The sequence below is a fragment of the Neoarius graeffei genome, chromosome 12 (assembly GCF_027579695.1).
Source record: "Neoarius graeffei isolate fNeoGra1 chromosome 12, fNeoGra1.pri, whole genome shotgun sequence".
NCBI lineage: Eukaryota > Metazoa > Chordata > Actinopteri > Siluriformes > Ariidae > Neoarius > Neoarius graeffei.
In genome coordinates, this window is record NC_083580.1 from 8736006 (window position 1) to 8871428 (window position 135423).

At 42.2% G+C, this 135423-nt stretch overlaps 1 protein-coding gene and 1 non-coding gene across 2 annotated transcripts; one reads left to right on the forward strand and one right to left on the reverse strand.

Moving 5' to 3' along the window:
* Nucleotides 1-7141: 7141 nt before the first annotated feature.
* On the reverse strand, nt 7142-120615 carry dnai1.2 (dynein, axonemal, intermediate chain 1, paralog 2). The gene is made up of 20 exons (XM_060934980.1): nt 120500-120615; nt 111269-111337; nt 110865-110951; nt 103350-103430; nt 102360-102486; nt 102219-102271; nt 101958-102113; nt 96060-96119; nt 84358-84492; nt 81297-81381; nt 79512-79629; nt 79383-79426; nt 78309-78556; nt 74962-75051; nt 74733-74820; nt 70062-70141; nt 68744-68892; nt 58068-58167; nt 48723-48905; nt 7142-7617 (listed from the first exon to the last, which is right to left on the reverse strand). Exons 1-20 carry the CDS (start codon nt 120539-120541, stop codon nt 7510-7512), a joined length of 2103 nt encoding a protein of 700 aa, XP_060790963.1. The 5' UTR covers nt 120542-120615; the 3' UTR covers nt 7142-7509.
* On the forward strand, nt 38953-39025 carry trnav-uac (transfer RNA valine (anticodon UAC)). The gene has a single exon. It is a non-coding gene; the product is annotated as a tRNA-Val (tRNA).
* Nucleotides 120616-135423: the final 14808 nt, after the last annotated feature.

Here is a 135423-nt window from a genome sequence, read left to right on the forward strand (position 1 = left end):
TATTTGAAGAATGTGTGGCCTTTTGAAAGTGTATACTTCTTAAAACAGAAAAGGGAGAAAATCGCCCTCAAAGTTTTCCATCTCAGCTACTCTGGGTGTAGGGCGGGCACATAATGCTGCTCATCTGCATGACATTAAGGAAAGCCCTACCCCCTACGAGCTAGCACGATGCTACTTTCATGTAAACAAATCACCACGTCAATTTTCCTTCCATGCAAAGTATGCCCAACACAATTATGAAGTACAAAAATAAGTCCTAAAGTATACTTTAACGTTTTGTGGTTGAAAAATTACTCACACCGTAAGAAAGAAAGATAGCACGATGATGACACAACTAACACAACACTAGTTTCATGTAAAGCCTCGGTCACAACCGGCCGTACAGTACGCGCTCCTACGGCCGGTCTACATGCAAAAAACACATGAAACGCACGAGAGCGCGCATGAAACGCATGAGAGCGCGCGTGTGACGTGCTGATTTTCGAGCCGCAGACCGGCCGCAGAGGTTCTTTGTCATGTCAAACAAACTCTACGGGCGCTTACGTTTTTTTCAGGTTGCAAGACAAACTTACGGCCAACGCACGTCTTTCTCCGTGAACAAAAAAAAAAACGCAGCGATTTGGGAAACGCCAAAAATCACACGGCCAAAAAATCGTACGTCCGGTTGTGACCTAGGCTTAACCAAACCACAACACTCTCCGTTACATGCAAAAATAACCACACAGCCTTAGATTAATAAACTTACCCCATCAGAAAGAGAAATGGCGCCTTGCACACACCAATGCATGGTATGTATGGAAGGATGGCATGTATGGAAGGCATGGAATGTAATCCTAGAACGGTCCGTGTATCATCCGATCATTCAAGTATTCCATTCAATCTGGAAAACGAGGTTGCGTTTTTTTTTTGCTAGAAATGGTTATCTCCGATGTAAATACCGAGTGTCTGTTCGCTTCGCGGTGTTTCAGCTCCTCTGCGCTCTGTTTAACTTCCTCATTCCATAGTGAAATCACACGCCTGTATGCAGCTTAAGTAGCCACGAGCTCAGCTTGTATCATACAGCTGATTCGCGAAAAAAAAACCAAAAGACTTAAATCATCATGTGAATGGCCCATATGGTAATTTACCCACACCCCCCAGCAGGCTACAGTCCTGACAAAAACGAGACAATTTGCAACAAAAAATGTATGCTTTTCCAACAAAACAATCTATTATCTGAAATACTGATTGCATTCTTCAAGATCTCAACTTGCACATGATGGAAAAAAACAAAAATCACAAATTTCGAAAAAAAAATGCTTCTTTTGCGATTATCTCGGATTCGTTTCGGCCGACATGTGTCCCTGGATTCGGTGAGGGGTCACATTTTCACGTGCAGCATGCATATGCAACTCGGAGTGACCTATGGTATTTCAAAAAGAGCAAGTATTAAATGGTTTGTCGTGGAATGACACCTTTAACAGATTCATAGATCCCGGGGAACCAAAGACACTGGAGATTTTCCTCTAATTAGCTCTTAATAAGCTCAAGAAGCAGCATGTTTTGGCCTGCAGTAATGGCAATGGGCTACCTAAGCTAAGCTGGGGTGCCAATACCTTATTCTTAGTGACAAGCGAGATGATGAAAGGTTTTCTGTTTGTTTGTTAAATCTCAAATTCAGGTTTAGATATTTTAATGACCCTGGTCAGATATGAAAAAAGAAAATTCTCACAAAACCTTATCTGATCCCATCATTACTTCTTTTTCAGAGAGAAAAGAACGACTTTGAGGACACTCGGAGGATCTTTATGAAGAACACCAGCGCCTGCAGGATAAATCTGGATGTTTTTCTGACATCAAACCTGGACATATAGAATTACACGAAGCAGGAGATCTTGTTCCAGAAATCCCTGCCACGTCCGCCTCATGGTGCACTGCTGAACCAAAGCATTAACGTCAGTAGTTTAAGGATTCCTTCTGCAGCGTGCGCTTGATCGCTGTGCATGAGACGACTGAAGCACTTGAACAGATGTGAAGGGGGAAAACTAGGACGCATCTCATTTCTGTTGACGGTAGAAGAGGACTGAGCAGGATGGCAGGATGTGCTCTTCAGACAGGGTTTTGAACTGCTCACCGTTCTGAAACGGTCTCGATCGTCCTGTTCTCGGACTGCACCGATCACGTCATCGCTTTCAACATGGAGTCCAGAGACAGAGCGGTAGGACTGTCCACTGCGGCAGTGGTGGCTATAGTGTGTAATGTACTGGTGGCTGTTCTCCTTCTGGTCCTCTTTCTCATCCTGTACAAGGCTTGCAAAGTACCTTCAAGTCAGGAGAGGGTTCCAGTCCTAGCGCCAGGAAACATCCAGCAGAAGAATGAACAGAAGTATCTCCTCACCTCATGAGCGTTAGGATGAAGCCAGGAATGGGCAAGGTTTGGAGAAGATGGACGCTCCACAGAGACCAAGATATAAAAGCTAAAATTAGTGGCAACCACCATTCACTTCTGTAGTATAACAATTGTTAGACCACATGCGCATCCTCACAGGCTTTTCTATGCTTAGAGAAGTAGAGATATGTTTCATCGCTGCTTCTCAAAACCCGTGTAACCTGGGGTTCCTATGTTAGACCATGCGATATGGCATCATCATGGGCTGATTGGCGTGGCCTGTGATGTCTGAGCTCTTTGATTCATTAGCACTCAGCTGTGAGTGGTTTATATAAAGGTAAAGAGACACTTATGGTCCTCTTCACCACAGTCCAGTCATGCCTGCCAGAGTTGCGCTCAACCCACACACTCTGCTTGGCCAGTGGAACAATTCCCAATCAGTACTGTGCTAATAATGACGCATATACCTGTGTCTTGAATAGGTGCTTCCCTGTAGTGCTTACAAGTGTGTAACTAACGCGTTTTAATATCAAACAAGAGTTGTTGGGATTTTTTTTTCTTGCACTCATAGCTTGGCCTGAGGAACCAATAAACAAATATCTTCTCATCCCATCTGCATATGATGTGGAGTGTATCAGGTAATGAACCAGTGGTTTAAACACGATGAATCGTTTTAATAAACACATCAGCACTCCAGAAGGCAGAGCCCTGTTTTTAATACCCTGTTGTTTGGAAAGAGAAAGAGTGATGGGCTGGTTCAGGATGAAGGTATTCAGACAGCACGTAGCCGAGATGTTTAATATTATTTAGAATAACTGTTTTATTCTATCCACATTCAGTGGATTTTGAAAAACGGAGTATTTTTATTTTTTGCAAATTCGACCAACAAAAACTTGATACAAAATGTCCGACAAAATCATTTCCACTTCGGCGGACTTCTTAAAAACCTATCGATGGCTGCACAAATTGACTTTAGTATTTTTTATTTTTTTTAGAAAGTGCCGTCTTGCTGTCGTGCCGAGGTACAGACTAGCTTTAGACGTTTATTTTAATTCTTCCTTGGACATTTCAGTGATGTCATTTTCAAACTACTTTGAGATTTTGAACCAAAAAAAAAAATTCAAGTTTTAATGCTTAAAGATGAAGGATGTGAACAAACCAGTAGCGAAACGACAGGAGCAATTTGTGAAAAACGCGATAATAATAATTCTTGAAAAATAAAAAAGATATGTTCTTACCATCAAATACTTTTATTCCATATTTTGTTGGTTTTTTTGGGGGGGGGGTTGTTTTCAAGTACAGTTTTTGTTTCATCCTTGGTTGCTTCAGCAAAACGCTACGCCATTTTGTTTTTCAATAAAAACTTGATACAAAATGTCTGACAAAATCATTTCCGCTTTGGCGGACTTCTTAAAAACCTATTGATGGCTGCACAAATTGACTTTAGTATTTATTTTTTTTGTAGAAAGTGCCGTCTTGCTGTCGTGCCGAGGTACAGACTAGCTTTAGACGTTTATTTAATTCTTCCTTGGACATTTCAGTGATGTCATTTTCAAACTACTTTGAGCTTTTGAACCAAAAAAAAAAATTCAAGTTTTAATGCTTAAAGATGAAGGATGTGAACAAACCAGTAGCGAAACGACAAGAGCAATTTGTGAAAAACACAATAATAATAATAATAATTCTTGAAAAATAAAAAAGATATGTTCTTACCATCAAATACTTTTATTCCATATTTTGTTGGTTTTTTTTGGGGGGGGTTGTTTTCAAGTACAGTTTTTGTTTCATCCTTGGTTGCTTCAGCAAAACGCTACGCCATTTTGTTTTTCAATAAAAACTTTATACAAAATGTCTGACAAAATCATTTCCGCTTCGGTGAACTTCTTAAAAACCTATCGATGGCTGCACAAATTGACTTTAGTATTTATTTTTTTTTTAGAAAGTGCCGTCTTGCTGTCGTGCCGAGGTACAGACTAGCTTTAGACGTTTATTTAATTCTTCCTTGGACATTTCAGTGATGTCATTTTCAAACTACTTTGAGATTTTGAACCAAAAAAAAAAAATTCAAGTTTTAATGCTTAAAGATGAAGGATGTGAACAAACCAGTAGCGAAACGACAGGAGCAATTTGTGAAAAACGCGATAATAATAATTCTTGAAAAATAAAAAAGATATGTTCTTACCATCAAATACTTTTATTCCATATTTTGTTGTTTTTTTTGGGGGGGGGGGGGTTGTTTTCAAGTACAGTTTTTGTTTCATCCTTGGTTGCTTCAGCAAAACGCTCCGCCATTTTGTTTTTCAATAAAAACTTGATACAAAATGTCTGACAAAATCATTTCCGCTTCGGTGAACTTCTTAAAAACCTATCGATGGCTGCACAAATTGACTTTAGTATTTATTTATTTTTTTAGAAAGTGCCGTCTTGCTGTCGTGCCGAGGTACAGACTAGCTTTAGACGTTTATTTAATTCTTCCTTGGACATTTCAGTGATGTCATTTTCAAACTACTTTGAGCTTTTGAACCAAAAAAAAAAAAAAAATTCAAGTTTTAATGCTTAAAGATGAAGGATGTGAACAAACCAGTAGCGAAATGACAGGAGCAATTTGTGAAAAACACGATAATACTAATAATTCTTGAAAAATAAAAAATATGTTCTTACCATCAAATACTTTTATTCCATATTTTGTTGGGGTTTTTTTTTGGGGGGGGGGGGGTTGTTTTCAAGTACAGTTTTTGTTTCATCCTTGGTTGCTTCAGCAAAACGCTCCGCCATTTTGTTTTTCAATAAAAACTTTATACAAAATGTCTGACAAAATCATTTCCGCTTCGGCGGACTTCTTAAAAATCTATTGATGGCTGCACAAATTGACTTTAGTGTTGTTGTTTTTTTTGTAGAAAGTGCCGTCTTGCTGTCGTGCCGAGGTATAGACTAGCTTTAGACGTTTATTTAATTCTTCCTTGGACATTTCAGTGATGTCATTTTCAAACTACTTTGAGATTTTGAACCAAAAAAAAAAAATTCAAGTTTTAATGCTTAAAGATGAAGGATGTGAACAAACCAGTAGCGAAACGACAAGAGCAATTTGTGAAAAACGCGATAATAATAATTCTTGAAAAATAAAAAAGATATGTTCTTACCATCAAATACTTTTATTCCATATTTTGTTGGTTTTTTTGGGGGGGGGGGGTTGTTTTCAAGTACAGTTTTTGTTTCATCCTTGGTTGCTTCAGCAAAACGCTCCGCCATTTTGTTTTTCAATAAAAACTTTATACAAAATGTCTGACAAAATCATTTCCGCTTCGGTGAACTTCTTAAAAACCTATCGATGGCTGCACAAATTGACTTTAGTATTTATTTTTTTTGTAGAAAGTGCCGTCTTGCTGTCGTGCCGAGGTACAGACTAGCTTTAGACGTTTATTTAATTCTTCCTTGGACATTTCAGTGATGTCATTTTCAAGCTACTTTGAGATTTTGAACCAAAAAAAAAAATTCAAGTTTTAATGCTTAAAGATGAAGGATGTGAACAAACCAGTAGCGAAACGACAAGAGCAATTTGTGAAAAACACGATAATAATAATTCTTGAAAAATAAAAAAGATATGTTCTTACCATCAAATACTTTTATTCCATATTTTGTTGGTTTTTTTTGGGGGGGGGTTGTTTTCAAGTACAGTTTTTGTTTCATCCTTGGTTGCTTCAGCAAAACGCTCCGCCATTTTGTTTTTCAATAAAAACTTTATACAAAATGTCTGACAAAATCATTTCCGCTTTGGCGGACTTCTTAAAAACCTATTGATGGCTGCACAAATTGACGTTAGTGTTGTTTTTTTTTTGTAGAAAGTGCCGTCTTGCTGTCGTGCCGAGGTACAGACTAGCTTTAGACGTTTATTTAATTCTTCCTTGGACATTTCAGTGATGTCATTTTCAAACTACTTTGAGCTTTTGAACCAAAAAAAAAAATTTTACTGCTTAAAGATGAAGGGTGTAAACAAACCAGTAGCGATTTGTGAAAAATATAAAAATAATAATTCTTGAAAAAGAAAATTAAAAAGATATGTTCTTACCATGAAATACTTTTATTCCATATTTTATTTATTTATTTTTGTGGGTTTTTTTTGGGGGGGGGGTTGTTTTCAAGTAGTTTTTATTTCGTCCTCGGTTGGTTCAGCAACACACGCCGCCATTTTGTTTTTCTCTACTCATGGTATATGAGCTGATAGCTTAGTAGTAGAGTAGCCAATCAGAGTGCGCGATTGCTCATATCCAGTGAATGTGGATAGAGTAAATACTTTTATAAACTACAAATGTCCTAAAAATAAAAAGGCAAATAGTTTTACAGAAAAAAATATGCATTATATTATATATATAATTAAATGTCTCCATGTTGAATTTTCTATAACAGCAGCTCTGATGGTCGTGCAGTTATTCTCATGTTGTTTCTACAGTAACAACTTTAAAATTGTTCATGTGGTAAAATTTTCTGTGAGAAAATGCTGTTTACTTGGCGTTTACAGGAGGGGTCTCCAGCGTCAGTCAGTGCTTTGTAACAGTCAAAGGTAAAGCGCTAACTTTAAGTTTTCTCGTGGTAACATGACACGCTGCATTTTTTTGTCTTATTAATTACAAAATGGAAAAAAAAGAAGCTGGTAAAAGGAAGGATGGTTTATAGCTGCTGTAATATAAGTGATAACAGGAACTTTCAGCCATTTCACAATATTACATGTAACTATAAATGGATAAAAATGACACTTTTATCAAATAACATTGCTGTTAGTGACAAAAAAAAAAATCAACTTCGGGTAGTAACAATAACTGCATTTTGTCAGGGTGCATCGAGCTACCCTGTTATTATTTTCCATTTAACATGTCCCGTTGTGTTTTATTCGTTACATATTGTAGCGCCCTCTAGTGGCAAGGAGTAACACAGACACACGGACCACAGGTGTGAAGTGCAAAACTGGTGGGTTTTGTCTTCTTTCGTGAGGTGAGCCTGTGGCAAGGAGCGCCTGCGGATAGGGAGAACCCGACCGCCAGCCCGCCGTCTTTACAATATTTATATAGCGGCAAGCCAGAAATAACACTAAACCTTCCTGTGTCTGCTTCCTGCTCCCTGTATGTACAGAGCACTTGAGATGTTAGATTACTCCTCCTTTGCAGGACGCTCAGGGTTCCTCAGTGGACTCAACAGCTTCTCCAACTTTGCTATCTCCACTTCTGGCCCTTTTGACAATTCCTGACCCTTCTTCTCCTAGAAAGAGAGAGAAACCAGTCAAATCAACTTGTGTATTATTGTACCAAATGCTAACACTGACTGTTAAAATGTTTGCTCTCATCTAAAGCTAGGGAGCTCAAAAAAGAAAGCATTTGTCCTTGTTACATGCTACAGCGCACACAACACTGAGACAGACAGACAGACAGACAGATAAGCTCCTCTCCTCAGCTTTGGGTTGACAATTATTTAGATGCATCGTTTCCCCGGGAGAGGAAAGGGCGCTGAACGGGCTGCGCTCCTTATCAAAGATCATCGCTATGGTTACTGACCTCGCAGATGCTCTAATGAACCTAACAAGACACCCTGAAGAGCATTTCAGTTGAAAACGGCAAATAAATCCCTGTTTTCTTCTCGGAATCATTAAATCCAGCGCTAAATCCCGGTGACTGCTGGGGGAAACGAGGTCTGCGTAAAATAAGCTGTGACATTATCTTCCTCGAGATCATTCACTCTCATGTATTATACAGAAGATTATTTTTCACGAAGTAGCAGTTCCTCGCTCGGTCAATAGCTACAAGAAAGAGGCAGTGTATTAGGATGATATAAATAACTCTAGAAATAAGCCAGAGGAACTAATGCACCTAAATCCACTGAAGCTTCAGCAGTGATGCAGAAATTCAAAGGCTTTTTTTAAAAAAAAAGCCGCTCAAGGTGAGGAGTATTCATCGAAACTGTTAACTTCTAACTGGATGGAAAACAACGGTAAAGAGAACTCTTATTTTTTTCCATGGAAAGGGACGATTAACATGAGACCTGTCGTGACTCTTCAGGTTCTATCTGGCTGAAGAGCCATTTTGAGATATGAGACAACAAAGCTTTGACATTCCAGCGAGCAAAACTCAAAAGTAATGAAACGTCCATTTGAGACTCGACAAGGCCTTAAACTTTAAGCTTCCTTCAAATTCACCATATTAAAATTCTACGATAAGTCGAAAGTCCATTGTTTGTTTTGGGTTTTTTTTGGGCAAAACCAATAGAACATTATCACTCTGTAAACTCCTACAGTGTGGTTTTATAATTTTGATTTGATTTGATTTATTAGCTTTTCCATAGGGCGGCACGGTGGTGTAGTGGTTAACGCTGTCGCCTCACAGCAAGAAGGTCCTGGGTTCGAGCCCCGGGGCCGGCGAGGGCCTTTCTGTGTGGAGTTTGCATGTTCTCCCCGTGTCCGCGTGGGTTTCCTCCGGGTGCTCCGGTTTCCCCCACAGTCCAAAGACATGCAGGTTAGGTTAACTGGTGACTCTAAATTGACCGTAGGTGTGAATGGTTGTCTGTGTCTATGTGTCAGCCCTGTGATGACCTGGCGACTTGTCCAGGGTGTACCCCGCCTTTCGCCCGTAGTCAGCTGGGATAGGATCCAGCTTGCCTGCGACCCTGTAGAAGGATAAAGCGGCTAGAGATAATGAGAATGAGCTTTGCCATAGCAAGATCTATATATGGACATACATTATGGCTGGGAAACCACTACAGCTTGCGCCAATTACAGTTCGATCTGATCCACAGATTTTCATGTGGTAGGAAAATGCAAATAATGATTTCGTCTCAAACAAAATGAAGTTTTAGAGGCTATCGTTTTCGACTTCGACAAGCTATAGGCTATGATCCGGTGAATTATTATATTAGAGTAACACCATATAAAGTCATCCAGCTTGGTTTGAACAGTTTTAGTCAGAGGTGGACAAAGTACCCAAGTTTATTACTTAATTCAAAGTACAGATCCCGCTGGTTAAATGCTACTCCGATACAAGTGAAAGTTCATCTCATCTCATCTCATTATCTCTAGCCGCTTTATCCTGTTCTACAGGGTCGCAGGCGAGCTGGAGCCTATCCCAGCTGACTACGGGCGAAAGGCGGGGTACACCCTGGACAAGTCGCCAGGTCATCACAGGGCTGACACATAGACACAGACAACCATTCACACTCACATTCACACCTACGGTCAATTTAGAGTCACCAGTTAACCTAACCTGCATGTCTTTGGACTGTGGGGGAAACCGGAGCACCCGGAGGAAACCCACGCGGACACGGGGAGATCATGCAAACTCCACACAGAAAGGCCCTCGCCGGCCCCGGGGCTCGAACCCAGGACCTTCTTGCTGTGAGGCGACAGCGCTAACCACTACACCACCGTGCCGCCACAAGTGAAAGTTGTCCAGTCAAATTTTTACTTAAGTTAAAGTACTGAAGTACTTGCTTTTAAAAATACTTACACTACCGTTCAAAAATTTGGGGTCACCCAGACAATTTTGTGTTTTCCATGAAAAGTCACACTTTTATTTACCACCACAGTCTCCAAGTCACACTTTTATTTACCACCATGGTCTAATGATTAGAGAAGCAGTGTTAGGACCAAAAGGTTGCTAGTTCAAGTCCCTGGACCAGCAGGAATGGCTGAAGTGCCCTCGAGTAAAGCACCTAACCCCCCCAACTGCTCCCTGGGCTACTCTGGATATGTTGTACATTGCTCTGGATAAGAGCATCTGCTAAATGCCTGTAATGTAATGGAAAGGATAGGCGACTGGAATGCAGCCCAGATGTGTTAGCTTATTAAAGTGTGAAGAAGAACAACTTTTTTCATCATACGTACACTACCGTTCAAAAGTTTGGGGTCAACCAGACAATTTTGTGTTTTCCATGAAAAGTCACACTTTTATTTACCACCATAAGTTGTAAAACGAATAGAAAATATAGTCGAGACATTTTTCTGGCCATTTTGAGCATTTAATCGACCCCACAAATGTGATGCTCCAGAAACTCAATCTGCTCAAAGGAAGGTCAGTTTTATAGCTTCTCTAAAGAGCTCAACTGTTTTCAGCTGTGCTAACATGATTGTACAAGGGTTTTCTAATCATCCATTAGCCTTCTGAGGCAATGAGCAAACACATTGTACCATTAGAACACTGGAGTGAGAGTTGCTGGAAATGGGCCTCTATACACCTATGGAGATATTGCACCAAAAACCACACATTTGCAGCTAGAATAGTCATTTACCACATTAGCAATGTATAGAGTGGATTTCTGATTAGTTTAAAGTGATCTTCATTGAAAAGAACAGTGCTTTTCTTTCAAAAATAAGGACATTTCAAAGTGACCCCAAACTTTTGAACGGTAGTGTAAGTACTGAAAGTACATTTTCTCTCAATGTATTGTTGTATTATTGCCACAACGCTTACAAAACCTAATGCCTCTGAAGCAACCGACTGGATTTACTGATGAGCTTGTAGAACCTGTCGAGCTGAAACTCCACCTGACATGCTAGCAAACTCTTTTCAAACACGAAATCATATTGGGTAGCTAACGTTACTAGAAAAGAAAGATTTCTACATTGTTTATTTGGCAAGAATATGCTAAAACATACAATTCTGAAAGGACTTCAGATAAATTAACGTTATTCATCTTAGCGCAAGTCCGTTTTTACATGCTAACTAACCGTGTCCAAGTTAACTAGCTATGTGTAAATGTTAGCCGTGGACAAGGCTGTCGCTACTTGGCAGGAAAAGCCATAGAAAGTCATTTGACTAACCCGACTGCTAGAACGTTACAACTTCGTTGCAGGCTTTCTCTTGGAATAAAACATTTATATACCTCAATATGCTTCTGTAGGTCGGATGGCGAGTTTTTGTAGTCCGTGATGTGGTTCGTTTTAGGCGAACAAAGTAAACATTTAAAACAAAACAAATCTTTAATCCTTTCAGAAAACTGAAACATGGGTTCATGGGCCATGAGTGCGTGCATTCCCCAGAAGAACCGCCTCCTTCCATTCTGCCATCAACTGATCGTGTTCAAATGACGCTGATGAGAAATCACTGCACTTGGTTTTATACAGTCTACGGACGTGACGTAACTCTAGTGATTACTGATCGGCCGTGTCAGTGTCACCTCTGAAAAAAACAATCACATTTTAGAAAAGAAAAGAAAAAACATCCACTTTCAAAGCTGCTTCATAGTCACGAGTAACGAGGACCTTGACAGAAATGTAGTGAAGTTAGTGTCATAAGTTTCAAAAAAAAAAAACCCTCAAGTAAAGTACAGATACTCAAAAAGCGTACTTAAAGGAACAGTCCACCGTACTTCCATAATGAAATATGCTCTTATCTGAATTGAGACGAGCTGCTCCGTACCTCTCCGAGCTTTGCGCGACCTCCCAGTCAGTCAGACGCAGTCAGACGCGCTGTCACTCCTGTTAGCAATGTAGCTAGGCTCAGTATGGCCAATGGTATTTTTTGGGGCTGTAGTTAGATGCGACCAAACTCTTCCGCGTTTTTCCTGTTTACATAGGTTTATATGACCAGTGATATGAAACAAGTTCAGTTACACAAATTGAAACGTAGCGATTTTCTATGCTATGGAAAGTGCGCACTATAATGACAGGCGTACTAACACCTTCTGCGCGCTTTGATAGCGCATTGATACGGAGCTCAGATATCAATGCGCTGCCGAAGCGCGCAGAAGGTGTTAGTACGCCTGTCATTATAGTGCGCACTTTCCATAGCATAGAAAATCGCTACGTTTCAATTTGTGTAACTGAACTTGTTTCATGTCACTGGTCATATAAACCTATGTAAACAGGAAAAACGCGGAAGAGTTTGGTCGCATCTAACTACAGCCCCCAAAAATACCATTGGCCATGCTGAGCCTAGCTACATTGCTAACAGGAGTGACAGCGCGTCTGACTGCGTCTGACTGACTGGGAGGTCGCGCAAAGCTCGGAGAGGTACGGAGCAGCTCGTCTCAATTCAGATAAGAGCATATTTCATTATGGAAGTACGGTGGACTGTTCCTTTAAGTACAGTACTCAAGTAAATGTACTTTGTTACTGTCCACCTATGGTTTTAGTCATACCTTTCTTCACGTGTTTTTGATAGTGTCTTGCAAAGTATTCATCCCCCTTGTCCTGTTTTGTCGCATTACAAGCTGGAATTAAAATGGATTTTTTTTTTGGGGGGGGGGGGGGGTTAGCACCATTTGATTTACACAACGTGGCGCAAACCCAACACTTCCCATTACTAGGGCTTTCCCCAAAACGTGGATACCCGGCGTTCCATGGTGCTGTGACATCAGCGCCACACTGTCATTTGCATACCAAAAAAAAAAAAAAATCCAATACCATAAATTAAACAATGCAGCACACTTTCCACACCTAAATATCTCTTACTGCTCTCTGAAAATGAATATTAACTATAGAAATAGGAATATATTGTAATATATTGGTCAAGACTATCCTGGGACTCAACCCAGAAGTGAAAATAAAGGGTTTCAATGTGTGTACTGACTGTCATTCGCAACCACGTTCTAGGCGCTGGTCGCTAGGTGGCGATGTTGTGTGATTTGACCACAATTCTGTTCCTGGCATCCTGGAATTGGAAAATGAAGAGGCGTGCTATGTAGTGTTTTCATTTCAAATCTAATTTTGCCCTATAAAATTTGCCCCTTGCATATTCGACAAGGTAAAAAACAGCAAATTTAATGTTGAATTGTGCCTAAATCAGCCCTAGATGCCACCAGAATGTACCACTTGAAGTCTCTAATTTCAAAATTTTCCGGGAGACCATGCCCCCCCAGACCCCCTTAGCAGGCTTTGGGGCCCTCTGGGCTGTGGCTCTGCATCAGTAGCACTTCTCTGATATTTTTTCTGGGGAAAGCCCTGATCACCCCATTCCTACAGTGAAGCATGGTGGTGGCAGCATCATGCTGTGGGGATGTTTTTCATCTGCAGGGACAGGAAAGCTGATCAGGACTGAAGGAAAGATGGATGGCACTAAATACAGGGCAATTCTGGAGGAAAACCTGTTTGAGTCGGTCAGAGGTTTGAGACTGGGACGAAGGTTCACATTCCAGCAGGACAATGAACCTAAACATACTGCTAAAGCTACACTGGAGTGGTTTAAAGGGAAACATTTAAATTTCTTGGAGTGGCCTAATCAAAGCCCAGACCTCAATCTAATTGAGAATCTGTGGCATAACTTGATTGCTGTTCACCAACACAACCCATCTAACTTGAAGGAGTTGGAGCAGTTTTGCCTTGAGGAATGGACAACAATCCCAGTGGCTAGATGTGCTAAGCTAATAGAGACATACCCCAAGAGACTCGCAGCTGTAATTGCAGCAAAAGGTGGCTCTACAAAGTATTGACTTTGGGGGTGGGGGGTGAATACCTGTGCACACTCCAGATTTCTTTTATTTTTATCATAATTATTATTTGTGTCACAATAGAAAAAATGCACCTTTCAGTTGGTAAGCATGTTGTGTAAATCAAATTGTGCTAGCCCTCCAAAAATCCAATTTAATTCCAGTTTGTAATGCGACGAAACAGGACAAACACCAAGGGGGATGAATACTTTTGCACGATAGTGTACAGCCTGTGTTTCTCAAAGAATTCCCAACCCAACTCCATCTCAAAGGCCACATAAAAGATCTGAAACTAGCCCAAAATACAGGCATTAGAAAAGCGAGATGATGTTCTTTATTTCAGCCTTTGCTTGGAAAACAGGCTCACCACGGTGCGCATGCGTTTCTGATGATGTACAGCCATGAACCACTCCATAATCCCACATTCCCTTTTCCAAACTTTGCAATATATCCTACAATAGAAATGGTTCTGTACAGCACACTGTCTGCACTTACGCTTTGCCTTTGTTTGTGGAAATGTATTCGATTTAATTTGCTATAAAACAATATCCTGGCCACAGAGTATTTTTAAATGACCCAAATTTGGTGTAAAAATCCTGCAACTCTGTCGTTAGCTGTCATGTCTTTTTCCCTTCTTCCAATAAAAAGTTTTATCGAGCATGGGGCAGTGTGATTCCTGCCCCAGTGGGCCTCGAGTCGTGCTTGCTTGCAGTTCCCATTTTTTGACCACTAGGTGCAATAATAACTCAATGGAAGCGAAGAGGAAGAGTGAGCGCACTGCCACATGACAGCTCAACATCTGGAAAGGAGAAATAACCTCGAAAGCAATCACTCCGTCTCAATAAATGACTAATAAACTAAATGAGCAAAGAAGGGCATTTTAAAGGAACAGTCCACCGTACTTCCATAATGAAATATGTTCTTCTCTGAATTGAGACGAGCTGATCCGTACCTCTCCGAGCTTTGCGCGACCTCCCAGTCAGTCAGACGCGCTGTCACTCCTGTTAGCAATGTAGTTAGGCTCAGCATGGCCAATGGTATTTTTTGGGGCTGTAGTTAGATGCGACCAAACTCTTCCGCGTTTTTCCTGTTTACATAGGTTTATATGACCAGTGATATGAAACAAGTTCAGTTACACAAATTGAAACGTAGCGATTTTCTATGCTATGGAAAGTGCGCACTATAATGACAGGCGTACTAACACCTTCTGCGCGCTTTGATAGCGCATTGATACGGAGCTCAGATATCAATGCGCTGCCGAAGCGCGCAGAAGGTGTTAGTACGCCTGTCATTATAGTGCGCACTTTCCATAGCATAGAAAATCGCTACGTTTCAATTTGTGTAACTGAACTTGTTTCATGTCACTGGTCATATAAACCTATGTAAACAGGAAAAACGCGGAAGAGTTTGGTCGCATCTAACTACAGCCCCCAAAAATACCATTGGCCATGCTGAGCCTAGCTACATTGCTAACAGGAGTGACAGCGCGTCTGACTGCGTCTGACTGACTGGGAGGTCGCGCAAAGCTCGGAGAGGTACGGAGCAGCTCGTCTCAATTCAGATAAGAGCATATTTCATTATGGAAGTACGGTGGACTGTTCCTTTAAGTACAGTACTCAAGTAAATGTACTTTGTTACTGTCCACCTATGGTTTTAGTCATACCTTTCTTCACGTGTTTTTGATAGTGTCTTGCAAAGTATTCATCCCCCTTGTCCTGTTTTGTCGCATTACAAGCTGGAATTAAAATGGATTTTTTTTTTTGGGGGGGGGGGGGGTTAGCACCATTTGATTTACACAACGTGGCGCAAACCCAACACTTCCCATTACTAGGGCTTTCCCCAAAACGTGGATACCCGGCGTTCCATGGTGCTGTGACATCAGCGCCACACTGTCATTTGCATACCAAAAAAAAAAAAAAATCCAATACCATAAATTAAACAATGCAGCACACTTTCCACACCTAAATATCTCTTACTGCTCTCTGAAAATGAATATTAACTATAGAAATAGGAATATATTGTAATATATTGGTCAAGACTATCCTGGGACTCAACCCAGAAGTGAAAATAAAGGGTTTCAATGTGTGTACTGACTGTCATTCGCAACCACGTTCTAGGCGCTGGTCGCTAGGTGGCGATGTTGTGTGATTTGACCACAATTCTGTTCCTGGCATCCTGGAATTGGAAAATGAAGAGGCGTGCTATGTAGTGTTTTCATTTCAAATCTAATTTTGCCCTATAAAATTTGCCCCTTGCATATTCGACAAGGTAAAAAACAGCAAATTTAATGTTGAATTGTGCCTAAATCAGCCCTAGATGCCACCAGAATGTACCACTTGAAGTCTCTAATTTCAAAATTTTCCGGGAGACCATGCCCCCCCAGACCCCCTTAGCAGGCTTTGGGGCCCTCTGGGCTGTGGCTCTGCATCAGTAGCACTTCTCTGATATTTTTTCTGGGGAAAGCCCTGATCACCCCATTCCTACAGTGAAGCATGGTGGTGGCAGCATCATGCTGTGGGGATGTTTTTCATCTGCAGGGACAGGAAAGCTGATCAGGACTGAAGGAAAGATGGATGGCACTAAATACAGGGCAATTCTGGAGGAAAACCTGTTTGAGTCGGTCAGAGGTTTGAGACTGGGACGAAGGTTCACATTCCAGCAGGACAATGAACCTAAACATACTGCTAAAGCTACACTGGAGTGGTTTAAAGGGAAACATTTAAATTTCTTGGAGTGGCCTAATCAAAGCCCAGACCTCAATCTAATTGAGAATCTGTGGCATAACTTGATTGCTGTTCACCAACACAACCCATCTAACTTGAAGGAGTTGGAGCAGTTTTGCCTTGAGGAATGGACAACAATCCCAGTGGCTAGATGTGCTAAGCTAATAGAGACATACCCCAAGAGACTCGCAGCTGTAATTGCAGCAAAAGGTGGCTCTACAAAGTATTGACTTTGGGGGTGGGGGGTGAATACCTGTGCACACTCCAGATTTCTTTTATTTTTATCATAATTATTATTTGTGTCACAATAGAAAAAATGCACCTTTCAGTTGGTAAGCATGTTGTGTAAATCAAATTGTGCTAGCCCTCCAAAAATCCAATTTAATTCCAGTTTGTAATGCGACGAAACAGGACAAACACCAAGGGGGATGAATACTTTTGCACGATAGTGTACAGCCTGTGTTTCTCAAAGAATTCCCAACCCAACTCCATCTCAAAGGCCACATAAAAGATCTGAAACTAGCCCAAAATACAGGCATTAGAAAAGCGAGATGATGTTCTTTATTTCAGCCTTTGCTTGGAAAACAGGCTCACCACGGTGCGCATGCGTTTCTGATGATGTACAGCCATGAACCACTCCATAATCCCACATTCCCTTTTCCAAACTTTGCAATATATCCTACAATAGAAATGGTTCTGTACAGCACACTGTCTGCACTTACGCTTTGCCTTTGTTTGTGGAAATGTATTCGATTTAATTTGCTATAAAACAATATCCTGGCCACAGAGTATTTTTAAATGACCCAAATTTGGTGTAAAAATCCTGCAACTCTGTCGTTAGCTGTCATGTCTTTTTCCCTTCTTCCAATAAAAAGTTTTATCGAGCATGGGGCAGTGTGATTCCTGCCCCAGTGGGCCTCGAGTCGTGCTTGCTTGCAGTTCCCATTTTTTGACCACTAGGTGCAATAATAACTCAATGGAAGCGAAGAGGAAGAGTGAGCGCACTGCCACATGACAGCTCAACATCTGGAAAGGAGAAATAACCTCGAAAGCAATCACTCCGTCTCAATAAATGACTAATAAACTAAATGAGCAAAGAAGGGCATTTTAAAGGAACAGTCCACCGTACTTCCATAATGAAATATGTTCTTCTCTGAATTGAGACGAGCTGATCCGTACCTCTCCGAGCTTTGCGCGACCTCCCAGTCAGTCAGACGCGCTGTCACTCCTGTTAGCAATGTAGTTAGGCTCAGCATGGCCAATGGTATTTTTTGGGGCTGTAGTTAGATGCGACCAAACTCTTCCACGTTTTTCCTGTTTACATAGGTTTATATGACCAGTGATATGAAACAAGTTCAGTTACACAAATTGAAACGTAGCGATTTTCTATGCTATGGAAAGTCCGCACTATAATGACAGGCGTACTAACACCTTCTGCGCGCTTCGGCAGCGCATTGATACCTTCACTCCTGTTTTTTTTTCTCTCCCCCACCCCCCCTAACTTCCGTCAATACAACCAACGTGACCACCAAGACAAGTAGCCTGCGGGGGAGAGGGGGGAGAGGGGGAAAACAGGAGTGAAGGTATCAATGCGCTGTCGAAGCACGCAGAAGGTGTTAGTACGCCTGTCATTATAGTGCGGACTTTCCATAGCATAGAAAATCGCTACGTTTCAATTTGTGTAACTGAACTTTGTTTCATGTCACTGGTCATATAAACCTATGTAAACAGGAAAAACGTGGAAGAGTTTGGTCGCATCTAACTACAGCCCCAAAAAATACCATTGGCCATGCTGAGCCTAGCTACATTGCTAACAGGAGTGACAGCGCGTCTGACTGACTGGGAGGTCGCGCAAAGCTCGGAGAGGTACGGATCAGCTCGTCTCAATTCAGAGAAGAACATATTTCATTACGGAAGTACGGTGGACTGTTCCTTTAAAGCCCGTTAGACCCATGTAACGATCATATTTTATTTTTCTGAATATTTGTATTTTATAGGCGGTTTATAAATCGCATTGAAATGTTGCGAACTAATGTTGTAGTTGTCTGATGACAGCTACAAGATTTAACCTGAATTATCATAAATTTAATCTATTAGTTTGGAAATATAACTTCTCTCCTAAAGCAATGTCAGGAAGATGCATGAAGGTGTGCGAGTGAAAAGCCATTTTGAGCCAACAATCGAACAATTTCGACCTCAGAATCCATAAAACACTGATCTGTTCAAGGTCACCAGACAGAAATGTATCTTAGAGCTTGGTAGAAAATATTATGCCCTCACAGAGCCATGAGTGAACATGGGGAAATGTGTTTATCAAATACGAGCAAAACCTTGGGACTTGCAGATCTTCAACACACACTCTGGCTTATATTTTATTCATAGGATGAATAAAATAAAACCTTCTGATCCAAGTGATTCAGCTCTACCATGACGCACTCTCCAAGAAAAGAAATCAACACCGCACCTGATGGTTAGAGACAGGTTTATGTGAGACTTTAAGCTGATTTCACATTTTGTTTTCGGTTTTATACCTCTGTGTGCGTGTGTGGAAGAACAGACACGGAGGCCAAGAGTCTTGTTCGCGAGTTAATGAGATTTATGCCATCTTGAATCAAAAAATATTTTACTGCCAATATTGCAAAAGAACTAAAAATAACACAACGCAACATCTCACTTTAACTCTGGCTGCACACAATCGAGTCATATAAGCAGCATCTCTTCGATTTTCAGCCTCAGCGACACTGAAAACCTCCTCATCTCCGCAGTTACACCAGTCTTTATTCAGTCATTCTTAGCGATAAAAATGGGTCTAATCTCGACTGCTAATTAAGACTGGTAAGTGTATTATTACACTTTTTTTTTTTGAAGTATCAGCAGCAAAGTCACATGCAAATTTGAAAGCACCCTAACAGCACAGAATGAGCTTTATGAGATTATTACATCAAGGTAAGTTATTTTAAAAAATGAACACCAAGTAGTACAAATTGAGAAGCTTGTTTTAAATCTGGTTGGACGCAAGAGCAAAACTAAATCATTCATCGCTGAAATAATTTTGCTGCAATCTCAGAGATTCATACAGGAACGATTCTTTAACCCTGAAAAGGCTTTTTGTATTTTATTTTATTTTATTTCTGTAAATTATTATTTTTTGGCTCAGTCTCTGGCTGAAGCCTACAGAGGCACCTGCCTGTATGTGTACAGTGGTGCTTGAAAGTTTGTGAACCCTTTAGAATTTTCGATATTTCTGCATAAATATGACCTAAAACATCGTCTGATTTTCACACAAGTCCTAAAAGTAGATAAAGAGAACCCAGTTAAACAAATGAGACAAAAATATTATACTTGGTCATTTATTTATTGAGGAAAATGATCCAATATTACATATCTGTGAGTGGCAAAAGTATGTGAACCTTTGCTTTCAGTATCTGGTGTGACCCCCTTGTGCAGCAATAACTGCAACTAAACGTTTCTGGTAACTGTTGATCAGTCCTGCACACCAGCTTGGAGGAATTTTAGCCCGTTCCTCCGTACAGAACAGCTTCAACTCTGGGATGTTGGTGGGTTTCTTCACATGAACTGCTCGCTTCAGGTCCTTCCACAACATTTCGATTGGATTAAGGTCAGGACTTTGACTTGGCCATTCCAAAACATTAACTTTATTCTTCTTTAACCATTCTTTGGTAGAACGACTTGTGTGCTTAGGGTCGCTGTCTTGCTGCATGACCCACCTTCTCTTGAGATTCAGTTCATGGACAGATGTCCTGACATTTTCCTTTAGAATTCGCTGGTATAATTCAGAATCCATTGTTCCATCAATGATGGCAAGCCGTCCTGGCCCAGATACAGCAAAACAGGCCCAAACCATGATACTACCACCACCATGTTTCACAGATGGGATGAGGTTCTTATGCTGGAATGCAGTGTTTTCCTTTCTCCAAACATAACACTTCTCATTTAAACCAAAAAGTTCTATTTTGGTCTCATCCGTCCACAAAACATTTTTCCAATAGCCTTCTGGCTTGTCCATGTGATCTTTAGCAAACTGCAGACGAGCAGCAATGTTCTTTTTGGAGAGCAGTGGCTTTCTCCTTGCAACCCTGCCATGCACACCATTGTTGTTCAGTGTTCTCCTGATGGTGGACTCATAAATATTAACATTAGCCAATGTGAGAGAGGCCTTCAGTTGCTTAGAAGTTACCCTGGGGTCCTTTGTCACCTCGCCGACTATTACACGCCTTGCTCTTGGAGTGATCTTTGTTGGTCGACCACTCCTGGGGAGGGTAACAATGGTCTTGAATTTCTTCCATTTGTACACAATCTGTCTGACTGTGGATTGGTGGAGTCCAAACTCTTTAGAGATGGTTTTGTAACCTTTTCCAGCCTGATGAGCATCAACACTGCTTTTTCTGAGGTCCTCAGAAACCTCCTTTGTTCGTGCCATGATGCACTTCCACAAACATGTATTGTGAAGATCAGACTTTGATCGATCCCTGTTCTTTAAATAAAACAGGGCGCCCACTCACTCCTGATTGTCATCCCATTGATTGAAAACAACTGACTCTAATTTCACCTTCAAATTAACTGCTAATCCGAAAGGTTCACATACTTTTGCCACTCACAGATATGTAATATTGGATCATTTTCCTCAATAAATAAATCACCAAGTATAATATGTTTGTCTTATTTGTTTAACTGGGTTCTCTTTATCTACTTTTAGGACTTGTGTGAAAATCAGATGATGTTTTAGGTCATATTTATGCAGAAATATCGAAAATTCTAAAGGGTTCACAAACTTTCAAGCACCACTGTATGTTTAACCGAGTTCAAGCGTGTTTAAAACTAGGCGGCCTTTCGATTTCATAAAATCGGTGAAATTTAGTTCCCTCTGAAATAGGGTTGCCACCATTCAGAAATGAAAATAAGGGGCGCCCACCACGGCTCCTTGGGGCCATGACCACCACGGGCACGACGCCCATGGGGTGGGGTGCCCGCAGCAGTGGTATGTTTTATTTTGTAGGTGTTTTTAGTAAAGGGGTGATCAAGAAAGCAATTACTCATACTTAAAGCTTGAAATGCTTTATTGCCAATGCTGTAAAAATGTATAATGTACAAGTGGGCAACAATCCTGGAGTCCCGGGTGCAGCAGACATTTTTAAAAGGCCCGGGGTTTTGAGCAGCGACGGTGTGTGTTGTCTGTCTCTAGGCAACCGTGACAGCGCCACATGCACTGACGCAGGCAGCCAGACACAGACGCACAGAGCGTGACACAGAGGGGAGGGGTTTGTGTCCTGGGTAGATCCCGCAACATAGTATTTCCTGTTTTATTTTGTTCATTATTGTTAGATTTCGTGTTGATATGTGTGAGACAGACGTGTGTATTGGACATTTATGAAAATACGGGACAAGATTTAATTGCCAAATAAAGGACGATTCCGTATTTTACGGGACGGGTGGCAACCCTACTCTGAAATGTTTAGTTCCCTCACAAAATATCAGGCCATTCTGTTCTGTATCTGGGAAGTTATTTCATTTGAGGGGATTAAAGCAAATCATGTGCATGCAATCGCTCGCTTCGCACAGTCAGACAGAGGAAGTCCGTGTGTGTGTGTGTGCATGCGCAGGTTTACCTTTGACCGTCATTGTCGCTAAATGAACAGCTGATCACACCGAGGTGCTCGTTGAGTGCCGATATTTATTAGTTTGGTCCTGCGTTTCCTTTCCTTCGTATATAATATAACGTCTTTTCTCGCTTTCTTTCCGTTACCGTAGTCGGTCTTTCACGTTTCATTTGCACACTCACGCCCTCCATTTTTCTCTCCTGTTTCAAATTTGTATCCCACAATGCCTTGCGCGAACAGGGAAAGCCCACCATGTGATGACGCATGACATAGTATCTTGAATGGGGTCGTGGTGAAGCAGGAAAAAATAGCGGAGAATTTAGGGCCACGTGGAGATAAATTTTAATTGTTCTGTTAAAAGAAAGCTAATAAAGTTGGAAGTCTGTGATTCGAATTCAGGAGCTTTCGGTCCGCTAAACAAAAATAATTGGGCGTCAGGGAAAATTCTTTTTATGACCTACACTTGAAAAATCTGAAAGGCAGTGTAGCTTTAAGAATGTAATTGGTGTGCCAGCCTCAGGCAGCGATTCCATAGTCGCAGTATGGTACCACTGCGTATTGACTAAGTGCCATGTTACATAACCTCAGTTTGTGATGTAATCCTCTATGGCTGAGTGGTCTAGAGTGCTGTCCAGGCAAGGGACGGATTTTGCAATGTTGGTTTGAATCCTGGCGTCGACGTATTTCTGAGTGGGCTATTTTTTTTTTTTTAATTTATGTACCGTAGCTTCTATCTCCCAATCGGACAAAAGCTGAGCTCAGATCTGCCCAGGTCTCTAGTTAGTTTTAGTTTCAGCGTGTCAGTTGGAGATAGTCCTAGTCTTGTAATCTTAGTACAGAGCACACTTAAAAGAATCCATCTGTGTTTTATTGATCTTGTTGCCTCGTGTGCTTTAGATTTCTCAGACACTTTTGTAGAGTCCTGACATTAGAAAGGTCAGGATGCTTTATCTGGATAATAAATGTGGCATACTCTTAGGTCAAAGTGTTCTAAAGCCTTATGTGTATCTTACATTACGTTACGTTACAGGCATTTAGCAGAGGCTCTTATCCAGAGCAATGTACAACGTACCCAGAGCAGCCTGAGGAGTAGTTGGGGGTTCGGTGCCTTGTTCAAGGACACTTCAGCCATTCCTGCTGGTCCAGGGACTTGAACTGGCAATTTTTTGGTCCTAAAGCTGCTTCTCTAACCATTATGCTATCAGATACGAGGCTTTTCTTATAAAAGGAACAATAAGCATGGAGGGTTTAACAAGTTTTACCTTTGACTGCATGAGGTTTTCCATCAGCACTGCAAAAAATTATCTCTTGTTGAGAGAAAATATCTTTAATATGGGTGAATTTATCTATTATTTCTTATTAGAAGTTTACTAGAATTCAAATACAAGATTATTTAGGCCAAAAAAAAATGTGTGTTTCCGGTTACCCGACCGACCCTAATCCGTACCGCCCGACCCTAAACTTTTTTTTTTGTTTTTTTTCCCAGTCGTGACTTTTACATATAACCCAACCACGTGAACCGGAAGTTTTTGTCACTCACTGGGAAAATCAGGGCTTTCCACAAGCGCCGGCTGCCGGCCATACAGCCGACTACACAATTAAGTCCAGCCGGCTACTTTAATGACTTATTTTTGTAGCCCACAGGCTCTAAGTATTAATTTTTGATTTTAATAAAATTAAATGTTTATCTAACGGACTGACAGTAATGTCAAACTGAACCGCACCCATTTAAGTTGTGATTCGCGCTGTTTGTACCGATAATAACCACAAATTCCCCGCAGACTTCGTTGATCGGCCCCGACATGCGGTGTGCGCGCACTCGGCGGAGGCAGTAGTGTGTCGGGGCTGTCGGAGGGAACAGAAGCAGAGATAACCCTTATTTTGTCTTTCACCTAGAGACATGATTCAAACTTTAAAACGTAGACAAAATTCTCCTGTGTGGATCTGGCATTCAACTTTTTTGCTAGGCTCTATACTTTTTGATCAGTCACAGATCAAACACCATGAGCACATCTGGAGAAATGCAGGCTTTATAATGGGGGTCTATGGCGTTACACACCAGTGCAGCTCAGGAGTTTAGAGTGTAGGCAGCTTGAAAAAAAAAAGCTCTAACTTTCTCATTTAAACTGTTTTCTCAGCCACAAGTTTCACTCTACACACACAACTTTCTCAAAAGTTGTAGTCACACATTGTGTGAATCAAGACAAGTGTCTACCTGAGCGATAGGATTTACAGTTTTTGAATGAGAAGCCTGAAAGTAAGGAGAGGACAGCCGCGCTCTCCCATAGACTCACATTATAAACGTGGCAGCGCTTTTACTGCAAAATCAGAAAAGTCACTTGTTTTTAACTCGCTCTATTGTCCACATTTTTTACACTAGGGACAAAAAAAATTACATTAATGTGTTCATGGGAGCCTTGTAGCACTCAATGTGAAAGAATTTTGTGAATAGCTCCTTTCGTTTCCGTGTAAATCAGCGTTCGAGGAGAGGGAACTCTGAGAAAAAGCGCTCTTTGCTTGTTATATCGTGTCTTTTCCCTGCACCGTTACCAAGGCGACGAGCTGCACTCAGGGAGCAGAGAGGGGCGGGGCTGCTCTCTCTCTCTCATGGTATATTGAGCTGTTATATTTACAGAAAAATTCATGTTAAAAGGTGTCTCATGCTGCATCAGATTCATCAGAAGGTGGTAACTCAAGTGACCTGCAAAGAAATTCATTATATTTTGTGAAATTATTCCTGTCTAAATATAGGTTATGGCAGCCATCTTGAAAAAAAAATTCAAAAAAAAAAAAATGCCTGCCTACCGACCCTAGTTTTGAAATCTACGTAACCGGAAACACACACATTTTTTTTTTTGGCCTTAGCTTACTTTGAGACGCTTTTACTAATTTCAAGCCTTAAATTTTCTAATTCTATTGGCAGATAAGTTTGCTTCTTTCTAGAACTGAATGCTTAAAATGACCAAAATTATCTGCCAATAGAATAAGAAAATTTAAGGCTTGAAGTTAGTAAAAGCGTCTCAAAGTAAGCTAAATAATCTTATATTTGAGTTCTAGTAAACTTCTAATAAGAAATAATAGATAAATTCACCCATATTAAAGATATTTTCTCTCAACAAGAGATCATTTTTTTTGCAGTGAAGGTCTAGGAAAGGGGAAACCATGGTCTAATGATTAGAGAAGCAGTGTTAGGACCAAAAGGTTGCTAGTTCAAGTCCCTGGACCAGCAGGAATGGCTGAAGTGCCCTCGAGTAAAGCACCTAACCCCCCCAACTGCTCCCTGGGCTACTCTGGATATGTTGTACATTGCTCTGGATAAGATCATCTGCTAAATGCCTGTAATGTAATGGAAAGGATAGGCGGTTGGAATGCAGCCCAGATGTGTTAGCTTATTAAAGTGTGAAGAAGAACAACTTTTTTCATCATACGTACACTACCGTTCAAAAGTTTGGGGTCACCCAGACAATTTTGTGTTTTCCATGAAAAGTCACACTTTTATTTACCACCATAAGTTGTAAAACGAATAGAAAATATAGTCGAGACATTTTTCTGGCCATTTTGAGCATTTAATCGACCCCACAAATGTGATGCTCCAGAAACTCAATCTGCTCAAAGGAAGGTCAGTTTTATAGCTTCTCTAAAGAGCTCAACTGTTTTCAGCTGTGCTAACATGATTGTACAAGGGTTTTCTAATCCTCCATTAGCCTTCTGAGGCAATGAACAAACACATTGTACCATTAGAACACTGGAGTGAGAGTTGCTGGAAATGGGCCTCTATACACCTATGGAGATATTGCACCAAAAACCAGACATGTGCAGCTAGAATAGTCATTTACCACATTAGCAATGTATAGAGTGGATTTCTGATTAGTTTAAAGTGATCTTCATTGAAAAGAACAGTGCTTTTCTTTCAAAAATAAGGACATTTCAAAGTGACCCCAAACTTTTGAACGGTAGTGTACATACCCAGAGCAGTGGGCAGCCGTGCTACAGCGCCCAGGAAGTAGTTGGGGGTTAGGTGCCTCGCTCAAGGGCACTTCAGCCTAAGGGCCGCCCCATGTTAACTTAACCTGTGGGGGAAACTGGAGCACCCGGAGGAAACCCACACAGAGAACATGCAAACTCCACACAGAAAGGCTCCCATCGGCCACTGGGCTTGAACACTGAACCTTCTTGCTGTGAGGCGACAGTGTTAACCACTACACCACCGTGCCACCCTTACTCCAATTAAACAGGAGCGGATACCTCAAGTGTCTGACGTCACCAGTTCTTGGTTTTACATCGGCAGCATTTTAGTGCTATACAGTATCCGCTGACCCATCACGTTTTGAACAATTACAGTCCCGATAGGAAGAATGGTGCTTGTTCTGCTACTACCTGTAAACCTATTAGCAGGGGCGTATCACCCGCGGGGGATGCGTACGTTTCATCCCCCCCACTTTTGTTGAAACACAATTTCATCCCCCGCACTTTTGTCAGATTAAAATGACATCATTATGAAAATTATACAGCTACTATAAAATGTGTAACAAGGAAGTAAACTATTGCCATAACGTTAGACGAAAAACAGCCATGCAACAGACTCAAAACAGTTTTTCTCACCCGACCAATCAGCAGTTGCGTGAATATAACAGCCAGTTTGCGTAGCGTGCCGAAAGCGCTCAATAATACAGTATCTGTCTGCAGAGCTGCAGAGCCAACACCAGTTTTACCGCTCCTGATTCACCGTTCCAGGTTTGACGTCGCATGCGGTGCTTACTGTGCCTGGCTCTACAGACAGACCCTTCTCAAAGTGCTTGCGATGCCATCGTTCAAACAGTTGTCCCAGGCGCCATGCCCTAAAAGATTGTGTTAATAGTAGTTACTAGTTGTAAAGTCAGTTGAGGCAAGTTTTTTATTACGAGTGTGTGTGTTTGTACCAAGTCTACTTTTCATGCATTATAACTGCTTATTACTTTTTAGAAGAGTTTTTCAATTGAGATTTAAAGGCATTTCAAATCGAATGAATGTTCAATAATTGTTTGGCCATTAAGTGGTTGTTGTATGTGTAGGCTATTGCATCATTTTCAAATTTTATGCATTAAACCTGATGTAATGCATGATGCAAACAAGTTTTGTACACGAGTTTGAATAATTAAAGACATTAAAAGCAGGAACTGCCCCGTCTTATTTGAATGCTATACTAAAGAGGTCCTTCCAGGATGCTGCGCTTCTCCAACATGAACTGATTAGCCATGCCTCCTGCTCACACAAAGCGACCCCAGTCCAAACTGTTATGCATGATGGTGTATGATCTATACACTGTGTATGACTTCTTGGGCTATGTGAAGTTTTTGGTTTTGTTTATATCAGTGTATACCAGTGTAGGCAGCAATACTGACATCTCTGTTATAGAACAGTATCCTGTTACCTAGAATTATCAGTCAATACTTTTTGCCTTCACTTATTGAATAATTACATAGCCCTGGCAGTAACAACACCAAAACCCAACATGATAGATCTCTGCATGAAATGCAGAACTTGGCTGGAGTCAACTGGATTTATAGGCTTTCTGCTGTCCTCCCTTTCATTTGCACCCATGGACCATGGGTATGAAAAAGTTCCATATCGGTCATTGACAGTACATCACAGTGTACACGCCGGCCGTGTATATAGCCATAAACCAATTTCTAATGATATGGCTTCCCCATTCCAGAACACCCCCACTTTTGGAAAGCTTGATACGCCCCTGCCTATTAGCCATCAAGAAATAATTTTACAAATTATAGCCATATTCTCCTCTGATGCCCGTGCATCATTTTTCTGCAAAAGGTAATAATCTGCCAAACGACTCCTGCTCATAAAGCTGCCCGTTTCTCAAGGACAATCTCCTTCTGTTGATTAAATTCTCTATTATTATTCTGAACAAACTCCAAGCGCTGTAAAAACCTCAAAATGGTTTGGAGCAATTCAGAATTCTGATGGGACTCCTTCCCAGCACCTGCTACACTGAATTAAATTGATTTTTTACATCAGACTGGTCATCTGGGAACGTTCAGATCCAGTCATTTGATTTCTCATTTTATGGTGGAGGCCTACTACAGATATGCTGTAGAACAAGTCCAAACTCATTCATTTTAAACACAAGGTGCCCTTCGGCCCACAGACAGCCATTCGGATCGATTTTTATCAAAACGTTGTATGAGAGCAGGGTTGCCAGATTCAGAAGAAGGCTGCAGGTGAAAAGTTCATAAGTGTCTTTTTTTTTTTCGTCTGCTACGATCCTGTTTTCAAGCAAATAATTAAAATGAAATCTAATCGATTCCTGCAAACATTAGCTATCGCAAATTAAAGGAAGATGGGCGGCACGGTGGTGTAGTGGTTAGCGCTGTCGCCTCACAGCAAGAACGTCCTGGGTTCGAGCCCCGGGGCCGGCGAGGGCCTTTCTGTGTGGAGTTTGCATGTTCTCCCCGTGTCCGCGTGGGTTTCCTCCGGGTGCTCCGGTTTCCCCCACAGTCCAAAGACATGCAGGTTAGGTTAACTGGTGACTCTAAATTGAGCGTAGGTGTGAATGTGAGTGTGAATGGTTGTCTGTGTCTATGTGTCAGCCCTGTGATGACCTGGCGACTTGTCCAGGGTGTACCCCGCCTTTCGCCCGTAGTCAGCTGGGATAGGCTCCAGCTTGCCTGCGACCCTGTAGAAGGATAAAGCGGCTAGAGATAATGAATGAATGAATGAATGAAATTAAAGGAAGAGTGTAGGTGCAGACGGTGTACGGTATCTGCGATGTACAGAACCAGTTCTGTTGTTGCAGGGTTGGAATGCTTTTTGCATCGATAGGCTTGGTATTTTGTCACATCGTAAGAGCATGTTCAAACAGAGCACTGAGGCTAATGGGTTATTTTTGTTAAATAGGTTTCTTCTGATTTGGTTTCGGTCTAAATATAGAAGTAAATCTTGCAAGATTGGGAGAGGGGAAAGAGGATTATGGAGTGGATGATGACATTACAAGGTGATAATACAAAGGTGCACACCATGATGACCTTGTTTCCCATGCGAAGGCTGAGAAACATGGAAAATGGCAGATCCATTTTTCAATGTCTGAAATTTTTTGGGCTGGTTTAAGGAGCTTTTTTTTTTGTGAAGGCTGGAAATTTTGCTGATAGCTGACAGCTGTGCATGACAGCAGTACTCCTATTTTAAGGTTGATCTGAGTGTGTCGTGCTTCTGCAGACGAGCCTGATTCTGTTGATCATTTCTTGAGGAAATGGGTGGATCAGGCATGGAAAAATTATAAATTCATTATCTATCCCACCGGGCATTATAAAATAACCAATAATGCTGTCTGGAGAGGCTATTAAAGCTATCAATTTTCCATTTATCCAAAGAGGGGTCTTGGTGGCAGCAGGCTAAGCAGGGTATTCCAGGTGTCTCTCTCCCTAGCAATGCTTTCCAGTTCCTCCTGGGGGATCCCAAGGCGCTCCCAGGCCAGATGATATATATATATATATATATATATATATATATATATATATAATCTCTCCAGCGTGTTCTGGGTCTACCCTGAGATCTCCTCCCAGTTGGACGTGCCCAGAAAACCTCCAAAGGAAGGCTAATCAGATGCCTGAAGCACTTCAGCTGACTCCTTTCGACATGAAGGAGCAGCAGCAGCTCTACTCTGAGATCCCTCCAGATGGCTGAGTTCCTCACCCTATCTCTAAGGCTGAACCCAGCCACCCTACGGAGGAAGCTCAGCTGCTTCAGCTGCTTGTATCCACGATCTCATCCTTTTGGTCACTACCCAAAGCTCATGACCATAGATGAGGGTTGGAATGTAGATTGACTGGTAAACTGAAAGCTTTGCCTTCCAGCTCAGCTCCGTCTTCACCACGACGGTCCGGTACAACATTACCGCATTACTGCTGATGCAGCCACAATCCGCCTGTCCATCTCACGCTCCATTTTACCATCACTCGTGAACAAGACCCCAACATACCTGAACTCCTTCGCTTGGGGCAGCAACTCACTCCCAACCCAGACGGAGCACTCTACCATTTTCCAGTGGAGAACCATTAAAGCTAGTTAGCATTAATCCAAATGTACGGTATGTGCTCATCAAACAGTGAACTTGACAGAGCAGTATCGGCCCTTTTCCACTGCATGCTCCAGGCTCGACTTGACTCAACTCGAATTGACTCTACTTGCTTTTGTTATCAGGTGTTTCTAGATAGATGCTGCATGAAACTGCCGTGATGGCATCATCAACGTGACGCACAGGAACAACAGAAGCTCTCAAAAAGATGCTGATTCTTGGTATGTGGCTGTTTTATCACAGCGAGAGACAAATTTCAGCTTTGTCGTCAACTGAATGTCGCTCATTCAGTTGGTGTGAAATAAAAAAAAAAATAAACACAACAACCCAAACAGAGCTAAAAATTCTTTGTTCTCCATTGTTTCTTTGAATTTTAGTCATATTTGATAATGTCCACCAAAGTTTCTACAGAATGCAGAGTTACTTTGAACAATGTTGAACACCACCTCCGACTGCTGTCTTTGAGAACACAACAAATGTAATCAAGACACGACCCTGATGCTCGATAACGCTGCAAATGAAACTGTTTTAGCAATCGAGTTCCCTGTGAAAATTACAATCCCTTGGATTGTAAACCCTGTGCGGTACATATGGAAGAGGAGGTACAGCTTTGGGACTCTTCCTAATGCAGGGTTCCTGCTGACGCTCATCGCTGACGAACATAATCCATCAGTGACAAAGAGAAAATTACTAGTAATCGTCACAGTGATGAATGTACCGTATTTGCCATCATTATCATAAGTCATCTTTTCTAGAAAAACCAGAGTGTAAACAATGAGTGTAAACAATTGTGACCAATAAAAATCGATTATACAATGACCAAATGGATGCCAAGCTTTTGACCAATCGCAGTGCGTCTTAATCATCCTGGTGTGGTGGTGTAATTATCTCTGCGTGAACCGAACACCGGCGCAGTCTAAGCTGAGGAAGTTTTTTGGGCTTCTTCAAGCACTGAAGATGATTTAAGGGCTGAAACAGATACGGCGGAGGCACACTCGGAGCCCTGACCATCCCCGAGCACATGGGACACGGTCTGTAATACAAAGGTCGGTAAAAAACGGCAAAGTGAAAGTGCTGTCAGCTACGACAAGCAACTGAAGGGAGCTATGTTTCGGGCAGCGTGGCATGTCGAGTTCCCGTGGCGAACGTTGAGTTCAGTTTGTAAATCAACGGGAAAATCGGATTCTTTCACTGTTGGTTGGTCCAAGATTCTTCTCGACTCTGTTCAACTGTAAATCGTTTTGTGTTGAAGTAAAGGCTAAAGGGAGTCCGAATACCGCTTTTGAATAATTTCCTGCTAAAATAACCTTAAGTAAGCTTAAACTAAAGAGGTTAATTTTAGCCTGATGGTGCACAGGGTACCCAAAATCAAGTCTTTCTTATTCGAGTCTGGAGTGGAGCCCAAATTTTATATGTAATGGAGAGGCCTAGCTGGATCTGTACAAATATTTACATTGTGCCAGTTTGGTTGGTATAAACCTGTATTAAGTCCACTTTGATAAGTCGGTAACTAAGAAAAAATAAGAAAACGTGAAGAATACTTCTCTGACTTGATTTTTCAAGGGGAAAAAAAAACGTTGAATATTTTTCAGAACCCAGTAGGAACCCTGCTAATGGAAAGCAATCTTTAGCTTGTTCAGAACATCCCGTCTTGCATGATGATGATGCAGTGATCGTGATTCTCTCTGACCAATCGGTAGTCGTCAGTGTTATCACGTCACTTTTTGGTATCACCTCAGTTCACTTGGAACCATGACGGACGCGATACCCCCCCCAAAAAAAAAGTACCAGGCACTATCCACAACTTCTGTTTGATGGAAAACCAAAAAGGAAAAAAAAATGGCGTAGAGTCGAGTCAAGTTGAGCCAGTACCATGCGGCAGAAAAGAGCTGCAAGTGTTAAATGAAGTTTCTCTGTTCTTCCTCTTCATATGAGATTTTTTAGCGACCCATCCCTCCATCTTTATGTCCCTGCCCCAGGAGATAAACATCTGATTGATGAAGACACTAAAGTCGGGATTTTCATACTATGTTTGCTTTGATTGATGATGCCAAGAGCTCAGCATGTCCTTGGTACCCGAACTAATTGAATTGTTTATCTTTGTCTTCCCTCAGCTGTAGTGAGCTATTGCTCCTCAATGTTTTCTGTAGCTTCCTTCCATAAAAGAATAACATGCTGACCAATACATATCTGTGACGAATCTCAGTCATCCAGGTGCATAGTAATCTGTGGTTGGTTGAAGAGAGCAACTGGACTTGCTTGAAGATGATCCATGAGAGGATAAATACTGGATACTCCCTATTTGACAGACAGAACTGAGGAGGATGAGAGGCGAAACGTTTTCAAGAATCTTCAAGCAAGTCCAGTTGCTCTCTTCAACCAACCACAGATTACTATGTACCTGGATGACTGAGATTCGTCACAGATATGTTTCTACGCACTTTGGGATGAGATCCCTTTGACTGGTGCGGGAGTATGAGAGGACTTCCAGAAAACTGGCAGACATCTTAGCCAGAGAGGATCGTTCATTTTTTGTCAACCTGGAACGACCATCATTGAACAGAGGTGGGTGTCTATGATATCTTTTATCAGCCACCTACAATGCAGCCATCAGCATTCTGATTCGGATTCTATGATGATCCATGAGAGGATAAATACTGGATACTCCCTATTAGTCAAACAGAACTGAGGAAGCCTTTAGGATGAATCTTCAAGCAAGTCCAGTTGCTCTCTTCAACCAACCACAGAATGTTGACCAATACGTTTCCCAAAGTCTTGGTGCATATATGTATGTATGTATGTACAACCCCGATTCCAAAAAAGTTGGGACAAAGTACAAATTGTAAATCAAAACGGAATGCAATAATTTACAAATCTCAGAAACTGATATTGTATTCACAGTAGAACATAGACAACATATCAAATGTCGAAAGTGAGACATTTTGAAATTTCATGCCAAATATTGGCTCATTTGAAATTTCATGACAGCAACACATCTCAAAAAAGTTGGGACAGGGCAATAAGAGGCTGGAAAAGTTAAAGGTACAAAAAAGGAACAGCTGGAGGACCAAATTGCAACTCATTAGGTCAATTGGCAATAGGTCATTAACATGACTGGGTATAAAAAGAGCATCTTGGAGTGGCAGCGGCTCTCAGAAGTAAAGATGGGAAGAGGATCACCAATCCCCCTAATTCTGCGCCGACAAATAGTAGAGCAATGTCAGAAAGGAGTTCAACAGTGTAAAATTGCAAAGAGTTTGAACATATCATCATCTACAGTGCATAATATCATCAAAAGATTCAGAGAATCTGGAAGAATCTCTGTGCGTAAGGGTCAAGGCTGGAAAACCATACTGGGTGCCCGTGATCTTCGGGCCCTTAGACGGCACTGCATCACATACAGGCATGCTTCTGTATTGGAAATCACAAAATGGGCTCAGGAATATTTCCAGAGAACATTATCTGTGAACACAATTCACCGTGCCATCCGCCGTTGCCAGCTAAAACTCTATAGTTCAAAGAAGAAGCCATATCTAAATATGATCCAGAAGTGCAGACGTCTTCTCTGGGCCAAGGCTCATTTAAAATGGACTGTGGCAAAGTGGAAAACTGTTCTGTGGTCAGACGAATCAAAATTTGAAGTTCTTTATGGAAATCAGGAACGCCGTGTCATTCGGACTAAAGAGGAGAAGGACGACCCAAGTTGTTATCAGCGCTCAGTTCAGAAGCCTGCATCTCTGATGGTATGGGGTTGCATTAGTGCGTGTGGCATGGGCAGCTTACACATCTGGAAAGACACCATCAATGCTGAAAGGCATATCCAGGTTCTAGAGCAACATATGCTCCCATCCAGACGATGTCTCTTTCAGGGAAGACCTTGCATTTTCCAACATGACAATGCCAAACCACATACTGCATCAATTACAGCATCATGGCTGCGTAGAAGAAGGGTCCGGGTACTGAACTGGCCAGCCTGCAGTCCAGATCTTTCACCCATAGAAAACATTTGGCGCATCATAAAACGGAAGATACGACAAAAAAGACCTAAGACAGTTGAGCAACTAGAATCCTACATTAGACAAGAATGGGTTAACATTCCTATCCCTAAACTTGAGCAACTTGTCTCCTCAGTCCCCAGACGTTTACAGACTGTTGTAAAGAGAAAAGGGGATGTCTCACAGTGGTAAACATGGCCTTGTCCCAACTTTTTTGAGATGTGTTGTTGTCATGAAATTTAAAACCACCTAATTGTTCTCTTTAAATGATACATTTTCTCAGTTTAAACATTTGATATGTCATCTATGTTCTATTCTGAATAAAATACGGAATTTTGAAAGTTCCACGTCACTGCATTCCGTTTTTATTTACAATTTGTACTTTGTCCCAACTGTTTTGGAATCGGGGTTGTATGTATGTATGAGTGTGTATATGAAGCTGATGTATCATACATTCTACTCATTTCCTTTGATCAGACCGAACAGAAATATGGCACTGCAGACTGAGTGATGCATGATCAAACTTTTAATGCCTGAAGTCAAAGATTGAAGGATTGTAAATCAGAAAGCAGTACCAAAATTTCATGAAGAACTTGTGCTAAATCCCGGGGCAGTTTCTCTTATTCAGAAAGCAGTGGATCTTTCAAACACTTTTTAATTCCTTTCATGTTCAGCATGCGTTCAAAATGGACTTCATAGCTTTTCTTCAAAGCAGAGAAGAGATCCAGATGCCTGACAGATTAAGCTGGACTCCAGATATCACAGTTCAGTAGATGATGTAAATCAATATTCTTTGCCATCCGCTAGCTGGCTGCAGCACTGTGCGGTCACTTGACCAGAGAAAGGCCATTTTACAGATAACAGCCTGCTGATGAGTAATACACTGAAGTGACGACGTGTCAACTTGCAATTAATTCAGTGCCTGGCGAATTTAAACTGTGGTTTATCCCACAGTGATCATGATGGGTCAAAAGGTGTTGATTCATTTTCTATAATGGCAGCTCTGACGGTAGTGCTGACTACACATTAGGCAAATCAGAAGCATGATGGTTAGAGAAGCAGCTTTGGGATCAAAAGGTTGCCGGTTCGATTCCCTGGAATGGCTGAAGTGCCCTTGAGCAAGGCATCGAATCTCCAACTGCTCCCCAGGCTGCTCTGGATAAGAGTGTCTGCTGAATGCCATTAATGTAATGTAGCGTTTATATAAATGCACTTGTTTCAGTATGTTATTGCTTCTAGAGCAACAACATACACAGGGGCTTCCATGATGGATGCTCCACATAAATGAATTTAAAAACGTGTTTGTTGATATGACGACATTTCTGAAGGAGTCTCTGCACTCCAGCAGGCGACTCAGTGGGAGTTTGTTCAGCTCGACGTGCTTGCCTTGGTTCCTGCTGACAGAAATGCGTCTCTCTGTGGTAAGGCTCACAGTGGTTGCTTGTGTGTTTATATCAACATGGAATGGTGCAAGAACTGGGTGCCAGTTTCTACTCATTGCTCACTGGTTTATTCACACTAGAACTGTGGACTGGTCTTTTAAATTATTATTATTATTATTATTATTATTATTATTAATAATTTGTGCGAGCAGCACTGGCGGAAATTGTTACTCTCACTCGGGATCTTTCTATTTTCTTCTTCTTATTATTATTCTTGGGCGGCACGGTGGTGTAGTGGTTAGCGCTGTCGCCTCACAGCAAGAAGGTCCTGGGTTCGAGCCCCGGGGCCGGCGAGGGCCTTTCTGTGTGGAGTTTGCATGTTGTCCCCGTGTCCGCGTGGGTTTCCTCCGGGTGCTCCGGTTTCCCCCACAGTCCAAAGACATGCAGGTTAGGTTAACTGGTGACTCTAAATTGACCGTGAGTGTGAATGGTTGTCTGTGTCTATGTGTCAGCCCTGTAATGACCTGGCGACTTGTCCAGGGTGTACCCCGCCTTTTGCCTGTAGTCAGCTGGGATAGGCTCCAGCTTGCCTGTGACCCTGTAGAACAGGATAAAGCGGCTTGAGATAATGAGATGAATGAGATGAGATTATTATTCTCGTAACATATTTTTAGGATGCTCCAATCATCACCAAATTTCACATGAATACCTCTGGGCTGAATTACGTTGCTTTGACTTTTGGTGCTGATCTGGATCACTGATCCAGAATGATCCATGAAAAGCAGGATTTTTTTCAATGACTTATAATTCTATCAATTTTCATGATTTTTTTCAGTCAGTTTATTTATTTATTTATTTTTTATTTTGTTCAGGGCGGCAGGGTGCAATTTTTCCTTGACCATCAATTGACAAAGGTCAGCTTGCGCAAATTACTGCGACTTTAGTCACAGTCTCTGTCTAGTTATTATTATTATTATTTGTTTTTTTTTAATGGCTGATTTGTGTTTTACTATGCACTAATCAGCACCTATCTATCTATCTTTTTATTATAATTTCACTCTCGCCCCGTTTTACTAATTATAGTACTGTCCTGCGATGTTTGAACATGTCTCATGTAGTTCTATGTTGTTTTATGCAGCACCATGGTCCTGGAGGAACGTTATTTCATTTCACTGTGTACTGTACCACCTCTATATGGTTGAAATGAATGAAATAAACCTACTGGTATTTGTTCATATGTTTACAAAGGGGTTTCTGGATTCGAATGCTATGCTAGATCACATTATTTTCCTTCTTAGCTTAACTACAAACCTACAGTCCTCTCTACAGTCACTGCAGTTTTGTAAAAAATAATCTAAACTACTACGGTAACTCTTGCAAGTTTTGTCTCCCTTGTGGTTTGGATGATGCTTGCATGTCTTTCGTTTGGTGACGTTTTATATTGTGTTTGTTTTGCTTCAGCTATGAGAGAGACAGCAAGGCCAGTTGTTCGTGTCCCTGCCTTGGTAATGCATCATCCGTGAATCTGGGGGCAGAGCTTCTAAAGAAGCACTGAAGGGAGGTGGCTGCAATCAATATCTCATCTCATCTCATCATCTCTAGCTGATGACGTTCTGTACAAGTCGCCAGGTCATCACAGGGCTGACACATAGACAACCATTCACACCTACGGTCAATTTAGAGTCACCAGTTAACCTAACCTGCATGTCTTTGGACTGTGGGGGAAACCGGAGCACCCGGAGGAAACCCACGCGGACACGGGGAGAACATGCAAACTCCACACAGAAAGGCCCTCGCCAGCCACGGGGCTCGAACCCGGACCTTCTTCCTGTGAGGCGACAGCGCTAACCACTACACCACCGTGCCGCCCCTGCAATCAATATAACAAAGTCAATATTTGGTGCGAGACGAGCCTTTGCTTTAAAAAATAATAATAATAATAATTGTGGTTTCAAGTTCAATGAGTGCAGTTTTATGCGGAAATGAGCTGTAGGTTTTACTGAGCATCTTCCAGAACCAACCGCAGTTCTTCTGGACACTTTGACTGCCGCACTTGGGTCTTAATTTTGCCCCAAAACCCAGCAGCCTTCATTATTTCTTTTTTTAATCTGAAAAGTGCTCTTATGTAATATACTGCTCAGATGCAAGTGTGGTTTTTTTTTTTCTGCACCATTTAATTTTGTGCTGGAAAATGAACACTTGGAATCCAAAATGTTTTTGCAATGTTTTGACTTGATAATGTAGAAGTCATAAAATAGAAATCTATAACAAAGATTGTATGAAAAAAAAGGTGCCTAAGACTTTTACGCAGTACTGTGTGTGTGTATATATATATATATATATATATATATATATATATATATATATATATAAATAGTGTTATACCAATACTTTAATTAGCAATTAATGATATTATAAAGTGTCATTTTACTTATTAATAACACAATTTTGAAATTATCATTATCATTATCTCTAGCCGCTTTATCCTGTTCTACAGGGTCGCAGGCAAGCTGGAGCCTATCCCAGCTGACTACGGGCGAAAGGCGGGGTACACCCTGGACAAGTCGCCAGGTCATCACAGGGCTGACACATAGACACAGACAACCATTCACACTCACATTCACACCTACGGTCAATTTAGAGTCACCAGTTAACCTAACCTGCATGTCTTTGGACTGTGGGGGAAACCGGAGCACCCCGAGGAAACCCACGCGGACACGGGGAGAACATGCAAACTCCACGCTGGGCTCGAACCCACAACCTTCTTGCTGTGAGACGACGGTGCGAACCGCGACACCGCCACAATTTATATTAATTTAGTTATTTCTAGATTCATGTGAATGTTAATTCAATCTATTTTAATCGGAGGAAATTTAATTATCAGTTTAATCTTTGTTGTTCCTTCTTCCAAGTGCGGGTTTTCACTTTGCTCGTTCTCTGATATACAGGACTGTGCAAAAAGCTTAGTGCTGTAAAGCAAAGAAGCCTTCAAAAGCAATGAAATAAAATGTTTCTCCATTTATACAAAAATACTAAGAGCAGTAAACAGTAATAACGTGAACAAAGTCAATATTTGGTCTGAAAATCCTTTGCTTTAAGAAAAACTTGAGTCTCGGGTAAAGTTTTACTGTCGAGCTTGATTTTTTTTGCAGCAAACCCAACAGACTTCATTGGTTTTGTTTTTTTGTTTTTTTATCTGAAAAGTGGTCTCTTATGCAATATACTGCTTTCTTTAATGATAAACATTTTTCTGTCACACTTTTTTTGGGGGAAAAATAATATTTGGAAACTGTTTTTTTTCCTGACTTAAGAATACAAAAGTCATCAGAAACCTTTATAAATAACTCTGCATGCCTATAAGGTTGTCTAAGACTTTTGCGCAGTACTATAACTGGTTCCATAGTGTAGCGGTTATCACGTCTACTTTACACGCAGAAGGCCCTGGGTTCGAGCCCCAGTGGAACCAAAAATTTGGGCGGCACACTGGTGTAGTGATTAGCATGGTCGCCTCACAGCAAGAAGGTTCCGGGTTCGAGTCCAGCAGCTGGCGAGGGCCTTTCTGTGCGGAGTTTGCATGTTCTCCCCGTGTCCGCGTGGGTTTCCTCCGGGTGCTCTGGTTTCCCCCCACAGTCCAAAGACATGTGGTTAGGTTAATATGGGACGGCCTTGGGCTGAGGTGCCCTTGAGCGAGGCACCTAACTCCCAACTGCTCTGGGTATATGCGTGTGCGCTCACTGCTTCAGATGGGCAGAAAGGAATTTCACAAATGTGTGATGAAGAAAGTTGTGCTTTCTTTCTTATATGTGAGTTTTATTGTCAGATTTCGCTGAACATTTTTACATTTGGAATTGATTTATGAATTAAATCATTCAGTCACTCACGTCAAAAATTCACATCGGTTTCAGCTTTTACCGTACAAATCCTGATTTATTTATTTTTTTCATCCTTATGATAAGATTTTATGATCAGATCGAGGCCATAGGATTGAGGATCAAATCTCGTCACATATAAACAAGTTTTGAGTTTAGTACAAGTTTAGTTTTGGCCTCTTTAAAACAGTGAAGGAGGGTGGCACGGTGGTGTAGTGGTTAGCGCTGTCGCCTCACAGCAAGAAGGTCCGGGTTCGAGCCCCGTGGCCGGCGAGGGCCTTTCTGTGCGGAGTTTGCATGTCCGCGTGGGTTTCCTCCGGGTGCTCCGGTTTCCCCCACAGTCCAAAGACATGCAGGTTAGGTTAACTGGTGGCTCTAAATTGACCGTAGGTGTGAATGTGAGTGTGAATGGTTGTCTGTGTCTGTGTGTCAGCCCTGTGATGACCTGGCGACTTGTCCAGGGTGTACCCCGCCTTTCGCCCGTAGTCAGCCGGGATAGGCTCCAGCTTGCCTGCGACCCTGTAGAACAGGATAAAGCGGCTAGAGATAATGAGATGAGATGAGATGAGATGAGAAAACAGTGAAGTGGAAGGATGGGATTAATGTCGGGCTGGAGGGGAGGATGGAGAGGAGGATAATTCCTGCAGTACTGGGCACTAACACTGCTCAGTATCGAGTCTGCTCTTTTTGTCACTATTATAGGCTCGGTGCTACTCTGTGGCCCACATTGATCTAAAACACACAATTGATCTCTCGCACACCCCGAGTGAATAATACACCAGCCTGGGAAACATAAAGGTTAGGTTTGATTGAATTTGTAAAAGACTACCACAAGATGTACAGTGTTTTTGTTTTTTTTTCTACTTTCTTCGCAGCTATGAGAGCAGTCTATTGATTCATGTCGTGATCAATATAAAAGTCTGGCACTAATCTGTCTTTTCAGAATTAAAAAACAAACAAACAAAAAAAAACACATGATGCATTGAATAAAGACATGAAATTATAAAACGAGAGCTTTTGCAGTGATGCATCAACACTAATAAAAGCCTATAGGCTCTCAACTGCACTGCTGAATTCTCCAACCAGATTCATTTCCTGTAACAGCACATCTGGATGGACTTCAAATCACAGGTTTATATGATATTCATGCACTCGTTCTAATATATTATCGTTTCTACAGTAACAGCTCATTCACAGGGTCTTGAATTGCGAAACACTTTCAAATTCAAGTTATTTTAACAAACGCGATCATTCCTAAAGGCCCGGTCCCACTGGCCGATGGACACAAAACGTATGCAAAAAGGACACAGCGGACGAGCAAAATTTCGGGGGTGGCTCTATCCGTTTTCATCCGCTCCAGAAATGGACAAAATTGGCGAAAATTTGCGAAAACAGAACGGAAAAGAACGGACGTGGGTAGTATATAGCGGGGATGTTAAACGCATGTTCATAGGAAGCCTAGCGGATGTTGCGCGGATGGAAGTGGATGACAGCTCCGAAGGGGTTCCCGGTGATAACTGAGAAGCGGACGCATAGCAGAAAGAGTGGATGCATAGCGGATGAAGGGGATGCATCACGTACGCCTAACGGAAACAAAGGGGATGTTGCGCGGATGTATATCGGATGCAGACCGTTCACTGCGCATGCGGGGGGTATGAATTGCGTCTGCTCCGTGGATATAAAGGGATGCAGCACGCACGCCGTCAGCATAAAGCGGAAAGACGTGCTGGCGGCTACATCGATTCATCTCTACTACTAGATGATTTTCTCCCCCTTTTTATACAAAATATCGATTGTCCACTAGGTGTCCTTCTACATACCCTAGACATACTCCAGACATCCTAAATATACGAGATACATCCCAGATATAAACGCTTTGTCCGTTTTGAATACTTTATATACGAGATGCATACGCTTACATCCTTTCTATTTCCGTGCTACTAACGATGAATAGACGTTTCATGCACCTTATCTTTCCTCCCTCTTTCCGTTTTCAGCTGCAGCGGATGTGAGTTGCGAGGATGCCCAGAGGATGCAGAGAGGATACAGCAGACGTTTAACGGATGATAACGGACATAGAACATTTGTTGCTCGTATATGTCGCGGATTTACATCGTACACGGCGGAAAGTTCATCCGTTCTAAAAGTTTTGTGCAGCTCAAAACTTTTTGCGCGGATGAAATCACAGTGGACGGATGCTCGATGGATAGAGCGTATGAAGCACATATGCAATGAGTACACAACGGATGCATAGCGTTTTCCAACGGATGGCAAAGATTTTTTTATGTTTTACATCCTCTTTGCATCCGTAAGTGCAGTGGGACCGGGCCTTAAGGTGAAATTTTCTGTTTGGAAAAATGTTTTTAGTATAATACACAGGTGATTATAGAAAATCGTGCATGCTGATTGGTCGAGAAATTCGGACTATTTCTTGATAATCGCCTCGAGCCACTCGGCAAAACGGTGTCCGATCGCGTCGTCACTGTAAGTGGGGAAGAATCACAAAGAAACGCTGTTCCTAAAAGCACTGAAGATGCTCCGAAGTTTGGTCTAAAACTATTCAAAGGTCAGGTGGAGTTGTGATTTTTAATTTTATCGATTTCAAAACAAACGCATTTTATGTGACTCGGCGTAGATAAGTGACAAGTCTGCGCCGCGCCTTTATTACATTTGCATGCTGCTTTTGAAGTTTGAAATAAATTATTGTTTTTTTTTAACACAATCATTTAAATAATCACCTGTGTATTTATACGAAAACACTTATCCGCCTCAGGCTCCGTGAATATCGGTGAATAAGAACCTCGACTTTGTCTCCGTTATTGTTTAAATAATATCGTCTGGCTTTTTTTCGTGGTATATCAGATACAGTATATTCCATTCAGCTAACATGATGCTGAGCGAGTTGAAGACGAGTAGCTGGGTGGAATATATCTGATATACCACGAAAAAAAGCCAGACAATATTATTATCTCATCTCATCTCATTATCTCTAGCCGCTTTATCCTGTTCTACAGGGTCGCAGGCAAGCTGGAGCTTATCCCAGCTGACTACAGGCGAAAGGCGGGGTACACCCTGGACAAGTCGCCAGGTCATCACAGGGCTGACACATAGACACAGACAACCATTCACACCTACGGTCAATTTAGAGTCACCAGTTAACCTAACCTGCATGTCTTTGGACTGTGGGGGAAACCGGAGCACCCGGAGGAAACCCACGCAGACACGGGGAGAACATGCAAACTCCGCACAGAAAGGCCCTCGCCGGCCACGGGGCTCGAACCCGGACCTTCTTGCTGTGAGGCGACAGCGCTAACCACTACACCACCATGCTGCCCAATATTATTATTATTATACATACACATCCCTTTTGGGTGTTCAATGCGTCTTTGTCTTTCAAAATTCTCTCAAAATCTTCCGTATTTAACGAAGCGAACCTGGCAGCCATGTTTGTTTACAAATTGTCCCAGTCGCTCGCTAGCGCGGAAGTTTTACGTCTGCGACGTGTGACGTCATGTTGTCTTGATGACCATGCGATATCGTAAACCATATTCAACGCTCGTTCTCCATTGGGTAGAGTGACGTAAGACACGTAGGATAAGCGATATGCGAACAATATTGCATGCTATCAAACCAAATCAATGAAACCCGCTAGAAGGGAATAGAACACGTTTTTATTCCTGTATGTACTGTATAATATTTAACAGTTTTTCCACAAAATCGAGTCGTACATGAGCTGATGGCTGACGAGGCGCGTAGCGCCGAGTTGCCTATAAGCCGTGTACGATGAGATTGAGTGGAATAACTGTTTTATTCTATCCACATTCACTGGATTTTGAAAACTGGAGCATTTTTCTTTTTTACAAATTCGATAAATAAAAACTTTATACAAAATATCTGACGAGATCATTTCCGATTAGAATGTGAACAAACCGGCGAAATGACAGGAGCAATTTGTGAAAAATGCGATGATGATGATGATAATTCTTGAAAAATAAAAAAAGATACATTCTTACCATCAAATACTTTTATTCCATATTTTGTAGCTTTTTTATTTTTTAGGGTTTTGTTTTCGAGTAGAGTTTTTATTTCGTCCTCGGTTGGTTCGTCAACACGCTCTGCCATTTTGTTTTTTCTCTACTCACGGTATATGAGCTGATATCCTAGTCGTAGAGTAGCCAATCAGAGCGTGCGATTGCTCATATCCAGTGAATGTGGACGGAATAATCACCGATATTCACTTCGCCTTCAGCGAATAATTGTTAAATGTAACATTCATGGAAGGAGTCTCCAGTGTCAGTACTTTGTAACACTAAAGCTGTAGCTTTCAGCTTTCTGGGAGAGTCTTTAGGACAGATGGCTTTGTTTGTTTCCCTGGTAACATAATACAACGTCTTACTGAATTTCAAGAGAGAGAAAGAAAGCCTGGTGAGGGAATGAGAGTTTACAGCTGTTATAATTGGATATTGAATAACACAAACTGTAACTATAAATGGATAAACTGTATGCGTCATGCTTTAATGCATAAAAATTATAATTGCTGTGGTTATAAGAAGAATTAAACACTTCATGATGTGCTGTTAGAGGAGAATAATCAACTTCGGTATGGCAACCATAACTCAAGGTTATGTCGGGCGACATTGTACCCACCACCCTGTTATTGATTAATTTCCTATAGAGGATTTCGACGTGACGTCACAGGTGCTATGTGCTATTGCTATGTTACTGTAGCAATGTTTACGTTCAGTCATTTGGATGACTGTTAAAACCTTTCAGTCTCAAGTTTTTCCTTTACTGGATTTACTAGTTTACTGAGCTAGCGCTAGCTCGGGCAGGCTGGGAGTGAGCGCGCTAGCTCAGTAAACTAGTAAATACAGTAAAGGAAAAACTTGAGACTGAAAGGTTTTAACAGTCATCCAAATGACTGAACGTAAACATTGCTACAGTAACATACTAGCTACTGTTGTTGACATTAGCTAGTGCTAACAGCTAGCTGCTAGTGCACTACTACAACTACACTGACCCTAATAATACAGTTCTTGGTCATTGCCTGGTAACAGCAAATTTATAACGGGCCATGTCTCAACAAAGAAGTTATTTCAATGACATTTAATAACATTTTGTTTATCCTGAGGACCGAAAGTAAATGAAAATGTGAACAAACCTTAGCTGTAATAAGATGGCGACCACCGGCTCCAAGGACGACCCGCTGATGTAGGCATGTTACCCAGCCTGGTTTTTAATGACATAGGTATACAGATCATGTGGGCCGAAGTCAGGTAAAGACGAGGGCTTCGTGTACTTCCGTACGTCAGTGAACAATCCTGGTGGAAGCAGGTAAACGTCGTTCTCTAAGCCTGCTAACCTTAATTTTTGCAAATACCTCTCCCTCTGCTCGCCCTGTAAATGCCCTACGTCGCTGGATAGTGAAGGTGTTTTCTGCATCTCGCTCCTTTTTCTTTTATGTTTTTTTTCCCTGGTATTTCCCACACGCCTGACTGCAGGTCAGGAAGATGGCCCGCGCTGCAGCGCTGCAAAGCCAGAAAAAGATAGCCTGGTAACGTGTACGGATCACGTACACCAGCATCATTGATTTTCTGATGATATCGCTTCTTACTCGCGTCATCTAGGCCGGATAAAATACTCGACAATGAGACTTCGTCATGATCAACAGTGTATCGCTACCGGTAGTCGCCATATTTGTGACCGTCAAAATGGCGCCGGCTACTTGTTGACATGGCAACGGTCACGTGGGTCGAAAACCTCTATAGCAGTATGCCTCACTGTCCTTACAGTACACGTTACCTTCAGTAATAGTAAGTGCTGGTACATTAGGCAGTGTGTATATAAGTGTTGGCCTGTGGCATTTACCATCACAGCTGCTGTAATTTGGACAACTGGTACAGGAAATGTGCCAGGTGACGCAGAGCGGCGATGACCACAAAGATATGTGTTCACGAAAGAAAACCCTTCACAAATGTATTCAGTTCGGCAAACACCCAGATGGCAGCTTGTCTCTAAAGCATATTGAGTGTAGTGGGGAATTTGGGGGGGGGGGGGCCTCAGGGATGATCATTATCTACAGGGAGCAGCTCTGTCTATGTGACACTGTTATTTATCCCGCCCGGTGCTGGCTTAGGTCTTACTCATGATCACGGATTCATTCCAGACAGGGAAAAAAAAACCAAACGCAATCACTGGCATGAATAATGTATACAAATGAATGAATACCGAGTAGCTTGATGTAGAGGACAAGATGCTTGTTAATGGGGATTAAAACAGAGAACCAGCATGATTATGGCTGAATGTGAATGATGGAGAGGACAAAACAAGCAAATGAGCTAAGAGATGACCGTTTGCTCAGAAAGGCCGCTGTACTGCGAAAGGTACCTCACAAGCTTAAAGTGCCGAATGGTTCAGTCACAGAGTACATACTGCTCTCATATACAACAGAGCAGAGTCTTAAAGTATATTATAATAAAAATAACCTCAATGAGGCTGACGCTCATACCGGCCACTGTTGGTGTGTGCGAGTTTGAAATCTGATCAATCCTGTCGGCGGAGTAGCGATTTTTGTGAAATTGTATATGACCCCTGTGTAGCCGCATCCATGGCAGATGGCACCATCTGGTGAACAATTCTTGTTGGAATGACTTTAGAATCTTCTGGATGAGTTTCAGTGAAAACGTCCTAGCAGTTTACAAACAGTAGTGTTTTGGTCTGACGAGTCACTCATAATTTTCAAACGCCCATAAAATCATAAATATGACAGGTGGCACCATCGTCTTGACAATTTTTATACATAACCTGGGAAACATTCCATATGAGTTGGATCAAAATCTGATCACTCCTGTAGGACGAGTAGTGATTTTCGTGAAATTGAACGTGACCCCTGTGTAGCCGCATCCATGGCAGGTGGCGCCACCTGGTGAACAACTCTTGTTGGTATGTCTTTAGAGTCTTCTGGATGAGTTTCAGTGAAAACGTCCCAGCAGTTTACAAAGAGTAGCGTTTAATATGACGAGTCGCACAACATTTTCAAACGCCCATAAAATCATAAATACTGTATGACAGGTGGCACCATCGTCTTGACAATTTTTATACATATCAACCTGGGAAACATTCCATATGAGTCTGATCACTCCTGTAGGAGGAGTAGCAATTTTCGTGAAATTGAACATGACCCCTCTGGAGCTGCATCAATGGTAAGTGGTGCCAACTGGTGAGCAATTCTTGTTGGTATGTCTTTAGAGTCTTCTGGGTGAGCTTCAGTGAAAACGTCCCAGCAGTTTACGAAGAGCAGCGTTTAATGTGACGAGTCACACAAAATTTTCAAACGCCCATAAAATTGTAAATATGGTGCCACCGTCTTGACAACTTCTATACTGTACATACCAACCTGGGAAACATTCCATATGAGTTTGATCAAAATCTGATCACTCCTGTAGGAGGAGTAGCGATTTTCGTGAAATTGAACATGACCCCTCTGGAGCCATATCCATGGTAAGTGGTGCCACCTGGTGAACAATTATTGTTGGTATGGCTTTAGAGTCTTTTGGGTGTGTTTGAGTGAAAACGTCCCAGCAGTTTACGAAGAGTAGTGTTTAATGTGACGAGTCACACAAAAATTTCAGATGACCATAAATTCGTAAATATGACCGGTGGCACCACCGTCTTGACATCTTTTATGTACACCCACCTGGGGAACACTGTATGCGAGTTTGATCGAAATCCAATCAATCCTGTAGGAGTCGCAGCGATTTCTGTAAACTGTGGATGGACGGACGACGGACAGACGATGCGTGATCATATAAGCTCGTCCGGCCTGGCCCACGGCCGGATAAGCTAATAATACTGCAGTACTATTGAATTCTCACATCCAACTGGTCGGAAGGTGTTGATTCATTTTTTAAAGCAGCAGATCTGACAGTAGTGCAGCCGCTCTATTAATGCGCTTGTCCTAATACAGTATGGTATTATAATTCCAGGGACAGCACAGTGGTGCACTGGTTGTCACTGTTGCCTCACAGGCAGAAGGTTCTGGGTTCGAACCTGGCGGCCGACTGGGGTCTTTCTGTGCAGTGTTTGTGTGGGTTTCCTTCTGGGTGCTCTGGTTTTCTCCCACAGTCCAAAGACATGCGGTCAACTAGCTACTCTAAATAGCCCATAGGTGTGAATGTGAGCGTGAATGGTTGTTGATCTCTGTGTTATCCCTGAGACAGATTGGTGACCTGCCCAGAGTATAACCAAACTCAGCTTGGATTGGCTCTAGCTTCCCTCACGACCCTGACGGATAAGCGGCACAGATAATGGATGGATGTGGTCATAATGCCTTCGAATATCACATGATCACATATGTTAATTATTACTAGTATTTAAGTCACATCTTGGACAGCATTCAATGTCTTATTTTTTTTTCTGTCGGTTATCATTGCAGCCTAATTCATGTCATATTCATGTTGTTGTCTTGACAAAAACTATGCTGGAAGAAAGTGGAATCCAAAAGAAAAGCTGAGAAGCAGGGATGACCGGGTTAAAGGGTTACACAATGATGAAACGAATTCAGACTAGCTTAATTGAGCTGAGCTCAATTGTATACGTGAAATTATTATACATACAGGACACTTTTTCGATGGAATAAAAACGTGTTTTATTCCCTTCTAGCGGGTTTCATTGATTTGGTTTGATAGCATGCAATATGGTTAGCATATCGCTTATCCTAAGTGTATTACGTCACTCTACCCAATGGAGAATGAGTGTTGAATATGGTTTACGATATTGCATGGTTGTCAAGACAACATGACGTCACACGTCGGAGACATAAAACTAACATGGCCGCCAGGTTCACTTCATTAAATATGGAAAATTAATAATAATAATAATAATAATAATGTCTGGCTTTTTTTCGTGGTATATCAGATATATTCCATTCAGCTACTCATCTTCGACTCGTTCAATATCATGCTAACTGAATGGAATAGAGCTGATAGACCACTCAACACCAGCCCATATTATTTAATTTTCTGCTCCCTGAAAATCTATAATGATTGTGCAATTTTCCACAACAGGAGCGACTGAATCTTTTCCTCAGTTATTATAGCGATTATTATATAAGGTACCGTACAAAATCAAATAGTCTTGACTTAATGACAATCAAACTAAAGCAAAGTGAAAATGGATATCAGACCTGGATGCTATTCATATACTGACATCAATATACCATGAGTTCGTGCCTGAGGTTCGCACTCAGGAGCTCCTGTGGGCATTTTGGGAAAGTGCAGCTTTTTTTTTTCTTACCTTTGGCTTCTTGCGGAGGTTGGGCGAGAGCTTCAGGCAGGTGACCTTGCCTTGGTCGTTTCCCACAATGATGATGGGGTCTACGGGGTTAAACTGGACGCAAGTTGGCTTGGTCTTCTTCGACACCACAGTCTGCTGGCAGATGGCTTCATATTTGTTGATACTCAGGTCAAACACATGCACCTTTGAGACAGATGGAAAAGCAGGATTAGGGCTGTTTAACTCTGGATAATAGACACAGTGAAAAATAATTATAATAATAATGTATATATAGGGGCGGCACGGTGGTGTAGTGGTTAGCGCTATTGCCTCACAGCAAGAAGGTCCGGGTTCGAGCCCCGTGGCCGGCGAGGGCCTTTCTGTGCGGAGTTTGCATGTTCTCCCCGTGTCCGCGTGGGTTTCCTCCGGGTGCTCCGGTTTCCCCCACAGTCCAAAGACATGCAGGTTAGGTTAACTGGTGACTCTAAATTGACCGTAGGTGTGAATGGTTGTCTGCGTCTATGTGTCAGCCCTGTGATGACCTGGCGACTTGTCCAGGGTGTACCCCGCCTTTCACCCGTAGTCAGCTGGGATAGGCTCCAGCCTGCCTGCGACCCTGTAGAACAGGATAAAGCGGCTAGAGATAATGAGATATGAGATTATTCTTTTTCTTCAAGACTTTTGAGGTAGTTCCCATGGGCGAAAACTCATGAAATTTGGTACACACATCAGTCCTGGCCACCGCTACTCAGCGATAGAGGCTTGGCCCCAGGTGTGTCCGGGGGACTCCATAGCGCCCCCACATGTCATTTAGACTTTTGCCCGGTATATAGTTTCACCCATCTTTGTCAAATTTGGTAGGTGTGTGGGGTGACCCAAGATGAATACATTTGTAATGTACATTGTACTAGCTGTACTCAACAGGAAGCGAGTTATTTTTGGTTTTGTGCGTTTTGACACATATTACATTTTGACGTTCTCCTCCTAGGCAGTTTTTTGGATTCATGCCAGATTTGGTGTACCGGAGGTCCTCGGGCCCTTCATCGCCGCTTGCGGCTATATTTGAAAATGGATTCATTGGTGAACTTCAACAGAAAAGAAATGAAAGAAAATATTGATTTTATGTTTGTTTTTTCTTTTATGTGTGATTGGAGAAGTTTTCAAGGCATTCTAAAGTTCAAAGTGACCATGCACACCTCTGGCTGTTACATGGATCTAAAAACAGACTTAGTTAGCTTGGTTGAAACACCAACTCTACTGAGGAAATGTGAAACAGAATTTAGCTAGTTTATTTTCTGCTAGTTTTTGTATGTCAGAGACAGATCGGCACAGAGTGTTTTTCCGTGTACATTAATAGAGAGAGTATAGCTTTGCTTGCTTTTAGTGGTTGTAAATATTAGTCTCACGTAGTTATTTAGCCTTTCAGAAGCTATTGCATGGTTAAATTCACCCTAACCTGGAGATTTACAATGCTTTAACCTTAACCTAACCCAAATCCTAAAACAATTGAAATGTCGATTCACCTAACAGTCGCTAAGACGAACCAAAAAAGTGCCAGCGCACGCACTGCAGTCACATACATTACTGGAGGCTGCACCTTTCCCGCGATTGGTCGTGGCTTCATTTCATTTTAGCTCTAGTTCATAATTGATGGAAGGAAGGAAGACTCTTTGGCCAGAGCCACTTTGGGTTAATAAGGATCAATAGTAATAAAGATGGATGGATGGATGGATGGATGGAAAGAAGAAGAGAAGGAAAACTCTTTGGCCACACCCACTTTGGTTTTGTTTTTATCCCATAACAAATGGTTTATAACAGGTTTGGTAAATTCCTGCATAGTACAAAAGTTTTCAGAAAACAAAGTTTCTTCAAAGTTCCTCTGGCCCAGTATGGCAAGAAAAATATGTCTGCAATTATCTGTGCAACTCTAATTCTACTGGTCTAGCAATTCTTGTTGATTTCTTAAACCCAACAGACCCGGTACCAGGTCCAATAGAACACTACTATAATTGACTTCTGGTAAAAGTCAGCTCAATGGGGGCGTCATGGCTCAGGTGGATAAGGCGCCATACCATAAATCTGGGGACCCGGGTTCGATTCCGGCCCGAGGTCATTTCCCGATCCCTCCCCCCCTCCCGTTCATTTCCTGTCTCTACACTGTCCTATCCAATAAAGGTGCAAAAAGCCCCAAAAAAATATCTTTAAAAAAAAAAAAAGTCAGTTCAATACCTCCTATAATTTTGCAGTATGTATGTACATACTTTATGGTATTTCTGTGTAGTGGTTTTTTTTTGGTCCAGCTGTAGTCACGGTGTTGCTGTATGAAAGAAGTGGCATCTCTGTCCATCTACTGGCGAGTGGCCAGCGTGTCCACCTCTCGATCGGGAGATTGTGAGTTCTACTCACGGTCGGGTCATACCAAAGACCATTATAAAAATGGTGCCTACTGCCATCTGGCAAGCCATGCTGCAATACAGATGTGAGTGGGGAGTCAAACTCTCGCGGTTACCAGAGGACTAGCCCACCGCTGTAACCCTAGCTATGTAATATACTGTAGGCGAGAGGCCGAAGGCTACGAAACGGAGATCGGCGCCACCAAACACGCCACGAATGGTGTGGGAAGCACTTTGACTGTTCATGGGCCCATTACTATCATGGTGTTATCCATTGGTTTATCACAGTTTACTCAGGTGCACTAACAGTCCCAATGTTACTGACACTGAAAATATATTCTCTGAGCTCTTATGGAGTAGTGATTTTAAGTTCCTACTTTTGGTGAGGTAGTGACCTCGACCCTGAGGCTTTCCGTTTAGATCAAAACACACGATCGTATTGGTTTTGGGTTTGCGGAAAATGGAGTCACAACGGTGATGAAATATTTTGCATGATGTTTTATTACGGTTATGATTATTCTGTGAGCGCACCAATCCTTAGGTGTATAAAGTTACAACTTAAAATACAATTAGTGATAACTGTAGACTTTTCAGTGGACTACAACCTTTTTAAAGGAATGCGATGTAGTCGACCATTTATCATGTCCCAGATCAAGCCGCCAGTTTTCCACAAATGTGCAGAATTTTTGCCAAATTCTGAATATTCACATCAAAGATTTAATTTTATCTGTATTATTTCTTTCATCATTTTATTTCAAATTAAAACCATCACCATTCAAAACCGTATAGTTTATTGACTGAGTATATTTAGTGGGGTACCCCCACAGTACCCAGTTCCTGAGACAGACCCATATAGAAATGTATAAAGATTGCAATTGACGGTTTGAACATCTCAATCTGACGAGCAATGAATAAAGAGACCGAATGAGAGAATGTGCGAGAAAAGGAATTAGAAGAGAGGAAAAAAAATTGACGAATAATAGTGCTGATCGTTTCCCACCTCAGCAAGACAGCCAGTGAAAGTCAGAGGACAGAGGCTGAGAGTGCCCGTGGTAAAGTATTAGTCAACTGGCATGGCTCATAGTTAGTCACAGAACATTGCCAAATGCACTGCTCTATTCTCAGCAGCTGAGGCAGGGGCGCAGAAACACAAAAATACACACGTAAGGGCTGGAGAAGCCATCTGTAACTGTAGGAGGACCACTCAAAGCATACAGTCATGTACTGACCAACAGCATGGCTGTGTGGTGGAGTCATGTCACGGCTGAGTTTCAGCGACGGCACTCTGAGTGTATAAACTAACTGATACACACACAACGGCTTTCTACATCAAAGGTCACTTTCAGGCTGTTGTGAGAATCGAAGCTGTGAAGGTGTCGGTACTGATTCGGTACTGATTCGGTCTTTGTGGCCTACTTGAGATGAATATACCACACTGTACCGTAACCTTCAGGAGAGAAGCAGGATTCTGGAGAGATGCCAGTCTTACTGAGAGTCTGGCACTTACTACCGATTTCCACACTGTGGCTTGCACGCTCATGCTGGCATGGAATCCGACTGGCACTAAGAAAGACCCTTGAGCCAGGAACAGCGCTGTGATACACCACGCAACTCCAATCTCACAGAACGAAGCTCGAATTCACTAAAGCCAACTGGCACTGCTGGAAACCGTCAAAAACGAGAAACGCTCACAGATGCACCGTACAAAATGTCCTTTTTAGTGTAGTATCCCACGAGGCATATAACAAGAGCACAAAACGCATGCGTATAATGTAGCCTTACTCAGACGGAATATCTGTAATGTACTACACTATGTGGCCAAAAGTATGAGGACACCCGGCCACCACGCTCGTACGTGCTTTATTAGGTCATCCAGCTGACGGGCCGTGTGTCGTTCGTCCGTCCGTCCGTCGTCGTCATCCACGTTTCACGAAAATCGCTTCTTCTCTTTCATTTCTTCGTTGATTTTCATTATTTTTGGCAGGAAGGTAGATCTACCTGGGGTGCATATGGCTTCTACCTAAATTTGCATAATTGCAGTTAATAATGAAGATATGGACTAATTAAGTCCTAACGAGCAGTTTCCACACAAGTCGCTTCTTCTCCCTGAATTCTTCACCAATTTTGATTCTTTCTGGCATGAAGGTAGAGGTACGTAGGGTGCATAGAACTTCTACCCAGAGTTGCTTCATTACAATTATTAATGAAGTTATGTACTAATTGAGCCTTAATGAGCAGTTCAACAAACAAATCACTTCTTCTCAGTCAATTCCTCGCCATTTTGGATTCTCTCTGGCAAATAGGTCGGCATTCCTAGGGTGGATATCGCTTCTATATATAACTTGTGTATATAGCTTGCAACATTTATTGCACAAGGTGGCCCAGTTTAGATCATTCCTTCTGGACTAGACGGAACCGGCGTGAGCTATGCCATCATTGACGGTCTCATTGAATGTCTTATTTCAGAACTACGGGTATTAATTTGTGACAATGAGTTGGTCCATATTTTGCTTCTTTAATACCCTACAATCATCTGGGAAGGCTTTCCACTAGTTTTTGGAGCGTGGCTATGGGGATTTGTGTCAGGCAAAAGGGCCTGGTGTGCAGGTGGTGCTCAAATTCATTCCAAAGGCGTTCATTGGGGTTGAGGTCAAGACTTGATTTCTTCCAAACCAACCTTGGTAAACCATGTCTTCATGGACCTTGTTCTGTGGACAGGAACAGTCACGCTGGGACATATTTATCTTCATTCATTCATCCATCATCCCTAACCGCTTATCCTGTACAGCTTTTATGAGAGGCGGGGTACACCCTGGACAAGTCGCCAGATCATCACAGGGCTGACACATAGAGACAACCAACCATTCACACTCACGTTCACATCTACGTTCTACTTTTTAGAGCCACCAATTAGCCTAACCTGCATGTCTTCGGACTGTAGGGGAAACCGGAGCACCCGGAGGAAACCCACGTAGACACGGCGAGAACATGCAGACTCCACACGGAAAGGCCCTTGTTGGCCACTGGGCTCGAACCCAGAACCTTCCTGCTGTGAGGCGACAGTGCTAACCACTACACCACCGTACCGCCCCGCCATTTCTTAAAATATGATTTAAAAAAAGTTTTTAATCACCTGTGAATAATTGTTAAATAATACAAACCCCTTACATAATAATAAAAGTGTAGAAAGCATTTTTCCTTTCACAGCTACTAGAAACAGCACTACAAACTCAAGACCTGTGTCATGCAAGCATCTGTTCCATCTTGTGCGTCTCAGATATCCATTACACAAGCGGCGCAGCAGTGATATTTATAAATAATGCAGTAGCAGAAACATTTTGGTTCATCACAAGCTCGGAAAGCTTGACAGTGCACACAAGTGACACAAGCAACTTGTACCGAGTATTGTGTCTATACAGTGGAGCTGAAGGAAAAGGACACGTCTTCAGCATCTATTCTGAGGCTAATAGTTAATGTCAGGCAGGTTAATGGCTGTCCCTGTACACTAACACACACAGGCAGGGGTGACTGGTTGTGTGTGAGGTGAAGGTGATTGTACAGCATTATGAAACCGCATGAGTGCAATCCCATCATGTAGCTGCTATGCTGTTTCATTAACACCTATTACACTCAAAAGTAAGTGTGCGCGCGTGCGCTGTGAGTCGTTTCAAATGTCTTTGTAAATGATGAGAGCTTCATCACAACTCTCAGCATCATTGTACAACCCCAATTCCAAAAAAGTTGGACAAAGTGCAAATTGTAAATAAAAACGGAATGCAATGATGTGGAAGTTTCAAAATTCCATATTTTATTCAGAATAGAACATAGATGACATATCAAATGTTTAAACTGAGAAAATGTATCATCTAAAGAGAAAAATTAGGTGATTTTAAATTTCATGACAACAACACATCTCAAAAAAGTTGGGACAAGGCCATGTTTACCACTGTGAGACATCCCCTTTTCTCTTTACAACAGTCTGTAAACGTCTGGGGACTGAGGAGACAAGTTGCTCAAGTTTAGGGATAGGAATGTTAACCCATTCTTGCCTAATGTAGGATTCTAGTTGCTCAACTGTCTTCGGTCTTTTTTGTCGTATCTTCCGTTTTATGATGCGCCAAATGTTTTCTATGGGTGAAAGATCTGGACTGCAGGCTGGCCAGTTCAGTACCCGGACCCTTCTTCTACGCAGCCATGATGCTGTAATTGATGCAGTATGTGGTTTGGCATTGTCATGTTGGAAAATGCAAGGTCTTCCCTGAAAGAGACGTCGTCTGGATGGGAGCATATGTTGCTCTAGAACCTGGATCTTTCAGCATTGATGGTGTCTTTCCAGATGTGTAAGCTGCCCATGCCACACGCACTAATGCAACCCCATACCATCAGAGATGCAGGCTTCTGAACTGAGCGCTGATAACGACTCGGGTCGTCCTTCTCCTCTTTAGTCCGAATGACACGGCGTCCCTGATTTCCATAAAGAACTTCAAATTTTGATTCGTCTGACCACAGAACAGTTTTCCACTTTGCCACAGTCCATTTTAAATGAGCCTTGGCCCAGAGAAGACGTCTGCGCTTCTGGATCATGTTTAGATACGGCTTCTTCTTTGAACTATAGAGTTTTAGCTGGCAACGGCGGATGGCACGGTGAATTGTGTTCACAGATAATGTTCTCTGGAAATATTCCTGAGCCCATTTTGTGATTTCCAATACAGAAGCATGCCTGTATGTGATGCAGTGCCGTCTAAGGGCCCGAAGATCACGGGCACCCAGTATGGTTTTCCGGCCTTGACCCTTACGCACAGAGATTCTTCCAGATTCTCTGAATCTTTTGATGATATTATGCACTGTAGATGATGATATGTTCAAACTCTTTGCAATTTTACACTGTCGAACTCCTTTCTGATATTGCTCCACTATTTGTCGGCGCAGAATTAGGGGGATTGGTGATCCTCTTCCCATCTTTACTTCTGAGAGCCGCTGCCACTCCAAGATGCTCTTTTTATACCCAGTCATGTTAATGACCTATTGCCAATTGACCTAATGAGTTGCAATTTGGTCCTCCAGCTGTTCCTTTTTTGTACCTTTAACTTTTCCAGCCTCTTATTGCCCCTGTCCCAACTTTTTTGAGATGTGTTGCTGTCATGAAATTTCAAATGAGGCAATATTTGGCATGAAATTTCAAAATGTCTCACTTTCGACATCTGATATGTTGTCTATGTTCTATTGTGAATACAATATCAGTTTTTGAGGTTTGTAAATTATTGCATTCCATTTTTATTTACAATTTGTACTTTGTCCCAACTTTTTTTGGAATCGGGGTTGTATTAGTCTGACATCAGCATTGTGTTTCCTGCCAGATACTTCAGGATAAATCTCAACAGTGATTTCATAACATTTACACAAAATATTAGAATTAGACACGAATAAAAGTGGCAGCAACAAGGTCTGATGCGAGAAAGATCACATCATAGCAATTTCCGACTGTTCCTGGTTTCTCAAGTACATAAATGAGTAAGAAAAAAAAAGAATTTTACATCACATTGTTCTCATATTATATTTTAGTCCAAATACGCAGGTGATTATAGAGAATCGTGTGTGCTGATTAGTCGAGAAATTCAGACTATTTCTCGATAATCACCTCAAACGACTCGGCAAACTAGCGGCCGGTCGCTTCGTCACTGTAATCGAGGCAGAATTACAAACGATGAAAGAAACGCTGTTCTTTTAGTTATAGTTTGGTCTAAAACTATTCAAAGGTAAGGTGGGATTGTGATTTATTTTATCGATTTCAAAACAAACGTATTTTATGTGACTCGGTGTCGATAAGTGACATGTCTGCGTGCATGACATTTGCATGTCACTTTTGAAGTTTGGCATAAATTATGAGCTCATCCGGCCGACAGGTGATGAGTTTATACCGACGCGTGTTGTCCGTCGTCCACATTTCACAAAAATCACTTCTTCTCTCTTGATTCTTCACCGATTTGTATTCTTTTTGGCAGGAAGGTAGGTCTGCCTGGGGTGCATGTGGCTTCTACACAAATTTGCATAATTGCAATTAATAATGAAGATATGGAGTAATTAATCAATCCCTAACGAGCAGTTTCCACACAAATCGCTTCTTCTCCCTGAATCCTTCACCGATTTTGATTCTTTCTGGCATGAAGGTAGGGGGACCTAGGGTGCATAGAACTTCTACCCAGATTTGCTTCATTACGATTATTAATGAAGTTATGGACTAATTGAGCCTTAATGAGCAGTTCAACAAAAATGTCAATTCCTCGCTGTTTTGGATTCTTTCTGGTAAATAGGTCGGTATTCCTAGGGTGGATACAGCTTCTATATAGTGTATATAGCCTGCAACATTGATTGCGCAAGGTGGCCCAGTTTAGATCGTTTCTTCTGGACTAGACGGGGCAGGAGTGAGTTACGCCGTCATTGATGGTCTCGTTCTATTATTGCAATTTTTTAAAATAATCACCTGTGTATTTATACTAAAACAATTATCTGTCTCAGGTTCAGTGAATATCGGTGAATAATAACCTCGATTTCGTCTCCGTTATTATTCACCAATATTCACTTCACCTACAGCAAATAATTGTTAATCATAAACTAAACTATGGGTTTTTTTTTCTATCCATTTTCTTTTAATCTCTTGAATAAACTATCAGTGCATTCTTCTTCATCTGATTCTATGCCTGTTCATAATACTCTTTTTCCTGTAAATATATAATAACATCACCATGTAACGATTGGCAATGGAAGCAAATTAAGCCCTGTGATTTTCATAACAGATGAAAATGACGTTATGGTTTAAAAGTATCGCCAAGATGAATACGGAATCATGGCAGCATGACCGTCTGAATGGAAACTGAATCAAATGATGCGGTGTATACGGATTCCTGTTTCTACTAATGATGCCAGTTTGCATTGGCAGATTGGCACATCTGGGCTTCTGGCTGAAGCAGCTTACCTTTCCGTCAATGGTGACGGCAGCGAACACCGTGGAGGAGTACGGGGACCAGGCCACATCGCTCACACCTGCGTTCAGGTCAAATGTGAACATTGGGCTCCTGAGAAACACACGGGAGAAGCATTAGGCTGAATTTTGACAAAAGTTCAGTGTCATAATAATAATATTACATATTTATGCGCTCTGCAATTTTTTCACTAACCAATTAGACTCTGGTCCCACCTACTTGATTTGTAATGATTCACAAGATTGAAGTATGCGAATTCCCTGATCAAAGTTTACTGAGATGTTACGAAGATAAAGTTGGAAAAAAAGTGAGCCATCTGAGCCAAAAGTTTGTGCTACCAGAGGCAAATGTGTGTCTTTCTCATCCCATGTTCTTTCTCTTTCAGGGTACTGGCTTTTCCCCAGGAGAATTTTTTCATGTTTTAACCATTACATTACGTTACATTAATGACATTTAGCAGACGCTCTTATCCAGAGCGACGTACAACATACCCAGAGCAGCCCGGGGAGCAGTGCCTTGCTCAAGGGCACTTTGGCCATTCCTGCTGGTCCAGGGAATCAAACCAGCGACCTTTTGGTCCCAAAGCTGCTTCTCTAACCATTAGGCCATGGCTTCCCCAATGAACCACCAACCAAACCATTTTTTTTTCCCCCGGTAGCTTCGATATGACCATAGCGAGGTGTGAAAAACTGTAAACGCTAAACATATAACAGAAGCGTTAGTAATGTAAACTGACTCGGAATCCTGGTATGTATTGTTCCAGCTTTAATTATATATACACAGATGTTGCAGAGAGGTATTTGTTTAATTGTTGAAAAGTAATTTTGTGTCTGTGGGTACTCTTGTTTATTCTATTGTCCCAGCTCTACACACACACACGTTTGTTTCACTATCCTTGTGAAGACCTTCCACTGACATAATTATTACTGCAGCTAATTAATATTGTGCCTGCACCTAAACTTCACTCTTACCTTAAAGTGCCATTCCACCATTGGATGTATTCTTTGGCATAAAATACAATATATTTTACGACAACATGACTAGACAGAGAAATCTTTTAGCTTCAAAATGATATATCAAACATCATTTTTTGACAACGACAAGTATATTAATTTTGCGACCAAAGTCACCTACCCTTTTAATTTCCGCGCGGTAGTGAAACGTGATGTCATCGGCAGGTTCCCCTTCTTGTGTACCACGTGTCGGTCTATTTTTAGACCAGGAAACCCCCAAAGTGAGAGTGTCATTTCTCCTCGTATATGGGAGCCAAAAAAATTGTGAAAAATTTTGAGTTAATTTTTCAGTTAGCTAGATTTATTGGTATTAGCTAGATTTATTGGTATTATTTTTATCGCGTTCTATCCGCCATTGCTGATAATATGTGCCACGTCACACGGTACACAAGAAGGGGAACCTGCCGATGACATCACGCGCGGAAATTAAAAGGGTAGGTGACTTTGGTCGCAAAATTAATATACTTGTCGTTGTCAAAAAATTATGTTTGATATATCATTTTGAAGCTAAAAGATTTCTCTATCTAGTGATACCATTTATATATGTTGTCAAAATATATTGTATTTTATGCCAAAGAATACATCCAATGGTGGAATGGCACTTTAACCTCAGTAATGAAAAGGAAACTTTTTGGCTCTTTTATTTATTTATTTAATAATTTTTTTGTTTAGGGGCGGCACGGTGGTGTAGTGGTTAGCGCTGTCGCCTCACAGCAAGAAGGTCCGGGTTCGAGCCCCGTGGCCGGCGAGGGCCTTTCTGTGCGGAGTTTGCATGTTCTCCCCGTGTCCGCGTGGGTTTCCTCCGGGTGCTCCGGTTTCCCCCACAGTCCAAAGACATGCAGGTTAGGTTAACTGGTGACTCTAAATTGACCGTAGGTGTGAATGTGAGTGTGAATGGTTGTCTGTGTCTATGTGTCAGCCCTGTGATGACCTGGCGACTTGTCCAGGGTGTACCCCGCCTTTCGCCCGTAGTCAGCTGGGATAGGCTCCAGCTTGCCTGCGACCCTGTAGAACAGCGGCTAGAGATAATGAGATGAGATGAATTTTTTGTTTAAAAAAAACCCCAAACAAACACACACAACAGCAATTTCCTTATGGGGACCATCCAAATGTCCCCACAAGGTCGAAATTGTCAGATTTTACCATCCTTGTGTGGACACTTGGTCCTCAGTAGCACATAAAAACCACACACACACACACACACCAGATTATCTGCAGTTTATAAGCCCAGAGGCTGGGCAGTCCAGGGAGACGCTGTCATGCTGAGCAGGCTGTACATAGACTGCATTATGTCCTCACTCTTCTCCTTCTTCACACACACAATCTTTCTCTTTCGCTCTCTCTCAAGTCACACCGACCCTATTCAGACTTCATATTAATATCTCTCTCAGGTGATGCAATCACATACGGACAGCTGTGATGGAAAGCTGTTCACATCTGGTCTTAAACGGATCTCCGCTGACTACATTTCCTCGCAAAAACAACCTCATTTCACTAAAACTAGCTCAGAACCAAAGTGGTACACTTTCACGTGCTGTAATCATAAACACTGTCTGGAGCTGATCCCAGGACTCTTGAATATGACACAATAGGTCATGTTCGGAGTTGAGTATCCAGGTGTCGGAAGTAATTCTAAGCACTGTTCATACAGTCTCACAGGATTGTCTGACAGTGTGATTATATCTCACCGAAATGGATGTTTTAGGCTGCGAATACACGCAACGAAACTATGGAATGCCATTCGAGGCTGATATTAAAGACACAAACATGGCACTATTAATTAATTAGTGGGGCGGAGACAATATTTTTAAATTAAACCAAATTTTCAGTGATGATTACTGGGACTATTCATGCAGCAATACTGTGATACTGACAAGACACCGTACTACTATTTCAGTTTATTCTATCCACATTCACTGGATATGAGCAATCGCATGCTCTAATTGGCTACTCTACTACTAGGATATCAGCTCATATACCGTACCATGAGTAGAGAAAAACAAAAGGGCGGAGCGTGTTGCTGGACCAATCGAGGACAAAATAAAAACTCTACTTGAAAACAACCCCCCCCCCCCCAAAAAAAAGCAACAAAATATGGAATAAAAGTATTTGATGGTAAGAAGGTATCTTTTTGGTTGTTGTTTTTTTTTCAAGAATTATTATTAGGGGGCGTCGTGGCTTGGGTGGATGGGGCGCCATGCCGTCGATCCGGGGACCCGGGCTCGGTTCCAGCCCGGGGTCGTTTCCCGGTCCCTCCCCGTCTCTCTCTCCCGCTCGTTTCCTGTCTCTGCATTGTCCTATCCAATGAAGGTGAAGAAGCCCAAAAAAAATCTTTAAAAAAAAAAAAGAATTATTATTATAGCATTTTTCACAAATTGCTTTTGTCATTTTGCCGTTTCCATCAACATTTCGTTGCGTGTATTCGACTTGCTGACTTTGGGAGTGCAGTGGACTTGCTGACTTTGGGGCTGCGGCCGACTTGCTGACTTTGGGGCTGCGGCCGACTTGCTGACTTTGGGGCTGCGGCCGACTTGCTGACTTTGGGGCTGCGGCCGACTTGCTGACTTTGGGGCTGCGGCCGACTTGCTGACTTTGGGGCTGCGGCCGACTTGCTGACTTTGGGGCTGCGGCCGACTTGCTGACTTTGGGGCTGCGGCCGACTTGCTGACTTTGGGGCTGCGGTCGACTTGTTGACTTTGGGGCTGCGGTCGACTTGCTGACTTTGGGGCTGCGGCCGACTTGCTGACTTTGGGGCTGCGGCCGACTTGCTGACTTTGGGGCTGCGGCCGACTTGTTGACTTTGGGGCTGCGGCCGACTTGCTGACTTTGGGGCTGCGGCCGACTTGCTGACTTTGGGGCTGCGGCCGACTTGCTGACTTTGGGGCTGCGGCCGACTTGCTGACTTTGGGGCTGCGGTCGACTTGCTGACTTTGGGGCTGCGGTTGTCGTGAGCAGTTTTGCGCTCGGGTTTCCGTCGGTGGGGGGTTTATAGCATCAACGAAGCTAACTTTGTTAGGACTGTTAATGTTATGGTCATGCTGTCTGTTGTTGCCCAAATGAAGATGGGTTCCCTTTTGAGTCTGGTTCCTCTCGAGGTTCCTTCCTCATGTCGTCTGAGGGAGTTTTTCCTTGCCGCCATCGCCACAGGCTTGCTCATTGGGGATAGATTAGGGATAAAATTAGCTCATGTTTTAAGTCGTTCAAATTCTGTAAAGCTGCTTTGCGACAATGTTTATTGTTCAAAGCGCTATACAAATAAACTTGACTTGTTTACATTCTAAGCGGAAATGATTTTGTCGGACGTTTTGTATAAAGTTTTTATTTATCGAATTTGCAAAAAAAAAATGCTGTTTCTCAAAATCCAATGAATGTGGATAGAATAAAACGGTTATTCCACTCAATCTCATCGTACATGGATTATAGGCAACTTGGTGCTATGCAGCTCGTCGGCTATCCGCTCATGTACGACTCGATTTCGTGGAATAACTGTTAAATGTTTCAGTTTAATGCTTGCTATAGTTATTTTCTCATTCATATTTCATCCTATTTGTCTTTTTTTATTTTTAAATGATCCCGAAGTTATGTTTTTGTTACGTCGTATTACGTTTGACAGGAAGGTACGCATTTTCTATCCCCTAATTTTTGTCTAACTGTTGTGTTTTGTTTTTTGTCTAACTATTGTGTGAAAGTGTTTGTACGGACAATCCTTTCCTCATATTTAGTACTCGTCTACACCTTTATAATGTAATGATTTATAATCGTTCTTTGGTGTCACCCAGAAGAGGATATGTTCCGTTTTGAGTCTGGTTCCTCTTGAAGTTTCTTTCTCATGTTGTTTCAGCGAGTTTCTCCTCCCCTCTATTTCCTCTCACATGCTCATTACAGATCTAGATCCAGATTTCTCTAGAGTTGCTTTGTGACAATGTCTATTGTTAATAAAGGTGCTATTAAAAAAAATAATAAAAATAAACAAGTAAAACTGAAGTAAAACTCACAAAACTGTTGCTATTTGTTCGAGTGGTTAAGTGAATCTTCAGAGAAAGTTAGACGAGTGTGTGCGCAGACAGTGAGTGGGTGAATTTATTACACTTATTACACTTAATGTTCTCCTAAATGGCTCCTCATTTTCCGGAACAACCCTTCCACATTTTCATGAAAATCGATGCAATTTACTTTCCATGACTCAATCTGGTCAAAAAGCCCATGCCTACAAATGACTCATGAAATATTTTTTTTTTCAGATCGTTGTAGGGTGAGGTGGCAGAGAAGTAACTTCTGTTTACGTCCTTCTTTATTGCACTAGAGCCCTCTCCTGGTGAAGCTCACTCGCACCAGTAAACACGTCTGAGAAACTACATCTCAGCATAATGAGACTCCAGCATGCATAGTGCGCTTCGTCAAAATGACATCGTAATTATAATCATTACTCCCCCAGGGGTCTCTCTCTGACAGAGAGGGAATGGCTAAATGATTTGTCAAATCATTGTCTTGACAAGTTAATTATGTTTATTTTAATAACAACTGCAGGACTTAAATGCGTTTAATTTACGCTTGCTATTTTTGAGATAAAGACAATAGAGTTTGTAAGGTTTCTATTCGGTGAAACATGCGATGAAATATTCCCTGCATTTTATCTCCATGACCTGGACTTGCAAGTATTTTTCATTTTATTTATTGTATACCTTTCCATTTGGTTGGAAGATAGTGATTTGATTACTAGTCTATAACAGCAGCTCTGACAGTAGTCACACAATTATGGAGAGTCGCTTGCTCTAAATCGTGAACGTTTTGATGGTAAGGACTCACTGATGCAGAATAAGTCGAGTAATAAACAAATCTACAAACACAAAGACATATAATCATTGATATGGGGAACGTTTGTAAGGAAATGTTCAACATGATAATTAACGTTTATGGAAGGAGTCTCCGGTGTCAGCGCTGTGTAACGCTCGCGTTTTCCACCGTAAGAAAGTCTTCAGCATTTATGCACTTTCACAGTAACCTACAGTGTCTTGCAAAAGTATTCATCCCCCTTGGCGTTTGTCCTGTTTCGGCACATTACAAGCTGGAATTAAAATTGATTTTTGGAGGGTTAGGTCCTTTGATTTACACAACATGCCTACTACTTTAAAGGTGCAAATAGTTTTTTTTTTTTGTGACATACAGTGGGGCAAAAAAGTATTTAGTCAGCCACCAATTGTGCAAGTTCTCCCACTTAAAAAGATGAGAGAGGCCTGTAGTTTTCATCATAGGTACACTTCAACTATGAGAGACAGAATGGGGGGAAAGAATCCAGGAAATCACATTGTAGGATTTTTAATGAATTAATTGGTAAATTCCTCGGTAAAATAAGTATTTGGTCACCTACAAATAAGCAAGATTTCTGGCTCTCACAGACCTGTAACTTCTTCTTTAAGAGGCTCCTCTGTCCTCCACTCGTTACCTGTATTAATGGCACCTGTTTGAACTCATTATCAGTATAAAAGACGCCTGTCCACAACCTCAAACAGTCACACTCCAAACTCCACTATGGCCAAGACCAAAGAGCTGTCAAAGGACACCAGAAACAAAATTGTAGACCTGCACCAGGCTGGGAAGACTGAATCTGCAATAGGTAAGCAGCTTGGTGTGAAGAAATCAACTGTGGGAGCAATTATTAGAAAATGGAAGACATACAAGACCACTGATAATCTCCCTCGATCTGGGGCTCCACGCAAGATCTCACCCCGTGGGGTCAAAATGATCACAAGAACGGTGAGCAAAAATCCCAGAACCACATGGGGGGACCTAGTGAATGACCTGCAGAGAGCTGGGACCAAAGTAACAAAGGCTACCATCAGTAACACACTACGCCGCCAGGGACTCAAATCCTGCAGTGCCAGACGTGTCCCCCTGCTTAAGCCAGTACATGTCCAGGCCCGTCTGAAGTTTGCTAGAGAGCATTTGGATGACCCAGAAGAGGATTGAGAGAATGTCATATGGTCAGATGAAACCAAAATAGAACTTTTTGGTAAAAACTCAACTTGTCGTGTTTGGAGGAGAAAGAATGCTGAGTTGCATCCAAAGAACACCATACCTACTGTGAAGCATGGGGGTGGAAACATCATGCTTTGGGGCTGTTTTTCTGTAAAGGGACCAGGACGACTGATCCGTGTAAAGGAAAGAATGAATGGGGCCATGTATCGTGAGATTGAGTGAAAACCTCCTTCCATCAGCAAGGGCACTGAAGATGAAACGTGGCTGGGTCTTTCAGCATGACAATGATCCCAAACACACCGCCCGGGCAACGAAGGAGTGGCTTCGTAAAAAGCATTTCAAGGTCCTGGAGTGGCCTAGCCAGTCTCCAGATCTCAACCCCATAGAAAATCTTTGGAGGGAGTTGAAAGTCCGTGTTGCCCAGCGACAGCCCCAAAACATCACTGCTCTAGAGGAGATCTGCATGGAGGAATGGGCCAAAATACCAGCAACAGTGTGTGAAAACCTTGTGAAGACTTACAGAAAACATTTGACCTCTGTCATTGCCAACAAAGGGTATATAACAAAGTATTGAGATGAACTTTTGTTATTGACCAAATACTTATTTTCCACCATAATTTGCAAATAAATTCTTTAAAAATCAGACAATGTGATTTTCTGGATTTTTTTTCTCATTTTGTCTCTCATAGTTGAGGTGTACCTATAATGAAAATTACAGGCCTCTCTCATCTTTTTAAGTGGGAGAACTTGCACAATTGGTGACTGACTAAATACTTTTTTGCCCCACTGTAATAATTAAGATGAAAAAACAGAAATCTGGAGTGTGCATAGGTCAGAGTCAATACTTTGTACCTTTTGCTGCAATTCCAGCTGCAAGTCTCTTGGGGTATGTCTTGATTAGCTTAGCACATCTAGCCACTGGGATTTTTGCCCATTCCTCAAGGCAAAACTGCTCCAACTCCTTCAAGTTAGATGGGTTGCGTTGGTATACAGCGATCTTCAAGTTATGCCAAAGATTCTCAATTGGATTGTGGTCTGGGCTTTGACTAGGCCATTCCAAGATTTTTAAATGTTTCCTTTTAAACCACTCCAGTGTAGCTTTAGCAGTATGTTTAGGGTCATTTACTGCTAGAATGTGAACCTTCGTCCCAGTCTCAAACAGGTTTTCCTCCAGAATCACCCTGTGTTTAGTGCCATCTATCTTCAGTCCTGACCAGCTTTCCTGTCCCTGCAGATGAAAAATATCCCCACGGGCATGATGCCGCCACCACCATGCTTCACTGTAGGAATGGTGTTCTCAGGGTGTCGGGTTTGCGCCACACATGGCGTTTCCCACGATCGCATGTGTGCATAAGTATTCACCCCCTTTCATAGGAAATCCCTGAATAAGAGCTGGTCCAACCAATTCACTTCATAAGTCACATAATTAGTTGATTAAGATCCAGCTGTGTGCAATCAAAGTGTCACATGATGTCTGTATTAAATCTACCTGTTCTGGAAGGACCCTGACTCTGCAACATTACAAAGCAAGCAACATAAAAACCAAGGAGCACTCCAAATAGGTCAGAGACAAAGTTGTGGAGAAGTATAGATCAGGGTTGGGTTATGAAAAATATCCCAAACTTTGAATATCCCACGGAGCACCATTAAATCCATTATCGCAAAATGGAAGGAACATGGCACCACTACAAACCTGACGAGAAGGCCGCCCACCAAAACTCACAGACTGGGAAAGGAGGGCATTAATCAGAGATGCAACAAAAACACCAAAGATAACACTGAAGAAGCTGCAAAGATCCACAGCAGAGATGGGAGTATCTGTCCATAGGACCTCTTTAAGCCGTACACTCCACAGAGCGGGGCTTTATAGAAGAGTGGCCAGAAAAAAAGTCATTGCTTACAAAAATCACGTTTGGAGTTTGCCCAACAGCATGTGGCAGACTCCCCAAACACATGGAAGAAGATTCCCTGGTCAAATGAGACTACAATTGATCTTTCTGGACATCATGGGAAATGCCATGTGTGGTGCAAACCCATCACCCTGAGAACACTATTCCTACAGTGAAGCATGGTGGTGCCAGCATCATGCTGTGGGGATATTTTTCATCTGCAGGGACAAGAAAGCTGGTCAGGACTTGAAGGAAAGATGGATGGCAGTAAATACAGGGCAATTCCTGTTTGAATCAGCCAGAGGTTTGAGACTGGGATGAAGGTTCACATTCCAGCAGGGCAATGACCCTAAACATACTGCTAAAGCTACACTGGAGTGGTTTAAAGGGAAACATTTAAATGTCTTGGAATGGCCATATCAAAGCCCAGACCTCAATCCAGTTGAGAATCTGTGGCATAACTTGAAGATTGCTGTACACCAACACAACCCGTCTAACTTGAAGGAGTTGGAGTAGTTTTGCCTTGGGGAATGGGCAAAAACCCCAGTGGCTAGATGTGCTAAGCTAATAGAGACATACCCCAAGAGACTTGCAGCTGGAATTTTAGTAAAAGGTGGCTCTACATAGTACTGACTTTGGGGGGGGGTGAATACCTATGCACACTCCCGATTTCTGTTTTCTTCATCTTAATTATTGTTTGTATCACAATAAAAAACATTAATTTTAAAGTGCACCTTTAAAGTAGTAGGCATGTTGTGTAAATCAAATGGTGCTAACCCTCCAAAAATCCATTTTAATTCCAGCTTGTAATGCGACAAAACAGGACAAACGCCAAGGGGGATGAATACTTTTGCAAGACACTGTAAATGTATTATTATTATCTTCAAGAGAGAGCCTTGTGTTTACAGCTGCTCTAATAAAAGCATTTTAAGTGACAACTTCTCATGGATGGTCCACAATATTAAATGTAACTATAAACGGTTAAAAATACATACATGTTATTTACCAGCTGGGAGGTCCGTATGGTGAAATACCGTGACCGAGGTCTTGAAAGTACTGAGCGAGGCCCTCTGGCAGGAAAAAAACTACATTTTGCTGCCTATGTAGTCCCCTATTTATACAAAACTGAGTCATTCAGGATTCAGCCATGTTTTTGCTCGGCGTTAGCGACAGTTAGAGGTTTTTAGCTTTCTCCTGAAATGTTTTCTTTTATTTCTTCTTCCTCAGGGTCGTAAAACTCACTTTCGCTGTGAACACTGTCGTTATCGCTGTCCATGATGTAAAATTAATGCTATTCTCCTGAGAAATGCTGGCAAAAATTTATAAGATTTTTGACAATCTTTTTTTTTTAATAAGATAAATGTTGACAAAAAATGCTATGTTTGTTGTTGTTGTTGTGAACGAGCGAGTCGCCAGAGGTCCGTAACTGGGGTCCGTATCGTAGGATACGGACCCGCTCGCCAGCCAATCAGAGCGCAGGATTTGATGGAAACCGCACCGCGAAAACAATAAAATGTGTTATCCTTTAGTAAATTAGAAATTTTTAATACTTGACAAATTTCTGTGCTTCATGAGGAATAAAACTCTTTGTAACATGCTGATATTCGAAAGTAATCTCCAGGGTCATAGTAGAAACTCTGCTTTGCGGCAGACCACATCACACCCCCATGTTGTTTATTATTTTCCTATAACAGCACACTGGGTTATGTTTAATTCCTTACATAATGTAGTCTCTGGTCTGCGTTTGGTGTGAGGTTGCTGTGATACTGTGCAATATGAAGGCGTACGTACGTGACAGTGTGGTCCCATATCTTCACAGTCCAATCCGAGCTACAGGAAATGAACACTTTCGGATGGAAGTGGTTCCACCTCACGGCCTCGACAGGCAGGCAGTGTGCAGTGTACGTCTCCAGGTACTGGCTAGAGTAGGATTTGGAGCACTGCAAATGAACACATGGAACCAGGGTTAGATATTATCCATTCATACATGGAGAGACATTTTTGGACACAGACACAGTGGCACCACACTAAGCGCTCCTGTAATGCTTCATTCCACAATATCTGCAAGGAAGGTTTCGGATCAACAATAATAAATCTAGAAAGGTGTCGATATAGTAAAAAGAAAACCACACGTTGGCTTGAAGATATGAAGTTTATCTCCTCATGTTGAAAAACTCGCATTTTTCATACGGAATACATCACGCATCTGAGTGACATATTTAAATAATATTAGCTGGCTTTTTTTTCGTGGTATATCAGATATATTCCACTCAGCTAGAATGATATTGAACGAGTCAAAGACATATATATGATTGCAGATGAATCCTAAATGCGTGAAGAGTTTTTAAATTAAAAGCCCCTGTCCCAACTTTTTTGAGATGTGTTGCTGTCATGAAATATATTATTTGGGGATGTATTTTCTCATCTCATCTCATTATCTCTAGCCGCTTTATCCTTCTACAGGGTCGCAGGCAAGCTGGAGCCTATCCCAGCTGACTACGGGCGAAAGGCGGGGTACACCCTGGACAAGTCGCCAGGTCATCACAGGGCTGACACATAGACACAGACAACCATTCACACTCACATTCACACCTACGGTCAATTTTAGAGTCACCAGTTAACCTAACCTGCATGTCTTTAGACTGTGGGGGAAACCGGAGCACCCGGAGGAAACCCACGCGGACACGGGGAGAACATGCAAACTCCGCACAGAAAGGCCCTCGCCGGCCCCGGGGCTCGAACCCAGGACCTTCTTGCTGTGAGGCGACAGCGCTAACCACTACACCACCGTGCCGCCGGGATGTATTTTGTAAAATATATTTTGTTTACCTATAAAATACTTCAGGATCGTATATTACAGCTGTAAAACATGTGAATTCAAAAAGTATAAGTCTTTGATTTAGATTTCATATTTTCATCATTTGTTGTCCCAAGGCAACCTTTAAAACAAATAAATACAGTGCTTTTAATGTAAAAACTCTTCACGCATTTAGGATTCATCTACAATCATGGTATGTATTGTAAGTGTGTAAGAATCTGTTCCTCAGTTAAAACCAGTGGAGTATTGCTTTGTATTTCATCATTAGAGATGGTTGTTTCTCATCCTCACCTTGTGGATTTTGCCTTCTTCAGTGCCAACGAGGAAAAGGTAGTCGAGCTGTTTATGGAAATCGAAAGACATTCCGCAGTCTGGAATGGAAAACGAGATGGCATTGAGGAGCTTCAAGATGTTGTGCAGGGAACACACATTTCAAAACCAATGCAGTCAAACCAAATTAACTTTTAGTCTACGCAGGAGTTAAAGGGAGAACGCTCATGGCCGTTAAGTCATTAGACATCAGACTGGGAGTGCATCATTTGGTGGTGTTGCTGAAATCTATATATCACCAAACCACTGCAAAAATATAGGGCTACACTCTGGCATTTCCCGTAGAAACTGGCTGCAGACAAGGTGGTATTGAATCCCTGATATTATTGAACATCTACTTCGATACAGTATGTCGAGTATTAACATACGAGCTGAAGTCGGAGTTAGGAGATGACTTCGGCATACAGTTCAGATACCGCATTCCAACTGAGGCGACTGACCGAGAACAACGGTCAAAACACCCAGCATATGAAACATCGGCATGTTATAACATTCTCTAGGCTGATGACAAGGTCCTCATTTTTTGAACCAAGGAGGCTCTACAACGTGGGCTGGTAATAACCGAGAAGGTCTACAAGAGGTACGGACTCTCGCTTAGCCGAAAGAAAACCGAGATGATGGTCTTTAATGGTAACAGCGATGACACAACAGCCAAAGGTCTGGTTAAGCTCGATAACGACGAGCTCACTAACACCACTGAGTTCAAGTACCTTGGTGTCATATTTTCCTCTCTCGAGCCCGAAAAATTTGTTCCGCATCGTATTGTGTCAGCTGCTGGAAAATTTGCAGAACTAAAAAGAGTGCACACAGATCATCGAGTGAAGCTTAAGACAAGAAGGAATGGTCGCCTTAATCAGATCGAGATTGATGTACAATATGGCAACGTCGGAGTTAAATACTGGCGTTATTTTCTTTGGGTTTTTTTTTTTTTATCAACACAGGGTCAATATTATACATACAGGGTCAACAATTTACATACGCTCACTTAGATTATTAATTCAGAGGTGCTGAAACTTCCAAAATGTCTTTTATCTTGCCATGGCCGAGGTCTCTTAACTTCCCGTTAGTGATCACGATTGACTGCAGCTGGTAGCTTCTCTGTGCCTTCATAAAAAGGGTTTGTTTACAGCACTCATTGGATTGACCAACACACAGTAAAATGGGAAAGTCCAAGGAGCTCAGTGCAGATCTGAGAAAGAGGATGACAGATATACACAACCCTGGAATGTCTCTTGGAGCCATTTCTAAACAACTGCAAATTCCAAGATCAGTTCAAACAATTGTATCCGAGTTATTGTGAGGTGTAGTCACTTTGCCAAGCCACTTTGCTTCAAGAAAACCCAAACTGTCACCCTCAGCTGAAAGGAAATTGGTTTGGATGGTCAGGAACAACCTGGCAACCACTATGGCACAGCCCTGCCATGAACTGGAAGCTGATGGATCACTGTCTACAGTTCAGATCACCATGGACTAAGAGGCTGCTATCCAAGAAATAACCCCCCTGCTCCAAAATTGCCACCTTCAAGCTTAACTAAAGTTTGAAGCTGACCACACGGACAAAGAAAAATCCTTCTGGAGGATAGCCGTATGGTCAGATGAGACAAAGATTGAGTTGTTTAGCCACAATGACCACCATATACAGAGGGGCCTGTACTAGCTGGTGGTGGTGGTAGGATCATCATGCTCTGGGGGGCCGTTTTGCTGCCACTGGAACCGGTTCATTGCACAAAGTGGATGGAATAATGAAGAAAGAAGACAACCTCAGAATTCTTCAGCATAAACCATCAGAAACTTGAACATGACTTGGGAGTTACAGCAGGACACTGAACCCAAACACACATCAGAGCTGGTTGTGGAGGATAAAGCAGGCTAACATATGGACCATGCTTATAAGTCGAGTCCATGCCAAGAAAAAACAAAAAAATTTAATTGAACTCTACCAATTCTAACATGAGTCATGAAATATCCAACCAGAATTCTGCCAGAAGCTTGTTCATGGTAAACAAAAATGTTTGGTCAAGGTGAATCTTGCGAAGAGACATTTTACCCAAATATTAGGTGTGCTGTATGTATAGTTTTGACACTGTATGTATAATTTTGACCCTGTGTTGATTTCAGAAAACCCAAAGAAAATTAAAACTTGTGCAACAAATTTGTGTTTTTTTTAATTAAAGATGTATGCTGTACAATCTGCCACAGAAGAAGAACAGTTCAAAGAAATTATTGAAAGCCCAAATATTGCCATGACATTCATATCCAAGATGACATCCACGTCACTGTATGTAAACTTCTGACCACAACTGTATATAGACTAACTGGCACAACGACGATTAAGGAATATCAAGAGCGACAACATTTAGGCCCTGTCCACACAGCAACGGATTCAGGTGAATCTGATAAAATTGTTTATCGTTTCGGCCTGGCGTCCACACGGCACCGGTGTTTTGGGTGCCCCAAAACGAAATCTTTTGAGAACGGGTTCCAGAGTGGAAAAATCTGGCAACAGCGCCGTTGCAAAGTCGTCTGGATGAGTAGAACGGATTTGTTTACGATGACGTCACAACCACATGACTGTCAGTGCTTCACGCCGGGTAGAAGTGTAACGAACTCGATGCGAGTTGTCAACAAATCCTATAACTTGGTTCATGAAATGCGCTTACAAAATATTTTCACTGTGAATATTTATTGTGTAATGGTGCAAAGTGAGAGAGAGAGAGAGAGAGAGAGAGAGAGAGAGAGAATAGCCCTTAGGGCAGAGTCTTTAGTCCAAACACTGCGAATAGCCCTTAGGGCAGAGTCTTTAGTCCAAACACTGCGGAAGCAGTACCAAACCGCACACCGCCCGTGCGCTTTCCAAAAACAAAAACAATCCCACCAGCAAAAATTGGAAAAAGAAAAAGGAGCGATCTCACCTCTTCAGATGTTGGTTTAAGTCCGACAATACATTCCTCAAAAAGGGCGTAGAAGAACAAAGTAATCCATCAACGTGTAGCATTCAATTTATTCCGGACCATTAAAGAATTCTGGAGGATATCAGAATGTTGGCGTACCGGCTTCCATCTACCCCCGTTCATTCCTCTTTCCGCGTCTTTCGTTTTACGCTACTGATTAATAATCAAAACTTTATGTGGCTGATGCTACAGAAGAAGGGGTTTATGCGCATGCGTCTACTTCTTCTATTGTTCTGGTGTCTCCGATGGGACCGTCTTACAGCGCACGTAGAGGTGTGGCATGTGTATTGCATCGTTTTCAGCAAGCGTTGCGTTGCCATATGAACCTGATATTTTACTGATCCGTTGCCCATGTGGACGCGATATTTAAAAAAAAAATCTCGTTGCCGTTGTCGTGTGGATGTAGCCTGAGGCTACATCCACACGACAACGGCAACGAGATGTTATTTAAAAAAATATCGCGTCCACATGGGCAACGATCAGTAAAATATCAGGTCCATATGGCAACGCAACGCTTGCTGAAAACGATGCAATACACATGCCACACCTCTAGGGGCGCTGTAAGACGGTCCCTTCGGAGACACCAGAACAATAGAAGAAGTAAGGATGCATGTGCATAAACTATTATGCGCGAGACTTCATATTAGCCACAAAGTCAGAAAAATCTGTTCGTAAAATTACGTTATAATGACCAAATACAATGAAAAGTATTTTTCCAGTCTCACCTGTGAAAGGTAATCCCATGTGATCTCGTTTGGACGGTAAACCTGTTGGTACAGTTAAACGCAGCACATGAATGAGGCATCTTTATTCTCCGCTTTGACCCATCCAATATGGCGGCGAGGATGACGTATGATTCTACGCGGAAGGCGGCGTCTTTAATGGTCCGGAATAAATTGAATGCTACACGTTGATGGATTAATTTGTTCTTCTACGCCCTTTTTGAGGAATGTATTGTAGGACTTAAACCAACATCTGAAGAGGTGAGATCGCTCCTTTTTTTCCCTATTCTTGCTGGCGGGATTGACTCTGCCCTAAGGGCTATTCTCTCTCTCTCTCTCTCTCTCTCTCTCTCTCACTTTGCACCATTACACAATAAATATTCACATTGAAAATATTTTGTAAGCGCGTTTCATGAACCAAGTTATAGGATTTGTTGACAACTTGCATCGAGTTCGTTACACTTCTACCCGGCGTGAAGCACTGACAGTCATGTGGTTGTGACGTCATCGTAAACAAATCCGTTCTACTCATCCAGACGACTTCGCAACGGCAACATTGCCAGATTTTTCCACTCTGGGACCCGTTCTCAAAAGATTTCGTTTTGGGGCACCCAAAACGCCGGTGCCGTGTGGACGCCAGCCCTAAACGATAAACAATTGTATCGGATTCACCTGAATCTGTTGCCGTGTGGACAGGGCCCAAGCGAAGCATTGATAGCCTGATCGGTGGTTAAGGATTGAAGGGTCGTTGGAATGGACAAGGGACAGTTGTTGAGAATGATAAAGGAACGTTTTGGATTCAAACGATGGATTCATGACCACTATGGGTGGTCAGACTCGGGAGGTTAAAAGCCTCTAATGAGTAAATGATGATGATGATAGTGTATATGTGTTAGCTCACTGCAAGCTGAATGCTCAGTTATTAATGATGTAATGAGTTGTTGGTGGCTGACGATTACCCATGTCAGACATCTTCATGTCGTCTCCTCCTTCAGAAACGGCTGCTTCTATAGATAGTGTTATAATGTCTGTGAACAGCAGCTCGTTCTGAAAAACCAAAAGAATTGCCATGATTAAAGCACATAGTGCTATGAGATATAAGCCTGAACACACACACACACACACACACACACACACACACACACACACACACACACACACACAAAGTGAGATCTGTATTAAACGCACCTTCACAAGAGTCCATGATACCACACGTCCATCAGAGGAGACCGAGAAGAAATTATGATTCTTGTCAAGGTCATCTTTCTGCCACTTTACCTGATAGGACATCACGAGACACGATGTGAATATTTCAGAACATGGCAGAATAAACTGTTCATTCAGTACAAACAACACTCTCACAAGAACAAACCCTGTGTCCGAAATCACTCACTATATAGTGGAATATATATATATATATATATATATATATATATATATATATATATATATATACACAGCGCCCTCCACAATTATTGGCACCCCTCGTTAAGATATGTTCTTAGGCTTCTAATAAATTCTTTTTTTTTAAATAATATAGGACAACAATGCAAAAAAAGAGAAAAATCCAACCTTTAATTCAAGTGCATTTATTCAGTGAGAAAAAAAAATCTCACATTAAGAAATAATTATTTTATGTGAAATCATGTGTGCCACAATTATTGGCACCCCTGATGTTAATACTTTGTACAACTCCCTTTTGCCAACAAGACAGCACTTAATCTTCTCCTATAAAACATTTCACAAGATGGGAGAATAGAGAGAGAGGGATCTTCGACCATTCCTCTTTGCACAATCTCTCAAAATCATCCAGAGTCCTGGGTCCTCTCCTGTGCACTCTCCTCTTCAGCTCACCCCACAGGTTTTCAATTGGGTTGAGGTCTGGGGACTGAGATGGCCATGGGAGGAGCTTGATTTTGTGTCTGGTGAACCATTTTTGTGTAGATTTGGCCACATGTTTAGGGTCGTTATCTTGCCGAAAGACCCAGTGACGACCCGTCTTCAGCTTTCGGGCAGAGGCCACCAGATTTTGATTTAAAATGTCCTGGTATTTCAAAGAGTTCATGATGCCGTGCACCCTGACAAGGTTCCCGGGGCCTTTGGAAGAGAAACAGGCCCGCAGCATCACCGATCCTCCCCCATACTGCACAGTGGGCATGAGGTGCTTTTCCGCATACTCATCTTTTGTGATGTATTAGAGTGTTTGTTGCCCAAAAGCTCTATCTTGGTCTCATCTGACCAAAGCACGCGGTCCCAGTACCGCTTAGCGAACTCCAGACGTTTAAGGCTTTTTCCGTGCATGCCTCCCAAACAGCTTGTTGGCATGTAGATAGCGCCTGATGGTTGTTATGGAGACTTTGTGACCCCAAGATGCTCCTCTTTGATGCAGTTCTCTAACAGTGAGCTCTGGAGAACTTTTTACTTCTCTTACCATCCTCCTCACTGTGCATGGTGGCAAGATAAACCTGTATCCTCGTCCAGGCTTGTTTGCCACTGTTCCAGTTGTTTTAAACTTCTTGATGATTTCTCTGACTGTACTGTAGACGAGCGGCTATTTTCTTGTAGCTGTTACCTGACTTATGAAGGTCGACACACATCTGCCTTGCTCGAATAGTGTGTTCTCTTGTCTTTCCCATGTTGAAGAGTGGATAAGAGAAATAGGCCTCTGTGTCACATCATATTTATACCCCAGGGAAACAGGATGTGATGAATTAGGCTGAATCCCATTTCACCCCTTGGACCAACCCCTTGGCCCTTCCCCTCCATTTTGCGCGTTCACGTGAAGGGGTAGGGGTATCCCAATCCCAGTTAACGCGGAGGGGTAGGGGAAGGGGTAGGGCTTCTGTACCCCTCCAAACGGAGATTTTCCTGGAGCTGACTCCGAACGAAGGGGTTTGAGTGATTTCCCACAATGCCATGCGGATTTCAGCGAGATTTCATGCGGATTTCAGAAAGATGGCAGTTCCCGTGGCGAAAGATTGTCATAAATGTATTTTCTCCATTATTTACGTGTTTTAAGTTGTTATCCAGAGGAAACACGCCGCTTGATTCGCTTTCGAGCTGAGAATGAGTATTGTTTTCGGTTGCTTGACTGCGTACGTTTTGTTCTGTTATTCTTGCTTTTATTGTTTACATGAGTGTTCTGACACCTCATTCTGTCGGATGTGGTGCACGAAGCGCCAAAGATATCCCATTCAGTGGTGTTAGTTAACAAATCACACCCTGCCAGCAGAGATCTCTGGCTCTGACTGTAGCGGCTGGTCGCAGCCAATGACGCATTTGGTCGCGTTTTGCTAACGTAAATGCTGACGGAGGTACGCGATGACGTATGCGATCGTTGAAGGGCTATCCCAATACGTAGGGGTTGAATTTCAAGCCCTATCCCTTGTAGCTCAGTTTCAAGGGGAAGGGCCAAGGGGAAGGGGGAGGGGGAGGGATAGAAATTAGAATTGGGATTGGGCCTTACTAATTAAAGGTTCCTAGATACTCTGATCAACTTTATAAACTACAGTAGAAAATGACAGAAATGCTTCAATTACATTTATTTTCGAGGAATTGTTATGGGTGCCAATAATTGTGGAACAGGTGATTTTATGAAAAATAATTATTTCTTAGTCAGGGATTTTTTTTTTTAATTCACTTGAGTTAAGGGTTACATTTTTCTACAATTTTCAGTGTGTGATTATGCTTCTGCAATAAAAATTGAATTCATTTTAAGGCTTTTAACACACATCTTAACCAGGGGTGCCAATAATTGTGGAGGGCACTGTAATATATACACACACACACACTGCAGGAAGCCCATCTGACATCTCATCTCATTATCTGTAGCCGCTTTATCCTGTTCTACAGGGTCGCAGGCAAGCTGGAGCCTATCCCAGCTGACTACGGGCGAAAGGCGGGGTACACCCTGGACAAGTCGCCAGGCCCATCTGACATTTTAAAGAAAATTCATTTTTCTCAAACACTATTTGGTCTCCGAAAATGAAAGTCTGATTTGTGAAATCTGTGACTACTTTTACTTAAAACGAGGTTGAGAATAAATCCACTGGAGGATGCCTTTACAGTTGCAGCTTTATCTCAGCGCCAACTCTGGAGACTCCTTCCAAAACTGTTCCATCCCCAAGCTTCAGCATATCGGGTATTAAATGCTTTATTGTCATATAGCAGTGCTTTTTAAATGTGTATATTATTCTGCTTAGAATACACGAAGCGTCTGCCCTACAGGACCCTGTGAATTGGCTGTTACTATGGAAACGATAAGGTATTAGAACTAGCACGTAAACATGTCATTTTTTGCTTTGTAGCTGGTCCTGCTATCCGAGTTTCCGACCAATCAGGTTTGAGAATGGCACAACACTGTGCGTGTTATAAACGGCAATAAAGAACGCCACCTTTTAATGTAACTTTCTCAATGTTCTCTGTGCTGCTGTACATTTGGTGCATGCTGAAACCCGTTATACAGTTTGTATCACTTCTGTTAATAGTCATGGTTCCTGCAGCTGGTGCTAAAACACTAACGTAGCGCCCCCTACCTGCCACACCGGCTCTAAGTGCTTGCCCGTCTTGGCTGTGCTCTTATAAATAGGCTGAGGTCCATCATACTTCAGGTCATACACTGCAACGCTACCATCGTAGAACCCTACCGCCACCAGGTAGGACAGCTCTATGTGGATGTCCAGAGACATGACGCCAGATTTAGTTTGGAAACTGTAGTCTGGGTGGGTGCAGTTCTTCAGGGAGTAGAAGAGTAACATGCCTTGACCGTGCTTGATGAACTTATCTGGGAAGAAAATGATAAGGTTTTTAACAATCCACAATTGCATGTGGAAGGAAGGAATATTTAAAGCTAGACTGCCTTTCAGATTTTTCAGGCGTAGGTCATATAAAGAATTTTCCCCGACACCTTATTATTTTTGTTTAGTGGACCGAAAGCTAGAGAATTTGAATCACAGACTTCCAATTTTATTTTATTTTTTTAAATAGAACAATTAATGAATTTATCTCCACGTGGCCCAAAATTCTCCGCTATTTTTTCTGCTTCACCATGACCCAATTCAAGATGCTACGTCATGCATCACGTGGTGGGCTTTCCCTGTTCGCGCAAGGCATTGTGGGATATAAATTTGAAGCAGGAGAGAAAAATGGAGGACGTGAGTGTGCGAATGAAACGTGAAAGACCGACTACAGTAACGGAAAGAAAGCCAGAAGAAAAGACGTTATGTTATATACGAAGGAAAGGAAACGCAGGACCAAACTAATAAATATTGGCGCTCAGCGAGCACCTCGGTGTGATCAGCTGTTCGTTTAGCGACAGAATGATGGAACTGTCAGTACACGCTCAAAGGTAAACCTGTAGATGGCAGTAATGCAACACTGTGGATGCCAGCTGCCGTAAAACCCAAAAGAAGAAGAAGAAAAAAAGAAGGTGCGCATGTGGACACGGACTTCCTTCAAATTAAATAACTTCCCAGCTACAGAATGGCCTGATATTTTTTTGAGATATTACAGAAATAAACATATATCACAATGACCAAAGTTTATGAAATCGAAAGGCCGTCTAGCTTTAAGAACAAAATGTCTGTCGAAAACTCTGAAGAAGAACTCACATGACCCGAGTCCTATACCAAACAGGTCTTTGTTTTTCGGATTCCTGGATGTAAAGAGAAATGAACGAATGGTTAGTTTAGTTTAACGGTTTAATCTTAAATGATTTTTGTAGTACACTGCGTACAGACCAGCAGAGTGTGGTGACTGAAAGATGTTTCATTTTGTCATGCTGGAACTTCCACAACGGCAGAAGCGTGCCCTCCCGTACTCGGAACTCGTCTGATGGATCCTCAAAGTATTTAAACTCTAAAATGGAGAAAAGCAGAGTGACATATTGTAGACATCTACAATATTCATACCCCTTGAACTTTTTCACATTTTTCCACCTTACAACCACGAACTTAAAAGTTTTTTATTGAGATTTTATGTGATGGACCAACACAGAGCAGCACATAATTGTGAAGTGAAACGAAAATGATAAATGGTCTTCAAAATTTTAAACAAATAAAAATCTGAAAAATGTGGTGTGCATTAGTATTCAGCCCCCCTGTACTCTGATACCTCCAAATACAATCCAGTGCAATCAATTGCCTTCAGAAGTCATCTAATTAGTTAATAGAGTCCTACTGTGTGTAATTTACTCTCAGCATAAACACACTTGTTCTGTGAAGGCCTCAGTGGTTTGTTAGAGAACACTGAAGAACAAACAGCATCATGAAGACCAAAGAACTCATCAGACAGGTCAGGGATAAAGTTCTGGAGAAGTTTAAAGCAGGGTTAGGTTATAAAAAAATATCCCAAGCTCTGAACATCTCAAGAAGCATTGTTCAATCCATCATTCAAAAATGGAAAAAGCATGGCACAACTGCAAACCTACCAAGACATGGCCGTCCACCTAAACTGACAGAGCGAGCGAGGAGAGCACTGGTCAGAGAAGCAGCCAAGAGGCCCATGATCACTCTGGAGGAGCTGCAGAAATCCACAGCTCAGGTGGGAGAATCTGTGCACAGGACAACTATAAGTCGTACACTCCACAAATCTGGCCTTTTTGGAAGAGTGGCAAGAAGAAAGCCATTGTTGAAAGACAGCCATAAGAAGCCATGTAGGGGACACAGCAAACATGTGGAAGAAGGTGCTTTGGTCAGATGAGACCAAAGTTGAACTTTTTGGCCTAAATGCAAAGCGCTATGTGTGGTGGAAAACTAACACTGCTCATCACCCTGCACACACCATCCCCACTGTGAAACATGGTGGTGGCAGCATCATGCTATGGGGATGCTTTTCTTCAGCAGGGACAGGGAAGCTGGTCAGAGTTGATGGGAAGATGGATGGAGCTAAATACAGGGCAATCCTGGAAGAAAACCTGTTGGAGGCTGCAAAAGACTTGAGACTGGGAAGGAGATTCACCTTCCAGCAAGACGATGACCCTAAACATACAGCCAGAGCTACAATGGAATGGTTTAGATCAAAGAATATTCATGTGTTAGAATGGCCCAGTCAAAGTCCAGACCTAAATCCCATTGAGCATCTGCGCCAAGACTTGAAAATTGCTGTTCACAGACGCTCTCCATCCAATCTGGCTGAGCTTGAGCTATTTTGCAAAGAAGAATGGGCAAAAATTTCAGTGTCTAGATGTGCAAAGCTGGTAGAGACATACTGCAAAAGACTTGCAGCTGGAATTGCAGCAAAAGGTGGCTCTACAAAGTATTGACGCAGGGGGGCTGAATACTAATGCACACCACATTTTTCAGATTTTTATTTGTTTAAAATTTTGAAGATCATTTATCATTTTCGTTTCAGTTCACAATTATGTGCTACTCTGTGTTGGTCCATCACATAAAATCTCAATAAAAAACTTTTAAGTTCGTGGTTGTAAGGTGGAAAAATGTGAAAAAGTTCAAGGGGTATGAATACTTTTGCAAGGCACTGTACGTGATAGTTTTGGTCAGGACATTTCAAAGAGGAATAATTACCCTGTGCGATGTCATCAAAGGTGTTCTGAGTCACCATGCGCTCGATAATCTTGGCCGCCTTTGCCACTCTGGTTAGATCATCACTCTGATTGATCAAGAAGATAATTGTCATGTGTTACCGTCAGCATCCTCATAACATCCTATATACACAGCAGACAATACATATTATTCTCTCCACATTCACTGGATATAATTAGGCGCATTAGACGCTTGCTGGCCGTGCTGTGAAAATTGTCCATGCAGACGCTCATCAAAGTTTCCAAATCTGTCATTGCTTAATTCTTGAATTTTTTTTCTATCGTGAATACTATCATTAAAAAGCTTATAATTTCTGCTTTCCAAAGAAATTCATCTGGTTAAGACCTGTTCAGTACTTTGGGAGTAACGGCAGGTTGAAGTCGGTACAACAGAGTTCACTCTCTGCTCGCGTGATGTCGAGAAACTGCTAGTGCTTTTCCTTTTTGAGTCACGTGAATGCGGTCTCTCTCTCTCTCCTGATCGGTTTTGACTGGATTACTCGTGAATATCAATCAGATCACTTTTATAGGGATGTTCTCTCGCCCTCACTGTTTCTGATGAAGTGTTCAGCAAAATTTTCCGTCCGCTAGTTTTGATGTTCTGCTTCACAGGAGATTTTGAAGTGAGTTTTCATAGCTTTACCTACTTATTTTTTCAAATCAAACTGATTCATGTGAATAAACTATTTTAGAATATAACTGGAGTTGTTTTGATGAAAAATATTGAGGTCTTAGTGGTCGGAATGAGATTTTAAAAACCGGAAGTCGGAAACGCGAGCGTCAATTTCAATTCAGTTAATGTGAGTTGTTTACTGGATGTGGATCAGACAGTTTTTTGAGGTTCGCCTTGAAAGCTGTGAATATTATCATTTATATTCTTTCATATAAACACTAGTAGGCCCTACTTTTGAGAAATACAAAGACCTACCGAGCACAAAAAGGGGATTAGAAATAATCTTTTATACCTTTTTTATTGACTGTACTGATTTAACGGTTTTACCTAATTAGCATAATTAATACTAATTAAATACTGATTTGCATCATTTGTTTTTACTCATTTTTCAAGCTTTGTATTCAGTATACAACCATCTATGTGCTGCCAATTTCCATGTAAATATCTTGAAAAATAGAAAAGTTTTTAAGAAAAATCATTTGATCTCATTGATTAATGAAGCCCATTTTGGACCATGTGACCCTCAGACAGAATATTCTGGCAGATTTCTAAAAATTAAGCCGTTTCTTCTTCAGTCTTTGATTTGTAATATCTCGAGCAGATAAGCATATTTTAATTCTGTAAAAAGTTTGTTCTGGATTCAGTTCCAAATTCATTGAGAGCAGTTTCAAGCAATTTGAGTTGAATTTTCACCTGATATGCCTAATATGAGCAATCGTGCGCTCTGATTGGCTACTCTACTACTAGGCTATCAGCTCATATACCGTGAATAGAGAAAAACAAAATGGCAGAGCACATCAAGTCAGATGTATCATTTTGTTATCAAGTATTTAAAAGAAACCGAAATAGCTAAAAGAATATAGTCGTGTTCCCCCCCTCAATTTCTCTTGTTCCTCACTCCAGCCCAGTTGGTGGCGGAAACGCACCTTTAAGTTGGTTTGCCAACCGACAAAAAACCCTAAAGAAGAAGAAGAAGCAGAAGAAAATGGCGGCGCGTGTTGCTGAACCAACCAATGACGAAATAAAAACTCTACTCGGAAACAAAATCCCAAAAAATACAAAAAAAAGGGGCAACAAAATATGGAATAAACGTATTTAATGGTAAGAATTAGCCTAGTAAACTAGACCCACCCGCCTAGCGGCCAAAAATAATTTTGCCTAGCGAATGGGTCTAGCCTCGCACCATATAAACAAAAACACCCCGGGCATCAAATCGTGCCCGCCAATCAGAACGCAAGGTTTTTGTTTGGATTCTTTGGGCGGGCTTTTGCAGGAGTGACGACAAAGCTGCGCGACGCTGGAGAAAGCACAACAGGAAAGATGGCTACGGCTAGTGAACAGCGCACGTTTGACTCTGCTTTGGAATCAGTTTTAGAAGAATTAGACTTGGAGTTTTGGTTGAAACATGAGCAGGAAGAGGCTCTCCGCTCATTCCTTTTCAAGAAGGACGTTTTCGCTGTTTTGCCAACCGGCTATGGCAAAAGTCTGATCTACCAGCTGGCTCCGCTCGTAGCCAAAAGGATGGGGCTAGTTTGTGCAGTACGAAGAATTAATAAACAGCTTTGAAACATTACTTTTTGATTGTTTATTTTCGCGTTATTTTAAATTTAAGGGAAATTATTTCACCAAACACCACTAAATAAAAACTCTCAAAAACAGTTTAAGCAAACCCTTGAAAAAAATAAGAGTGTATGTTAAGTATGTGGTACAGACTCCAAACTTGTGGTCATTATCTCCAAACTTCTTAATATCTAGAACCTGTTTATTAATTAATACGCATTTTGAAAAATTATTTATTTCAAGGTCTCCCCCACTGCTTTCTGTCGCTCTGACTACGTCACAGTCACTGTTGCGCTGATTGGTCAGAGCGTTGGCCTAGACGCACAGAGACAGTTTGAAAGACAGCGGGTTGTTCCTCCTACACCCGTCGGAAATGTCTACGGATCGAGGCCAGACTAAATATTCACATTTAGTCTGGCTTGCCAGGCTAGGAAAGAATGTACCTTTTTTATTTTTCAAGAATTATTATTATTATAGCATTTTTCACAAACTGCTCCTGTTATTTCGCCGGTTTGTTTACATTCTAAGCGGAAATGATTTTGTCGGACGTTTCGTGTAAAGTTTTTATTGATCGAATTTGCAAAAAATAAAAATAAAAACGCTCATTTTCTCAAAATCCAGTGAACGTGGATGGAATAAAACAGTTATTCTACTCAATCTCGTCGTACATGACTTCTAGCTGACTCGGTGCTATGCGCCTCATTGGCTATCAGCTCATGTACGACTTGATTTTGTGGAATAACTGTTAAATATATGACAGTAATGACTCAAAGAATGTCTTTGATGAACGCAAATGAATCAAAGCTCGTACCGGACTCTCCACTAACACTGCCCTCTCGTCCTTTTCGTCTTCCTCCTTCTTAGCTGAAATGGTCTTCTGTTTCTCTTTACTCTTCTCCTTCTCCTGCTTCTTGAGCTCCTCCATATAAGCGTCATAGATCTCCCACTGCAAAAAAAAAAAAACAACCACAAAGCATTTGTATAAATTTAATTTATTCCAAATTTTTCGTAAACTGTTTTATAAATTTTGAAAATCCTGTTAGTCTGGAAAACGTTCGTATCCTCTGAGTGTACAGCGCAGATATCTTTTATTTCTCCATTTTCATACCAAAATGTTTTCTTTTAACCCTTTCTGAATGTTTTTTCTTCGCCCTTTCACACCTCCGTCACCTTTTCTACTGCAGACATCAGTAAAAATGACTTCCACTTCCTTCTGCCTGTGAGAAATACATTTCTTTTAATCATTTTTTCCTTTTGCACTTTCAACTAATGGTGATGATACACGGGGCAACTTTTTGGGCAATGTTGCCGAGCAATGTTGCTGGCAACGGGCAACTAGGTGAGACACGGCAACTTTTCAGGGCAACTAACAATGGGCAACAACAGTTAGCAACGGCAGTTTACAGTTAGCTAAAAAAAAAAAATCGATGTCTTAATTTTTGCTGTGACCATTTAATCAAGCTGTCTGTTGTTTTTTAGAGCTTTGGTGAGGTAAATTCCTCCATATAGAATATTAAAATAACAACTTACCGGCGTAAAAACAGATGAGGAGTCTCTCCATCTCTTCACTCCACTGACACTGAGCGGCCGCCATATTTGTTTGAAATTTCTGATCCGAACCTCACCGGAGGTCACATGACTCGATACTCGCGTTCTGATTGGCTTATCTCAAAAAGTTGCCAGAGATTATCAAAACCATTCAGAAAGAAACAATGTTGCCCAATCTCAATAGAAAAGAGTCAAAACGCAATTGCCCAGCAACATTGCTCGGCAACACTGCCCAAAAAGTTGCCCCGTGTATCATCACCATAACTCTGATTGTTACCTGTTATGGAGTTTTCTAGGGCGCCGTTTACACATACCCGGGTATTTTTAAAAACGCAGACCTTTGCCTTCGTTTGTGCCTTTCGTTTATACACAAACGGAGTTTTTTCCTCTGAAAACGATTCTTTCTAAAAACCCCGGCAAAAGTGGAGATTTTTTGAAAACTCCGTTTTGCGTTTGTGTGTAAAGAGACCAAAACGGAGTTTTAGGCAATCTTCGCGCCACAAAAGAGCGACCATTGTACATATGACAAGCATGGAAACACTCAGAGTAGCAGCGTTTCTGTTATTAAGAGCTATATTCGCCTGTTTGCTTTTGAGAATAAAGCTCATTGACCAGCAGAGACGCATTAGGGCTCGGAGGGCAGCAATTGCGGAGCTTCTGGTGACCAAAAGAGCCCGACCGTACCACCGCCAGCGTCGGCGATTTTGGGTTCGACCTGGACGGACTGCTATCTGGTGGGAGAATTTCGAGAATGGCGTTGTCGTCCCGGAGGAATGGCAGGAAAATGTCAGAATGTCGCGATCCTCACTCCTGTCACTCGCAGAGTTGGTACGTCCGTACATACAGGGTGAGTGTACTCACATGTGCGCTTCTGTCGATGTCGTCAAAAAAGTTGCCTGCGCACTCTGGCGTAGTTTAACAGCTCTTGACAGCGTATTTATGCGGATCAATATAAACGTAATTTTTTTTAAAAACGCAGCTGTGTGCACGAAGTTATTTTGGAAAACGGAGTTTAGAAAATATGCGTTTTTAAAAATACCCGGGTATGTGTAAACAGCGCCTAGGCGTCACCAAATGCAAATAAGTTGTTGTGCGAATGTGCTTTGCATTTTACAAATAATTCTTTCTTTGCGATAGACGTCACTCCCGGTAGTGATCCGCCTCGTTACGTATTCAGATTTCCAGCTGATATTCAGGCATCGTATTTGCTGACAGTCGCTTTGCAGTAGTTTCTTGTGTTCCGCCTCCAGATATGCCAGATCGTTGCTCTGTATTTGGATATTCAAACTGATCAAATTGAGCAAAAGACAAAAGGTATAACAGGATACCAAAAGAAGTCATGCACGAGGGTGAAAGAACAAAAAATATCCCCAAAAGACGCTGTGAAAAATGGCTTCACTGTGTTTGAAAGGAATCGAGAGTCGCTGCTCGTGTTCGCAGCGATCATTTTGTTAAAGGTAAAGAGATCGACTTTATGTATCTAAAATCAAAACTTCTAATGTTAAAGCTAGACTGCCTTTCAGATTTTTCAAGTGTAGGTCATGAAAAGAATTTTTCCCGACACCCAGTTATTTTTGTTTAGTGGACTGAAAGCTACTGAATTCGAATCGCAGACTTCCAATTTTATTAATAGAACAATTAATGAATTTAAGGCCATGTGGCCCTAAATTCTCCGCTATTTTTTCCTGCTTCACCATGACCCAATTCAAGATACTACGTCATGCATTACGTGGTGGGCTTTCCCCGTTCAAAGGTATTGTGGGATACAAATTTGAAACAGGAGAGAAAAATGGAAGACGTGAGTGTGCGAATGAAACGTGAAAGACCGACTACAGTAACGGAAAGAAAGCGAGAAGGAATGACGTTATGTTATTGTGGCAGCGGGGGCGTGGTCAAGCACCGGTCTGTGACAGGAGAGCGGAGTCAGGGAAGGTAAGTGGCAGATTCACTTCACCTGAGAGCAATTAACCTGTGTTTGTGTGTCTTCCCAGGGACCGCGCCCTATTTAGGGAGGGAGAGCGAGAGCAGAGGAGATCTCTCCCGAACCAGACACCTGATGTGTGTGTGTGCGTGTGTCTGCGTCAAACCTATTGTGTCCCCTGAAAAGTGGAACAATAAAACCATTTGTTGAACCTGATCTCTGTCCTGCCGTCCTCTGTGCTCCACCCACACCTAGGGAAAGCTACAGTGGTGCCGAAACCCGGGAAATGGAGCACCAACCCAGCAGCCCCATGGAATCCTCCCCGTTCACCGACCTGGTCCACGCCCTCGCCACGGCTCAGCAAAGCCAGCACCAGGCGCTCGTCACACTCCGAAAGGAACAAGAGCGGCGCTTCGATGCCCTGGTGCTGGCCCAGCAAGAAGATCGCAAGGCGTTCCGGCGTCTCCTCGCGTCGGCGGGGCCCACCAGCGCTCCGGCCGCGGGCCCGTCTCCCTTCACCTTAACTAAGATGGGCCCGCAGGATGACCCCGAGGCTTTCTTCACGTTATTCGAGCAGGTCGCTGAAGCCTCGGGGTGGCCGATGGAGCAGCGCGCGGCGCGCCTCCTCCCCCTCCTGACGGGAGAGGCGCAGCTGGCTGCACTACAGCTCCCCGCCGATCGCCGGCTGGCCTACGCCGACCTTCGCCAGGCTGTCCTTCAGCGCGTGGGGCGCACGCCGGAGCAGCAGCGCCAGCGCTTCCGCGCGCTGCGGATGGAGGAAGTCGGCAGCCCGTTCGCGTTCGGCCAGCAGCTCCGGGACGCCTGCTGGCGGTGGCTGAGGGCCGAAGATCGCGACGCCGAGGGAATCGTCGATCAGGTGGTACTGGAACAGTTCATCGCCCGCTTACCAGCAGGAGCCGCGGAGTGGGTCCAGTGCCACCGCCCGGCGTCGCTGGATCAGGCAGTCGAGCTGGCGGAGGATCATCTGGCGGCTGTCTCGGCGGCAGGACAGCAGATGTCGACATCTCTTCTCTCCTCTTCTCTTTCTCTCTCTCTCTCCCCTCCTTCTGTGTCCCGTCCTCGCCCCATTCCCCCACCGCGGAGGCGGGGGCCGGCACCACCCCTGCCGGCCCGCCGCACCCGCGGTGCCCTCCCGTTTCTCCCTTCTGTGTCTGTCTCTCCCCCACCTCAGGTGAGTGAGCCCCAGAGCACCGGTGCAGAGGGGAAGCCCGGGCCGGTTTGCTGGCGCTGCGGGGAACCGGACCACCTTCAACAGCAGTGCACAGCAATGGAAGTGGGCGCGGTGGTTCGGATCCCCGACGCGCCAGAGGCCGCCCTCGATCGGGCCGGAGCGTATCGCATACCGGTGAGTATCCAAGGGGCTACATATCAGGCATTGGTGGATTCTGGTTGTAATCAGACCTCAATTCGCCAAAGCCTGGTTCAAAACGAGGCATTGGGGGGAGCACAAGGGGTGAAGGTTTTGTGTGTGCACGGGGATGTTCACAGCTACCCTTTGGTGTCGGTCCATATTATTTTCAGAGGGGAAAAATTTATAGTGAAGGCGGCGGTTAATCCTTGCCTTACCCACTCGTTAATTTTGGGGACGGATTGGCCGGGATTTCGGGGTTTAATGACGCGCCTAGTAGAGAGTGGGTCCTGCCAGTTGACAGGGGGAGGTCCCGGTGTCGTTTTGGCGGGAGCAGCTGTCGCGGAGCCGTCTACGTCATCTCCGCGTCAGGGTGAGGAGCCACCGGCTCCTCCTCTCTCTATTGGGGAATCCCTCGCGGATTTCCCATTAGAGCAGTCGCGAGACGAGACTCTGCGGCATGCGTTTGACCAAGTGAGAGTAATCGATGGTCAAACGCTCCCGCCGAACGCCACCCCGTCCTTCCCCTACTTCGCGATTATGAAGGATAGATTATACCGAGTGACGCAGGACACTCAAACTAAAGAGCGAGTCACGCAGCTTTTGATTCCAAAGAGCCGCCGGGAATTGGTATTCCAGGCGGCTCACTTTAATCCCATGGCTGGACACTTAGGGCAGGATAAAACACTAGCCCGAATAATGGCCCGATTCTATTGGCCGGGGATTCGCGGCGATGTCCGTAGGTGGTGTACGGCATGCCGCGAATGCCAGTTAGTAAATCCAGCGGCCATTCCAAAAGCGCCATTGCGCCCTCTACCGTTAATCGAGACCCCGTTTGAAAGAATTGGGATGGATCTCGTCGGGCCATTAGATCGGTCAGCACGAGGGTACCGCTTTATATTAGTTCTAGTGGACTATGCAACGCGATACCCGGAAGCAGTGCCTCTGCGCAATATCTCAGCACGCAGTATTGCAGAGGCACTCTTCCGCGTCATCTCCCGAGTTGGAATCCCGAAAGAGATTCTGACTGATCAAGGCACTACGTTTATGTCACGAACACTACGCGAACTGTATGGGTTATTGGGGATTAAGCCGATCCGCACCAGTGTATATCACCCACAAACGGACGGTTTAGTAGAACGGTTCAACCGCACCCTCAAAAATATCATTAAAAAATTCGTAAGTGAGGACGCACGTAATTGGGATAAGTGGCTCGAACCCTTGCTGTTCTCAGTGCGAGAGGTCCCTCAAGCCTCCACGGGGTTCTCCCCGTTCGAATTATTATATGGGCGTAAGCCGCGCGGCATCCTGGATGTGCTGCGGGAAAATTGGGAGGAGGGACCTTCACAAAGTAAGAATGAAATTCAGTACGTTATGGACCTGCGCGCAAAACTCCACACGCTCACCCACCTAACTCAGGAGAATTTGCGGCGGGCCCAGGAACGGCAAGCCCGCCTGTACAACAAGGGTACGCGCCTTAGAGAGTTCACACCGGGAGATAAAGTACTCGTACTCTTGCCCACGTCGAGCTCCAAATTAATCGCCAAGTGGCAAGGACCCTTTGAGGTCACACGGCGAGTCGGGGACGTCGACTATGAGGTGAGGCAAACAGACAGGGGTGGGGCGCTACAGATTTACCACCTCAATCTGCTCAAACTCTGGAACGAGGAGGTCCCCGTGGCGTTGGTGTCGGTAGTTCCGGAGAAGGCGGAGCTGGGGCCGGAGGTTCAAAAAGGGAATTTGGCATCACGTACCTCTCCGGTCCCCTGTGGAGACCACCTCTCCCCGACCCAACTCACGGAGGTTGCCCAGTTGCAGGCCGAGTTTTCGGATGTGTTCTCGCCCCTGCCCGGTCGCACTAACCTCATAGAACACCACATAGAGACACCCCCGGGGGTGGTAGTGCGTAGCCGCCCTTATAGACTACCCGAACACAAAAAAAAGGTGGTTCGGGAAGAACTTCAGGCCATGCTCGAAATGGGCATCGTCGAGGAGTCCCACAGCGACTGGAGCAGCCCGGTGGTCTTGGTTCCCAAGGCCGACGGCTCGGTCCGGTTCTGTGTGGACTATAGAAAAGTCAACGCGGTGTCTAAATTCGATGCGTACCCAATGCCTCGTATTGATGAGCTGCTCGATCGACTAGGCACGGCTCGCTTTTACTCGACACTGGATTTAACGAAGGGATATTGGCAGATCCCCTTGACTCCATTATCCCGGGAGAAAACGGCCTTTTCCACACCGTTCGGCTTACACCAGTTCGTCACACTTCCGTTTGGGCTGTTTGGGGCGCCCGCTACGTTTCAGCGGCTGATGGACCGGGTCCTCCGGCCCCACGCCACCTATGCGGCCGCCTACCTGGACGACATTATCGTTTATAGTAACGACTGGCAGCGGCACCTGCAACACCTAAGGGCCGTCCTTAGGTCGCTGAGACGGGCGGGACTCACGGCCAACCCAAAGAAGTGTGCGATTGGGCGGGTGGAAGTACGGTATCTGGGCTTCCACTTGGGCAACGGGCAGGTGCGTCCCCAAATTAATAAGACAGCAGCGATTGCAGCCTGCCCGAGGCCCAAGACCAAAAAGGGGGTGAGACAGTTCCTGGGGCTGGCTGGCTACTATCGTAGGTTTATACCTAATTATTCGGACGTCACCAGCCCGCTGACTGACCTCACTAAAAAGGGGGCGCCAGATCCGGTCCAGTGGACGGAGCAGTGCCAGCGGGCTTTCTCTGAGGTAAAGGCTGCACTGTGTGGGGGGCCACTTTTACACTCCCCTGACTTCTCTCTCCCTTTTATGTTACAGACGGATGCGTCGGACAGAGGGCTGGGGGCCGTTTTGTCCCAGCAGGTGGAGGGGGAGGATCGCCCGGTCCTATACATCAGCCAGAAGCTGTCAGTGCGTGAGGGGCGCTACAGCACGATTGAGAAGGAGTGCCTGGCGATCAAATGGGCGGTCCTCGCCCTCCGGTACTACCTGCTGGGGCGCTCTTTCACCCTCTGTTCGGACCACGCGCCCCTCCAGTGGCTCCACCGCATGAAAGATGCCAACGCGCGGATCACCCGTTGGTATCTGGCGCTCCAACCCTTTAATTTCAAGGTGGTCCACAGGCCGGGGGCGCAGATGGTCGTGGCGGACTTCCTCTCCCGTCAAGGGGGGGGGGGGAGTCGGCTGCGGGCCGGACGGCTGCCCGGCCTGAGTCGGGCGGTGGGGGTATGTGGCAGCGGGGGCGTGGTCAAGCACCGGTCTGTGACAGGAGGGCGGAGTCAGGGAAGGTAAGTGGCAGATTCACTTCACCTGAGAGCAATTAACCTGTGTTTGTGTGTCTTCCCAGGGACCGCGCCCTATTTAGGGAGGGAGAGCGAGAGCAGAGGAGATCTCTCCCGAACCAGACACCTGATGTGTGTGTGTGCGTGTGTCTGCGTCAAACCTATTGTGTCCCCTGAAAAGTGGAACAATAAAACCATTTGTTGAACCTGATCTCTGTCCTGCCATCCTCTGTGCTCCACCCACACCTAGGGAAAGCTACAGTTATATACGAAGGAAAGGAGACGCAGGGCCAAACTAATAAATATCGGCGCTCAGCGAGCACCTCGGTGTGATCAGCTGTTCGTTTAGCGACAGAATGATGGAACTGTCAGTGCACGCTTAAAGGTAAACCTGTAGATGGCAGTAATGCAACACTGTGGATGCCAGCTGCTGTAAAACCCAAATGAAGAAGAAGCAGCCCTGTATCCGAAATCGCTCACTCGTTCACTACTCTCTACTCCCTATATAGGGAATTACTATATACTGTAGAGGACTATACAGCGAGCTCATTGGTAAAATGAAAAAACGCTTTCGGACACTCGTCCGTCGCGCTGGTATTTACGTCATTATTGTCGCACAATTAAAACGTGCCGGATCAGCCGGCTGGTGGGTTTCAAAATAATAAACACGCGTGTATTTTTGTGATAAATCCATATTATACTGAGCGCATTTCCCACATTCATCAATACAAAGTACCTGCAGCTTTCACTTCTTTTAAATCAAGGCTGAATACTTTTTTCTTTTTTGCCGCTGCCTTTTATTAAATCAAATTTTAGACTTTTAATTTGATTTCTTTCAGCGCAACCGCAATGCATGATGGGATATATCGCTTTGGTTAGTAACCATCGGTTGTACACTATTTTTCGTGATGCATTGTGGGATACTTTGAGTGCACTATATAGGGTGTAAATAATCCCCACTAAGGTTTCGGACAGCACTACAAAATGGCGTCCTCGCTATATATAGTGCCCTATATAGCGAGTAGCGAGCGATTTTGGACACAGGGCAGGTAAACCTGCGCATGCGCACACACACGGACTTTCTCCGTCTGCTTGACTGCACAAAGCAAACGATTTCATGCACATTATTTGCTCGGGAATCCCCTCAAATTAAATAACTTCCCAGCCACAGAATGGCAAATGGCCTGTTTTTTAGATATTACAGAAATAAACATATCACAATGACCAAATTTCAGAGGGAGTGAAATTTCACAGATTTTATGAAATCGAAGGGCCATCTAGCTTTAAGGTGTAGTATCTCACTGGGCTGCGACAGCTTGCGAGAAATTGTGAACGTCATTCGCGAGAGATTTTCAAAAGTGTCTTGAAACATTTGCGGGGCTTCTGAAATTTCAGCGACAAAGGAGCGACACTTTGCGACTCATGCCAGGGCATGAGTCGCAAAGTGTCGCTCCTTTGTCGCTGAAATTTTGAACATGTTCAAAAAATTTGCGCGACAAAATTTCTCTCAAAATAGCCGCAAACGCGTCGTTGGTGTCGCAAAGCCATCGCGAACCCTTCTCAAGTCAGTTTCCGTGAGGCTTCCTCTACTTCCCTGCCTGCCGAGTGAAACCCGGGCTGCGACAGCCTGTGACTAGTTGGAGACACAACAATTGCGGTAAAATATGCGAATATCAATTCAGTTTGATTCCAAGTGAAAATTGTCGCCGATTCGCATATTTTATCGCAATTGTTGTGTCTTTAACTAGTCGCAGGTTGTCGCAGCCCAGTGAGATACTGGCTTAAATTAGTTTTCTTATGTTCTGGATGGCGGCGGCACGGTGGTGTAGTGGTTAGCGCTGTCGCCTCACAGCAAGAAGGTCCGGGTTCGAGCCCCGTGGCCGGCGAGGGCCTTTCTGTGTGGAGTTTGCATGTTCTCCCCGTGTCCGCGTGGGTTTCCTCCGGGTGCTCCGGTTTCCCCCACAGTCCAAAGACATGCAGGTTAGGTTAACTGGTGACTCTAAATTGACCGTAGGTGTGAATGTGAGTGTGAATGGTTGTCTGTGTCTATGTGTCAGCCCTGTGATAACCTGGCGACTTGTCCAGGGTGTACCCCGCCTTTCGCCCGTAGTCAGCTGGGATAGGCTCCAGCTTGCCTGCGACCCTGTAGAACAGGATAAAGCGGCTAGAGATAATGAGATGAGATGAGATGTTCTGGATGTCGTAAAACAAACCGTTGATGAAACTAGTTTGTAGGTCGGCCTCACTTGAAACTCGATTGTTTACGTATTTTTTCAGGTTGTCCAATGATGTCAGTTCATAAATCTGAGCTACGTTTGAAATGTCATGAAATAAAATGCAAGTTATTGTTGCAAAAATGCCCACAGCAGCTCCGACTTGAATCACATACTACACTTCGGCTTACGTTACTCACTCTCGCAAAAATAAGATTATTGTCCTTTAGAAGTCTTATTCCAACGCCATGAACCCAGCCACAAACGAAAAATTCATCGGCTTCAAGACTTTTCCAAGCTTTCATTTGATTCTTTGTGTAAAACCATGTTTGGACGACCAGATAAATGGAAATGTCCGGAAACTGTATGTTTAGAAAGTTGCTGAATTTTTTTTTTTTTGCTGTAGGGGTCCAATCCATCACGTAAATATATTTTTTTCTTCATATCTGTTGATATTTTGCTTTTAGTTCTCGTCTGTTAACATAATCAGATCTAGAACATTTTCCCCAAGATGACGACGGACGCGTACTTGTCTTGGACGCCATCTTTGATTGTTGCCTGCCACCTGGAAACCCAAAGTGAACCAGGAGGCAAAAAGTCACGTGACTACAAGCAAAGAACTAGCATTTATCAACGTGTACACATGACGAGGAAGAACCCAGTGTGGACACAATTGTACACTTCTTTACTAGGCATGTAACAATATATTGCATGATGATAAATTGCGATACAAATGTATGATTTGAATCGATTAAATAAACAATGAATCGTGATTATTATCAGGTTGCATAATCTCTGTTTTTTCTAGCTTTAATTGCGTCGTTGAGACAGCAGAGGGCACAATAATGTAAGGAATGCAGGGAATGCACATGACTTCACTGGAGGCGGAAGTAACACAGCTCTAATGGCATGAAAACACACAATAAAACAGATCTAAAATGGGAAAGTGTTGTTGTGCGATTGACTGTACAAACAAATTTAACCAGAAATCCGAGTCCTATTTTGACACACTGCTGAAAGCTAAAGAAAACAGAAGTAGATGGTAAAGATAGTGCAAATGTTCATAAATGTGTATTGAGAACAGGCTTATTTATTGTTAACTTTTAACATTTTTTGAAAAAGAATATTTTAGTTAATAGGCCATTTTATTTTTTTCGCGGTCCGGTTGCCATCAAATCCTGCGCTCTGATTGGCTGGCGAGCGGGTCCGTATCCTACGATACGGACCCCAGTTACGGGCCCCGGTTATGGACCTCTGGCGACTCGATCGTTCACAACAACAACAAACATAGTAGCATTTTTTGTCAACATTTATCTTTTTTTAAAAATAAGATTTATTTCTAAGATTATCAAAAATCTTATAAATTTTTACCAGCATTTCTCAGGAGAATAGCATTAATTTTACAGCATGGATAGCGATAACGACAGTGTTCACAGCGAAAGCAAGTTTTACTACCCTGAGGAAGAAGAAATAAAAGAAAACATTTCAGGAGAAAGCTAAAAACCTGTAACTGTTGCTCACGCTGAGCAAAAACATGGCTGAATCCTGAATGATTCAATTTTGTATAAATAGGGGACTACATAGGTGGCAAAATGTAGGTTTTTTTCCTGCCATGGAAGTGCACTTGTATACCGAGGAGGAAGCCATTTGCATTACAGCCGTGAATGAGGATTCAAAATGGCGGCTCGGCTCGGTTTTCCCTTTCGGGCGCTCTCGTTTTCTGTTAGAATTTGGTAAAGAACAAAATAAATATATTATTTACCAGCTTAAAGTCGGTCCGTATGGTGAAACACCGTGACCTCGGCCTTGAATACTGACCTCAGCCCAGAGGGCCTCACTCAGTACTTTCAAGACCTCGCACGGTATTTCACCATACGGACCTCCCAGCTGGTAAATAACATGTATATATTTTAATCCAACCTTTACAGGCGTGGGTAAATAATTATTGTTGGTTATTAAGAAAATGAAACTTATTTTTTTTTTATTTAACAAAAGGAATATTTAAGTTGATAAAGAGTCGGAAAATAATTTTTTGGTCATACAATTTTCTTCGTTTAAATTTTTTTTCCAAAAATATCGTGGGAAAATCGAATTGAATCGAGAATTGGTTGAATAGTTACGTGCCTATTCGTTACATATCTCCACATAGCTATTAAACAGCTTAATTACAAAAGAAATGGGTTTGTTTGCTCTTACCTGATTAACCATTGCGGAGAAGGTGGTACGAGGAGGAGGTTCAGGTTGGCAGCCTCTTTCCTGCAGAAATATAAATCATTTGGTTTCCGATGAAATCTTTATACATATGATTCTTTTCTGCCTTGTACAGAGATATACATTCATACAGCTGAGATAAAAAAAATCCTGTATGATTAATTTTATTATTATTATTATTGTGGGTGGTGGTGGAAGTACTCGAATTGTTTACTCAAGTAAAAGTGCAATTACTCATCTAAATAACAGGGCTATGAAATGGAAAAGGTAAAATCCGAGGGGAAAAAATGCAGGGGGTCGGGGGGGGCGCATGCATTTACACGACGATCATTTCATTTTCATTTCATTTCATTATCTCTATCTGCTTTATCCTGTTCTACAGGGTCGCAGGCAAGCTGGAGCCTATCCCAGCTGACTACGGGCGAAAGGCGGGGTACACCCTGGACAAGTCGCCAGGTCATCACAGGGCTGACACATAGACACAGACAACCATTCACACTCACATTCACACCTACGGTCAATTTAGAGTCACCAGTTAACCTAACCTGCATGTCTTTGGATTGTGGGGGAAACCGGAGCACCCGGAGGAAACCCACGCGGACACGGGGAGAACATGCAAACTCCGCACAGAAACACCCTCGCCGGCCACGGGGCTCGAACCCGGACCTTCTTGCTGTGAGGCGACAGCGCTAACCACTACACCACCGTGCCGCCCTACACGATGATCAGCGTGGCAAATTAAAAATAAGTTATAACACTAACAAACATTTAGTAAAAAGTATCATGCTTGATCAACAGACAAATATGCAAACAAGATATAAATACCTGGTAATCTGTAACTTGACAGCTTTAATTTCACGAGTTCTGCGCGTTTCTTTCCCTGCACGTGATCGACCGAGCGTGTTCTTCCTCCCGATCCGTATTTTACATCCTGATGGCATAATGTACAGTATGCCTTGCGTGGTTCCTTGATCTTTCGGATGTGTTCGTAAAGATATCCGTTTCCGGCTTTAAATTCCAGCCACCGCCAATTCCACGGATTCTTGATACCGTTTTCCTTGTCTACTTTTTTCACATGGTCATTATCGCCATCCTCCCGCTCTACAATGTCTCTCCAACACCGACAAACTGAAAAAATCTTTTATCGTCACTTACAGTGCCTTGCAAAAGTATTCATACCCCTTGAACTTTTTCACATTTTTCCACCTTACAACCACAAACTTAAAAGTTTTTTATTGAGATTTTATGTGATGGACCAACACAGAGCAGCACATAATTGTGAAGTGAAACGAAAATGATAAATGATCTTCAAAATTTTAAACAAATAAAAATCTGAAAAATGTGGTGTGCATTAGTATTCAGCCCCCTGTACTCTGATGCCTCTAAATACAATCCAGTGCAATCAATTGCCTTCAGAAGTCATCTAATTAGTTAATAGAGTCCTGCTGTGTGTAATTTACTCTCAGCATAAATACACTTGTTCTGTGAAGGCCTCAGTGGTTTGTTAGAGAACACTGAAGAACAAACAGCATCATGAAGACCAAAGAACTCACCAGACAGGTCAGGGATAAAGTTCTGGAGAAGTTTAAAGCAGGGTTAGGTTATAAAAAAAAAATCCCAAGCTCTGAACATCTCAAGAAGCACTGTTCAATCCATCATTCAAAAATGGAAAAAGTATGGCACAACTGCAAACCTACCAAGACATGGCCGTCCACCTAAACTGACAGAGCGAGCAAGGAGAGCACTGGTCAGAGAAGCAGCCAAGAGGCCCATGATCACTCTGGAGGAGCTGCAGAAATCCACAGCTCAGGTGGGAGAATCTGTGCACAGGACAACTATAAGTCGTACACTCCACAAATCTGGCCTTTTTGGAAGAGTGGCAAGAAGAAAGCCATTGTTGAAAGACAGCCATAAGAAGCCATGTAGGGGACACAGCAAACATGTGGAAGAAGGTGCTTTGGTCAGATGAGACCAAAGTTGAACTTTTTGCCCTAAATGCAAAGCGCTATGTGTGGTGGAAAACTAACACTGCTCATCACCCTGCACACACCATCCCCACTGTGAAACATGGTGGTGGCAGCATCATGCTATGGGGATGCTTTTCTTCAGCAGGGACAGGGAAGCTGGTCAGAGTTGATGGGAAGATGGATGGAGCTAAATACAGGGCAATCCTGGAAGAAAACCTGTTGGAGGCTGCAAAAGACTTGAGACTGGGAAGGAGATTCACCTTCCAGCAAGACGATGACCCTAAACATACAGCCAGAACAACGGAATGGTTTAGATCAAAGAATATCCATGTGTTAGAATGGCCCAGTCAAAGTCCAGACCTAAATCCCATTGAGCATCTGTGGCAAGACTTGAAAACTGCTGTTCACAGACGCTCTCCATCCAATCTGGCTGAGCTTGAGCTATTTTGCAAAGAAGAATGGGCAAAAATGTCAGTGTCTAGATGTGCAAAGCTGGTAGAGACATACCACAAAAGACTTGCAGCTGTAATTGCAGCAAAAGGTGGCTCTACAAAGTATTGACGCAGGGGGGCTGAATACTAATGCACATCACATTTTTCAGATTTTTATTTGTTTAAAATTTTGAAGACCATTTATCATTTTCATTTCACTTCACAATTATGTGCTACTCTGTGTTGGTCTATCACATAAAATCTCAATAAAAAACTTTGAAGTTCATGGTTGTAAGGTGGAAAAATGTGAAGAAGTTCAAGGGGTATGAATACTTTTGCAAGGCACTGTAATCGCAAGCTATATTGTCAACACGTGTTTGAAAAGAGGAACACGAAAATGGTAAGAAAGAAATGGCGCTGTGTCATAAAACACTCTACGATGTTGTGTGTATATATAGCTTGTACGATGTCGTAAAATACAGACACCTGGCGTTAGATCCAGTAAACAATGTACTCATCGGTGATTACGGTCCCCAACCATTAGCAGAGTCCCCCCACCGCCTACATTTTTTTTCACGATTTACAAAAATGGTATTTTTGCGATCAAATCCACGGAATTCCACGAATCCGAGGATTTTTCACAGCCCTGAAATAAACACTCACCAAAATAAAAACCAGAATGTCAAGGACGTAGTAGGTCCTCTGGCTTGCTGTTAAAACAACCATGACGACCAAAACATCCGACAGAACTGAAATGTGACGCTGTGAGACAGGACCAACCTCCACGACAAATTGTTTACATCAGGAAAATCAGCAAAGGCCTAAATTTTGTGCCCCGAGCGAAGATCGACCCAAAACATCGATCAGAACTGAATTTGCATGATAAATGAGAGAAGACACAATTCTAGTCCGAAGAAAATACAGTTATGTCCATATATATTTGGACACTGACGCAAATCTTGTTTTTTTACCTGTTTACTGAAACATATTCAAGTTATAGTTATATAATGGACATGGACATAAAGTCCAGACTTTCAGCTTTCATTTGAGGGTATCCACATTAAAACTGGATGAAGGGTTTAGGAGTTTCAGCTCCTTAACATGTGTCACCCTATTTTTAAAGGGACCAAAAGTAATTGGACAATTGACTCAAAGGCTATTTCATGGGCAGGTGTGGGCAATTCCTTCGTTATGTCATTCTCAATTAAGCAGATAAAAGGCCTGGAGTTGATTTGAGGTGTGGTGCTTGCATTTGTAAGATTTTGCTGTGAAGAAAACATGCAGTCAAAGGAGCTCTCCATGCAGGTGAAACAAGCCATCCTTAAGCTGCGAAAACAGAAAAAAACCATCCGAGAAATTGCTACAATATTAGGAGTAGCAAAATCTACAGTTTGGTACATCCTGAGAAAGAAAGCAAGCACTGGTGAACTCATCAATGCAAAAAGACCTGGATGCCCACAGACGACAACAGTGGTGGATGATCGCAGAATAATTTCCATGGTGAAGAAAAACCCCTTCACAACAGCCAACCAAGTGAACAACACTCTCCAGGAGGTAGGCGTATCAATATCCAAATCTACCATAAAGAGAAGACTGCATGAAAGTAAATACAGAGGGTTCACTGCACGGTGCAAGCCACTCATAAGCCTCAAGAATAAAAAGGCTAGATTGGACTTTGCTAAAAAGCATCTAAAAAAGCCAGCACAGTTCTGGAAGAACATTCTTTGGACAGATGAAACCAAGATCAACCTCTACCAGAATGATGGAAAGAAAAAAGTATGGCGAAGGCGTGGTACAGCTCATGATCCAAAGCATACCACATCATCTGTAAAACATGGCGGAGGCAGTGTGATGGCTTGGGCATGCATGGCTGCCAGTGGCACCGGGTCACTAGTGTTTATTGATGATGTGACACAGGACAGAAGCAGCCGGATGAATTCTGAGGTATTCAGAGACATACTGTGTGTTCAAATCCAGCCAAACTGATTGGTCGGCGTTTCATAATACAGATGGACAATGACCCAAAACATAAAGCCAAAGCAACCCAGGAGTTTATTAAAGCAAAGAAGTGGAATATTCTTGAATGGCCAAGTCAGTCACCTGATCTCAACCCAATTGAGCATGCATTTCACTTGTTAAAGACTAAACTTCAGACAGAAAGGCCCACAAACAAACAGCAACTGAAAACCGCTGCAGTAAAGGCCTGGCAGAGCATTAAAAAGGAGGAAACACAGCGTCTGGTGACGTCCATGAGTTCAAGACTTCAGGCAGTCATTGCCAACAAAGGGTTTTCAACCAAGTATTAGAAATGAACATTTTATTCACAATTATTTAATTTGTCCAATTACTTTTGAGTCCCTGAAATGAAGGGATTGTGTTTAAAAAATGCTTTAGTTCCTCACATTTTTATGCAATCATTTTGTTCAACCCACTGAACTAAAGCTGAAAGTCTGAACTTCAACTGCATCTGAATTGTTTTGTTCAAAATTCATTGTGGTAATGTACAGAACCAAAATTAGAAAAATGTTGCCTCTGTCCAAATATTTATGGACCTAACTGTAGTTCGTTTGGTCCACGGCAGGCGTCACTTCTCTGTGCGATCTTCACGAGACTTGTGCGAGACTTCAAATGTGAAGCGTCGGCGCCGCCATTTTGAAAACCGTTTACACAGCGGCCAGATCGCCATATCGTTCCAATTTAGATTAATTTTGAGATTTGCCAGCTTCATCAGTGATGGAGATTATTCCAGACGACTTCGAATCAACGTGGAGTAGAGAAGAGCAGGAAAGACGACAGGATAAGGACGAGTCCGCTGGTATTTACGTCATTACTGTCGCACAATTAAAACGTGCCAGATCAGGCGGCTGGTAGGTTTTCAAAAATAATAAATACATGCACGTATTTTGTGATAAATCCATATTATACTGAGCGCATTTCCCACATAATCCTCACTAAGGTTTTGGACAGCGCTACAAAATGGCGTCTCAACTATATAGTGCCCAGGGAGCGATTTCGGACACAGGGAAAACTTCCGGCTTGATTACGTCAGCATTCAAAAGAGGGCGCGCATGTCTTTTGACAACGTTGGCAGATGTTGGTGACTTTGATTTCCACTGTACGTTTTACTTCCGTCCTACGATGTCTCGCACAGATCTCGACGAATCTCGTTTACGGCCGTTGCTTTGACATATGGACTGATATATTACGTAGCGTATTTCAAACACTCATAACTTGCTATAGCAGCGACAAAATAGCGATCAGAAATGCAATCCGATATTTAATAAAATGAGAGAGAATTTTGATAATAAAACATTCGCCTTCAGTTCCCCTTTAAATGTAACAACAAATGGATAAAAAGTAAAACCCCATCACTCCATCACTGATTATGTTCCTATAACAGCATGCCGCTGAGTGTTTTATTCCTTCCTTAAACGGACAGAGAAAACAGTGCGGCTGCGTTCTGGATTGACGGAGCCGATTCTTACTTTTTGAAGGTTGTTAAACGTCTGTGATCCTCTTTCGCAGAAGTTGAACTGGTTGGTGACTTTGCGCTCTTTCTCCCTCACTTGGACGTCCACGCTTTCCGTTCTCTCCTCTTCAGCGTCGTCTTTTGTCTCGTCTCCATCCTTAACTCCGTCTGCCTACACAACAACATGGCTCTTCAACACTCCAGCAACTCTAGCCTGCATCCTTTTTGCTTAATTTCTTCCTACAACATGAGTATTTTTATGAGTATTTTTTATTACCGGAGTCTCCGGTTTGTCCTCCTTTTCTGCTTCGGAGGTTTCAGGCTCTTTTTCTGAAACCATAAGCAAGTCAGTCAGTCTTAATCTTGTATCATGATGTGTTTATTCATTCATTTTTATGCTGACAGATAACCGTCCTACCCTCTGCAACGCCTTCACGAGCGCTTTGCCTTCGAGCCTCATCAGAATCCTTGTGCAGAAGGTTCCCTCCCAGCGCAAAGTCGACAATAAACTGATCCACGCTGCTGACTGGCTTATAGGAACCCTCCTGAGGAATACACACAGTGTTCAGTGGCATGATGTGTACAGTACTGTGGAAAAGTCTTGGGCACATGTTAAGAAATGCTGTCAAGCAAAAATGCCAATGAAATGAAATGTTTCAACATTAAAAAAAATACTATAAACAGTAATGAGTAAGCCATAATAAATGAAGTCCTTTCCACGCCATGTGGCGCATAGGGCGGCGCCGATCTCCGTTTCCGTAGCCCTCGGCCTCTCGCCTATTACATAGCTAGGGTTACAGTGGGGGGCGGGTCCTCTGGTAACCGCGAGAGTTTGACTCCCCACTCACATCTGTATTGCAGCGTGCCTTGCCAGACGGCAGTAGGTACCATTTTTATGATGGTCTTTGGTATGACCCGACCGTGAGTAGAACTCGCGATCTCCCGATCGAGAGGCGGACACGCTACCACTAGGCCAACTTACAGTATAATAAATGAAACAAAGTCAATATTTGGTGTGAGACGATTCTTTGCTTTAAAAAAAATAGCAATCTCAGGTCCAATGACTGGAGTTTTATGCGGAAATGAGCTGTAGGTTTTCCTGAGCATCTTCCAGTTCTTCTGTACACTCTGACCGTCACACTCGCTTCTTCATTTTGCCCCAAAACCCAGCAGCCTTCATGATGTTTTCTTTTTTAATCTCAAAAGTCGTCTCTTATGTAATACGCTGCTCAGACATTTACAAACTTGTTTTTTCTGTAACATTTAATTTTGTGCTGGGAAAAAAAAAAAAAAAACACGAATGAACGTGTAAAAATGAAAAAAAAAAAAAAAAAAATAGGGTGCCTAAGACTTTTGCAAACAGAAACAGCAATAAGAAAGAGTGATGTAATTCTGGAAAACACTTTACCATGAAGTTGAATCTGACGATATTCTGTGGAGCATGTGGGTTTTTTGCTGTCAGCATTAATGTGATATCCTCATTCAGCTCCTAAGACACGAAACAAAAAAGAAACCATGAAATCTGAAAAGAAAAAAAAAGAAAAGATCTGATCTCGGCAGATCATCTTCAATTGCCAGGCAACAACAACAAAAAAAACCAACAATGATAGTTCTTGTTTCAGCCAAGAGTGTAGTATTTTTTTCTAATCAATCAAATAATTCTAGGGACTTTTACAATCCACATGCCTTCACATGTTATTAATATTTATTCTGTTCACATTGACTGGATATGAGCAATCGTGTGCTCTGATTGGCTACTCTACTACTAGGATATCAGCTCATATACCGTGAGTAGACAAAAACAAAATGGCGGTGCGTGTTGCTGAACCAACCGAGGATGAAGTAAACTCTACTCGAAAACAAAACCGCAAAAAAAAGCAAAAAAATATGTAATGAAAGTATTTGATGGTAAGAACGTATCTTTTTTTTTTTTAATTCAATAATAATAATAATAATAATAATTTATTATTATTATTATTACATTTTTCACAAATTGCTCCTGTCATGTCGCCGGTTTGTTTACATTCTAAGCGGAAATTATTTTGTTGGACATTTTGTACAAAGTTTTTTATTGAATTTGCAAAAAATAAAAACAAAAATGCTCTGTTTCTCAAAATCCAGTGAATGTGGACAGAATAAAGCAGTTATTCCACTCAATCTCGTCGTACACGGCTTATAGTCGACTCGGTGCTACGCGCCTCGTCAGATATCCGCTCATGTACGACTCGATTACGTGGAATAACTGTTAAATGTCCAACAGTGTAGTTGGATGCTTTTGAATTCTTGATTCTGGTTGTCAGTAGGTGTTGATTAATTTTCTATAACAGCAGGTTTATTTTAATGCGCTTGGTCTAATGCATAAATGTAAATCACAAAAACTTAAAGCTAGACTGCCTTTCAGATTTTTCAAGTGTAGGTCATGAAAAGAATTTTCCCCGACACCTTATTATTTTTGTTTAGTGGACCAAAAGCTACTGAATTCGAATCACAGACTTCCAATTTTATGAGTAGTTGTTTTTTTTTTTTTTTTAATAGAACGATTCATGACTTTTGGGCCACGTGGCCATAAATTCTCCGCTATTTTTTCCTGCTTCACCATGACCCAATTCAACATACTACGTCATGCATCACATGGTGGGCTTTCCCCGTTCGAAGGCATTGTGGGATACAAATTTGAAACAGGAGAGAAAAATGGAGGACGTGAGTGTGCGAATGAAACGTGAAAGAGCGACTACAGTAACGGAAAGAAAGCGAGAAGAAAAGGTGTTATGTTCTATACGAAGGAAAGGAAACGCAGGACCAAACTAATAAATATCGGCGCTCAGCGAGCACCTCGGTGTGATCAGCTGTTCGTTTAGCGACAGAATGATGGAACTGTCAGTGCACGCTCAAAGGTAAACCTGCGCATGCACACACACACACACACACGGACTTCCTCTGTCTGCTTGACTGCGCGAAGCGAGCGATTTCATGCACATTATTTGCTTTAATCCCCTCAAATTAAATCACTTCACAGCCACAGAATGGCCTGATATTTTGTGAGATATTACAGAAATAAACATATATCACAATGACCACATTTCAGACGGAACTAAATTTCACCGATTTTATGAAATCGAAAGGCCGGCTAGCTTTAATTGTTCTCATTATGACGTTTTCTCTGAAAAATCATTTATTTCACATTGTCGGCTATCTGTTTCGTATTTGTGGCAAGTACCAAGGTTTAAAAGACAATAATAAGTGTTTTATGATCCATCCTGAAATCACAGTCTAAAATTCTACATTTTGAAAACTACAGTCAGTCAATCTCCCAGATGTTACCTTCCTGTTCTCATCTTTCTCAGCAGCAGGTGGCGCTAAAGCATTTCCTCCACCCCTGACTTGCTCATTAGGGCTCTAAATCTACATCAGGATTTCTGTAAAGCTGCTTTTGTGGAAAAAGTAATCTACAAATACAATCGAATTTACTTAAAATGCCTCCAAGTCCCATCTCTGTGTTCAGCTTATCTTCATATATCAACAATATTCTGACAACACCAGATTTTCGGCGAAGGGGAATATTGTTCGTCCACCTCTCAAAACAAATTCTGGTAAATTTTCCTTTCGATTTTCTGTCTTCAACATCTGGGAGGGAAATTCCCACAAGAATCAAAAACTTAGGATGGCTTCCATTATTTAAATCGGCCTTAAAATCACATCTTATTTTAAACCAACAGTCAGCATTTCTTTCTTTAGGTCCTAAAAATTCTATTATGATAATTTATACACTCAGTGTTTGTGCATTAGTGTAAAATATGCATAGAGTTGTGTGTAAATAACTATAGTGCATTGTGTGTATTTAGCCGCAATGTATATTTGTATAGTTCTCTTGTTCGAACAAAAAGTTAAAATAAATTTTTTTTTAAAAAAGTAATATGACATGGGTAGCTGTTGACGCAAAATTTTGTACTATTTCAACAGCCACACACACCTTACACCAATAATTGTAGTAACTATTATTTGCAAAAATTTTTTTGTAGCTACTGCCTCATAGAGGCGAAGCGAGGCGGTAGCTACTGTGTCAACGTGTTGTAAGAATGAGTGTAAAAATAGCACACTGTGCATACGCATAACCATCACCAGAACGACGAATCGTGATCTCACGATCCGAACAGCTGATCTCGCTTTATCAAAGGTGCACAAGAACGAGTGGCGAAGCCGCGATGCCATCGTGTTCTAAGAATGAGTGTAACAATAGTGAAACTTCGTAACCAATCAGCACTTATTCTGATCAAGTTCGATTACCCGTTCTACTTCTTGATAAACTTCGGAACCAGAAATGAAATAACAGAAACCCCGTTATAACTTCGTAGGATCGGAAGATAATCGGCAGATAAAAAGATAAATGAAATTCACCTCGTGGTTCGCCAAGGCCACCGATTTGATATCAAGTAAGCGGTGTTTATTTTAAGAAAATTTACCTTTTGACTGTCACAGCTTTTGTTTGGGCCTTCTGAAAGATTTTATAAGTTTTTTTTTTTTTTTTAGCTTTTTGGCAGACCTGGCGACTTGTCCAGGGTGTACCCCGCCTCTCGCCCGTAGTCAGCTGGGATAGGCTCCAGCTTGCCTGCGACCCTGTAGAACAGGATAAAGCGGCTAGAGATAATGAGATGAGATGAGATGAGCTTTTTGGCAGATATATTGAAAAGCCGATATCAAACTTCTGCTATTTGCTTTAATTTTTACCTTTTTTTTTTAGTCTTTACACGACACTTGTGAAACAAAACATGCTCATTAGTACTAAATAATGCTTCTAAGACAATTCGTGAACAAGTGCTTTCTTTCTTACTAGTTTGAAAATAGATCGAGTTCACAGCACTGTATTTTGAACAAAAAAGACAGTAAATAAAATCGGTAACTAAATGCTGCTCACAGCTTGGTGATGCTTATAAGAGATGAGGCGAGTCTCATTGATAACATATATTTGGGTCCGTCTCAGAAACCGGTCTCTCATTTGGGACATTATGGTCAAAAAATAAATTTTCTAATTTAACTTTTTTTTTCCATTTACCTAACACTCAATGTTTCTTTTGTCATGTTAAAGAATAAAGATAGTATCTTGCTTTATCTGGCCTCCACTGTGGAAATTTTTTTTGATTACAATTCAAATGCTTTTGTAAAATTGATTTCCATATAAAATAACTCCATCATGAAGAATTAAAGCCCCTCCTTCACAGATGAGTGAAACTACTGAATAAATTTCCTCTTTTTGATTGCTTGGGTTAAAAATGCCAAGTTATGATGACTGAATTGATTATTCACTTAAATATGAATAATATGATACAGTTTGGGTATTTGATACGGCGAAATAGGACACGATGGAAAAATCAAGAACGCGCCGGAAAGATGAGAATAACGGCGGTGGTAAAAGAACAGCGACTGTACCGGCTGAAGGTCGCGCGGGTCTCTGCTGCGGCGCGCGAGCAATGGGACATCACTACCGCACCGGACGGAGCGCGAGGCGGGGGCGGGGCAAAATGACTGGCCGTAGATTCTATCAAAAGTTCGATCTACTGTAAATTGACCATGGTTGCAAAATATTGGCCAAAAATACGCAAACACTCCGAAATCTGAAAGTAAGATGAAAAAGAAACAAACATTCTATTGCCTTATACTGCAAGACTAAAACAAAATAAAACTGCCAAAACTCACCTTTTCAGCGATAACGTCCGAACAGATCACCCGCGTAACAGAAAGACCGCAAATGGAAACACAATCAACTTCTAACTGTTGGAGTGGAAAATTCCATTCTACACATGCAAATTGTTAATGTGCGTCCTTCCCCGCACACAAATAACACGCTACGGTAAAAAATAGACCACAACTCATTTTATAGCTCAGAAATTCATACAAGACCAGCTACCATCGTAACATATTCTGTAAGAAACATATTCTATACCTAACTTTCAGCTTTCGTTTTAAAAAACAAAATCGCAGATTTATAACTAAATGTTTATACGGTGTAGTGATTTTAAGTTACTACTTTTGGTGAGGTAGTGACCTCGACCCTGAGGCTTTCCGTTTAGATCAAAACACACGATCGTATTGGTTTGGGGTTTGCGGAAAATGGAGTTACGACGGTGATCAAATATTTTGCGTGATGTTTTATTACGGTTATGATTATTCTGTGAGCGCACCAATCCTTAGGTGTATAAAGTTACAACTTCAAATACAATTAGTGATCACTGTAGACTTTTCAGCGGACTACAACCTTTTTAAGGGAACGCGATGTAGTCGACCGTTTATCATGTCCCAGATCAAGCCGCCATTTTTCCACAAATTTGCAGATTTTTGCCAAATTCTGAATCGAGTATTCACATTAAAGATTTAGTTTTATCTGTATTATTTCTTTCATCATTTTATTTCAAATTAAAACCAACATCACCATTCAAAACCATATAGTTTATTGACTGTGAGTATATTTAGTGGGGGACCCCCACAGTACCCAGTTTCTGAGACAGACCCATATATGCTTTATTTACTGTATGGACATGGGATCAGAAAACTATTTTATTTATAAGCAGGAGCCACATGTACACATAGGGTACCTACTTTCTATTATAAATAACTGTACTAAGTCGATTTTCTTTCTCACGTTATATACTGTGTGTGAATAAAGTTGAATTGAAAATTGAACTGTGCTATAAGAAAGCAAACCACTCATTAAAAGTAATTTCTCGTTCGGAAGGAATCTTTCTGAAAGAATCACTGTACTGTATCTTCTACAATGGCCAGACAGATATGAGCTAATTGGGTGGTGGAGGAAGCACCCGAGCACAAAAACGCCACATGTGAAGATGGATGATTTATAACATCACCATTATAGCACGGTTGCTAGCTCTGGTTAAACAGCAGTCCTTCAAAAAACTGTTTTCTTCACCACAAATGATGTTCTACGATAAATGTGTCGAAGTTTAATTGCAGAATTTAAAAAAAAAATAAAGTAGGTACCCTACGTGTACATGTGGCTTCTGCTTATAAATAAAATAGTTTTCTGATCCCATGTCCATACAGTAAATAAAGCATATATACATGTTATGAGTTCTTCTCGCCTCATCTCTTGCAAGCATCACCAAGCTGTGAGCAGCATCAGGGCTTGGAGTGTTTTAGCGACCGATTTTATTTACTGTCTTTTTTGTTCAAAATACAGTGCTGTGAACTCGATCTATTTTCAAACTAGTAAGAAAGAAAGCACTTGTTCACGAATTGTCTTAGAAGCATTATTTAGTACCAATGAGCACGTTTTGTTTCACAAGTGTCGTGTAAAGACTCTTAAAAAAAAATTTAAATTAAAGCAAATAGCAGAAGTTTGATATCGGCGTTTCAAGATATCTGCCAAAAAGCTAAAAGAAAAAACTTACAAAATCTTTCAGAAGGCCCAAACAAAAGCTGTGATAATCAAAAGGTAAATTTTCTTAAAATAAACACCGCTTACTTGATATCGAATCGGTAGCCTTGGCGAACCACGAGGTGAATTTCTTTTTTCTTTTTATCTGCCGATTATCTTCCGATCCTATGAAGTTATAATGAGGTTTCCCTTCTTTCATTTCTGGTTCCGAAGTTTATCAAGAAGTAGAACGGGTAATCGAACTTGATCAGGATAAGTGCTGATTGGTTACGAAGTTTTGCTATTGTTACACTCATTCTTACATTCTTACAACACGATGGCATCGCGGCTTCGCCACTCGTTCTTGTGCACCTTTGATAACGCGAGATCAGTTGTTCGTATCGCGAGATCACGATTCGCCGTTCTGGTGATTTTAATGCGTATGCGTATGCGCAGTGTGCTATTGTTACACTTATTCTTACAACACGATGACACAAAAAAAAAAAGTTTTAATCGTACTTATCAAAATACGGCTCTACAGAATTAAGGGTGAAATTTCTACAATACTGTACAAGTCATTTTGCAACATCAGAGGAGAATGGCCAAACTGGTTCAAGCTGACTGGAATGCTATATCAACTCAAATAACCACTCTTTACAACCACGTTGCACAGAAAAGCATCTCACAATGCTTATATTAAAGTGTATAAAAACTATGGGTCAGATGTGTGTGTGTGTGTATATATATATATATATATATATATATATATATATATATTTTTTTTTTTTTTTTTTTTTTTTTTTTTTTAAATGAACCTTTGTGATGCCTTTACACACTACCGTTCAAAAGTTTGGGGTCACCCAGACAATTTTGTGTTTTCCATGAAAAGTCACACTTTTATTTACCACCATAAGTTGTAAAATGAATAGAAAATATAGTCAAGACATTTTTCTGGCCATTTTGAGCATTTAATCGACCCCACAAATGTGATGCTCCAGAAACTCAATCTGCTCAAAGGAAGGTCAGTTTTATAGCTTCTCTAAAGAGCTCAACTGTTTTCAGCTGTGCTAACATGATTGTACAAGGGTTTTCTAATCATCCATTAGCCTTCTGAGGCAATGAGCAAACACATTGTACCATTAGAACACTGGAGTGAGAGTTGCTGGAAATGGGCCTCTATACACCTATGGAGATATTGCACCAAAAACCAGACATTTGCAGCTAGAATAGTCATTTACCACATTAGCAATGTATAGAGTGGATTTCTGATTAGTTTAAAGTGATCTTCATTGAAAAGAACAGTGCTTTACTTTCAAAAATAAGGACATTTCAAAGTGACCCCAAACTTTTGAACGGTAGTGTAATTCTATTCATCTTTTTTTAACCTTCAAAACCATTTATTTCTCACATGAAATGACTTTTTTTTCAAAGATATGAAATTTACAACCCAGATTCGAACAGGCTGTATGTTAAAATGTTTCTTCTCTCACCCTTAAAATTTATTTGCTAGCAGAACTCTTTTAGGAGGCTAAAAACCCTTCACTAGCGTGTTCTCACCTCCTCAGTCAGGCCCAGTTGGTCTGGAGGTTTGACCGGAGACATCCCTTCCTCTCCGTCTCCAGTATCTGTTCTCACCTCATCCTCCTGTACAGTGAAAAAACTGTGTTTATTCGTTCATTCGTTTTTGACACTGCTTGTCCATTGCGGGTCACGGGTAAGGTGGAGCTAATCCTGGCTGATGAGAGAGGTGGGGTACACCCTGGACAGGTTGCCAATCTATGGGTGCTATCGCAGACAGACAGACTCACATTCACACCTATGGACAATTATAGAGTGGCCAGTTGACCTGGATGTCACTGGACTGTTGGAGGAAACCCGAGCACCCAGAGGAAACCCATGCAGGCATGAGGAGAACATCCAAAGTGTGTTTGATCTGAATTATCTGGAAATTTCCAACTAACCTTCTTTTTGCTGGAGACTCTGGATGCCTTTCCAGCAGGTGATTTTAAAGAGGGTCGAGTTTTCAATCTCTGTGTGAGACATTAACGACATTCAAACATTAGACAAATGTTTTATATACATATATATTATGTACAATATATCTAAACTATCTGCATTATACAATATTTAGAGCGGCAGCTACAATTATCGACAGTCCATAATTAGACACCTTTTCAGATTTACCAATAAAAACAATTTTACAAAGGTGAGTTTCAGTGACAGTTATTATTGGTTAATTAATCAACCGGAAGGCCCGCCTCGCCCTTTGATCTTCTTGTCTGATGACGCAGCTCGTTACCTGAGATGGAATTTTTTTAACATGATCAGCAATTTCTGGAAAACCCGGATATCATCATCGCAGGTAAGCATGATGGAAAGATCATAGACATGTTTTTACTGATCAAATTCACCGATATTTCATCATCTCCTTGTCAAAACCTACTTTGTTTCTGACTCTTTCATTTCACAGTCACAGTTTTGTATCTAAACGTGTGTTTGAGAAGTCACGTCCGTGAGGTGTCGATAATAGCGATCACTTTCACCGGTGTCCACCATTATCGACACCCTGTGGAATTAAGTGACATTTACAACTGTTATGGATCGATCTTTGTGTAACATTGTTGAAGTAGATGAAGTACTTTTAAAAAAATAAATAAAAGTGCTGTGATTTTTTTTTCTGATTCATAACAGAATGGGATGTTTATAGAGTATTTGGAATCTGATCGCAATAAATAGAATTACACCAGAATTAAATTCCAAGCATATAAAAAATGACATGCTTGAAATATTCAGATTTTTCGATTCCATTCAGAAGATATACACGTTATTTACCAGCTGGGAGGTCCGTATGGTGAAATACCGTGACCGAGGTCTTGAAAGTACTGAGCGAGGCCCTCTGGGCCGAGGTCAGTATTCAAGGCCGAGGTCACGGTATTTCACCATACGGACCGACCTTAAGCTGGTAAATAATATATTTATTTTTTTCTTTACCAAATTCTAACAGAAAACGAGAGCGCCCGAAAGGGAAAACCAAACCAAGCCGCCATTTTGAATCCTCATTCACGGCTGTAATGCAAATGGCTTCCTCCTCGGTATACAAGTGCACTTCCATGGCAGGAAAAAAACTACATTTTGTCACCTATGTAGTCCCCTATTTATACAAATAGGAGTCATTCAGGATTCAGCCATGTTTTTGCTCGGCGTTAGCAACAGTTAGAGGTTTTTAGCTTTCTCCTGAAATGTTTTCTTTTATTTCTTCTTCCTCAGGGTCGTAAAACTCGCTTTCGCTGTGAAGACTGTCGTTATCGCTATCCATGCTGTAAAATTAATGCTATTCTCCTGAGAAATGCTGGCAAAAATTTATAAGATTTTTGATAAAAATCTTATAAATAAATCTTATTTTTTTAAAAAAAAGATAAATGTTGACAAAAATTGCTACTATGTTTGTTGTTGCGAACGATCGAGTTGCCAGAGGTCCGTATCCGGGGTCCGTCGCCAGCCAATCAGAGCGCAGGATTTGATGGAAACCGGACCGCGAAAACATTTTTTTTTTTCAGTTTGTTGTAAATATCTACCACATATGACAGTATCAGTAGACATTTTATATTTTGGTTTGCGGAATGACATGCGACCTTTGACCTGGATTTTCATGTGGTTACAATCTCAATTGCCTGTTGATATTTATTGGTAAACTACAAAACTAGAAATGAATACAAACAACAACGAATGATTAACGAAATGTGATCTACGAAAATACTTTGAAAGTGGGTAGAAAGTGGAACAAAAACATTTTCTGACACAGGTTCAACATTATCAGTTTACAGACATTAGAATTACTTCCTCATTTATATAAACACCGACATCGATATATTTATATAAAAGATATTTTGTACTAAATAAAAGCAGAGGTGGACAAACTATCCAACTTCATTACTTAATTCAAAGTACAGATCCCACTGGTCAAATGTTACTCCGATACAAGTGAAAGTTGTCCAGTCAAATTTTTACGCAAGTTAAAGTACTGAAGTATTTGCTTTTAAAAATACTTAAGTATTAAAAGTACATTTTCTGTCAACGCACCGTTGTATTATTACCACAACGCTTACAAAACCTAATGCCTCTGAAGCAACCGACTGGATTTACTGACTAACTTGTAGAACCTGTAGAATAAACACCTGGTTGAACGTTACAAAATCAAATACAACTGAATTGACAAAAAAGAGCCACTGTCATTTAATTTTTTCTTTTTTTAATCGTAACACTCCTATCCACCCCCAAAAAGCACCATGGTTGTGTTCAAACGTGTGCGCACACATGTACAGTATGTCTATGTTAATCATGAAGACGGTGGAATAGCTGTAAATGCAGCTTGCTCAGAAAATAATTATGCTAAAACATTTCTGAAAGGACGTCAGATAAGTTAACATTACACGTTAGCGTAACTCCATTTTTACATGCTAATTAACAGTGTCCGAGTTAACTAGCTATGTGTTATCGTTAGCCGTGGACAAGGCTACGGCAACTTGGCGGACAAATCCATAGAAAGTCATTTGACTAACCAGACTGCAACGTTATCGCTAGCTCGAAAAGCACAGACAACTTCACTGCAAGCTTTCTCTTGGAATAAAACATTTACATATCTCAATATGCTTCCACAGGTTGGACGGCGAGGTTTTGAAGACCATGATGTGGTTCGTTTTAGGCAAACAAAGCAAACATTTAAAACAAAACCAATCTTTACTCCTTTCAGAAAACTGAAACATGGGTTCTAGGTGAAGCCATGAGTGCGTGGATTCTCCAGAAGAACCGCCTCCTTCCATTCTGCCATCAACTGATCGTGTTCAAATAACGCTGCTGAGAAATCATTGAATTTGATTTTACACAGTCTATGGACGTGACGTCACTCTAGTGATTACTGATCGGTTGTCTCAGTGTCACCTGGGAAAAAACAATCATGTTTTAGAAAAGAAAAGGGAAAAAAAAACATCCACTTTCAAAGCCGCGTCATAGTAACGAAGACCTTGATAGAAATGTAGTGGGGTGAAAAGTACGATATTTGTCTTTCAAATGTAGGGAAGTTTAAAGTCATAAGTTTCCAAAAAAATTAATACTCAAGTAAAGTACAGATACTCAAAAAGTGTACTTAAGTACAAAGTAAATGTAACTTTGTTACTATCCACCTCTGAATATAAGTCTATATAAAACAAATTTTAAATAAAAACTATGTTACTTAATACCACATACCGATGATTTTAAATAAATAATCATCAGTGTGTCGATAACTGTGGACAAAGATGTTGATAATTGTGGAACAGTGTCACGTGATCTGATCTAAGTAATCAGGAATCAACTCATTGTTTTTCCAGTGTCAGTTTGAGTAATTATTCATGCACAGTTTACATACTGAAAGTCTTTTCTAGTTTTGCAATGACCAAAATATTAAGGTGTCAATAACTGTGGACAAAGGTGTTGATAATTGTTGAGCAGTGACACGTGATCTGATCTAAGTAATCAAGAACCAACTCATTTTTTTCCAGTGTCAGTTTGAGTAATTATTCATGCACAGTTTACATACTGAAAGTCTTTTCTAGTTTTGCAATGAACAAAATATCGTTAAGGTGTCGATAACTGTGGACAAAGGTATCGATAATTGTTGAGCAGTGTCACGTGATCTGATCTAAGTAATCAAGAACCAACTCATTTTTTTCCAGTGTCAGTTTGAGTAATTATTCATGCACAGTTTACATACTGAAAGTCTTTTCTAGTTTTGCAACGACCAAAAATATCGTTAAGGCAGTGATTTATTTTGCTCCTAATGACTATGAGTCAAACTGACTCACCACATATTAAATCAGTGAGTCAAAAATTTCCAAAGTGAGTCAAAATTACAATACACACTTTGAAAACAAAAAACACAATAGTTATCACTGTTCACACTTATAATTTAATTCCAACATGTGAACAATTGTGTGAGCTATTCATCTAAGCAAACAATAACAATAACAATTTTCAGAATAAAAAAAAGAAAAAAGTATGGAATTAAACAGAATATCCCCCCATCTCATCACTTTCATACCTGAGCCACGTGTAGGTTGCCATCCATTTCCTGTTGAATTTACGTTTTATTTTCAACTTTGTTACCCCAGGTTTCCCAGCATCACTTTAAGACCCCGTCCACACGTAGCCGGGTATCTGCTAAATCGAAGATATTTTTCTACGTTTTGGCCTGTCATCCACATGAAAACACATCAAAAACGAATATTTTAAAAAACTCCAGGCAAAGTGAAGATGTTTGAAAACTCCGTGTATGCTTTTTCGTGTAGACAGAGATAACCGGAGTTTTGCGTTTTAGAACGTCACAATCTGCGCCAAAAAAATGACAACAAATCTGCCCTGACGTCAAACGTGCGACCTTTGTTTACTGCAGAAGCCAGATTAAGCATGGACTTAAGCTAGCCGCACACCACGGCGATCCACGCGGTACCGAACCGACCCATTTCAGAGCCGACTCCCGACAGGGCACGCACATATCACCCGACTGTTGACGAGTGCAGTCGCGATTGAAGCGACACGTGACAACTTAATAGCTTTGTGATTGGCTATTGGATATAGTTACTGTTAAATCCAACACTTGAAGATGCTACAGGCTGAATTACAAATGACCCAACACGGAATATGTAGCGCACTATCTAGGCTGCATGAGCTATTATTTCCAACCTTAAATAGTGCACTTATATAGGGGAGTTAAAGCGATTTGGAATTCAGCCACACAACTTGAGCAGAGTGGCTTTCCAGCCCACTGTGTCTATGGATAAAGCTTCAGTCTATGGAATTACAGTATATACCTGCATTAGGTGCTACCAACACGTATTTCTCGCGCTAGAAATTGTGTTTAATGATGTCACGTGTTATATGCGAAAGATATGATTGGCTATTGCTCGCGACTCTCGCCGATCAGTCTGGCTCCCGATTAGTTTTTCGAATCGGCTGTGAGATGAGTCGGTACCATCGAAAACTAGTCTTTACGCCTGACTCGCGACTTCAGTTGGCTCGGTACGCTGAAAATCGGCGTAGTGTGCGGCTAGCTAAAGAGTAATGGATCGGAGTAGTGCCTTGAAAGCGTTAATTATTGTGCAGGTGCTATTTACATGTTTAATTTTAGAAGCCCAACTACTGCTCCAAGAGCACAGGCGATGTGATTAGGGGGTAGGATTTGGGGAAATAATGCCATCTACAGGTTTGGAATGCTTATGAATGTGATTGAAAACGCAGACGTTCGGTTATGTGTGGAAGGGATTTTTTTCGAAGACGAGGTGGTGTGGATAAAACATTTTTATAAACGGAGGGGGGGAAAATGTTCGGTTTTAAAAATACCCGGCTACGTGTGTACATGGCATGAGTCTCACTCTCACTCTCTGTTTCAGTCTTGTCCGCTGTATCATCGTCAATCGTACTCGAGTCTGTGCTTGACGTACTTGCTCCCGGACCCCACAAAGAAATCAATTTGCTTTGCACTTTCATGCGTTTATTTGGCATGATTTTCACATTAAATGCGTTTTCAAATGTACTGCAGTAGCGTTGTTAATGTAAACACTCCTTATCGTTGACCGATGCTACTTCCGCCTAGTGTTTCTGTTAACTCGATCTCGATTGGTCAATCTTTTTATATCATCCAATGAAAAATTTTCTACTATTAATTCATATTTCCTAAATTTCTAAACCTTTTTACTGAATACCATAGCAAAACTTTAACTGAATTTCCCATTTGATAGGCGCTATTCATATGTTTGGTAAGTAGAAACAAATTTAGATCGATCTTTTATTACCGCAAAGAAATGCTTTGGCAAACATAAATTTTATCGATTAGTACGAGAGAGCTATTTTCACTTGCTTCAAATCGAGGCTGGAAAGGATTTGCATATGCCGAAGCTTTCCAGCCAATGAAATTGCCGACACGTTGCTGACGGAATTAAACGAAGCTAAATATAGGCCCGCCAAGTAAAAAAAGACTATAGTAGTCGATAAATGAAGCATTATAACAACAGTTCAGTCATGTTGAACGAGAAAAATATAGCGTCGTTAGGACCTTGCCACTCAGAACAACCTCGAGCTACATCCCTTCGCTCTATGTCCTGAATGAAGAGAAGTAACTCGAGGATGTTCCGAGTGCGACCTTGCGTCAAAAATACGCACCACAAGCAAAACATCTGCGTCATTTATTTTAAAATTGCGTAAAATACGCATGACGCAGGGCAAAATGAATCACTGTTAAGGTGTTGATAACTGTGGACAAAGGTATCGATAATTGTTGAGCAGTGTCACGTGATCTGATCTAAGTAATCAAGAACCAACTCATTTTTTTCCAGTGTCAGTTTGAGTAATTATTCATGCACAGTTTACATACTGAAAGTCTTTTCTAGTTTTGCAATGACCAAAATATCATTAAGGTGTCGATAATTGTGGAACAATGTCACGTGATCTGATCTAATAGTAATCAAGAACCAACTCATTTTTTCCAGTGTCAGTTTGAGTAATTATTCATGCACAGTTTACATACTGAAAGTCTTTTCTAGTTTTGCAACGACCAAAATATCATTAAGGTGTCGATAATTGTGGAACAGTGTCACGTGATCTGATCTAAGTAATCAAGAACCAACTCATTTTTTTTCCAGTGTAAGTTTGAGTAATTATTCATGCACAGTTTGCATACTGAAAGTCTTTTCTAGTTTTGCAACGACCAAAAATATCGTTAAGGTGTCGATAATTGTGGAACAGTGTCACGTGATCTGATCTAAGTAATCAAGAACCAACTCATTTTTTTCCAGTGTAAGTTTGCGTAATTATTCATGCACAGTTTACATACTGAAAGTCTTTTCTAGTTTTGCAATGACCAAAATATCGTTAAGGTGTCGATAATTGTGGAACAGTGTCACGTGATCTGATCTAAGTAATCAAGAACCAACTCATTTTTTTCCAGTGTAAGTTTGAGTAATTATTCATGCACAGTTTACATACTGAAAGTCTTTTCTAGTTTTGCAACGACCAAAATATCATTAAGGTGTCGATAATTGTGGAACAATGTCACGTGATCTGATCTAATAGTAATCAAGAACCAACTCATTTTTTCCAGTGTCAGTTTGAGTAATTATTCATGCACAGTTTACATACTGAAAGTCTTTTCTAGTTTTGCAATGACCAAAATATCATTAAGGTGTCGATAATTGTGGAACAGTGTCACGTGATCTGATCTAAGTAATCAAGAACCAACTCATTTTTTTCCATTGTCAGTTTGAGTAATTATTCATGCACAGTTTACATACTGAAAGTCTTTTCTAGTTTTGCAATGACCAAAATATCGTTAAGGTGTTGATAACTGTGGACAAAGGTATCGATAATTGTTGAGCAGTGTCACGTGATCTGATCTAAGTAATCAAGAACTAACTCAATTTTTTCCAGTGTCAGTTTGAGTAATTATTCATGCACAGTTTACATACTGAAAGTCTTTTCTAGTTTTGCAACGACCAAAATATCATTAAGGTGTCGATAATTGTGGAACAGTGTCATGTGATCTGATCTAAGTAATCAAGAACCAACTCATTTTTTTCCAGTGTAAGTTTGAGTAATTATTCATGCACAGTTTGCATACTGAAAGTCTTTTCTAGTTTTGAACGACCAAAAATATCGTTAAGGTGTCGATAACTGTGGACAAAGGTATCGATAATTGTTGAGCAGTGTCACGTGATCTGATCTAAGTAATCAAGAACCAACTCATTTTTTTCCAGTGTCAGTTTGAGTAATTATTCATGCACAGTTTACATACTGAAAGTCTTTTCTAGTTTTGCAACGACCAAAATATCATTAAGGTGTCGATAATTGTGGAACAGTGTCACGTGATCTGATCTAAGTAATCAAGAACCAACTCATTTTTTCCAGTCTAAGTTTGAGTAATTATTCATGCACAGTTTACATACTGAAAGTCTTTTCTAGTTTTGCAACGACCAAAAATATCGTTAAGGTGTCAATAACTGTGGACAAAGGTATCGATAATTGTTGAGCAGTGTCACGTGATCTGATCTAAGTAATCAAGAACCAACTCATTTTTTTCCAGTGTCAGTTTGAGTAATTATTCATGCACAGTTTACATACTGAAAGTCTTTTCTAGTTTTGCAACGACCAAAATATCATTAAGGTGTCGATAATTCTGGAACAGTGTCACGTGATCTGATCTAAGTAATCAAGAACCAACTCATTTTTTCCAGTCTAAGTTTGAGTAATTATTCATGCACAGTTTACATACTGAAAGTCTTTTCTAGTTTTGCAACGACCAAAAATATCGTTAAGGTGTCAATAACTGTGGACAAAGGTATCGATAATTGTTGAGCAGTGTCACGTGATCTGATCTAAGTAATCAAGAACCAACTCATTTTTTTCCAGTGTAAGTTTGAGTAATTATTCATGCACAGTTTACATACTGAAAGTCTTTTCTAGTTTTGCAACGACCAAAATATCATTAAGGTGTCGATAATTGTGGAACAATATCACGTGATCTGATCGAAGTAATCAAGAACCAACTCATTTTTTCCAGTGTAAGTTTGAGTAATTATTCATGCACAGTTTACATACTGAAAGTCTTTTCTAGTTTTGCAACGACCAAAATATCATTAAGGTGTCGATAATTGTGGAACAATGTCACGTGATCTGATCTAAGTAATCAAGAACCAACTCATTTTTCCAGTCTAAGTTTGAGTAATTATTCATGCACAGTTTACATACTGAAAGTCTTTTCTAGTTTTGCAACGACCAAAATATCATTAAGGTGTCGATAATTGTGGAACAATATCACGTGATCTGATCGAAGTAATCAAGAACCAACTCATTTTTTTCCAGTGTCAGTTTGAGTAATTATTCATGCACAGTTTACATACTGAAAGTCTTTTCTAGTTTTGCAATGACCAAAAATATCGTTAAGGTGTCGATTATTGTAGCCACCGCTCTATATTATTATTATTATTATTAGTATTATTATTACAGACAAACTTGGTCACTCCACATGATTCGGATTCGGATTCTGGACATGAGCTCATCTCATCCACTGCGGTAATGAAATGAATGTTTGTTTTGTAATTAGTTCCTCACTCGCCCAAAAATAAGCTAAGTTTTCTACAACTTCCGGCTTCCTGTTTCAGCTTTACCTGTTTGGACCGCACTGTTTCTTTTCTCTGTAAAACCGGCATCTTATTTCAGCTCCTTCTGCTGACTTTGGCTTCTTTAACGTGTTCTTTAACTCTGGATGAGACACACAGCCGTATTGCTAGTTGCTATGGTTTGGGTTGTCATGGAAACGAAGAAACGAATGCGCATACGCATGCGCGTTCCCTCCCCTCCCCAATCCTTTCCTCCCCTTCGTCCCAAGATGGCTGTTCATTACTAGTGTTTGTTAACAGTGGTGTGTTCTTACCAATGAGCATAAATTAAACACACACACACCGTCCTTCATTTTACAGTTCTGTTTCAGTTCTTTACTGATATGAGATCTTTTACATTTTAAGCAGCAGAATACTACAGGGGCGTAGCTAGGATTTTTCAAAGGGCCAGGTCACACACTGACTGGCAGCCTGAGTACATCTTATAACAAAAATTATTTTTTTCTTGGTCCGGTTTCCATCAAATCCTGCGCTCTGATTGGCTGGCGAGCAGGTCCGTATCCTACGGTACAGACCCCAGTTACGGACCCCGGTTATGGACCTCTGGCGACTCGATCGTTCACAACAACAACAAACATAGTATCATTTTTTTGTCAACATTTATCTTTTTTTTTTTTTATAAGATTTATTCATAAGGGCGGCACAGTGGTGTAGTGGTTAGCACTGTCGCCTCACAGCAAGAAGGTCCGGGTTCGAGCCCCGCGGCCGGCGAGGGCCTTTCTGTGCGGAGTTTGCATGTTCTCCCCGTGTCCGTGTGGGTTTCCTCCAGGTGCTCCGGTTTCCCCCACAGTCCAAAGACATGCAGGTTAGGTTAACTGGTGACTCTAAATTGACCGTAGGTGTGAATGTGAGTGTGAATGGTTGTCTGTGTCTATGTGTCAGCCCTGTGATGACCTGGCGATTTGTCCAGGGTGTACCCCGCCTTTCGCCCGTAGTCAGCTGGGATAGGCTCCAGCTCGCCTGCGACCCTGTAGAACAGGATAAAGCGGCTAGAGATAATGAGATGAGATGAGATGAGAGTTATTCATAAGATTATCAAAAATCTTATAAATTTTTGCCAGCATTTCTCAGGAGAATAGCATTAATTTTACAGCATGGATAGCGATAACGACAGTCTTCACAGCGAAAGCAAGTTTTACGACCCTGAGGAAGAAGAAATAAAAGAAAACATTTCATGAGAAAGCTAAAAACCTCTAACTTGCTAACCCCGAGCAAAAACATGGCTGAATCCTCATCTCATCTCATTATCTCTAGCCGCTTTATCCTTCTACAGGGTCGCAGGCAAGCTGGAGCCTATCCCAGCTGACTATGGGCGAAAGGCGGGGTACACCCTGGACAAGTCGCCAGGTCATCACAGGGCTGACACATAGACACAGACAACCATTCACACTCACATTCACACCTACGGTCAATTTAGAGTCACCAGTTAACCTAACCTGCATGTCTTTGGACTGTGGGGGAAACCGGAGCACCCGGAGGAAACCCACGCGGACACGGGGAGAACATGCAAACTCCACACAGAAAGGCCCTCGCCGGCCACGGGGCTCGAACCCAGGACCTTCTTGCTGTGAGGCGACAGCACTAACCACTACACCACCGTGCCGCCCTGGCTGAATCCTGAATGACTCAATTTTGTATAAATAGGGGACTACACAGGCGGCAAAATGTAGTTTTTTTTTTCCTGCCATGGAAGTGCACTTGTATACCGAGGAGGAAGCAATTTGCATTACAGCCGTGAATGAGGATTCAAAATGGCGCCTCGGTTCGGTTTTCCCTTTCGGGCGCTCTCGTTTTCTGTTAGAATTTGGTAAAGAAAAAAATAAATATATTATTTACCAGCTTAAGGTCGGTCCGTATGGTGAAATACCGTGACCTCGGCCTTGAATACTGACCTCGGCCCAGAGGGCCTCGCTCAGTACTTTCAAGACCTCGGTCACGGTATTTCATGATACGGACCTCCCAGCTGGTAAATAACATATATATATTTACCATTGCTAGATTTAGGTAGCTTAGAAACTCTTCCATTATTGCTATTTCTTCCACGTTTTCTTGATGTTGTGTTCTAGAAACGGCACTAAAACTTAGCTTCAAAGCCGCAAAATGCAACTTTGATGGAAAAAAATATATAATAAATTGCTTTCCTCTCTTCATGTCGAAAGAAGGAGGAAAGTTTCGCTTGTTTTGACATGGTGAATTATTAACACGAGGAAATACTCGTAATTCGCAACTAAAAAGACTGCAGCTACACTGGCAGCTTGACCATGCTTTCTAGTGCGATCGTGTTGCACTTGCGTCGAACCGTTTCAGTCCTGCGCGCCTTGGCTCGTGCACCTGAAGGCGCGCCTCGAGCTGCGTGCATGCCTAACGAGCTCCGGCATGCGCGACATTAACAAAGAACACCTGTCTTTAATCAATGAACTATGTTTGGGCTATTTAAGGACCGCACCCATGCAAGGATGATGCGAAGTATTATGCCGTGTCTAGTGTGCCTTAGAAAGCCTTGTTTCCTGTCCCTGTTCTTGTTGACCTCCTGGTTTTTCGACTCCTGTTTTTCATCCCTTGATCTTGTATAGTTTTGCCCCTGATGTTCTAGAAGAAGAAGAAACCTTTATTTGACCTCTTCAAGCACAGTGAAATTCATCCTCTGCATTTAACCCATCTGAAGCAGTGAACACACGCGCGCACACACACCCAGTGGGCAGCCACACTAGAGTGCCCGGGGAGCAGTCAGGGGTCAGGTACCTTGCTCAAGGGCACCTCAGCCCAAGGCCGCCCCACATTAACCTAACTGCATGTCTTTGGACTGTGGGGGAAGCCGGAGCACCCAGAAGAAACCCACGCAGACACTGGGAGAACATGCAAACTCCACACAGAAAGGCCCTCGCCGGCTGCTGGGTTTGAACCCGGAACCTTCTTGCTGTGAGGCGACCGTGCTAACCACTACACCACCGTGCCACATAAGAATATTAGAATGTCAGCGCCTCGATTGACCTCCTGCCTGTTTCCTCGATTACGACTTTGCCTGCTGTTTCGGATGGTTGTGTGTGTGTCACCCACTTTATGCTCATATCGCACTATGTATGATTTAACATATCTGCACTTACATCCACCTCTCCTGCACACACTCTGACAAACTGGGTTTTCGTGCCCAAACCACAGGAAGTCCATACAAGGTTATAGAAACCCTAATGAGGCTGAGGTGACAATCTAGTTTAAAAAAAAAGTGGGCGCTTTTCTAATATTCTTATGTGGCTATTGAGAAAATGTATGGTCCGACAAAGGGGGGTCACGGGCACCCCAGGACCACCACCCCCAGCTACGCCCCTGTACTGTCATGACACGGAATTCATTTGAATAAATCTGAAACTGAAATGTGCACACTTTTGACTCAGAATTCCCATGTTATTCATAATATGATGAATAATGTGACTATTAGTATAGGTAATCGTATGGGGCCGAGTAAAATTAAGGATTAATTTCACGAGTGAAATCACGAGTGAAATCGATCCTTAATTTTAAGAGGATTGCTTGTTTATTTTATATATATAGGGCCAAATTCATACTTCGGAAGCCATTCAAATTCACAACATTTGTCATTCACGTTTTCTGAACCAATCAGGGCGCGAGACTATCTTGCACGTTTGAATCAGTTTCTAAAGTGTTCCTTGTTTTCGCAAATCTCTTGCTTTTCCCTCGTGGACTTTTCGTGATTCTTGAAACGTAGCATCTTTCAAGATTGATCCCGGATATTTCTCTCGTCTCAGATGCCGATCCAATGCTGCCTGCATTACTGTAAGAGAGCATGATTCGTAGTTTTCCCCATTTTCTTTCCTCACTTCTGCATAAAACTGCGATAGCACCTTGTCTAACTCACAGCATTCATACGCCACAAGAGAGTCGTTTATTTACAGTATCTTTCTACGGCCCATTCTTAAACACGGAAAGCCAAAAATTCGTACTTTTTTGGTATTTTCATTTTCGCTTGCAGCTTTCGCTTTCAATTGGTTTATCATTTCTTCGTCAAATATCACGAAATGTGGCATTGCTGAGTCAGCCATTTTCTTGACAAAATTTGCTAATTTTGGTAACCATAACCAAGCAACGAACTAGCCAATAGCATTTCAGAAATACGGCCCCGTGTTCAGGAAAAAAAAGCCCTCCTTGATTGACCAATCAGAATTGAGTAATTTGGCCCTATGTATTATAAATGAGGTCCTACCTAATAGCGGAGCTTCCATTCAAATGAAAACAAACATGCAACAGATGATGTACTTTGATGCGTTTCAATTTCAAATTTATCATGAGAAGATAAATTTCTCCAAACTCATCTCATCTCATTATCTGTAGCCGCTTTATCCTGTTCTACAGGGTCGCAGGCAAGCTGGAGCCTATCCCAGATGACTACGGGCGAAAGGCGGGGTACACCCTGGACAAGTCGCCAGGTCATCACAGGGCTGACACATAGACACAGACAACCATTCACACTCACATTCACACCTACGCTCAATTTAGAGTCACCAGTTAACCTAACCTGCATGTCTTTGGACTGTGGGGGAAACCGGAGCACCCGGAGGAAACCCACGCGGACACGGGGAAAACATGCAAACTCCGCACAGAAAGGCCCTCGCCGGCCACGGGGCTCGAACCCGGACCTTCTTGCTGTGAGGTGACAACGCTAACCACTACACCACCGTGCCGCCAGATTTCAAAATCAACATCACTATTTAGAATTAAATTCCTACAACTCATCATTTCTATTAATTCATTTTTTACACGTTTTCTTTCTCTTTCAGCTTGTCGCTTTTCTTGTGAAAGATTTCTTCGCCTTTCTCTCGCTCTTTCACGGCTTCTTTCCTTTTCTTCCTCTGTCTCTTTCTCTTCCCGGTTTTGACTTCATCTTTCTCTCCTTGGTTAACTTCTTCTGACATCTTTTTAAAGTTTGTATTAAAGTTTTGTAAAACTGATGATTATTTTGTTGCGCTGTTTGAGTTGTTCTCGGTGGAAAACCCCGATAAATATGAAATTATCTGGAGACAAAAATAAGTTCTGTAGGCGCGCTCGCGCTTCTAATTCCCGCCAAAATCAAACAGCCAGTCAGAATTGCGAGGAGCATGGACGGACAGATGTATGGCTGGGATCCTTGTGTGTCCATGAAAAATCAACTCGATGGGTTACCAGATTTTCTTAAGTATGGAGCTCCGCTATGAACTGTTAATGTGGCTATTAATGAAACTATGAATGTCTGTATAGTGGTTTTTATTCAGTAAATGTACATTTCTTTTTCAAAATTAATTGACAGGACAGTGAATTTGGGCAACACGGTGGTGTAGTGGTTAGCGCTGTCGCCTCACAGCAAGAAGGTCCTGGGTTCGAGCCCCGGGGCCGGCGAGGGCCTTTCTGTGCGGAGTTTGCATGTTCTCCCCGTGTCCGCGTGGGTTTCCTCCGGGTGCTCCGGTTTCCCCCACAGTCCAAAGACATGCACGTTAGGTTAACTGGTGACTCTAAATTGACCGTAGGTGTGAATGTGAGTGTGAATGGTTGTCTGTGTCTATGTGTCAGCCCTGTGATGACCTGGCGACTTGTCCAGGGTGTACCCTGCCTTTCGCCCGTAGTCAGCTGGGATAGGCTCCACCTTGCCTGCGACCCTGTAGAACAGGATAAAGCAGCTAGAGATAATGAGATGAGAATGAGACAGTGAATTTGCTTTAAACTAGAACTAGAAAATATGATCACATCACCCCTGTCTTATCCATGCTGCGGAGCGCAGGTGGCCAAGTGGTTAGAGCGCTTGACCGCTAAGCAAACGGTCCCTGGTTCGAGCCTCGGCTCGACGGGGATCTGGGGCTTGCTCCCTGTCCACCCAGCAGTGAATGGGGACCTGGTGGAAACACTGGGGAAGTTAAAGGCAGCGAGGAAAGGAACTGGCCACCCTACCTCACTATGCCGATGGCCCAGGACAAGTGCGCTCTCTAACAGGCACTCCCCCAATGTACGAATCGTATATGGGACTCCCCTTTGCATCCACGCTGCACTGGCTCCCAAATAAATTTCGTATTGATTATAAAATACTACTATTGGCCTTCAAAGTACTGAATGGTCTCGCACCACAGTACCTGAGTGAACTTCTGGTCCTTTATGACCCGCCACGGCTGCTTAGATCAAAAGGTGCAGGCTATCTGCTGGTACCTCGTATAGTGAAGGCTACATCAGGGAGCGGAGCCTTTTCTTACAAAGCCCCACTGTTATGGAACAGCCTTCCAAGTAGTGTTCGGGAATCAGACACAGTCTCAGCGTTTAAGTCTCTGCTGAAAACATATCTGTTTAGTCAAGTTAATGGTGTTTATGAGGTAAAGGTGTAGAGTGTTTTGGTAAACTGGGATGTATAGATGCTGTCAGTTGAATTTGTTGACGGTGCTCCCTGTGTTACCTTCTGGCTCTCTCCTTTTAGTTATGCTGTCATAGTTAGTTTTGCCAGAGTCCTTGCTTGTACTCAGCGCAAAATGTATACTGTACCTACTTATTCAGGTGACATTGGGCATACCTAACAACCTGTGTTTTCTCTCCCCCCCCATCTGTCCCTCTGAGTCACATGTCAATCCTGGGATCAAGGTGCTGACCTCTTCTGCTCCTCGGACCTGCCTGATCCATCCTGATGCCTTACGTTTGGTTGGAGTCTCATCACATCGCTTCTGTGGAGGATGGCCCCATATGGACAGTTGAAAATCACACTTGGAAGACACTCTGGACACTTACAGTAATGCTTTTGTGGCTGAGGACTACAGTTGGCTTGCTAACTTTGGGACTGCGGTTGTCATGAACAGTTTTGCACTCAAGTTTCCATCAATGAAAAGTTATAACATCAACGAAACTGACTTCATGGTAAAACTGTTAACGTTATAGTCATGTTGTCTGTTGTTGTCCAGGTGAGGATTGGCTCACTTTTGAGTCTGGTTCCTCTCAACGTTTCTTCCTCGTGTCATCTGGGGGAGTTTTTCCTTGCCACCATCGCCACAGGCTTGCTCATTGGGGATAGATTAGTATAGGTAATGGTATGGGACCGAGTAAAATTAAAGATTCATTTCACGAGTGATTTCGAAGTTTTGAAAATTGCCCGAGTCGCGAAGCCAGGTTATCACCAGGTTATTGCCAGGCTGACACAGAGACAAGCAACCATTCACACTCACATTCACACCGACGGTCAATTTAGAGCCACCAATTAACCTAACGTGCATGTCTTTGGACTGTGGGGGGAAACCCATGCAGACACAGGGAGAACATGCAAACTCCACACAGAAAGGCCCTTGCCGGCCTCGCCGGAACTGGTGTTCCAGTTCATCCCAATGGTGTTTGGTAGGATTGAGGTCAAGGCTTACTCAAATTCTTCCACTCCAACCTTAGCAAACCATGTCTTCATGGACCTCACTTCACACACAGGGGCCTTGTCACACTGGAACAAGTTGGAGCCTGTTAGTTTTATTGAAGGGATATTGTAATGTACTCAGTAGGCTATACAAAGACATCCTTTACAATTGTGTGCTTTCAACCTTGAGGCAATAGTTTGGGGAAGAACCACATTGGCTATGGGCGTGATGGTTAGGTGTCCACATGGGCAACTTTTAATAACTTTTAATAAATAAATAAAAGAAATGCGGCTTTAACAAAGGTAGCCTCAGCCACGAAGTACCCAAAAACAAAAGAGGGGGAAACTGGAACACACTCATGCAGACACAGGGAGATCATGCAAACTTCACACAGAAGGGCCCGTCGGCCACTGGGCTCAAACCCGGAACCTTCTTGCCGTGAGGCGACAGTGCTAACCACTATACCACTGTACCGCCCGTTTTTAAATTTGTATATTTTATATACTTCTTATTTTTTAATTCTATTTACGTAAATACTTTTGTCTTTAGGGCGGCACGGTGGTGTAGTGGTTAGCGCTGTCGCCTCACAGCAAGAAGGTCCGGGTTCGAGCCCAGTGGCCGGCGAGGGCCTTTCTGTGTGGAGTTTGCATGTTCTCCCCGTGTCCGCGTGGGTTTCCTCCGGGTGCTCCGGTTTCCCCCACAGTCCAAAGACATGCAGGTTAGGTTAACTGGTGACTCTAAATTGAGCGTAGGTGTGAATGTGAGTGTGAATGGTTGTCTGTGTCTATGTGTCAGCCCTGTGATGACCTGGCGACTTGTCCAGGGTGTACCCCGCCTTTCGCCCGTAGTCAGCTGGGATAGGCTCCAGCTTGCCTGCGACCCTGTGGAACAGGATAAAGCGGCTAGAGATAATGAGATGAGATGAGACTTTTGTCTTTTTTTATTATATTCTACCTTAACTGTTCAGGCACCAATCGCCAAAGCAAATTCCTTGTATGTGAGAATGTACTTAGCAATAAACTCGATTCTGATTCTGGCTATATATCTGACTCCACATTAAACTTTGTCCACAGAGGGTGGCACGGTGGTGTAGTGGTTAGCACGGTTGCCTCATAGCAAGAAGGTTCCGGGTTCAAACCCAGTGGCTGGCGAGGGCCTTTCTGTGTGGAGTTCTCTGTATGGGTGTGCTCCGGTTTCCCCTGCAGTTAGGTTGACGTGGGGGTGGCCTTGGGTTGAGGTGCCTTTGAGCAAGGTACCTGACCCCTGACTGCTCCCCGGGCGCTGTGTGTGGCTGCCCACTGCTCTGGGTGTGCGTGTTCACTGTTTCAGATGGGTTAAATGCAGAGGATGAATTTCACTGTGGTTGAAGTGACAAATAAAGGCTTCTTTCTTTGTGCTTGGCAATAAACTCGATTCTGATTCTGGCCATATACACTACTGTTCAAAAGTCTGGGGTCACCCAGACAATTTTGTGTTTTCCATGAAAAGTCACACTTTTATTTACCACCATAAGTTGTAAAATGAATAGAAAATATAGTCAAGACATTTTTCTGGCCATTTTGAGCATTTAATCGACCCCACAAATGTGATGCTCCAGAAACTCAATCTGCTCAAAGGAAGGTCAGTTTTATAGCTTCTCTAAAGAGCTCAACTGTTTTCAGCTGTGCTAACATGATTGTACAAGGGTTTTCTAATCATCCATTAGCCTTCTGAGGCAATGAGCAAACACATTGTACCATTAGAACACTGGAGTGAGAGTTGCTGGAAATGGGCCTCTATACACCTATGGAGATATTGCACCAAAAACCAGACATTTGCAGCTAGAATAGTCATTTACCACATTAGCAATGTATAGAGTGGATTTCTGATTAGTTTAAAGTGATCTTCATTGAAAAGAACAGTGCTTTTCTTTCAAAAATAAGGAAATTCCAAAGTGACCCCAAACTTTTGAACGGTAGTGTATCTGACTCCAGATTAAACTTTGTCCACGTTTTATTTTTGCACTCAATCAGTTTAAAGCATTTTATCTTTGCCACTGCTGCTTTATTTCAATATCTATGCTCTGTCTTGATTTTTGACCTGACTGTGGTGATTTCTTCTTCTTCTTTTTTTCTTTTTTTGGTGTTTATGGCAGTTGGCAGCTTAGCGAAAAAGCAGCATTACCGCCACTTGCTGGACTGGGGTGTGGTTCAGAAGCCTATTCTATCCCTATAAGGATGGGAGTAAATAAAGAAAATAAAGAAATAAACTAAAATAAAATAAAATTGGGAAATAATAAAAGAGGGAAAAAGAACTAAATTCTGTGAATAAGGCCTGTATTTTTGAGAAATCTAAACACAAAGTTGAAGCAAATATCTCCTGAACTTCTTCGTAAAATTTCCTTCAGGTCTAGTCTCAACTTTTCCCTTTCCAGCTGTTCCATTAAAGGCCCGGTCCCACTGGCCGATGGACACAAAACGTATGCAAAAAGGACACAGCGGACGAGCAAAATTTCGGGGGTGGCTCTATCCGTTTTCATCCGCTCCAGAAATGGACAAAATTGGCGAAAATTTGCGAAAACAGAACGGAAAAGAACGGACGTGGGTAGTATATAGCGGGGATGTTAAACGCATGTTCATAGGAAGCCTAGCGGATGAAAGCGGATGGAAGTGGATGACAGCTCCGAAGGGGTTACCGGTGATAACTGAGAAGCGGACGCATAGCAGAAAGAGCGGATGGATAGCGGATGAAGGGGATGCATCACATACGCCTAACGGAAACAAAGGGGATGTTGCGCGGATGTATATCGGATGCAGACTGATTGTCCGCTAGGTGTCCTTCTACATACTCTAGACATACTCCAGACATCCTAAATGTACGAGATACATCCCAGATATAAACGCTTTGTCCATTTTGAATACTTTATATACGAGATGCATACGCTTACATCCTTTCTATTTCCGTGCTACTAACGATGAATAGACGTTTCATGTACCTTATCTTTCCTCCCTCTTTCCGTTTTCAGCTGCAGCGGATGTGAGTTGCGAGGATGCCCAGAGGATGCAGAGAGGATACAGCAGATGTTTAATGGATGATAACGGACATAGAACGTTTGTTGCTCGTATATGTCGCGGATTTACATCGTACACGGTGGAAAGTTCATCCGTTCTAAAAGTTTTGTGCAGCTCAAAACTTTTTGCGCGGATTAAATCACAGTGGACGGATGCTCGATGGATAGAGCGTATGAAGCACATATGCAATGAGTACACAACGGATGCATAGCGTTTTCCAACGGATGACAAAGATTTTTTTACGTTTTACATCCTCTTTGCATCCGTAAGTGCAGTGGGACCGGGCCTTAATATTTGTCTTTCTTCCTGATACTTGGGACAATGACAGAGCACATGCTCTACAGACTCTGGGTTACCACAGAACTCACAGTTTCCATCAGCATGTTTTTTAATTATCGCTAAAGTGCTGTTTAGTCTTGTGTGTCCAGATCTCATTCTAGAGAGCATATCTTCCTCCCCCTTACTCCTGTTTGAAGATCTAGACCGTCCTATGATGCCCTGGATATTATGGAAGTGTCTTCCAGTTTGCCCACTATCCCACAGGGTTTGCCACCTTTCTTTCATTCTCTGCTTTACTATGCTTTTGATTTCAAACTTGCTGTAGTCCACCTTTAAATCTATATTATCATTACCAGCAGCCTCCTTAGCACACCTGTCAGCAAGTTCATTGCCAACCACACCTAAGTGGGCAGGAACCCATACAAATGATAATTTAATCCCATCCTTTAATAGTTTATTGGTGACTTGTGCTATTTTGAACACTATATCTTGCCTAGAAGTTGATTGCCAAGTTTTAATACTGATCAATGCTGAACTTGAGTCTGAGGCAATTACTACCTTTCCAGGCCTATGTACCTCCACCCATTGCAATGCTAGCCACACAGCTAGTAATTCAGCCGTATAGACTGCCAAATCATCAGTAACTCTCTTACCAACTTCAATTTTAAGTTCTGGGATGACATATGCTACCCCTACTGTCCTATCTGTGTGCTTAGATGTATCTGTAAATATTTTAATTTCTTCACCATATTTTTCATTTAGATACCACTGCACCCTATGCTTATCCATTTCCGTACTTTGCTTGTCTTCTAAAAGTTGAAAGTCAGTAGGCACCTCTTCAATGACCCATGGAGGTACAGCCGGCAATGACACTGTGGGACTTATTTTCACATCAGTGATCCTCATATCGGGCAGCACGGTGGTGTAGTGTCAAGTCAAGTCAAGTTTATTTGTATAGCGCTTTTAACAATAAACATTGTTGCAAAGCAGCTTTACAGAATTTGAACGACTTAAAACATGAGCTAATTTTATCCCTAATCTATCCCCAATGAGCAAGCCTGTGGCGACGGTGGCAAAGAAAAACTCCCTCAGACGACATGAGGAAGAAACCTCGAGAGGAACCAGACTCAAAAGGGAACCCATCCTCATTTGGGCAACAACAGACAGCCTGACTATAACATTAACAGTTTTAACATGAGGACAGTTTTGTTGATGTTATAAACTCTTCATTGATGGAAACTTGAGTGCAAAACTGTTCATGATAACTGCAGTCCTAAAGTTAGCAAGACAACTGTAGTCCTCAGCCATAAAAGCATTACTGTAAGAGTCCAGAGCGTCCTCCAGGTGTAACCCTCAACTGTCCTCATGGGGCCGTCCTTCACAGGAGTGGTGCGATAAAACTCCGACCAGACACAGGGCACCAGGATGGATCAAGCAGGTCCGAGGGGCAAAAGAGGCCAGCATCTCAATCCCAGGACCAACATGTAACTCAGAGGGACAGATTGGGGGGGGGGAGAAAGAAAACACATGTTGTTAGGTATGCCCTAAAAATGACAAGTATTAAATCTGTGTGGTAGGCTCGCAGAAAGTGGTTAGCGCTGTTGCCTCACAGCAAGAAGGTCCGGGTTCGAGCCCCGTGGCCGGTGAGGGCCTTTCTGTGCGGAGTTTGCATGTCCGCGTGGGTTTCCTCCGGGTGCTCCGGTTTCCCCCACAGTCCAAAGACATGCAGGTTAGGTTAACTGGTGACTCTAAATTGACCGTAGGTGTGAATGTGAGTGTGAATGGTTGTCTGTGTCTATGTGTCAGCCCTGTGATGACCTGGCGACTTGTCCAGGGTGTACCCCGCCTTTCGCCCGTAGTCAGCTGGGATAGGCTCCAGCTTGCCTGCAACCCTGTAGAACAGGATAAAGCGGCTAGAGATAATGAGATGAGATGAGATGTTCTGGATGTCATAAAACAAACCGTTGATGAAACTAGTTTGTAGGTTGGCCTCACTTGAAACTCGATTGTTTACGTATTTTTTCAGGTTGTCCAATGATGTCAGTTCATAAATCTGAGCTACGTTTGAAATGTCATGAAATAAATGAAATGGCATGAAATAAATGTCTTGAAACATTTGCGGGGCTTCTGAAATTTCAGCGACAAAGGAGCGACACTTTGCGACTCATGCCAGGGCATGAGTCGCAAAGTGTCGCTCCTTTGTCGCTGAAATTTTGAACATGTTCAAAAAATTTGCGCGACAAAATTTCTCTCAAAATAGCCGCAAATGCGTCGTTGGTGTCGCAAAGCCATCACCAACCCTTCTCAAGTCAGTTTCCGTGAGGCTTCCTCTACTTCCCTGCCTGCCGAGTGAAACCCGGGCTGCAACAGCCTGCAACTAGTTGGAGATACAACAATTGCGCTAAAATATGCGAATATCAATTCAGTTTGATTCCAAGTGAAAATTGTCGCTAATTCGCATATTTTATCGCAATTGTTCTGTCTTTAACTAGTCGCAGGTTGTCGCAGCCCAGTGAGATACTGGCTTAAATTAGTTTTCTTATGTTCTGGATGGGGGCGGCACGGTGGTGTAGTGGTTAGCGCTGTCGCCTCACAGCAAGAAGGTCCGGGTTCGAGCCCCGTGGCCGGCGAGGGCCTTTCTGTGTGGAGTTTGCATGTTCTCCCCGTGTCCTGGTGACTCTAAATTGACCGTAGGTGTGAATGTGAGTGTGAATGGTTGTCTGTGTCTATGTGTCAGCCCTGTGATGACCTGGCGACTTGTCCAGGGTGTACCCCGCCTTTCACCCATAGTCAGCTGGGATAGGCTCCAGCTTGCCTGCGACCCTGTAGAACAGGATAAAGCGGCTAGAGATAAAGAGATGAGATGAGATGCTCTGGATGTCGTAAAACAAACCGTTGATGAAACTAGTTTGTAGGTTGGCCTCACTTGAAACTCGATTGTTTACGTATTTTTTCAGGTTGTCCAATGATGTCAGTTCATAAATCTGAGCTACGTTTGAAATGTCATGAAATAAATGAAATGTCATGAAATAAATGTCTTGAAACATTTGCGGGGCTTCTGAAATTTCAGCGACAAGTCGCAAAGTGTCGCTCCTTTGTCGCTGAAATTTTGAACATGTTCAAAAAATTTGCGCGACAAAATTTCTCTCAAAATAGCCGCAAATGCGTCGTTGGTGTCGCAAAGCCATCACCAACCCTTCTCAAGTCAGTTTCCGTGAGGCTTCCTCTACTTCCCTGCCTGCCGAGTGAAACCCGGGCTGCAACAGCCTGCAACTAGTTGGAGATACAACAATTGCGCTAAAATATGCGAATATCAATTCAGTTTGATTCCAAGTGAAAATTGTCGCTAATTCGCATATTTTATCGCAATTGTTCTGTCTTTAACTAGTCTCAGGTTGTCGCAGCCCAGTGAGATACTGGCTTAAATTAGTTTTCTTATGTTCTGGATGAGGGCGGCACGGTGGTGTACTGGTTAGCGCTGTCGCCTCACAGCAAGAAGGTCCGGGTTCGAGCCCTGTGGCCGGCGAGGGCCTTTCTGTGTGGAGTTTGCATGTTCTCCCCGTGTCCTGGTGACTCTAAATTGACCGTAGGTGTGAGTGTGAATGGTTGTCTGTGTCTATGTGTCAGCCCTGTGATGACCTGGCGACTTGTCCAGGGTGTACCCCGCCTTTCGCTCATAGTCAGCTGGGATAGGCTCCAGCTTGCCTGCGACCCTGTAGAACAGGATAAAGCGGCTAGAGATAAAGAGATGAGATGAGATGCTCTGGATGTCGTAAAACAAACCGTTGATGAAACTAGTTTGTAGGTTGGCCTCACTTGAAACTCGATTGTTTACGTATTTTTTCAGGTTGTCCAATGATGTCAGTTCATAAATCTGAGCTACGTTTGAAATGTCATGAAATAAATGAAATGTCATGAAATAAATGTCTTGAAACATTTGCGGGGCTTCTGAAATTTCAGCGACAAGTCGCAAAGTGTCGCTCCTTTGTCGCTGAAATTTTGAACATGTTCAAAAAATTTGCGCGACAAAATTTCTCTCAAAATAGCCGCAAATGCGTCGTTGGTGTCGCAAAGCCATCACCAACCCTTCTCAAGTCAGTTTCCGTGAGGCTTCCTCTACTTCCCTGCCTGCCGAGTGAAACCCGGGCTGCAACAGCCTGCAACTAGTTGGAGATACAACAATTGCGCTAAAATATGCGAATATCAATTCAGTTTGATTCCA

Excerpts from the sequence above, each read along its gene's own strand:
- dnai1.2 (XM_060934980.1), bottom strand. The coding sequence starts at position 120,541 with ATGCCGGTTTTACAGAGAAAAGAAACAGTGCGGTCCAAACAG. Across the intron at positions 79,630-81,296 it reads CTTTGATGACATCGCACAGG|AGTTTAAATACTTTGAGGAT; the intron begins GTAATTATTCCT and ends TCTCCATTTTAG. Across the intron at positions 75,052-78,308 it reads ACTTAGAGCCGGTGTGGCAG|GTAAAGTGGCAGAAAGATGA; the intron begins GTAGGGGGCGCT and ends ATGTCCTATCAG.